Source organism: Lacerta agilis, chromosome 12 (assembly GCF_009819535.1).
Source record: "Lacerta agilis isolate rLacAgi1 chromosome 12, rLacAgi1.pri, whole genome shotgun sequence".
Taxonomy (NCBI): Eukaryota; Metazoa; Chordata; class Lepidosauria; order Squamata; family Lacertidae; genus Lacerta; species Lacerta agilis.
The window spans coordinates 33,723,296-33,859,541 of NC_046323.1; the positions used below are offsets into that span (position 1 = coordinate 33,723,296).

The 136,246-nt window shown below is 42.3% G+C and overlaps 3 protein-coding genes across 7 annotated transcripts; 2 read left to right on the top strand and 1 right to left on the bottom strand.

The window, feature by feature from the left end:
• Positions 1-3,876: 3,876 nt before the first annotated feature.
• On the bottom strand, positions 3,877-27,250 carry HACD1 (3-hydroxyacyl-CoA dehydratase 1). Of its 5 annotated transcripts, none has more exons than XM_033165793.1 (7): positions 27,229-27,250; positions 18,766-18,883; positions 15,571-15,589; positions 15,401-15,489; positions 10,328-10,449; positions 6,796-6,974; positions 3,877-5,953 (listed from the first exon to the last, which is right to left on the bottom strand). In XM_033165793.1, exons 2-7 carry the CDS (start codon positions 18,859-18,861, stop codon positions 5,871-5,873), a joined length of 588 nt encoding a protein of 195 aa, XP_033021684.1. In that variant the 5' UTR covers positions 18,862-18,883; positions 27,229-27,250; the 3' UTR covers positions 3,877-5,870. The 5 variants fall into 5 exon arrangements, with proteins under 5 accessions (XP_033021684.1, XP_033021683.1, XP_033021686.1 ...); XM_033165792.1 differs by lacking the exon at positions 27,229-27,250 and adding an exon at positions 26,339-26,388; XM_033165795.1 differs by lacking the exon at positions 27,229-27,250 and adding an exon at positions 24,086-24,408.
• On the top strand, positions 26,830-48,092 carry STAM (signal transducing adaptor molecule). Its single transcript, XM_033165789.1, has 14 exons — positions 26,830-27,045; positions 32,675-32,759; positions 36,134-36,209; positions 36,314-36,409; positions 37,474-37,620; positions 39,076-39,166; positions 39,450-39,642; positions 40,233-40,327; positions 41,891-41,979; positions 44,205-44,292; positions 44,519-44,573; positions 45,418-45,571; positions 46,398-46,573; positions 46,892-48,092. Exons 1-14 carry the CDS (start codon positions 27,006-27,008, stop codon positions 47,133-47,135), a joined length of 1,629 nt encoding a protein of 542 aa, XP_033021680.1. The 5' UTR covers positions 26,830-27,005; the 3' UTR covers positions 47,136-48,092.
• A 10,839-nt stretch (positions 48,093-58,931) lies between these two features.
• Positions 58,932-115,896, top strand: MRC1 (mannose receptor C-type 1). Its single transcript, XM_033165197.1, has 30 exons — positions 58,932-59,203; positions 64,185-64,586; positions 71,026-71,199; positions 73,413-73,577; positions 74,809-74,922; positions 75,469-75,615; positions 77,798-77,980; positions 83,703-83,860; positions 83,968-84,081; positions 85,587-85,702; positions 87,367-87,515; positions 88,956-89,155; positions 91,305-91,429; positions 91,868-91,955; positions 92,344-92,488; positions 95,519-95,560; positions 95,935-96,098; positions 96,892-96,959; positions 98,031-98,131; positions 98,299-98,441; positions 100,298-100,412; positions 101,683-101,840; positions 102,503-102,605; positions 103,852-104,081; positions 105,819-105,984; positions 108,339-108,488; positions 109,916-110,032; positions 112,056-112,223; positions 113,707-113,748; positions 115,358-115,896. The coding sequence occupies exons 1-30, from the start codon at positions 59,143-59,145 to the stop codon at positions 115,606-115,608; spliced, it is 4,359 nt and encodes a 1,452-aa protein (XP_033021088.1). The 5' UTR covers positions 58,932-59,142; the 3' UTR covers positions 115,609-115,896.
• Positions 115,897-136,246: the final 20,350 nt, after the last annotated feature.

A 136,246-nucleotide genomic window follows, 5' to 3' on the forward strand; every position in this document is an offset into this window, starting at 1 on the left:
TCTTGCTGTGAAGACATAAAGGAACCTGCACCAGCCCAAAGCCACCTTGAAGAACCCCAGTTCAGAGATGCCTCCCCTGTCCTGGGATCTACCTTGATCCCTGATTCTCCACCATTGTCCCCTCAGGCCTTGGGAGCAAAAGCATTTGTAGTCCTATTACTGCTACTGCTTAGTTTTGTTTGCTCATGACTTGGGGAGCATTTGATGATAATGTTGTGTACTTGGTGGGCAGGAGAAGATTAAAGGTGAAGAACCACCAGTCGACAGATTCTTTTAAAAGTGTCTGCATTCTCCTGTGTAACCTGCCACCTGCTACATCCTGTAGCTGGGAGCACTGCCTTCAGGACAGGCAAAATGCCATTATGCTGGAATGGCATGAGGAGAGATCAGCGAGAGAAAATTAAGGAGGTTAACTAGGTACAGCATTCCAAGCTAGGAACGTCACAGCAGCTGAGGCTTGGACGGCACTGCCTATTTTTAATAGGATGTGTCATTAGACTTGGACTCCTCGTAGAGGATTGCTTTCTGAGATGATTTCTGTAGGTGTGTGGGCCCAAGTGTTCCATCCTTTGCTGAACTAATAAGCAGAAGTGGATGATTTCAAAGTCACACACATATATTTTGCTCACTCTGCCAGACCCACTTCCTACAAAACATCCATGGGATGGTTGCCACTAGCTGGATCACAGTAATGTTAGTGCAGTGTCACCCAGCCGGCCATTTAACTGAAGCGGCTCCCAACTTGATTATAGAACTATCAAACGAACCATCAGAAATCTTATAACTGAAGCAGCAATCCCCTGCTCTATAGATCAGAACCTATATGGAAAAAGAACACCCATCATGACATCAGCACCCCTTCCAATCTCTGCTGTGAGTTTCAGTAGAATCTGGATTCCAGCCATCCTGATTTCCTGCTGGTGTAAACACCATGTGACCTCCTCTACAGTATGTTCTCACATATGTAGTCCCTAGCTCTCTTCTCTAAACCCATCTGGGCTCCTTGAGTGACCTCCCAACTGCCACATTAAAGTTCACAGATGCTGCTGCTGAAGGTGGTTGCCCACTTTGCCTGTATTTTGAATCAGAAGGATCTCGAGGTGCAAAGTCTTTCCTCCTCCTAGGTACAGTTTCACTCTTGAGGTCCAGCCACATCCTTTTGTTATCCCAAGCAGCAGCAGCCCATAACCTGAGGACTGTATCCTAGGAATTGCTATAAACCTATTCTTCGGGGTGGGAAAGGCTTTAGCATCCTCTGTGGTGTAGCACAGGTTCCTGCAGTTGATTTATCGTATTTCAACTTATCCTTTGGGACTTCAACAAGCAAAGGCATCATTCCCAGATGAAACATTGGAACAACAACTTTAAAAGTGAGTTGGATAGAATTCTTACACATGAGTGTAAAGGGATGCAACCTACATAGAATAAATTATCAAGTATGACTGGATGCATTCTAAGAAATGGGGGAATAGTCACTATATAAGTGAAAAGAAGGCTGATCGCCGAAGAATTGATGCTTTTGAATTATGGTGCTGGAGGAGACTCTTGAGAGTCCCATGGACTGCAAGAAGATCAAACCTATCCATTCTTAAGGAAATCAGGCCTGAGTGCTCACTGGAAGGACAGATCCTGAAGCTGAGGCTCCAGTACTTTGGCCACCTCATGAGAAGAGAAGACTCCCTGGAAAAGACCCTGATGTTGGGAAAGATGGAGGGCACAAGGAGAAGGGGACGACAGAGGATGAGATGGTTGGACAGTGTTCTTGAAGCTACTAACATGAGTTTGGCCAAACTGCGGGAGGCAGTGAAGGATAGGCTTGCCTGGCGTGCTCTGGTCCATGGGGTCACGAAGAGTCGGACACGACTGAACGACTGAACAACAACAAAGTGAAAAGAAACTGAGGCTCCAATCCTCTACTCAGTTCCTGAGAGCAAGCCCATTGAACCAAGACATGTACGGTATAGGATTATGCTGAGAGAGGCCAAACAGAAAGACTTGGACCTACATTTAGTTACAAAACAGGAATGGGAGAGGGACAGACTTAGATACATACACATACACAGCGAAATGACTGGTTGAAGACTAATTTACAGATCTAAACACACGAGAGAGCTTTATTTGAGGAAAGGAAGATAAATATGCATGGCCCATTAAGTGAAGGTTTTTATTATCAAACATGCAAAAGTTATTATTGGAGGAAGGGATCGTTCTCGAGAGCTCCTGAAATCTGCAGCACTGGAATGTGCTTGGTATTTAACACACGCAGCAGCACAATGCAGGATCGGACTCATGTGTAAGTCCCTGGGTAGTTAGTACCGGTAAACAAATAAACGGCTATCAACAAGGTTTAACAGCGAACCAGTCTTTCCAAGTTTGTGTGGAAGTTTTTAAAGGCTACACAAATATAAGATCTATTTGCTAAATAAGGTAATATTTGCATTTAAAGGGGAAGGATATTGGAGGAAGGATATAAGATGGATATGTGCCAAAATGTGTGCTGTAATTTATTGCAGTTAGGATCTCAAGGTGAACTTGAGTGTGCAGTAATCCTGGTTATGGAAACATAATATTTGTATCCATGCAATGACTGCTATAACCTTCTGAAAAACTTCAGCTGCATAAACCGACCGGTGCCCTTTGGTCAATGCTTGGTAAAAGCAGACATATCCAAATTAACAGGAAGCACAAATTGTAACTGAATTGTTAAGTTAATTAGCTACAGTACCAGAAACAATATGCTTTAGTTTGCAGGCTAGTATGCAGTCAAATCTCAAAAATGGTGCTATGTGAACATTGTGAAATTAGCATGTTTAAAAGTTCAGTTTTTCTGCTTTTCAAAAAAAAAAAACCCCAAAACACCCCATTTTGAGAACTGGCATTGTACAACAGTGTTTGGGGAAATACACCTTGGCGAACTTCAAGTTTATAGACTGAGTTACGCTTACAGCATGAAATACCGTTACATGAAATGATTGGATTACATCTAAGCAGAAGACCTCTGGAAACAAAAGGGGAAAATCACTTGTTATCAAGGCACAAAATATACTCAATACAGGAACCTTAGCATAGGAGCCAACTCCTAGGGGCTGGGGTCCCTACACCCCCCACCCAATAAAGTTGATGGGGATTGCCATACAAACGGTATGTATGTGCACTGTGTCTTGTGATCGGTTATGCGGGTTGGGGCTTATCTGCCCCCCCTATTTTATTCAAGTTCACACCCCTGCCACTTAACTTGGGGACCTGATTCTCACAGATGGCGAGCAACCACAGCCTAAAGGGATTCTATAACTAGGGTAACCCCACATACATTCAGTGCTCAGAACTGAGACAATGAGACAGTTATGAGAATAATATTGTGTGAATGCAACCAAACATTGTTTACGTTTATCATCTTTTCTTGGTGGGATCTGTTTATTCCCTATTGCCAAAATTAAGCAATACATTCTATGTAAATGGAACTATTTACAGAGGTCTCCAGATTGTCTAGGATGTATTGAATTCATAATTTCCTAGTCAATCTGGAGACACAAAGTGTTGTTGTTTTTCCTGTATTTTTATTGGAAGCCGCCCAGAGTGGCTGGGGCAACCCAGTCAGATGGGTGGGGTGTTAGAAATATTATTATTATTATTATGTTTGAAGATAACAACATATTAGTGACAATATCACATCAGTCCTGCACTGAGAAAACCTTTATGTTCTGTACATCTGGAAACTGCAGAACTATAAAAACATTTGGGTGTGGATTTAATAGTTTATTTGAAGTGCAATTTTGCAGAGTATTAGCAGAGTAAAATCACCTTAAAATGTTTTCTTCCTTAAAATATAACCCATGGATACTACACGGCTCCTCTGTGGAAAATCAGAAATCATGATTGCAAGAAATTGTATTATTTTAATATTGGATGTACAAAATGGTAAAAAAAATACCTACAATATTTCCTTGTTTACTGTATGACAACATCCTCAGGTTTAACGACAGCATACATGAGAACCAAATATTTCTACTTAAAGAGCAGCTGCAGAAATTCCAATTTAGATCAGCAAGAATTACAGGATGAGGCACTTCATATACTTAGGCATTAAGAAGTTAAAATGCTAGAAAAGGTAACCGTATTAACCATTGAAAAAATAGTAGATCTTCTCACATAGTTCTTCTCCGTACCAATTCAGAAACATGTACCAAAGAGCTGCCTGGATATTTTGTAAGAAATAGTTTGACGTTTTTAAAAGGAAAAAATATATATATCAGGCTTAAACAGTAATTGCAAAAATATAACGGATGCAACTTGAAACCCTTTAATCTAAACACAGCTGAATGATTTTGTGTGATACTATATTTTAAAAGCTTAACATAACATGAAAAATGGTTAGAGCACCTTTGTGTGGGTTTTTTTTTAATTGCAGAGGCCCCACCCCCAAAATAAAATTGTTATATTGCCGGAAAAGCACTTACAGTAAAAAGTGTACAGTAAAGAGCTGCACCCCCTCCCCTCAGCTAAAACCTTGCTAATACACAATTTGAAAGGACTAGGCACATAAACTCAAGTATATTTGAAGAAAGATTTCACCACAAGCTATAATCACATCACAGCTTGGATCCAAAGATCCTATAGCACAAGCAGAAAGCAGAAAGGGATCACACACCCCTCTTGGCAGCTTCCCAAGGTCAGGTGCTCTGTAGAATCCCCTGACCCTTGAGTCAGATTTCAGGATGTGTGAGACTAGACTGCAGGTGCTGGGTGCAAATATCCAGTGTTTTTCTTTCCCTGAATTTCCTTTACTTGTACTTTATTTATCATGATTTTACATTCTTTTACAATAAGGCGCAAAGGCTGGGAGCTAAAGATCTGCATAATGCACATGCAATCATTTGACTCCACCCCACCAGTTTCTGAGCAGAAAACCTTCGGTTTCAAAACAGGTTTTCTATATTACACAGAGGACTGCCCAAAGGTCCCATGGGTTGTGCAGTTCTTTGGATCCTGTCTACTGAGCTAAACGCCTGCTAAACAGGCGTGTAAACCAAAATTTCATGTATCACAGATTGCCAACGTGCAGAGGGCAAACGAATTTCCATACACTTTTCCCTTTTTGATTGTCTTTTGGCACATAAACATTTTTCAAAATGAACAAAAATACCCCTTGTCCTTAAATTATCTGGACAGCTGAATTTTTGATCCGATCTTTTTGTGTAGAACATATTGCAGGTATCTAGTAGTGAATTCTTTTAAATAGGACAACTGCCTTCCAGGAGCTTAAAAAAAAATATTGCAGCATTTAAGACTGAGCTCATTCCCATCTCCATTTACAGTGAACAGCCCACTTGGCATCAGTTTCAAGGAGATGCTTCTGAAAACCATTCAGGGTTTTTTTTTTTTGGCAACCATTGAAATGGTCTTAAGTTTCTAATTTATTATATGTACACAGATAAAAGGTACATTTTATTAATTCTCCATATAAGATATTAACAGGCGGGAAATCTGATAGGCCTATGGTGACATTTAAAGGAAGACTCAGGCCAGGATCCCAAGGGATGTGTGTGGAATTCCTGCATTCCCCTGAAAAGCTCTCCTAATGGCTAGGAACCTTCCACAGAAGAAAGCAGCCAGCTCCAAGTACATGCGGTGTTTTGAACATATGAAAAGGCCCCTAAATTTGACAAGTGGGGGTGGAGACAGTACCAAAAATTAATGCAGACTTGAAATAGTGAGGTCCGAAAAATATTAGCGTTACTAAATAATATGATCTATATTGGTTTTGTGCACTGGTTATTTTTGTCCCATGGTTTCACACTTGGACTCGTGCAACACGTTCTGGATTTTGGTTTGTTACTCTGAAAAAGCACCGTGGTTAAAAGGGCTTGTTTTTAATCATCCTTTTCTACAATCACTTCACCGTGAAGCACTTTTCTTCTTTGACGAAGCATGTGGAAGTACAGTTGCGGAAACACTATTAGGGAAGAAAAGAAAGAGCAGGGATGTGTAACTGTAGCAAACTGAATTGGTTATTTTTATGTCATCCAACCCCCCCCCCCCCAATCATGGCTGCAGTAGGGTCACCATTGCCTTGCTGTTCACATTGGTCGGGAAGCAAGGCAGGGAGCGGCTAGGCAAATCAGAGCTGGTGTGATGATCAGGCCCAAAACTGAGCCGGATAGCAGTGGGGCTGGCCCAGTCTGTCACCACAGCTGGAATGCCCAGTTTCAGGGATCCAACAGCAGCATTTCTTATAGGGAACAGAACAGGGAATCAAAGAGGGATTGTGGCATTGCTCCATGGGGTGGAGGTGGGCTGGGTGGAGAAACGGCTCCACCCCAGTCAAAGTTTGAATTTCAGCCATATGCCCCAGCTTCTTCTTTTTTAAGGATTCAAGACAGCTTACAAATAATAATTTTTAAACGTATACACCAGCCAAGTCCTAAAGCAGCAGTCTTAAAAACCTCCACCAGAAAATGATGGAAACAATTTCTAAAAAGAGCAATCGTAAAGCGAACAGTTCTCAACGAAAATAAGCCGAAAGAACGTGTGGCCCAAAGCCGTGTGTTTCATCCTGAGAAATTCATTGTTTGGGAATGTTGCTAAGCAGGGCACAATATGAAGGTAGAAAGCACCGGGGGGCGGGGGTTGACGTGATCAAATTCAGAAGAATGGGGATGGCTTGGGTTTATTGCATATTACTTTGTTATGGAAAGATGCAAGGTATGGCAGCTGAGTAGTAAAAGAAGATAGGATAACCTTTTGAATGGCACTTTTAAAAGACAAATGTTTCCATATGCATCTATCGATACCTACGTGGTACGTAGGATGCCATGACGACGAGCAGGAAATAGTAGTAGTCAAAAGAGACATTGTACTTGTTGGGAAGCCTCACTGAAAACATCCCCGATCTCTTCACGTAAGGTAAGGCAGCATAAATGGTTAAAAGCTCACCGATGACTCCCACGGGATATAAGATGATGAAAAAATTGTACCTGGAAGAAACAATATAATTAAACAAATCACTCCAACCATTATCTTTCTGATTTTTCGCTTTGGATTACAACACTTACCTGGGAGTAAGCTCCCCTAGATGCAATGGAACTTACCATGCATAGGCCTGCTAGCCCCTGTGTTCTGGCTGAGCAAAATGCTGTAAATTCCTCAAAAGCTGTAAACTCGGGTGAATGAGCCAGCCAACTGAATACATATCTCAGCCAACTGTGGGCAGCCATGGGTCTCCCTACTGTCTTCCTCAACTGTGTTGGCTGTTAGCAATCGCCAGGAACCAATGGAACAACTCCATTTTGGGATGGAGTTTTTAATCCCCATGAAGAATTCCTTGGTGGGGGGGTTATTAATATATTGTTATTTCTCCCTTTGCAATCAGGTTTACCTAAGCCTGCAATTGGGAAAGATGGTCTGATTTGCCTAGGATTTCATTTCACTGGCAGATTCAGAACTTTTATTTATGGAACACGGAAATGTTTGATCAAGATCTGAATTTAAATTTTGGCCATGAAGATCAGACTTTAAACATCTGCCCTGAAGATACTAAAAACACACACATCCTAAGTATAGAAAAATATCAGCCAATACACTTGTGGATACAGCTGCTGCTGCTGTGTGGACAAAGGAGAACCATTAAAGTAGCAGCAAACAGTGGAAGGATTCAACTGGTGTGCTTGTGCTCATGAAAGAACTTTTGATCAAGTAGATGCCTCCAAAATGGAAAGGGGGCAAAGTGATTTTTGCTTATTCCCCCCCTGCAATCTTCCAATCCCCCAGCCACCTTCCATCCTGTTCTGGAGGGTTCCCCAAGTCTCTGGGGCTGTTTTTTTGGAAATCACTGAGGGATGCAAGGGGAAGGATGAATTGGCAAAAGATCCTCCTGAGAAGGCATCCATTCGATCGAAAGCCCTTCCATGAGCCCAAGAGAGCTAACTAGATTCTACCCTAGTACACTCATCTGGCTTGCCTTATAGTTAATAGTACAGCTATGTTCAAAAATAACTGAAAAATAATGAAGTTGGGAACTATCCTGTTGAAATATGAGAGTGTACTATGGACATTCGGCAGAGCCCATGGTCAATTCTGAACCATAAAAAAGCACTGGTCTTGAAAGGTGCAACTGCTTTATTCAGAGCATTTTGGGGGGAAAGTATTCACTGGTGCAAAATACTGGCACCTCTTTTTTTCCTGCTAGCCATGGAAGCAAATTTGAGCACTTTTACCTCTGGCACTTTTATCAATATATAGGTATCTGCACCTCATATTTTTTTTACACACACCCCAAAAAGTACTGGCTTTAATAAACATGGTATTATCTTCTTTTATATATTTGTCACCTTACATGCTGGACACTTCTCCTTTTTTAAAAGGTATAAATACTTTGACAGAGGGGTTTTTTTGCACGAGGTAAAAGCATACAAATGCAGCCATTCATTAAAGAACCAGCCTCTTGAACTCAGGCTGGAAAAGGCAAAGATGGTTTGCTCCCAGGGCCAGAAGGAAATGCGCAATGTGCATTCCATGTCCAAAACTGGTGCAGCCAGGGAACGCGAAACCCTCAAAAGAACTCATGGCCCTCGAAAGAGCTGAACTCGAGTAGACTGCGTGGGGTGCGCAAGAGAACCAAACACATTAACGGCATGCAAAAAGAAAAGAAAGAGAACTCAGTAATTCTGTCTAGGCACATCAGAAGCCAATTAATGAAAGGAGAGTTTTCATATAGCTAAGCTGGGCACATTCTACTATGCACAAAGTGGCAAAGCTCCTCTGGCAGCAAACACAAGAGGATTAGAAAATCCCAAACTATTACAAAGAAGTACAGAATAATAGTTTGTCACATTTTTTTTAATGCACTGAAAGGCAGGGTGCTAAATGAGTTCCTTTGAATTCTGAAATCTCATTTAAGAGATAATACACAATGCAGGGGGGTCGGTGGAATCAGAATATGGTTGTCTGCTTTGCTTTTGTAGTGTTTTCGCAGCAGGCGGCGGGGTGGGGGTTGGGGAGAGATATCAAAACTCAGTGATGGAGCTCATGCTTTGTATGCAGAAAACCCCAGGTTCAAGCCCTAGCATCTCCACTTTAAAAGTAGCAAGTGATGGGAAGGACATCTACTGAGACACTGGAGTGAGTGCTAGTCAAGAGTATATGATGCTGGACTAAAAGGAGAAATATACTGTCCTAACATTAGTTTCTTATGATTTGGCATACACATTGTGTAACACTAAACATGCCGTGTATGTAACTGAATGCTCAATTTAGAAAAGAATTCTAGATCAGTGAAATCTAATCACTTATCCAGCTGTATTTATTTTATTATTATTTTTTAAAGGAAAAATATCTATCCTGGGAGAAAAGAGCTGCAGGTGTTGCAATTGCAGAAGCTTTTGCCATGTATGTGAATATGACTGGGTCTCTAAACTACCACATGCTCACCACCAGAGTGGAGTTGACAGTGTCTGTTTCAGTTGACACAAGCTGTTAAACGAAATGGCTACAGCACCAGCCATTGAAACTGCCAATAATATGCATTTACCAGGGAGAAGCCCACTGAACACACACACACACACACACACACACACACACACGAACCTTAGTTCCAAGTAAATATGACTATGATTGACCCAAAATACTTGGGTCAATGTTTACAATACAAACACACTGGCCAAGAGCAGCAACATGGCAAAAGGCTAGAACTGCAGCTGCCAACGGGGCACTTTCCATGTGTTGTTGGATTCCAACTCTCCAGTTTGCATGATGAATGTATTGGGGGGGAGTTGGTCCAACAATACTTGGAAGGCCGCTGGTTCCTTGCGCCTGGGATAGGAATATTTCCATTTAAGGTTGCAGCTGCCTTCCCCCAAACTGCATCCTTTGCATTTCTTTCACCTAGTCTACTTTTGCATCGAATTCCAGCAGAATTATATCCCCAAATTGACATAACAGAAAGACTCGCACAGGTGTTGCATTTTGCAAGCTTTTGCACTTTCATTTATAAAAGGCCGTGTTTATCTATAGGGAATCCCAAAATAGCATATGATCCAAGCAAAAGCAAACCACCTGTGAACAAACATTTTTTTCTATCTTATTCAATATGCAATTTTCAAATGACACACAAGAACTCTCTAGAAATATTAATGGCATGAACACAGGACAGATTAATTTTTTAAAGTCAGCAAACTCTGCATTAAAAGCAGATCCAAAAGTGCAAACACAACTTCTCAGCTTTAAAAACAAACTAAGCTCTCACAGCTGTTTATTTCCTTGCCGATTTAAGCATGCATGGAAATTAGCATGCACAGAACAATGAGAAACTAAACTGCAAGGCATTCTCCACCTGGCCCATTTTATGAAGTATGGCAAGTGGTTGAGCATATTGAATGTGTAGAAGGAATATCGAGTAATCTCTGTCACAGTCCATACGACCAGAAAAAGAATAACGCTGTCCTCATTCTGGATCTGCAGAAGTATAAAGAACCAACATTTTCTGAATCTTTAAATTGTAAAGAAAGCTGGCAACAGAATGGCAAGGCAAAACACCCAATGTTTTTAAGAAGAATGCATGTTATGCTAAACATCCCACACCAAACTGAGAGATGGCCTATGGAACAGAGCAATAACTAAATACAGCAAATTCGCATATGCACATGGTGCAATTTGTGAAAGCTTGCAGTTCTCTTCCCCCAACCCCCCCCCCCCAGCAACCTTTTAAGTTACCTTCCCAAATAATTCTTCTTTGGCCTGATTGCTCTGGGAGCAACCTCTACATGTCTTCTCAGAATCCAGCAGGGCTTACTCCTAGGTAAGCTGAAGCCCTAGGAGCTAACGGATGCAATATTGACACAATTTAAATCAAATGTTGCTGAACTACATTTCTGATAACTCCGAACCAATGGCCATGCTGGCTGGGACAGATGGGAGATGGAATCTGACAACATCTGAAGGGGCACAGTTTCCCACCCCTGATTTAAATCACAGACAAAACACATCTGTTTTCAACCCAGCTACTATTTTGCTTGCACATGCCTTTTGGCCTTCGTGCTTCTTCTAGTATAGAAAACCTTCTATAGTGTCCTCTTTACAGTGCTTGATCTAAGAGTTGGAGGAGGGGGCCCTTGGGTGACCCTAATCAGTAAAAGGGGCTGGATATACAAAGTGAGAACTCTCTTAGGCTGCATCTGACCTTCTTGGATAAGTAGAGGTGGTAGCACTGTGCCCATAATAAGCCCTCTGCTGGATCTGGGGCCCTGGCCTTTCCAGGCCTAATATTACCATTCTCTGGTGCCAGGCCTGCCCTCTTCAACAGGCCGTTGCAGCCTTTTCCTCTCCACATGTTTTGTTTTCCAATAAATTAAGATAATTTCACTTTGTCTAATGTGCAACCAAAAGGAGGCTACAGGCTGCAAAAAGAACCCAATGCCAGAATGCTGTCTGGAATAATTTCTGCAAGAGGATCACTTAGGCAGTAGGCTAAGATCTCCAATTGTACAACATGGTGCAAGGAACTAGGCGCTGTAGCTGACTATAGTCTATGCTCATCTGCAGCTTGGTCAACAACCAAGCCATTCTACTGTCTTTGTAGGTGCTGGAGATCTACTAACCACTTCAAGATATCAGAGGCTACCCAGAGCTGTTGAAAAAAGCAACAACAGATTAATTTCTAACTCCGCAAAGGAGGGAGGCAGAGATCTCTTTTAATGCATTCTGAAAAGAGGAATTACAGATTTCTTTTGCGTTAAAGTACCTGAAAACTAGTAAGAGCCCAGTGGGTGTCTGTGAAATAAGATAAAGCAACACAGATTTTGTTACAAGACCAGAAGGGGATCCCGTGCTCAACTATTTGACAAAATCCGAAGACAGTGAAGATTTCAGACAGGTGAGCATCTCAAGTACCACATGAGATCAAGGAGCAGCACCAAGTGTTTACTATTGCTCTTCAAATGTTTTGTATTAATGTTCACCATACTGGTGGGAATGTCAACTTGCCAATGGGTTTTGGAAACATCATATGCAACATTGACGATAGGAACAAATTTTAGTCTTTCTCCAATGTTGGCAAGATTGAGGATGATGTGTCTGCAGAACAGATTCTTTAGTGGAAAATCTTGTTAATCACAGCCAGAGTAGTGCAGGCCACAAAATGGAAATATCCTTATGTTCTATCTACATGGGAATGGTTTCTGAAATGCTTAGAATTAGCAGAAATGGACAAACTAATTTGGTTTATAAGAGGAATGACAATGCCTCTAATGCATTGATTTAGGGATTAGGGAAGTACAGCTACCCCTTAAACAAAGTAAAAGAAAAATGTAAAGAAAAAAATGTTTTTCATTATGCATGCCTACTCAGCAGCAAGTCCTACTCTGTTCAGTAAAGGGTTTACTCCCATGTAAGTCTTCACAAAATTGCAGTCTAGTGTTGTTGTTGTTTTAACAGTTTATACACAGCCTTCTATTTTTAATGTGCTGTTGCCCAACTAAAATTCTGAAGAAAGAGCAACCTTAACAAGCTAATATATACAAAAAACGATTTAAAACCTTGACTGATCGAACTTCGCGCTTGTTCAAAGAGTTTCCATTCTCAGCAAATTGATGAGCATGGGTTTTCGAGGGGGTTCTTTGCAATGTCTTATCCACAGCAGGTAATAAGGCTCATTTATGTGTGGGGATCTAATCTTTTGGATTTTATCCATTCTGCTACAAAAAAAGAGCAAGCTGACAGTTTATATGGATGATGAGCTTGATAATAGTTCTGTTAGCAATCCAGTTACAGTTAAGCATATGAGCTTAAGCTCATATGTAGCCATATCCCACAACTCTCTGCTCCAGAAAATTAATGGCTTAGCATAAAGCATGTAGACCAATATCCTAGCACGATACAAAACATGGCAAAGATGCAGAAATGCAGATACAGCACACTTCTTTCTACAATGCCAATGTTACCAGCTTATTTTGGATAGACTGGCTGGTTTCCCTCCTGCAAGAGGAAAAATGCAGTTCCCTGTGAGCAAAAAAGCAGCTTCTGTGCCCTGCCCTACAAGAGACCCCTGTGTTTCGATTAGTGCTAGATGCAGAACGGAATTGCTGTCTTTTATGTTGCTCTTGGTAGAGTCAAAAATCCATTTTTACACCTAGCACAGCCAGTGTGGTTGTAGCGGTTAAGAGTGGTAGACTCGTAATCTGGGGAACCGGGTTCGCGTCTCCGCTCCTCCACATGCAGCTGCTGGGTGACCTTGGGCTAGTCACACTTCTCTGAAGTCTCTCAGCCCCACTCACCTCTCAGAGTGTTTGTTGTGGGGGAGGAAGGGAAAGGAGAATGTTAGCCGCTTTGAGACTCCTTCGGGTAGTGATAAAGCAGGATATCAAATCCAAACTCTTCTTCTTCTTCTTCTTCTTCTTCTTCTTCTTCTTCTTCTTCTTCTTCTTCATTAATTGTGTTTGCATTATTTGTGGTTTATTTTTGCTTTAAATTCCAACCTCTTAAGAGCTTAGATCAGGAGTGTGGAAGTAGATTCTGATGCTGGCCATACCTCGAACTTGGCCACCCTCCACAGACCACTGTGACGGTTGGGCTGGGCTGTCCACCTGTCAATCACCTGATGTCATATGACACCAGGTGATTCAAAATTCAAGATGGCTGCAAAGGGCTAAAAGGGAGATTCTTTGTTTGCAGCTGCTGCTGGAGTGCAAGTCACATCTACAAAGGAGAATCATTTGCATCCCTGGCTTGAGTTCAAATAGGATGCGAGACCAAGGAAGGGTTGGTGTGGTTGGCCCCAAATGGCCTGATGGACCAACCCTCTGAGTCCCGGAAGACCTTATTCGGTCTGTGGCCTAGAGGTTTCCCACCACAGGTTTAAATTATCAGTTGTGCTAGTAAATGTATTATATGACTGTTACTTAGGGGTAAATTCCTACTAGGCAGGGCCTCTTCCCAAATTCACTGATATATGCCAATGACTGCATGAATCTAGCTCCTCCTTCTCCTCAAATGCTGACATGGCATCTTAGAAAAAAATGGAAAACATTTGTACCAAGGCATAAAAATAAAGAAAAATGAGTTTGAATGTTAAACCTGTTCTATCATTTAAAAACAAGCTGTGGTTCTGAGCAAACTGCACACACTTTTGGATACCCATTTAAAATAATAATAATAATAATAATCAGCCCAAGAGTTCTCACCTGCAAGCATGTTTAAAACAAACATAAAAAGGAATAGTTTCAGGTAGGTAGCCGTGTTGGTCTGCCATAGTCGAAACAAAACCAAAACAAAATCCTTCCAGTAGCACCTTAGAGACCGACTAAGTTTGTTATTGGTATAAGCTTTTGTGTGCATGCACACACACTTCTTCAGGAAGGAATGAAGAAATTATGCCGTTCATGACTATAAGAAGATAGTCAAAACTGCCACCTGCTGGTGATACAGTTTAATGGCTGGGCCCTTTTCAGCAAATGAATATAGAAATGAAATGAAAAAAAGCTAGGGTTAATTTTGGTTGTAACCATTAAGATATTAAAAACAAAATTGAATTGTGAAGCAACTATCGCAGCCTGAAATTATGAACTATTGTAAAGCACATTCTACACTCCGTGAAAGATTGTGCATCATCCAGCCAAAACACCATACTTTCCAGGGCAATCCTAAGCAGAAGTTAAGTCTGAGTTTGGTGAGTGCGATTTGCCTTCCTAGTAGGAATGCTTAGGATTCCTGCACAAATGTCCAATGGAAGCACATCCTTAACATTTTCCCCAATGGAAATCAGTATGATGTCGGTTAGTGGTATTTAACATCAAGCACTAGGGTTTCACATAAAATCACTCTGGTCCAATTTAACTTTGTAATATACCCCTCACCAGCCTCAGCCAATTTTCCCTGGGAGCTTATAAATGGTAGGAGACTTTCGTTATACTGTACCTATTATGAGCACTTACTGCACATACCTAAGAACAATGACATTAATGCTAACTAGGAAAACACCTGCATGAAAGATTAATTCACATGCATTTAGCTTAAGGCTTACTTTCACTTAGTCCATTCAACATGTGCTAATTTTAAGTCCTCTCTGAAACAGGAACAGCCCGACAGCTTGGTGAATAGGTTGCCAAAGAGATGTGTCAGCCTTTGATCTTGTTTCATAGAGAGAGCAAACCAGGCAGCAGGCCAACCTAGCTCAGATATCCATCTCCAATGGCCTTTAAGTCCTCATCTCCCAAGCGTAAGGCAGACACAAATGAGGAACTTTTCAGTTCTGCCTGCAGAGCTGTGTGCTGTTACAAGTCATCCTCGGCCCTCTGAAGGTTCCTTCAGCCTTGCTGAAGACACATCTCTGCTGACTTTTAGAAGACTGCAATTTGTCACACACAAAAAAACCATGCAGAGTTGAAGACACAGACAGTTTCATGACACTTACCTGCTTCACACTATGTGTAATAAACCACACCATGAAGATTCTGGAACTCACTTGGACCCCAGTCACAAGCATAGAAGTGTGCACTACTCCTTAAAAAGAGAAACAGGTCACCTTTGTCTCGTAGGGCAGGATTTTGTTTAGTTAACTGAGAAACTGAAACAATGACTCACCAACTGCACAGTGGATTATCTGTAAATTTAAAGAGAGATAGATGGGGAGGATGAACAACTGAGTATTTCAAAAGCAAAACCTGAAATGCCTGTACCTGGTCTATTAGCATCATAGTCATGTGAGAATGAACACATAATTTCTTTAAAAAAAAACAAAAAACAATTCCTTCCATTTTTTTCACATGGAACTTCTAGGCTGGGATAGAATTTAACATGGAAAATACAAACTATAGAAGAATCACAGCAATCATGGAGGAATAAGCATCAGGAGATGACTCCACTGGCAGGTGGGCACATGACAGCATGGAGGATACCACTACCTTGTTGCAAAACTAGGCACTTCATAAACAGCAAAACAATAAAAAATATATTATTGTTTTTTAAAGTTGCACATTAGGAGCAGGAGAGGTAAAACATCTGGCAACTGTTTCCACCTCTCCACTGGAAAGCATAAGGCTTGGAATACAATGAGCACTTCAGTACTAATAGCATAACCCACTTAGAGGTTTCCTTATAATCAAGCAGCATATGCACTTTGTTAAATAAATAAGCATAAAAATATGTATTTTTTACTAGAATTGTTATTTGGGTTGTACAATGTTCTGCTATTTATCTCAATATATTTGTATGACCGCGAACTGGCTGCTGTTACGTGTACAGTCATGCATCCCATGACCAGCCATGGCACTAGAACCCAGAAGCCAAACAGCTCACTACATTTGCAATGTTAAAGGGACTCGTAGCTCAGTTTCAAATTTTGATTGCTGCCTTAAGTTGCTTAAATTGGGTTGTATATGCAACACAAGTCATATTCTCAATAGAGCCACTGAAATTAATGGTCTGGAAGTTAGGCCTGGAAACAAACTTGCAACCAGTGCAGCTGTTTTAAAGCAGGGGTTATGTGAGATCTAAATGGATCCCCAGCCAGTAATCTGGCTGCTGCATTTTGGACCAGTTGAAGTTTCTGGGTCTTCTTCCAAGGCAGCCCCACACAGAGGATATTACAATAAGCCAATTGTAATAATCCGAGTTACCAGAGCAGAGAGTACAGTGGCCAAATCTTCTCTTTCCAACAGGGGCCAAGCTGGAAAAAAGCACCCCAAGCCACTAAGGCCACCTGAGCCTCTAGTGACAGTACTGAATCCAGGAGCACCTCCAAACTGCAGACCTGCTCTTTCCAAGGAAGTTCAACCCTGTCCAGGACAGACCATCCTCCTACCTCCTGGCTATGAAGACTTCAGACATACAACACCTCTGTCTTGTCAGGATTCAGCTTCTGTTTGTTGGCCCACATCTAACCCATCACTGCCCCCCTGTCTAACACCTCACCTCTCACCTCTCCTGCTTCAGATGGAAAAGAGATAGAGCTGGATGTCATCTGCATATGGATGACACTTCACCTGAAATCTCCCGATGACAGCTTGCAGGGGCTTCCTATAGGTGTTAAATAGCACGGGGGACAAAATGGAACCCTGTGCAACTATTTCAGAATTTTATTTTGGTGTCCTATTTTGAAAATAGGATTTCTAAATGAGGAAGTGAGATTTTTTTAAAAATAAATAAATTCTATTGTTTCAAAAACATAAAAGAGAGTGTATCTGAAAATAATGGTACAACTAAATAAACATTATACATGGGACTAACAGTGAATGGCTGGTGGGCCACATCTGGGTCTATGAGGTTTCCTTTAAAAATTGCCATCCTCCAAGCTCCAGGGAGGTTAGGAGGGCTGGAGCAAGTCTGAGATCAAAAGCATGCAAGCTGTATGACATACATTGCCTGTACTGTACAATGTTGCACAACTGAGAAAGAAAACTGGTTCTGGCCAGTGGGGGAGATTCTTATGTCCACACACACACACACACACACACACACACACAAAGTGGGCTATGTTTGACAGGTGGGTGGCGTCACTCACCTGCCAATCATTCATCACAATAAGGTGATGAATGATTGGCAGGTGGCTCCTTCTGTCCTGCACAGTTTGAAATCAACCCATGCAGGCAAAAAACTGTGTGCAGTGCTTTCCAACCACCAACCATCAGCTGATAGTAGACACTTTGGAAGTGCTGTGCATGGGGCTTTGCAGGCAGTGCCAATCAGCGGTGCCTGCAAAGCCCCGCTTTAACTGCCCCACACCTGATGTCATATATAATGTCAGGAGAAGTGCAGGTGGGTGTAGCTACCCACCCCTACTGGAGACAAATGCCATTATGTGGTACACTTTCATTGCCTCCCTCTCAGGTAGCTGATGAACACAGCATTGGGCCTGTAAAGCATATTCATGCCCAGGATCATACTATGGGACAGAATCACAGCATGGGGAGGCAACTCCAACACCACCATGGGAACTCATGGAGCTGAAGTCACACACAAAGTGTAGGCAACAGATATAGAAAAACAGCAGGGGTTCCATGAATAACTATATGGAAAAGAGGGTGAGAAACTTAAAATTCAATTTCAAATCAGTGGGAAATTCAAAAGACTGGTAATTTACAAAAAAGCCCAAGTTAAAGTGCCTTTCTTCCAAATTCTGCATAGTTTGCAAGCTATTTCACAAAGCGCTCATCGTCACTCTAAATTATTTAGACATTTATTATGTTTAAATAATGTTTAGCAAATCTATGCTAGCTTTGTGTCAATAATAAATCTGCATGACCTGGTTCATACTAGCTGGCAGCCAACCACATTGAGTGCCATCAGAGCATGTTTTAATATCTTAAAACTGTAAGCCATCTTGGATGTCATGGCAGAAAAGTGGTGTCGGGGTGTGTGTATGAAATAAATGAATAATAAAGTTGCATAATGATGACAGCTCAGAAAAAGGATCGCCGCAACCACACAAATCATACTCCATGAGCTACAAATATAGCCTCCATGAGGAGACACCCATTGATACAAATGGCACCTCCATACAGGCCTAGAGTCAGCATGTCACATGGACTTGTAGCTGCCAGGACAGGGGCTGGTCCCGTCTCTATGTATGGAGCTTCTGACCTCAAACTTAGCAGTCCAGAGACAGTTAATTTAGGCTGCCTAATTTATGAGAACTATTCCCTCTGGCTGAAGGTGTGGGAACTTCTGATAGCTTGACAACAGACTAAACTTCTTTGGGTCTGTTAATGTTTCATTGAAAGTATTTTCCCAAACCACCACTGTCCCATTAAAAAAAATGCATTGCTTAAAAAAACTTACCTCAAGCAAAGCAAAAGTCTGGAAAAATTTAAGTGTCTTTTGAATGTTTTTGTATAAGCCTTTGTGTGTTCCTTTTTCCATGTAAAACCGCACCATGGCAATAGCCAAAACCAGCCACCTAGAAAGAGGAGAAGCAGTATTCTTAATGGAATACAGTAATGAATTCGTGCAGTTAACTTATTTCTTACCAGACCTTCTACCAAGCAGCATTACTTTCTAGTCAGGCCTTTGAGGCAGGGGTCCGGCACCCCGTTCCAAAGCATGAGCAGAATGGCCTCCCAAACTTTTTGGCTTACCACATTTTGAAGTAAATGACATAAAATATGTTGCCATCTAAACAGCAGCTCCCCTATAAGTCCACTAAGTTCAGGGCGTAAATTACCTCACTGCACCCTTGACACAAAATCTAATCTACCTCAGCTGACATTTACCACATTTAATAGAACTGCTACAATTACAGAAAGTTTCCTCACTGATATTTAGGCTCATCTGCATAGTTTGTGGTAGGGTTAGAACCCCAATGAAGAATTGGGGGAGGGGATTCAAGAACCTCAGAAGAATTGGGGGAGGAGATTCAAGAACTCTGTTCAGCAAAATTCATTCTTTCTATACTATATATGCACTGGTCTGTCACCACACTGTTTTTATTCGCTGTTTCCCAAGGATCTAAAGGCAGAGGCAGGGGAAGAAGGAGCAGGCAGGAAGAAAAAGGAGGGGACTCATGTCTGTAGTAAATGGTTTGATGCAGTGGTGAAGAGAATGCCTTGTGGGGGAAAGGATGTCTCTGTGTGGGACAGTTTTAGTCCTCTGGTCACTGGGAGAAGAGAAAAGAGGAATTGGAGCAGGGGCAGGTAGAACAGGGTGGAGGTAAACGCGGCATTTGGAGGAATGTGGGGTAATATAAGAGGCAGCGGAGGGAGGTTTGAGAGAAGAGACTTCTAAGGCTTTGGTGATGGAGGGGAAGGAAACTGGAGACACAAAATTGGAGAGGGGGCAGATGGAAGTGAATTGAATTAAAAGGGACATGTGCAATGCTGTGGAGGAGTGAAAGGGGGCACTGGTAAAAATAAAGGGAACTATTTCAGTGTCACTTCCTTTTTGCTGTACTCAAACTTCCATTCCTCAGTTGCCTCACATGAGGGAGATAAAGGATTAAGAGCCCTCAAACATTCCATAGTACTTTCATACCCAGTACCATGTGTTGTCCAACATGAAGTTCCCGGTTCAATGTAGGAATTGTTACCAAGCAAACACCTGTATATGTACAGCATCCATCTACTGAACTGAACTTTCTCCATCTCTAACTCTTGCTCTTAAGATTGTATTCATCTTAAAGATATGGTAACATAACGGTGGGAGGGTGTGCAAAGGAGACTGCATAACGGAAGAGAGGAAGGGGCATGGAAATGGGAGGGGTGTTTGTGGGCAAGAGGGGGGAGTTGAGAAAAGGGAGGATGGAGGGAAAAGAAAGTAAAGGTGAAAATGGGGGTGCAAAGGCAGCTGCAAAAAGGAGGGAGCAGGAAGCATGAAAAGGGAGGCGGAGATGAAAGCAGGAGTACAAAAGGGGCTGCAGAATAGGAAGGAATTGTGGCTTTATAACTGGACAGAAGATGAAAAGGGTGCTTAGTTGTTGCAATGTGTCATAGGAGGAAAATGTAAGAGGTTACCATGGAGGGGGGTCTGTGAGCAAAGGAGGGCTGCAGAAAGGGAGTTCCCATTAGCCATGGAGCTCACTGGACAGCCTTGAGCCACTGGACAGCCTTGAGCCACACACTCTCTTAGCCTCATCCAGTGCTATATTTCTCGAAAAGAGGTACAGGAAGTCACCATGAACACCTCCCTTGTTCTCTTAGAATGGCAATGGCGCCCACCTGAGATGTGCCAGAACTGAGTTCCTGTGAGTTCCTCCTGAAAAAAGCCCTGGGCTCACCTATCTCACAGGTTTGTTGGATAATTAGATAATTATATGTTGCTTTGCACTACTGAATGAAAGATGGGATATAAATGTGTGTGTGTGTGTGTGTGTGTGTGTATGTATATATATATATATATATATATATATATATATATATATATATGAAATCCCTTCCATAGCTGATATAAGGCCCCTTAGGTGTTCAAAGGAATGTGTGGGAGCTCAGACTTATGTAGGTAGGAGGTGTACTGGGTCTGCGCTGAACATCCATGTGCGTACTAGCCCTGGTCACACCTCTCCTGACCTGTGCTTTGTTGAATATGGTTAGAACCCACCCTTGGATGGGGAACCCTGAATATCTAGAAATCCTGATCCCAATGAGGATTCTAAGCACCTTCAATCCAAAGCATTTGAAATCCCCCTTCAGACCTTCACATGCTGAAACCAGAGCTAGAAGATGTGTGGACACTGATGGGTGAGGCTTGTGAGTATAACCCCCCCCCACGCTCCCCTTTAGGCCTACATGTATTCATCTGGACACCCCAAAAGAGCTATCGTATTTGCCACCATTTAAAAAAAGAATTCATTCCACGTGTAGGTTTCCTTGCGAAACATCTAGAAAACATGGTCTCAACCCCACTCAAAAGTTCAACCAGGACCTTTTACTCTAGTTCTGGAATACAAGATGTTGAGGCCAGGGTTTGCTCAAATTCCCATGGCCAATCCAACGCAAAGAGCCACTCTTCCAATTCAACTTTCCTAGGATAAGCATGCAATAGGATTTCAAGATCTATCCTGCTAAGGCAGCTATTCTTTATCAGGACTGTGGTGTGCATTCAGAAGGTCCATGATCAAAACAAAAAGCAAATACAAGACACCTTGTTCCACAATGATGGTCTGTGGCACTTCTATACCAACTACCCTGGATTCTGTAGCTCTGTGGTTCCTCTTCACACTGAAATTTCACATACACAGCCCTCTTGGTCTTGTGAACTGCATGTGGGAGGCGCTTCTGAGAATGCCGCTGCTTACTAGCTGAAATAGCACAGAAGGACCAGCTCCTACAGACACTGAAGATGTGCCAGGCAAAAGGCACCAGCATGTTCCCCTAGTCCTCCTGGTTACGAAAGAACGAAAGAAGAGCCCCAACCAGAGACACATCCAGCATTCTGGTCTCACAGTGGTCAATCGGGTGCCTGTAGGAAGCCAAGAAGCAGGGCATGAGCGCAAGAGCCCTCTCCCACTTGTGACCCTTGGCAACTGGTTTTCAGAGGCATACTACCTTGGATACTGACATTGGTCCTTAGCCATCATGACTAGTTGTCAGTGATAGCCTTATCATTCATGAATTTGTCTAATCCCTTTTAAAGCCACCTAAATTGGTGGCCATCGCTACATCCTCAGTCAGTGAATTCCAAAGTTTAACTAGGTATTTTACTTCCTTTCGTCTATCCTGAATATTCCAATATTTGGATTCACTGGATGACCCAATGGGAAAGTGAGAGAAAAACTATGTCAATTTTACCCCATACCATGCATAATTTTAATCACCCCTATCAAGCCTTTCATTTCACTCACTATTTCCCCCCTAAACTTAAAAAGCCCCAAAGGTTGGTCATTTTGGTTACCCTTTTCCGTACCTTCCCCAGTTCAACTCTATTGTTCCCGAGGTGCAGGGATTAGAACTGCATAAAGTATTTCATGTGTAGTTACATCACATATTTGTATAACAGTATTATGTTATTGGTAGTTTCCTACTGCCCCTATTAATTGCTTTCCTAATGATCTGCAACACAGAATTCACCTTATTCACAGCTGCAAAGGGCTGACATTTTCATCACACTATTTGCTAAGACCCCCCCCCACCCCAAGTTCTGTTTTCTGGTGGTCAGTCACCACCAGTTCAGAATCCATTATGATGTGAAGAAGGACAGATCCTGAAGTTGAGGCTCCAGTACTTTGGCCACCTCATGAGAAAAGACCCTGATATTGGGAAAGATGGAGGGCACAAGGAGAAGGGGACGACAGAGGATGAGATGGTTGGACAGTGTTCTTGAAGCTACTAACATGAGTTTGGCCAAACTGCGAGAGGCAGTGAAGGATAGGTGTGCCTGGTGTGCTCTGGTCCATGGGGTCACGAAGAGTCTGACACGACTGAACAACAACAAAGGATTTGTTTATTTTTGTCCCCATGTGCATCACTTTACGTTTGCTTACATTAAGCCACATTTGCAATTTTAATGCCTAGTCACTCAGATCCTTTGAAAATCCTCACAATACACACATACTGAAAAACCACACTTTCAATAATTTCATGCCACATTTCCTACAGTATATGAAGAGCACTTTCAAGTAGGAAAAAAATGCACACTGTAAACCCCTGTGTTGCTAAGTCTCATGCAAGACACGTTTACTTTAGCATATGCACGGCTTGTGGAAGTGCCAGAGGAGACGTGCATTTATTATTTATTTATATCCCACTTTTCCTTTCAAGGAGCCCACCCTTCCCATTTTATGGCCGCAACAACCTTGTGACTGCCAGGTTAGGTTAGACTGAGGGACAGGGACTCATGGTCGCCCAGTGCTCTGCTTCGTGGTTGAACCTCGCTCTCCAAGGTCCCAATCCTTTAACCGCTATACCACAACGGTGTTAAATATATCTTTACATTTAACACGGCCGGGTTGGGGTGGGGGATGCAACAGAATCCAGAAGAAGCTGCCCATAGAACAAGACAGCTTTGCCGCTGCTCTGCTCTTTGATTCGAGTCCACGTCGAAAGCTGGGTAGTAGCACACTTCAAGGTGGCACAAGACTCTTCTGTTCTGGAGGGTGGCTGAGGGGTTGCCTTGTGGCGTAACCCGCAGTCTGTCCCCGCTCAGCTTCGGTTCCCGTCTGGCACCGGCGGGCAGGTGTTCTTCGGAGGGCCCAGCAGCCTGCGCTCCTGCGGGAGTGGGAGGGGAGCGCGGCTCGCCAGGGGAAGCAAGCGGCCGCCAGTGGCCGAGCGAGCGGGGATGCGCCTTGCGCGGCAGCCGCCGTAAATTATGCCGAGGGAAGCAGTCTGCCCCATGCTGCAGCCGCCGCCGCCGCCGCCGCCCCAGCGCACCCCGCCCGGCATTCCGGGCTCGGGCTATACTTAACCTCTGCGGCGGGTTAGAGGCATGACGTGCTCGCCTCGCTGGAAGGCTGCACCGTATTAGGAAATGCAGGCAAGCCAGGGCTTAGCCCCCCGCGGCCGCCGCCCATCTGTGCCGCCCGCCGCCCCCCTTGTCCGAGGGCGCCCCGGCTGCCCATCTCTCCTCCGCGGGCGAGGGGTGTGTGGGTGAGAGAGCGGCCGGCTACAGAGCCCCAGCCCCGCCGCTCGGCCAGCTCCGCCGGGCGCGCGCTCTCCCTCCCTCCCTCACTCACCCCGCCGTCATGGTGATGTTGTAAAAGATGAGCCAGGCGGTGGTGACGGAGCCGCGGCGCCGAGGGGCGGCCGCCTTGCCGCTCTCCTTCTCCTCCAGCGAGCCGTTGCCGGCTCCGCCGTCCTCTTCGCTGGACGCCATGCTTTCCCTCCCCGGAGTCCAGGCGGAGACAGACGGACACACGTGGGGGGAGGCCGGAGGAGGCGGAGGCGAGGCGGAGGCGGAGTCGGGCGCGCAGGCAGGAAGCTGGCTCTGGCGCTCGCCCCATCCGTCTTCGCTGAGCCCGGCGGCAGCTGCTGCTTGGACAGCTGCTCGGAGGCTTCGCCCGACCCCCTCGCGGCCGCGCAGGGGCTCCGGAGGATACCAGAGACCCGGCCGCCTCTGTGTGCCAGGGTGATGAGACCCGCCTCACAAGCTGGGACTCGTCTTCACACTCCTCGCGCCACGTTGCTCTTTCACTCTAACAGGTGTACCTCTTGGACCATCCTCCTTGACAAGTGTTGTTGCACGCCCAGGGTTTGGTTTCCTTGCAATGAGGGACAGCAGAGACTGTGTTGTCTTTAGGATATATGGTTTATTTACACATGTATACAACTTGCGATGGTTCACAGCATTAACATCCTAGAAGGTCTTGCTTCTCCCATAGTCACAGCTTTGGATTTAAGCAGAAATCAGGCATGGCTCTCACTCTCCGGTTTCTGCCTGTCTGTAGCCCAGCTTTCTCATTGAACTAAACTCTGGCTTTTGTGCTTCTCATTACCAGCCACCCATTGGCCATCCAGTACAAAGCAACTTCCTTTCTTATATTAAGGACCACTACTTAGGCCAGGGTGATTAACTCACCAAGAAACTTGCCGGGCTCCTTCAACAATGGAATCTCCCAAACACACAATATTTATAAATTACTAACCCATATGAAATATCAAGGTTTCTCACATGCATATGGTTGGCCACTGTGAGAATGCAACATATAGGATGGGCTTTTGGTCGGACCAGCAGGACCCTTCTTTTGTTCCTAATGCAATGGTTGCCAACCCCCCCCCCCCCATGGACTTCTTGAAAATCGCTTGATGGTCTTGGCAGACCACTCACTGGTTCTTCTGCAATCGTAATGTGCTGGGCTAGGTGCTGTATGATTTTTAACTGTATATTTATTGCTTCTTCTATTTCTTAAATTTTATTGTTTTAGGTTTAGATTCCAAAGAATTCAAATTGTAATACAATAAAATGCAATATGAGAAATAAAAAGGAATACAAATACAATTATAAATTAATATAATATCAGCATGCTGCAGACCACCTGAATTAAGATAAGGGACCACAGCTAGGGAATATATGTGTACCCAGAGAGACTGAACATGTGTCAAATACTCTTTTTAATGTGCAAAACAATCCTAATATAAAACAGATTCATGATTTTTTGTTTCTGGCTCATCCTAAAGTTCCTTTCCTATAGTATTTCCAGGAGTGAACATTCGGACATCCTAGCTGAAAAATGAAATTGGCACTCTTCTATCTCACTGAACATTTGTTTCTGCCCTTAAGCTTATGCCCAATAAGGGCAGGTAGCAAATCATTCAGCACACACCTTAATTATGAGACAGGTAGGTAGCTGTGTTGGTCTGCCATAGTCAAAACAAACAAACAAACAAACAAAATTCCTTCCAGTAGCACCTTAGAGACCAACTACGTTTGTTCTTGGAAGAAGTGTGCATGCACACGAAAGTTCATACCAAGAACAAACTTAGTTGGTCTCTAAGGTGCTACTGGAAGGAATTTTTTATTTTATTTTGTCTTAATTATGAGAGTATAGGATCCCTAACTATCCCAAAGCCTGAAGAGTGAGTGTGACAATTTGGCACAGTACCCACTGCTAAAGTAAAGAGAAAGAGGGAGGAGAAGGATATACCTGTCCTGTCCTGAGTAAGCTGAACCCAAGTCAGCTGTGACCTCCATGTGAGAATTATGCCCTCCCTCTCAATATCCTATAACAGCAAGGCTACAGTGTCTCTCACCCGTTCCTTGGTCCATGGTCCAGCAGCACTGTCGGCAACAATGTAAGCTGCTGTCTGGCCATATCCTTGAGGCTCAGGCATGCTGGACAGCTCCCAGAAATGTCAGGTGCTGCAGCTTTCAATCTGCTGGCCACTAGCTTGTGCCAGGGATGGGGGTGGGGTGTGTGTGTGGAGTTTCCACGCTTCCTTCTTGCCTAGCCCAGCCAGAGTTTGCTTTGCCCAATAGTGGAATATCATATCATATATTCATTTAGCCCATTTTCTTTGCGAGTGGTGGCTATCCCTGATGACTTAGTTTCTCCTGATTGTTGAGAGAGAGTGTGTGCATACAGGTTTGCTATGCATTTACTCGGGTCCCACTGACTTGCCTCGTCCAGGCTCCGCATCCCCACCTGGCAGACCAGGCATCCTTACACACCTAGAACCCAGGAGATCTCATTGGAGGGGACGCAAACGGCTTTCCTAAGCGCGCCTGAAGGGCCTTTTACTCCATTAACACATCCACACAACCCTGTCTGGCAATAGGAAGCAGCCACGGAGGGTTGGGAAACTTGTCGGGTTTGGGGATAGAGAAAAACGACCGCTCTTTCCCAGGCGCTTCCCCCCCGTTGGGAAGCCGCGCTGTGCCCGCCTCGCCGTCAGGCAAGCGCGGTGGACACCTCTTTCCCCGTCATGCATCGCGCGCCCGGAAGCGTCGGCGACTGTGGCGAACCAGGCGGACAGAGGGAGCGAGGAGGAGGAGGAGGAGGGCGATTGGGGGGCGGAGCCTAAGCCGCCGCGGGGCCTCGCTCCGTCAGTCGCTGCGCTGAGGCGTCTGTGGCTGTTTGTTGTTTTCCGCCCAGGAGGGGCGGCAGGGAAGCTCGCCTTGCTCAGCCGCCGCCGCCCTCCCTCCGCATCCCTGGGAAGATGCCGCTCTTCACCAGCAACCCCTTCGACCAGGATGTGGGTGAGTCAAGAAGGAGGCCCGGGCAGTCAGCCGCCTCAGTCTGGGCCCGACCCACAGATCCCCCCTCGCCCTCCTGCCTTCCCCCCTCCCACCCCATCGCCAGTCCTTCCTCCCTTCCTCCCTCCCTCCGTCGTGGATACGACCCCCTCCCCATCTCCTCGCGGGGGTCGACCCGCCTCCCACCTGCCTTTCTTCTCCCTGCACGAGGGTCCCTCCTCGCCTTTGTCAAGTTCCCTTTCCCATATGTCAGGCGGGGTGGGGCTTAGCCGTTGAAAGGCGCGTCATGTGTCTTTCCATCGCCTTTATTTTCATCTTTTAAAGCTGTTAGGAGCTAAGAGAGAACAAGGGGTCTGTCTCTTCCCCACCCCACCACGCCACACTTCTTAATTTTCCAAGGCTGGTTTTTTTTTTTTTTTAAGGTTAAAATCTGCCCCAGAGCTTAGGAAACGTGTAGGTTGGTTCTCCTTTTATCGCTGCAGCAAATCTTAGAAGGTAGCTTAAGTTGACAGAGTGTGACTTGCCCAAAGATAAGTACATTAGCAAGCTATGTTACACCTGGTAGCTCTCAGCCCTTTCTATCTTTCTAGCTCCTCTTCTCCCACTAAAGTAATTCCTCACTGAGTGCCTATCCAGTAACATTTTGTTGTTGTTGGGGCTGCTTCAGAATTCTTGTAATAAGACAGATGTGATTTTTAGATAGGCTGCAAACACATCATACGTTTAAAGCCCTGACACCTCTCCTGGGAACTGCAGTTTGCTTCATGCACAGGTGCAGTTCTCAGCATCCTCAACAAACTATGGTTCCCAAGGTTCACCAAAGGGGAAGTCATGGGCTTTAACTGGGTGCGGCATCCAGTTCTAGTGGTTTGCCACGCTGTATTTGCTGTTGTACACTGTTTTGTAGAAGGTCTTATGGGTTATAAAATTACTGATTAAAATTACTTGTCATGGATAGGGTTGGCTATGCACTTGGAAGTTACAGCCATCTGTGATCTCCCAGTGTGTATATATATGGCCAGCTCCAGCTCCCCTTCCCACATACACAGGATCATTGTATGTTATGGTTTCTATGGTACATTCATAATCTTTCCTACAGTGTCTTCATTGTAGGAATTGTTTAAAACGAGCCACACAATCTGAATTGTTACCCATTCGCATTTGGCTTGCCTTTAAAATATCTTTTCTTTTTGGGAAGAGAAAGGGGAACTAAAGGTCAAAAGGCTTGGGTAGATAGGGTCAATACTACACAGAACTTAACACTAATGATATTAATATGTTGGAAGCAGCTATATAATATGTAGAGAGGTAGCAGCTTTCGCAGTCGTAATTTGATGACAACAGAGCTTTAGCAAGATTGTTGTCAGTTGTAAGTTGGAATTCATTCAGCTCATGACTGGCTGACTTCAGAATTTATGTAGAGTCATCAGTGATTCATAAAAACATGTGGATGTTTGTCACAAGGCCACACCTGTTAATGTGGGATAGTCTGTGGGGAACTGAAAGTATGAATGCAAAATGCAGCTTTTGTATTATATCTTTAGATGCAGAAATCCAGGGAAAATGATTGTTTCTGAAGAGACTGAGCATAGAATGTCCAGCAAATAAGAACTTCCTTGTTCTGTCACACCAAAGAGGGGGCACTGCATAGCTGAGCACACAGTCTTATTCAGATGTTATTTTTGTATCAAGATTTCCCTAAGGAAAGATTGGAATCAGACAAGTTCATATAGTAACTTTCCTGCCTGTCCTGCACTTTCCTCCCACAGGGGAAGATTAATGTGCTAGCATCAGGGGAGCTCCTGTGTTAAAAGAACTGGAATTTTAAGGTTCAAATGTTTGTTTTTCCCACAGTACACAGAAGCAGGGAGAGGGAGTGAATATGTTTGCACAAGCCTCAAGACCTTCCAGTTTCACAATATGTGTCAAAGGGATGTCCAGATAGGCCCTAGAAGTGGTCAACCAGATGCTGCTGGGAACCTCAGAAATGAGGTGTGATGGATGTAATGGCAGCTTCATCATGGATTGCAATGAAGGATTGTGCACTACCATAAAATGCATTGGATTTGTTTATCTGGGGTAGCTCACTAATGAAGTTGTCCAGCACTCTAGTAATGTTTGAATTGAAGGTAGAAGAAACTGATGACATGTAAAAACATAATGTTTGTTTTTATCAGAACTTACCTGGTGCTTTATTGAATTCCTTCTCTCCCTCTGTCCACACCGTGTAGTGCTGTATGGATGAACTGCAGTGAGTCCAAGCAAAGCATTGGGCCTACAAGCTTTCATCCATCTCACTTTTCATTTGTTTCCCTTTCAGATAATTTTTGCTTGTTCTGTTACACATGCTAGAAAACCCAGTTTATGATAAACTCTAGTAAGTTTCTAGAACAAGCCAGCTTCAAATCATTGGTTGCTAAGGTGACTTATGTAATTAACCTGTCAGCATTCCTTGTTCAAACAACATGACAAGCCAACATTCTTTGAAAAGGATACTTCATTTCCACCATAGTTTTTAACATTACTTTGCGAGTGCAGTCACTGAACTCAAAAAGCTAATTACAGCATTGTCAAAACTTGGGTTGCAACTGAATACACACATGTTTGTGTGTGTTCCAATAAACATGGTTGGACTTACTTTTGAGTAAACATTCATAGTAAAAGGCTGCATCTTGCATTAATAGTAAGTGTTTAATTTTGTTTGGGAAGCAACGCTGCAGATTCTATTCCTGAGAATGAATTCCAAGGAGGAGCTAGAAGAGAAGTCATGTAGCTTCAAGATGACTGTCTTTTTCTTTCTTCAACTGAAAGAGCAATGTGGTGTTGGCCGTGCGGTAGCCATTGCTTTCTTACAAGAGAAAGTTGTGATTTGTGAACTGGGCTAAACCAGAAAATCTGATCAGTGAAAAAATACAGTTGTTTAGGTCAGAAGAGGGCAGAAAGTAGATCAGGATTTGCAATAGATTGGCAAGGATTCCTCACTTGGTTGTTAATTGCAACAACAAAATTACTTTTCCACCTATATTAGGCTGCTGGAATAAAGATAGTTAACTGGGATTGCGATTTCATATGAAAGGACTGGGAGTTCAGTTCTGGTAGTGAAAATAAAGTTCAAAGCCCAAAAGGTATTCAGAAATACACCCTGTTATTTCATTATCACTGTATATATTTTGCATGTGGCACTGCTTGGTAGATCCTTGTGTTGAAGTAAAAAAAATAAAGTAGGTCCAACATGCCTGAAGTCTTCCCACCTCTAGTTTAGATCACAAGCCTGTGGGCAGAGTTTGATCCTTTTTAATGTAATTATTTTAATTAAATAAAATAAAGGTTTGAATAATGTGTTGGTGTTACCATAGTATACAGCAGTTAATTATTTTTTAAATTTATAATACCATGGATTATAGAAATAAAGCAGTATTACATATTTCTATTTATACCACCATTGGGCTTCTGGCCTTTTTGGTGTTCAAGCACTTCAGGCCTGTGATGGCAGTCAAATGCTATTAAACCCACAAGGCTCACATGCCTTATTCCTGGGTCCTTGAATGCTATCCTACATTTTAAAAAAATGTATAGGTTTTAACTTGCAGTTAGAATACTTAAGGTGGCTTTTTATTTTGCAAGGATTTATTTTGTTACAGGTTTGTTTATTGTGGACAGCTGGTGCTTGACCTAATTACTGTTGGATATGTATTAGTGTTGGTAGACAGGACAGTGCTTTGTTCTTCCTCTCCTACTAGAGGAGTGAGCCAGTCTGGGCTGATAGCAGTATTAGCATCTTGCAGGTTGACTATAGTCTGGAAACTTTCAAAGGCAGAAATGCTGTTTTCTGTCATTAGTCCTGGTTGAGGGAGGTAAGCATTTTTGTTTAGTGATTATTTACTTTAACTTAAATGGCGATAATGCCTGTCTTTGGGCAAGCCATTATGATATTTGGATGCAAAAGCTGTTTTGGATATTAAAGTTATAGAAGACCCTTGCACATAGTACAAAATGGTTTAGTTTAATAATTCATGTACTAATAATTATTTATTTAAAACATTTTTAACTTTGTTGTGTGTGAAATATTATATTGAGCAAAAGAATGGTAAGCTTGTGAAAGATACATGAGAATGAAAGCATGTGCCCAACTGCCATAGTGCTGAATTGCTGGTTTCCTGGCAGAGCAGGATGTGCAGAACAGTCTCAGCTGCCTCAGCAGACTTTCAAGGGAAGGAACAGTAATGATAAGAAAGCAGTCTAATTCAACCTAGCCCCTGCCAAGACCCCACATGTCTCTTGTGCCTATAATACTGTTCAATCTTCTGCTCTATATCTTGGAAATAAGGCAGGCTACAAACTGAAATACATTCTTCAGATTATCAGTCTTGGAAGTTCTAACAAGTCATAAGACAGCTTTCTGACCTGTCTTCTTCCCAGATTTTTTTTTGGGGGGGGGTGGATGGGGGTGTAGTTTAATTTTTAGTAGAGATGTAGCTTCATCTGGCTGTGTGCTAGTAGGAAGGAATTGGTTTGGAAAGGAAAATATTATGTGTGTGCATAGCTGTCAACCAGAGGTATCTTGAAGAACCAGAGCCATACAAGACTGTGTCCAAGATTGTTTGGAAAGCATTCTAGCCAGCTGACATTACAGAAAAATAAATCTGTCAATGAATTCATAAAAATAGTCTTGCTCATTACAGAAGCAGCACTAACATTATACTGATGCCAGATCCTTGATTTCTTTGTAGAAAGACATGCAAATTTGAGTTTATTATGCAAATCAAACCTTTACATTAGCTATTATCACCTTTATTCTGTTTTTAATGTATATTTAGGATTGTATCTTGGGTATCTAACAAACTTAGGTTTTACAACTTAATGCTACTCCAGGATATACAGCAAATGATTTATTTTTGGTGGTTTCATTCCACTTGTAGCTATGTGGGATGCCATAGCATATGTATTGCAGAACACCTGAGGAATCCTTAAGGGCTTAAGTTCATTATGTACAGCCAAGTTTTGTGACTTGGAGGAAAACTGTTTTCTTTTTATTCTAGAACTGTATGTATTAAGAGGTTGAATTAGCAAACTGGCCAGCTATGTTGTAAAGGTTAGGTCTGGAAATAAGGAAGGACTGGTAGTAGCAGAGGTATTACACAGTGGATGAGGTAGTAAAGCCCAATCTGAATTGGCCTGTCCTAACTTGTTTCAGATCTTCCTAGCCCCACCTTTGGGTCTGACTATAAGTCAGAGGAATGGTGTTTTTGAGCTACATTTCAAGGCAAAGTTCAAGCAAGTACATGATAGTGTAGATGATTATTATTGGCTTGCAGGATCTACTGGAGCGACTGCAGCAGAAATGTGTTGACTTGACAAACCAATGTGCTAATGTCTTGAGTAATGAGATGCCGCTATTGAACATGTTCACACCCTCAGAACTACAAGTGTGCTATGTTTTCTTCAGAGTTCATATATTGCTTTGTTTCAACCTGAATTTCATACAATGCTACATTAGGGCTGCATCTAGGAATGTGTCAACATAATTCAGAGTAGAATGACCATATCAGTTTTGATGCATTTCTATTTAGAGTTGATACTGAAGTTTCACTTACTTGGTAAAGTTCACTCCAAGCCTTTTTGTGTCATTTAGAAAAAGCAACCAGTGAAATGAATACTGCTGAAGACTGGGGGCTCATCTTAGATATTTGTGATAAAGTTGGACAGTCACGAACTGGGTAAGTATACACTTCTTGTTTGAAACACTTCATTATTTTATTTGGAAGAAGCAGAAATAAAACTAGATAAGATCAAACTGCATGGTACCTGCTGGGAAAACTAGAAAACCAAATTTATTAATGCCAAGTTACGTACACTGCATTCATAGTGTTAGAATTTTTGAAAGGCACAGGAAATTTGGAGAGTGCATTCAGCAAAATTGCTTATGTGCCTAATGCATAGTATTTTCTAAAAAGTTTCGTTAGAGACTTTATGTTGTGTTTTGCGGTATTTGTGTAATGCATGACTCAAATCAGTTTGATATTGGAATCTAGTTTCATCACTTTTTTTGGCAGAAATTAAGCTCCCTCTTCTTGAATCTTCTTTCTCAAATGATCAAGCAGTCTACCATATAATTTTTCTCTGAGTTTTCTAAACACTGTCACCTGTTGAATAAAGTGTTTCTTTTAAAAATAATTTCTCATACCATTTAAAAGCACTTTAGAAAGATAGCTTAGAGCACACATCTTATTTTAGCAGAACGATTTGGTTGATTGGTGTAATTTATCAACTCATTTTCCTCTCCCCTGTACCAATGTGTCATAGTATCGGCATGTGTAAGAGTGTAGTGCGTTTTACAAATTGGTTCTGAAACTTTTTTTGCGGTTCTATATTGTAGGAGTTTTTAAACAAAATGTTTGGGATGCAACTCAAACCCATCATTACTGACATCATTAAATTGCCCTAAATTACAGTGTTTCCCTGAAAATAAGACACTGCCTTATTTATTTTTCCTCAAGAAGCACACTATGGCTTATTTTCAGGGCATGTCTTATTTTTATCACTTCACTGAGGAGACTTTTACTTTCACTTTCTACCGGTCACCTCCGAGCCTCCTTCCCGCTGGAGGAGCCGCCCTCCAGCTGCTGCCCGTCTTCTTAACCGCTCCGCATCGGTACGCTGCATAGCCACGCCTATCCAGGGCCGTCTTAAGGGCGCTGCTGGCGGGGCTGGAGCTGTTGCCGGGAGGTGCCGCGTCCAGCCTCGCCTCTTCCTTGGTGCCCTCCAGAACTGCGCCTGTCACTGGCTTATTTTTGGAGTATGGCTTATATTGCGCAAATGCTTAGAAATCCTGCTACGGCTTATTTTATGGGTATGTCTTATTTTCGGGGAAACACGGCAATTAATTCTAAGTCTAATTATTCAAAGAAACAAATGCTGAAAATGAATATTGATTTGCCTAATTCCACCCTTAAAATGCTGTGCTACAGCCTCCCTATGTGGAGTTTTAGTGAGAATATTACTTATGGTCTGTCTAATTTCCCTTCAGCCAATAATTATCAACTTTTTCTTATCTGCAAGTGTTCTATAGACTTACCAGTAGTTCTACTTAGTGCACTTAAACTTGAGCAATTTGAATCAATCTGGGAGTTGGGGGAGAAGGATGGATGTTGATATGAGAATTATCCTTTAGCTTACAGATTGGACAGATGGCAAACAGATCCCTTCAAATCTTGTCACTCCATGAATCAACTTTGCCTTGCAGCATGAGAGTTTATTTCATTTAATATATTGTTAGGTTGCCATTTAGGGTCAAACCCAAGACAGCTTCAAACATGTAAATACAGACATCTGAGACTCTGATTGATAATTTGATAAACACTTTAAATATAAGGCCTTGAATGTCATATTATTTTTATAACTGAAGACTCAACAGGTTTGCTGGCTGCAAGAAAATGAAATATGTGCTGCTTATGGAATAGAGCATTTATTTTAATTAAAGTATCACCATAAATGCTAGTTTTCAGTGCTACCTTAAATTGTGATTATAAACTGCTGATCTATGGCCCTAATAAACTGATTGATTGATTGTGGTTATATTGATAAGTATTTTAAGTTTTTGTTGACGTTTTTCCTATTTATTTGCATATGAGTTAATAAATGCAATTTATTCATTTTCCTCCTATTTATTTTTATAGAAAACTTGACAGCTGCTTCTTGGAATAAGACAAGTTCACAGTTTTGTACAGTGTGAAGTGACCATGCTATGTCACAGCATTTTCTATAATTAGTAGTGTTAAGTATGAAGCAGTGGTTTGTAGAACAGACACCACCAAATATAGATTACTCAAAGCTGCAGTGTAACTTAAACTACAGCTTTCTCTATGTGGCTGGGTATCAGTGCTTTATGTTAAAATGAAATCATGAATACACCCCACAAAAAGCTGCAAACATTTTTTAGAAAAGTAATCTCTTAAAGATAGAAATCTAAATGTTAGCTGCTATTTGTCACACTAGTCAGTATTGTGTGAAACATAAATTTCATCAATGGAGTCTTTTTTAAAAGCAGATTCTATTATGTAGTGAAGATGGTCCACATTTACTCTCCTGTTGCTCACTAAGCATGGCATGTATAATTGCATCTCCATACTTCAAGAAATGCAGTATCTATTTCCTTCATATACAAAATATCTCTTGGTAGCAGTTAGTTACACTCTTACTGACAGTAATGCAGCCTGTTAGCTTCTGGTCTTCTACAGTGACCTGTGTCTTCTCATACTTTCTCAGATGCTAAAACCTCTGTAAATAGGTTGCTGTCTGGGATGGCTAGAACATTGGCATTTGTACCTAACCTCTGAATCTTAAGTTTATCCATTGTCATTCAAGCCCATTGTTGTAGAAGTTGGGCCAGTAAACGACTGATCTCTTGCTATTTTTCAGTTAGGTGGTTTACTCTCTGTGCTGAGAAACTCCAGATTCTAGCAAATCTTCCCAAGTTCTACAGGGAGCTAACTTTGATACAGAATTGAACTGTTCATCTTGCCTAGAGAAAATGGAAGTATTTGTTATGGAAACTCATGCTACAAAAATTCCCTGGACTGAGATGCCATAGGAGGATATACATAGGATAGAAGTACACCAATTTTGGCTTAGTGCATTAAACCAGTCATTATTTGTGGTCTCCACCAACCAAGACTTGCTACTTGCCATTTCCTTTTTCACTTGCCTCAGGAAGCAGAAAAATCTCATTGAGGGAAATGAGTACTGTATTTTCTTTGCACAGGTTTTTGTTGTTGTTGTTGTTGTTGTTGCAGAAAGCAACATCAGAACTTTGCAAAAGCCCTTGAGAAAGGGGATCATTGCATTGAGGGTGTGCCACAGGGACTCTTGGAAAACAGGCAAATTGTGTTACGGAGTGCCTCAGTCATTTTCAAACACATTTTCCTTAGCTGCAAGATTGTAAAAGAGGGTTTTGCTACCTCCCAAGTAGCTGAATCAAAAGCGTGCTCTTACACTCTTGTTGTGTGTGTCCATCCCTTTTGTTGTAATGCATATTGTTGTTTATGCCACTAGTGTATTTTTTTTAAAAAAAACTGCTTATCTTATTTATCAGGCCTAAGGACTGTCTTCGGTCTATTATGAAGAGAGTGAACCACAAGGATCCCCATGTTGCTATGCAAGCGCTGACCGTATGTAGCCTTTGAAAAAAATAACTTTGCTTAATTTTCACGTTCTACTATAAAATACTTTAGTTCTAATCTCTCTCTCTCTCTCTCTCTCTCTCTCTCTCTAGCTTTTAGGAGCATGTGTCTCAAACTGCGGTAAAATATTTCATTTAGAAGTATGTTCAAGAGATTTTGCTAGTGAAGTAAGCAACGTGCTAAATAAGGTACAGTATTCTATTTTGAGTCTTTTAAATTTGGTTATGTCAAGTTAAATGAATCCTGAAGCGGGGTAAAATATATTTGGGCAATGGAGTCATATACATATGGATGAAACGAGGGATAGCCTTGTTAGTCTATTGTTACAAAAAGAAGAAGCATTTTGTGGCCCTTTAGTCCACCAAAGCTTGTGCCATAAATTTGTTAAGTCTTTAAGGTACCAGAGGGCTCTTGCTTGTGACTTTAGAGTGGTTTCCGAGATAAAGTTGTTAATCTATAACACTTCCTCTTCCTCAAGAAAATCAGAAGATCCTTCTTTCTTCTGATTTAACTTCTTGTTGTCAAATGCTGGCCCAAACTAGTATAGTGTTAGGTGGGTTTGGGTGATCCCCCAGAGAAAGAATCTCATACTTGTCAGGACATCTCTCTTTCCTCTTGTCATCTGAATACAGTGCTTAGATGGCTGAGGATTTAAGGCTAAGAGGACTCTCAGATTTTAGGGAAGCAGGCCACACCTATGGCTTGGGAAATCTGAGCCATTTTTGAGCTAGTTTGATCTGTAAATAAATGGGAAGCCTTTTGAACATCCCGAAAGCTGCTAACTTAAATATATATCCCAGTATTGATTTCACATGGTGGCTCTATTTATATTTTAAAGGAGCGCTTAATGATTTGAGGTGGGGGAGTAGATTTTAAACTGGTTTGGGGTTGATATGAACAAGCATGGCAAATAATTTGTGCTTCTTTTTGAGGGTTATAGTAAACAGCACTGAAATTAGTGTGAAAAGTTAGTCATTATAAGTTACATCAAACTGATTTAAGTGGGACCCAAGCGCAGTTAACATGGACTAGACCCACTTTTGTTGCTATGACTCTGGAAATGGTTTTTTGCTAGTTGAATTTTTTTGGAGGGTTTTATTATTTTTTATGTTCAAATTTTATTACATTATTTTTATACTTGTATTTTATTTGCCTCATTCAGTGGACATAGTCCAGAATGGCTGCTTATAAATAAATGGCTCTTTACAAATAAATATATTTGTAGACTGTATTAGCATTATCCTTTTCACAGGGTCATCCAAAAGTCTGTGAAAAATTGAAAGCACTCATGGTGGAATGGACAGACGAATTCAAGAATGACCCCCAGCTTAGTCTGATATCTGCAATGATAAAGAACCTTAAGGAACAGGGTGTTATGTTTCCAGTTATTGGTTCACAGGTAAAGTGCTAATTTGCAAAAACTGTGGTTAATGTGAGATGTAATACTAAGAAGGCCTACGAGTTATCAGTCTGCTGTTCTGCTTCCTGAATATAGTTGTTGTTGATTCTTTCCCGTGTCACAGTTCATAGAAATGCACACCAAGTCATTGTTCTCAATGAAGCATCTCTTTCACATTTTAAAACTTTCGTCTTCTGATGCAGACCCTTAACAATGCCAGATTGACTTGGTGGCCATGCAAAAGTTAGAGAAGGTCCAAACACTTTTGTCTGCCAAAATGGTGTTGCTAGATTACAGCTTTAATTTACATGAGTGAAGATGAGAGCTTTGATATGTCAAAAGTTTTCGCTGAAATAAGCTTGAGATCATTAATTTAATATACTGGTGGGCAACATGATTCTGAAAGTGCATATAATCTCAATTTTTGAGTGGTGGAAATGTCAGCCCTACCCATCATTATGAAGAACATCCACATGGCTTCCAAGTTCATATCCTTTGTAATGGTTTAAGTTGTTATTTGAAAATGGCTCAAGCCTACATCTTGGAAGGCAGTAAGTGCAAATGATGCACTCTACCAGTCCATGTTTTCTTGCTTATTTTCATGGCAAGGGGACGTGTGTGTAAAGCAGTGGTAGGCAATTTGTAGCTTTCCGACATTTTTGTCTTGCAATTCCCATCAACCCCATTCAGTATATCCAATGGTAGGGGAATTGTAATCTGGCAGTATCGGGGGGACTACAGCTTCTTAAAATAAGTAAGTAAGTAAGTAAGTTTGCTTGCTTGCCAAATAATTAAATTTATATACTGCCCTTCAGCCAAGGGCAGTTCACAATATAAAAACACAGAAATAGATAACTGACAAAACAGGAGCCTCCCCTGCCAAGTTTAAAAGGCCATAGATTGTTTAATTAGCCACAGACCTGGGAAAAGAGGAATGTAGAATAATAATAATAATACCCTGTCCACTCTGGGCGGCTTCCAGAAGAACATAAAAACATAATAAAATATCAAACATTGAAAATTTCCTGATACAGGACTGCCTTCAGATATCTAAAACTTGTGTAGTAAGCTTCTCCATGATTGCTGCCCTCTATCTCTTCACTGATCAGAGATTACAGCATCTGGGAGCAATGTGTCCAAGGAGAGAGGAGAAAGGGCCACAGAAAACGCTGGTGGACCAGATGGGGGACCCACAAACCAGAGGTTCCCCATTCCCTGTCCTAATGCATATGGCAGCAAATACCACATTGCTAATTTAACAGACCATTCACAAAAAGTTCCATGACCACTTACCGTTACTGCGAGATGAACTCTTAAAAGGTCAGCTTCCCCCGCCCCTTCCTCAAAATAAGATGATCCCCCCCCCCAAATATATTTCTGATATGGCCACAAATGTTGGATTTAATATATTGCATTGAATTTTCAAATAACATCTACCCTCTTTGCTCCTGTAAGGCTGCAGAACAAGCAAAAGCAAGCCCAGCTCTAGTAGCCAAAGATCCTGGAATAGTAGCAAACAAGAAGGAGGAAGAGGACCTAGCTAAAGGTTGGTTATTGCTTGATCAGAATCTTCAAATGATCACAACTTGTGATTGGGGCTCCAGATTTCAACCCTTCTCCCCATGGGCTGGATCCACATACTGTGAATAGAACAGTACTATTCTGATACAGACAGAAGAGGGAGGTGATTGTGGCAGATTCCCCCTGCCCTTTGCAGCTTCCAGCATCCCCTCAATCCTGTTCCATAGGCTTCCCTCACATGAATAAATTCAGAGAGAAATGCTTGTTTTGTTTTGCTTATGCTTAAGATTTATTACTTTTTTCCCCAGCTATTGAATTGTCACTTAAGGAACAAAGACAGCAACAAACGCCGCTTTCCACTCTTTATCCAAGCACCTCAAGCCTCTTAACTAATCATAAGCATGAGGGCCGAAAGGTTCGGGCTATTTATGACTTTGAAGCTGCTGAAGATAATGAACTAACATTTAAAGCTGGAGAACTTATCACTGTACTTGATGACAGGTAAATCTGCTGGAGTCCACAAATCACATTTGCACAGTAGATATTCGGGGCAGGCAGACTCGTGAAGCTGCAGTTCACAGTTGACACACTTGCAAGCTCCATTTACTAGCGCTTCTATTTCGTCAACCGTACAGGATTGTGATATAAATCTTGAAGCCTTTTTTGCATGCTTACTTCCAAAGAGACGCAGGAGTTTTATATCTTAACTTCATTGGACTGGATCAAGAGTATGTTGTCATTCCCATAAAAGTGGATCCGGTATTGTCTTTCTTTCCATATTGTAATGATCCAGAAGACAAATCAAAGGCCCAAATGGCTGCTAGAATGATGCAAGGGCCTCTTGAAATTTGTCCTTCAGGGTGGATAGAGATGGAATTGGCCTAATGTTTTTGACCATTGAACTCTTCCTCTCACATGCATAAAATCACAGACTTGTAGAGTTGGAAGAGACCATGAGGATCATTTAGTTCAACCTCCTGCAGTGCAGGAATCCTTTTGGCCAGTGTGGGGCTCGAACCCACAAACCTGGGATTATGAGGCTCATGTTTTTCCAGTCTTTTATTTCTAATTCTTTTATTTATAATCTATAGTGATCCAAACTGGTGGAAAGGTGAAACGCATCAAGGGACAGGATTATTTCCTTCTAATTTTGTAACTGCTGATCTTACTGCTGAACCAGAAATGAGTGAGTAATGTAATGTTCACATAGAAAAGTGCATTGGTTTTGGCACATTAAAGCTTAATACATCAAATGCAAGTCCCTGTTTTACACCCCTCTCTACATAGATTATATCATTTTACAAACAGTCTTAATAGTTATTTCTTGAATTGTTGGCTTTATTATTTGATAGGAACTTTTCATAATTTAGCCCTCTCAGAAAGACTAGTTATGTGAGAGTTCTGAAGCTTGATTCCCTCCTCTGCATATTTTCTAATATTGTTACAAATGCAGATAGGCAAAGAGGATGCCTTTTGCCTCCAGGAGAATACCCTGGGTTATGCTAGATATGGCCTATTCCCTTCACTGATCCCTTGATGCAGGGGGGAATGAAATATCAAAGAAAAGTATTCTGTAATTTTTTTAATGTGGGAATCTCTTATCGTGCATGTCATCTTGCAGAGTCAGACAGGTTTTGTAAAAGGTGCCTCCTTCCACCATTCACTTATTCCTATTACGTTAGCATGCTATCCCCAAGACCCAGTCCAAAGGCAAGTTAGGGTTGTATTCTGTGTAAATCTTAACTCTGAGTAGACCCATGGAAATTATTACCCACGACAAACTTAAGGCCGGTAATTTCATTGGGTCTACTGTGAGTAGGACTTAGTTGTCTACAACCCTTGGTTTAGAATGCCTAGATATCCAAAACATGAGTCCTTCCTAGTCAGAGTGTAATATGAATAAAACATGAATGTCTAAACTTATGTGACGATGACCCATTTTATCTTCAATCTTATTTCCCCCCATTGGCTTTACTGGTGTGTGTGTTAGGTGGGTACTTCTACTTTCCTTTGTTTAATTCTAAATGTGCGTTGAGGCAGTACTGCATGTAATTTCAGTATTGTACATCTATATATGAAAACGATCCCCTCATTCTTCCCCCCCCCCATTTGGAAGATTCCAGTTATTGAAAACTTCAATATTAGCATAACGGTGAAGAGACTTGAGTTATAACTCACTGGTCTGAATCTTAAATCTGCCATGCCCTAGTTGGCTTAACCCAGCACACTCCCTCTGAGCCATTCGCCCCATCTGCAATGTAGGAGATCACATTATTGATTTAAACTTACAAGACTGTTATAACAATTATAAGAATGCATGTGAAGTGCTACGAATACTTGAAAGTACCTTGCAAATGTTAAGATGGTCATGATAATTTGTTAAAAACCACAGAAACATATAAACAAATATCTATAGACTAGAATCTGGATCCCGATTGACTGCTGCACTCATGCACAGAGGTCCCACTTACGGTATTATACTCCCAAAGTCACACCCACCCAAGGTTTGAGGTCCTTTCAGAGTGGCACCATAAGAGATGACTCTCAGAAATAAATTTTGTTCTTGCCACCATGCGTGAACAGCAGTGTTTTCCACTTGTTGGTGATGGTGCAGGATATTGACCACCGAATCATATTGAGACTAAATACCTTTATGTCAAGAACTATAAAAAAATGCCTTGATTACATTTTTTCCCAGTCTAAAACTTTGTGTTTCTGTTCAGTACTCTGTCAACTTATATTTTCACAGTGAAAACCGAGAAGAAAACCGTGCAATTTAGTGATGAAGTTCAAGTTGAAACAATTGAACCGGAGCCTGAACCAGTTTATATTGATGAAGTAAGTACAAAAATGTAGACCAATAAGGGGTATATGATATTATTTATAAAACTTTTCCGTTTGAGACTTGGAAGCGATTTTTTCAGCTTACGCAAATACTAATGTTTCATTTTTAAAATGCGATTAGATTTTTATAATAACTTAAAATCTTGAGAGAGCCAGTGTGGTGTAGTGGTTAAGAGCGGTAGACTTGTAATCTGGGGAACCGGGTTCGTGTCTCCGCTCCTCCACATGCAGCTGCTGTGTGACCTTGGGCTAGTCACACTTCTCTGAAGTCTCTCAGCCCCACTCACCTCACAGAGTGTTTTTTTCTGGGGGAGGAAGGGAAAGGAGAATGTTAGCCGCTTTGAGACTCCTTCGGGTAGTGAAAAGCGGGATATCAAATCCAAATTCTTCTTCAAATGTTTTTATTTTGAAGCTGAATATAATGGCTTTCTTGTGTCTCCCCATTTTTGTGCTTCACTTTCTGTCTTAATTTAATTTAATACTGTCTGGACTTCCTTAAACTGTCTTGTTCTGACTTCTTCTGTATTCAGTAACCAGTCTTCCTGAGTTGTGTTCAGCATTAGTCATACTTGCAGTGGACCCATTGAAATGGATGGCATGGCTAACTTAGGTCCATTCATTTCCATGGGTGCATTCTGAGTAGAACTTAGTTGGACACCCACACACCCTTTATTAGAAATACTAAACACACTTATTTCTGAACAATTCCCATTGAATGGCAAGACTTACTTCAGGCAAACCTTCGTAGTGTTGCACAGGTGAAGTACAAAAAAGGGAAGATTATAAATCTTAAAAGTCCAGTGTGTTACTTTTCTGCGTAAAGGTTTTTTGAAAAAAGAAAGGAAAACACCTATATCTTGATTTCTGTTGAAACATTTCTTAGCAGAGACCACTAAATATTACATGCTGAATGCCTGATACTGGTTTCTATCACGGTTTTCCGTTGTACCAGAAGCGGTTTAGTCATGCTAGCCACAGGACCCGGAAAGCTGGATTATGAGCTTGAATGTGTTCTGTTTTGTGTATTTTCTATTTTTATTTTCTTATTTTTATATCCTGCCTTTCTTTTGTCATGGAAGCCAAGTTGGTTCCCAGATTTGGTCACCCATCTAGGCATTGACCAGACCCAGATCTGCTTAGTTTCAGCAAGGTAGTGGCCTCATGTGTCTTAAGATCTTATCCTAGTATATTTCTGCCAGAAAAAAAAATCCGTCACATTCATAAATATTTGCAGTTGTACCACTAGGTGGCAGTGATGCTAGTAACTACTGGCATCCCACTTCAGAAAGCTGTTGAAAACAGCTTATGTGTTTGAAGGATATAGACACTGTGAACTTCTTGCACAGTGTGTTGTGCATGTGGGTGTATTATTATTTACTTGTGTATCAAAAGACTTGCATATAAAAAGTTGCTAAGAACCATGTTAGTAGATGTGCAGTTTCCAGAGAATGCTATTTCTATTGTATTCCAGTTAACTAATCAATTTAAAATATTTTAGTTCAGAAAAGTCTCCAATTAATTGACTCATGTATTTATTATTGTACCAACTTAGAAAAACCGTGGATGAGAGGCAGCATCTTCAAACAGGGAATGCTTCTTGCAGCACTTTTAAAATAAAGTGTTTTTCCCCCTTCAGAATTATAATGTTATGCAGTTTAGTGAATTAAGTAATTGAGGTCCATATAATTTTAGATTATTTGTTTGGGTGACTACAGTATATGCATTATAAAAATGTTAGTTGAAAACTTCCACCAGGTATGCATTAGGCAAGGCTGTTCATAGAAGGGACCTTGCTTGCAGAATGTATTGTCAGTGCTGGCACTGTTTCTCTCATAGAACAACAGAACATTAACAGTAAATAAACTTGGTGCATGTAATGTTTTTATTAGAACTATTGTAACACTTCAGCTGTGCCCATAGAAAAATAGTTTTTCCATGCTGAAGTGGACCCTGGACTTAATATTTCCGATTCAGCAGCCACCCACATGCAACATACCAGACAACTTTTAGAATTAAAAGTTTCTGATCTTTTAAAAGCACTTTCTGATATGTCATGGAGGTCTGCTGTTGGGGAAAATTTTTTTTCATGCTATTGGCTGTGCTGAAGTCATTGCATGTGCTCAAGTTGCTAGGAGTGCCTAAAGTAATTCTTTGAAACATAAATTATGGACTGCTCATAGATCTGAATCCATATAAATAATGTGTGTGTCCTGTTCTAGGATAAAATGGACCAACTGTTGCAGATGCTGCAAAGTGCAGATCCAGGTGATGATCAGCCAGACCTCCCAGAGCTGATCCATCTTGAAAGTAAGCTTTCTTTCCCCCTGTTCTGTCCTCATAGTTCCCACCTAAGGACTACAGGATGCTAACTTCACCAGTTCTCTAAAATCTTTACTTGATTATCTTAAGTCATCTTGTTTGTTTTATTGAAAATCTTCTCTTTTTAGTATAATATTTTTCTTAGCTAGCTTGATGTTCGTTATTAAAATAATTATTGTCATTTATTGTTGTTCTATTTAAATTGTGTTTCTAGCAATGTGCCATCAAATGGGACCTCTCATTGATGAAAAGCTAGAAGACATTGACAGGTAAGAACAGATATCAAGAGAGAAACACCTGATATTGCAAAGCAGCAATTGTTTTGTTTTAACCACTTATGTAAGCTACTCTTGAATCCCTTTTGGATTAACAGTGGAATAAAAAACCCTTAAAATTAAATACATAACTTTAAAAGTAAATGGGCTTATTTTTTATAGATAGGCTAGCTATTTCAAAACAGAAGGTTTGGTGCATCTTCAGTAATGACAGCTAATGCAGATTTTTAAAGTTACGCACCAGACATTTGACTAGTATAGACAATTTCCTTCATATCCTATAGTAATTATTCATGGTAAGGACCACAATTCCCTGTCCCCCGCCCCCCAATTGTGGTCATTTTTCTCATAGTAGGAGGTATGGATGGCTTCCCTCTCAGCTATTTGTTAGTTATCTTTGAGTGTCTGTGTTCTCATTTCATGAAGTCTCCATGCCTGGTTTCCTGGCATAAATTGAAACATCCGCTGGCTCTGTGTAGCACTTCAGTTCTTTAGGTGGTTGGAGGAAGAGAGTGGAAGGTACCTTAGTTGCTGCTGTCAAAAAGCTTGAGAGCTCTCTTTCTCTTTTAAAGACTTGTGACTGCAACTTTACCCTTCCTCCATTTGCAGTAAAATGTTGCCTCCTCCAGTGGATAAGTCAGGGTTGGGGAGCCTGTGGCCATCCCAATGTTGTTGGGCTACAGTTCCCATCATCCCTGATCATTGGCTAGACTGTCTGGGGCTGATGGGAGTTGTATTCCAAAAGCATCTGGAGGTCCAGCTGCCCTATGAAAAACTATAAAGCTCGTATCTGTTTTGCGTAAAATAATGTTCATTGATATTGAAATGTTTCATTCAGGAAACATTCTGAGCTGTCAGAGCTCAATGTGAAAGTGATGGAGGCACTCTCATTATATACCAAGTTGATGAATGAGGATCCAATGTATTCAATGTACTCAAAACTACAAAACCAACAATATTATATGGCTCAGTCCGGTGTTTCTGGCTCTCAGGTATGTATTTGGAGGCCATAAAGATCTGAGGTAGATAATTGTGTTGTGGCATTGATCCAAGAAACTGGTGGATAATGCATAATTCAAGTGATAAAGCCAGTTACATATAGTTGAACTCTTCAACATTAACATTTATAAATTAATAACTTGTGAGGCCTATGTTGGGTAATTATCTTCCTTTGTGTTGTTGGGAAGCACTTAAACCTTAGTCTGGAGACAGCTGAGGGCTCTTGTACCAAATATAATGAGGTTATATTATCTAACAGATTTCACAAAACATCATTTACTATGCCTCCCAATTCATTGTATATGATCAAGAGACACAAGAAACTGCAACTTCCATGCATACTGGGAATAAATGATCCAGGCTTCTGGAGTTTGTAGGGGTGGGGTTAAGCCCAGTGGTGTGGGGGTGCTCACAATTTGGGGGGATAGAGAGTCATTAGTTAGCACTGTTTACATAAACCAGCTTTTAAAGCAGTGACTATTAAGATGGTTTCAAATCTTGTTTTTATGACTTTAAGTGGAACAAAATACAGTGGTACCTCGGGTTACAGATGCTTCAGGTTACAGACTCCGCTAACCCAGAAATAGTACCTTGGGTTAAGAACTTTGCTTCAGGATGAGAACAGAAATTGGGCATTGGCGGCGCAGCGTCAGCGGGAGGCCCCATTAGCTAAAGTGGTGCTTCAGGTTAAGAACTATTTCAGGTTAAGAACGGACCTCCGGAACAAATTAAGTACGTAACCAGAGGTACCAGTGTAATAAGCATCAGTTGACATTAGCTTATTCCTGTGTTTTATCTCTTCCCAATATGTGTGTTTAGGTTTATCCAGGACAACCTCAAAGCAATGCATATTTGGTGGCAGGAAATGCACAGATGGGTCATGTTCAAGCCTACAGTCTTCCATCAGAGCAACTACCACCTCTGAATCAAGGCACAATTACTCCAGCAGCAAGCTCTGGATTACCTAGTCAGCCAGTTCAGACATCTTACACAAAGTAATTGTGAAACTTCAGATATCCAAAACTTGTATGTAATGTTAGCTAGAAATGCTTAAGGGAAATAATAATTGACAACTTGATCTCTAAAGCTGTCTTTGTGATACCTGCAGTATGTTTGGATTGGACATTCTGTATCAGGTTACAGAAACCTCTGCTTTCCTTAGGTTTGCAAAACAGGCTCAAGGCGTGCAGTGGGGTGGGGTGGGGTGACCTGTTAGGTTTTTTTAAATGAAGGGTCCAATTTTCATTTATTTTATTTTTGTACCTCTTTTCAGTCTACTTACTCTTTTTCCCCCCTCTCACCCTTACCTCTAGCACAATGGTTGGTTCTGTTCCAGGAAGCACATATTCTAACCAAGCTTCAGTCTACAGCCCACCCCCAGCTGCTACTGCTGATGTTGCTGCTTACCAGAATTCTGGAACTATGTCTCAGGTGCCAAACTATAACTTAGTCGCCTCATCCCTGCCGCAGCCACCAGGCAGCCAACCACCACCACCACCACAGCAACAACCTCCATCATCACAACAAAATACTTATTCCCAGAAGGCACTACTATAGGATAGAGGACTTCTGATTCCTAATCTACTCTAACCTCTGCTGACGGCAGTTTACAATGTTATGAGTTTATTCCTTTAATATCTTAAACGTGGGTTATCCTCGGCTTAATAGGAATCTTTCTTGGTGAACAAGTATAATGATTCTATTTGCACTGACTTTTTAGGATTATTATTTTTTTAATTTGCAAAGGAATTAAAATACTTAGGACATTTAATTCCTTTAAAAATGCCTAAAATTGGTACAAGGTTATTTATGTCTGCTGAAACTGGCTAGTTTGTGACGAGTCAACTTGGCAAACTGTTGTGGCATATATGTTTATGTACATATAGTGTGTTTGTGTTAGTGGCCGTTTTGAATTACTATGGTGATCATGTGAATATATAACACAGTGTTAAAATAATTTACTGTTTTATTAATCATGAACAGATGGAACATGTTCATGGATTTTATAAGGATGTTTGTTCAAAGTGTAGGAGAAGGCTCTAACCCTCATATCACAAATACTTACTGGCTATGGATATGCTCTTGAAACTGAATTGCCTAGTTTTTTCATTAATTGTACATTGAATGTTAGTGTGTCCTTCCTTCTCGTAGCCTTTGGGTGCTACTAGATGACACTATCTACCAAAGTAAGGGGTCTAGAACTTCAGACACTCTGCATTCAGAAAAGATTCTGCTTTTATGAATAATGGTTTCAAAATAATAACTTGCAAGCTGCTAAACATATGGGACCATGAAACACATCTGAACCATTTTATCTTTTATTGTTTAAATTATGTAACTTACATTTTCATGCTAGTTTTGTGTCACCTGAATGCTGAATAGTTATATTCTGTGTATGTTGGTGGAGATCACACCAAAGACAGAGAAGGGGCACTTTGGATGTGAGTGAGTGGCATTTTTAAACTGGAACAAGAAGAAACACTACATTTATTAAAGTCTTGTTAAGGACTGCCATAATTGTCAGATTGCTTCGTTATGTGTATGGTGTTAAAATATTGTGGCCTTTTCATCCTTCATAGTCTCTGTGTAGTTCCACAGTATGTCTTCTGCACCTAATGCAGATGATCTCCCAAGTACATCCAGATGTTATAGCCATGGAAATGGTGTTTATGCCCTCTGCTTTCATGGGGAGACTTCTGATTAACTGTTCATGCCTTGAGTGGTGGAGCAAGCTTAGTTCTCTCTTCGCAGCAGCTTGGGGAACATTTTCTGTAGAATTCATCAGCGAACTTTAGCATTTATCTGAACATAGAATAGTGGGTACCTCTTTCTGTCTTTGTGTTTTTTTTAAATTCCACTTAATTTCTTTCTACCTGCAGGTATGGCTATTTTCCTGCAGGTATTTGTCTCGTGTCTTTCGTTGCACCCTTAGGGCATAGCTTTTTAGAAGTAGTGCCTGGTATGCATTCAAGAATTTCCCACCTTGCTGGAAACAATATTGGGCATTATGAGATCAGATCAAACATTGGATCTTTGACCTGTGAGTACAGAGGAGATAATCTGCTCACTATTGGCTCATTTGGCACCTGTTGTGGTACCCACCACATCTGTTTCTGCTATCCCTTTGCTGTTGTATCTGCTTCTGATGCCAGCATGATAGCTGCTTTGGGTTTGGGTTTCTAAGTTTGCCTCAATAAAGCAATATCTAATAGGCAATGAATAAAGATTGTGAATGACCTTCTGACTAACCAGGAACCTACACAGAGGATGGAGGACAGTAACTTCTTTGAATTCCTCCCCAGGACCACAGGATGACCTTGGATGAGTCCATGTGCTCATCTTGGTCTTCAAGGAGAATGCTGAGAATGCATCTGCCTTCTCTCTGCCAGAGGCACCTATGTCTCTGTTTTGCCTGATATTGTTTAAGTCAGTGGTTCCCAAACTCTTCTCCCCACTCTGACCATTTGAACATTGCTGAGAGTCCTTGCGGATTTTCTGTATGTTCTAGCAATTAGAATGTGCTGTGTGATTTTTAATTGTATTTTTATAGACATGCCATGGACCACCTGAATGAAGCTTGTGGACCACAGTTTGGGAACCTCTGAGCTTTGCCACTCCTCTTAGCTCTTGGGACCACAAATCCAAATTTCAGACACAATTGGAATGCTGAATCAGCATGCAGATCATTCTATCACATCTGCAATAGCATCAGTGGCTTGGGAAGAGCAAGATCCCAATGATGCTGACTAGGATTGGTCCTCTAAAGCAGTGTTCCCCAGCCTTGGGCCTCCAGCTGTTTTTGGACTACAGCTCCCATCATCCCTAGCTAGCAAGGCCAGTGGTCAGGGACGATGGGAGTTGTAGGCCAAAAACAGCTGGAGGCCCAAGGTTGGGGAACACTGCTCTAAAGCATAACCATTTTCCTGCTTACCTTGCAGAGATGCAGCATTGAGAATAACCAACACTGAACTTGAGTGACTTGCTTTTATATAATAGAATTGCACAGCATGTCTTCCAATTCTGACTGTTCCAACAGCTGGCTCTTTCTTGGTATCTACAGTGGGGATTCCAAGGTCACTGTTGACTGCTATGGTACCCACTTCTTTTGTTCCAAAGCTCTTTACTCCTGCTCTTGGTGTGTACCCTCCACTGTGTTGTATGGTCCTAGCATTGAACAAAGTAGACTGTTACCTTATGCCTCCAAGTGCGATTCTCATATAAGTGCAGGCCGGGGATAGCTAACCTATGGCCCTCCAGATGTCAGATTTCAGTTCCCATTAGCCTCAGTCAGCATGGGCAGTGGTCAGGGATGATGGGAGCTGTGGTTTAGCAGCATCTAGAGGACTACAGGTTTCCCATTACTAGGTAGACCTTAAGAGCCTTGCTGGATGAACCAAAGGTCTATCTAGTCAAATATCCTGTTTCTTATAGTCACAAATCGGATGCCTCTAGGGAAGTGAAAAGTAGGCAAAACCTTTCCCCATTGCTATCCTCAAGCAACTGATATTCAGTGGCATATTCTCTTGCCCCCTGGAGTTTGAATGTAGCCATACTCATTGATAAAATGATCCTCCATTAGTTGGTCTTCCCTCCTTTTAAACTATTTTAAGCCTAGTGGCCATCATCACATCTAGGACAATCATGTCCTTAATTATGTGATGTGCTTTATTTTGTCCACCCTGAAACCTGCCAATTACTTCCAACACCTGATATTATGAGCGAGGAACAAAAAAACAAACAAAAGAAAACCACATTCTTCTCACACGAATAATAATCTCAACCTCTCATGTCTTCCCCACCACCACCCCAGTGTATTTTTCAAAACTGAAAAGCCCCAAACACCTTTTTTTGGTCACATTTTCCAAATGCAGTTGTACCATGGATTGCTCTAAGGTCATTACAATACGGTCTGTTTTATTTTAATAATCTCACAATTGCTGCCCACTTATTTTCATTGAGCTGTTCATCATGACCCAAAGCTCTTTCAGACCCTATTAGCCTGTACACAGCCACATGCTGCTTGTTTGCTACAGTATGTATAACTTCATTTATATTTAACTTCACTTACCTTATTATTGCCCATTTCCCCATTTTGGAGATGCCCTTTTGGAGCTCTGTGCAGTTAGCTTTGTTTTTCACCATTCTAAACTGGTGTCATGTGCAAGCCTGTCCATTTCCCCCATAATTCCAGTTGATTTAGGGTGAAGTTAATTAGCACTGATTCTGGTACAGATCTTTAGAAAGTCCATATGTGTCTGTCTTGCATTTCAAAAAGTGTTCACTTATAGTTCTCTGTTTTTCAATGGATTACTAATTATAAACTTCTAGCTCCATCCCATCATATCACTTCAGATAGAGCTTTGGACCTTCCGCCAAACTGTTGTCTAACTCATTTTTCCTCAGTGATGGTCTGTGTTTATATTTGGAACAAGTAAACACGGATTGTCTCTAATCCTCAGAAAAACAGCAGTTGTGATCCTTCGTCAATGACATAGTCTTCCTGTGTGTTCAGTCTAACCACAACTTAGCAGTACCCCTACCATCTGCTCTTCCTGAGGTGGGCAAGGACTCTTGGAGGAGAATAGTGATGATGACACCTGCCTCATGACTCTTCGGAGAATATCTACTGAATACAACAAGATGGAAGACCCATAAATCACTTGTAAACATTTTTGGCTACGGAGCTCAAGTAGAAGAGCTAGGAAAGACTTGCACCAGAGACCTCTGAGCCACTGCCATCTGGAGCAGGAAATACTGGGCTTGAATGGTACAAATTGTCAGGAGTGACAATTTATTGCAGTATACAATGAAAACATTTTTACATTTTTACAATATAGAGAGCCCTTCAGCTCTCTATATTGGACAAACAGGCCAAACCCTACGCCAAAGGATAAATGGACATAAATCTGATATCAGGAATCACAAGACAGAGAAACCAGTAGGAGAACACTTCAATCTCCCAGGACATTCTATAAAAGATCTCAAAGTAGCTGTCTTAATACAAAGAAATTTCAGAAATAGACTGGAAAGAGAAGTGGCTGAATTGCAACTAATCACCAAACTTAAAACCATGGAGAAACCTGGTTTGAACAAAGACATTGGATTCTTATCTCATTATACATAACAAAGCCATCTTTAGCCATCTCACCCCTTGCCTTTCCCTGCAAGACTAATTGCAGCCGTTTAGAGTCGTCAACAGGTTTTCCACTCTTATCAGCCTATCACCCATTCCCACCACCCTTCTGAGTAATACCCCTCCCCACTCCCCCACTATATTTAAGGATCTGGTGACTTCTGTTTCAGTGTATCTGAAGAAGTGTGCATGCACACGAAAGCTCATACCAGGAACAAACTCAGTTGGTCTCTAAGGTGCTACTAGAAAGAATTTTCGATTTTTACTTGGGTTTACTATCACAGTTTACTAAACAACAACGTGTCTAAAATGCAAAATGTTAAACACATTTGCAAAATGCTATTGTTATTCTGAAACGGCATAATAAAACTATGGTCAGTATTGATGTTGAGTAGTGATTCAGTGATCTTCAGATGAAGATCAAGCTAGTGGTCTTCAGCAGCATATAAATGGCAATTAGTGGATCAAGTGCTATAAAGTAGAATTGGATTCAGGATTGCATAATTCAGGAGTCCTGTTCTTGAAATAAAACTCACTCATTTCTTTATGTACAAATCTTACTTGCAGTGCCCCCACCCAATGTAAAAATACTATGAGCTGGAACCAGATCAAGTTAGTGAACTTGGGTTCCACTGAAATCATTTTCAGAACCATAGAATTATTGAATTGTAGATTTGGAAGGGACCCTAAGGATCATCTAGTCCTACCCTCTGCAATGCAGGAATATGTAGCTGTCCCATGCGGGGATTGAACCTGCAACCTTGGCATTACCAGCACCACGCTCTGACTAACTGAGCTATCCATAGGACATGCTATTCATGATTTAAGTTTACATTGATTTCTAAGGGTGCAAGTTAGGCACATAGGAAACCATCCCAGTATTGTCTGCTGAATTAGTTCAGCTCTAAAGCTGGACAAAAAGATGATCTACTGTAATTGCAATTCCTGATGTTCAGATGCAAGTCTGTGAATATGAATGCACATTTTTTTAAATTAAATAAACCTTTTAAAGATGTAATCGCCACACACTATTAGTCAGTTTCTCTCTTGCAAAGATGGAGCTATTGCACCATTTCTTTAAAAAATTGAGAACCAGCTATTATGAAATATCTTCACAGAACTTCCCCCTTGAAGGACAAAATAGCAGGATTTCTATTTTTTTTCTTTCAGGGTTTTCTAAACCGCAGTGACTTTTCATTTCTGATTAAGTCTCTTAAAATTAAACTGATTCCCTCCTTCCTTGTTATCTTTGCACCAGCAGGTGAAGACTTTCTTGTTCCAACAGGCTTTTGAGAACTGACTTATTAAAGATATTTTTATTGCAATGCTTTGTATGTTGAGACAGATAGATAGATAGATCGTTTTTAATGATTGCTCCCCCCAACCAGCTGTTTCTATTTTATCTGCAAGCCACGTTGAATCCCGGTCAGGGGAAAAGGTGGAATCTAAGTAAACATAGTAATAATAAAAATAAGTCCTACCGAACTCAGTGGGACTTAATTTCTGAGCAAAAATGCTTAGGGTTGTATAGTCTGACACCCCACAAGGTCTGAGGGACAGTGGACCAGCCCCCTGCTGAAAAAGTTTGCTGACCCCTGGCCTACACAGTTTTTTAGCCCTGAAGAGGCCTCCCATCACACGTGGTCTTCTAAATGTTCCACCAACAGAAAACACACTTGTTTAAAGATCTAAGAGAATGGATACACAGCCAGAATGTATACACAGTCACACCAGTGAAGATCTCAAGGACAACTGAGAGTTGGGAATGAATTTAAAGAGGCTTTCTCCTATGTAGCAATGAGTATCATGTTTTGGATGAAAATTAAAAGAGCCTAGATGTCAATATCAATAACTGCACAACACCAACTGGAACACATTGTTTTCAAAACGGACAAATTTGTTACTGGAAACGGCACCTGTTTTGTACAGTTGTCTGACCTTTCGGGTGTGTAGGCTTCCTTCCAGAGTATAGACGTGGTGTTGCTGGAAAGGTTCATGTTGGCTTTTGTAGGTTTTGATTGGAAGCATGTGAAAACATTCACTTCCCCATAACTCTGATTCCTGTGAACCCAATAAATCTCCTGCTTTGAAAACTTCCTGAGACTCGGGGATTGCTAGATTCCCAAAATGCCAACCCAGATGTAAGTACATTTATAAGTAATGTTACAGGTGATATAGTTTCTTATTTAAAAGCTTTCTTTTTAAAAGGAGAAGCAAATGAAATAAAATAAATCTGTGCACTCAGCTAAAGTGTATAGACGTTACCTTAAGCCAGTGTGTAAATTAGCCTTCCTTCAGTTGCCAGTATAGTGGAATTTACCATCTTCTCAAATGCACAGGCATTGCCATAGGCTCCCATAGTAGGAAGCTGCCTTCCAGCAGATCAAACCATCAATATGGTGGTTAGGTGAAAAAGAGCACAGCGCTCTTTCATCTTGCATAGTTGCACAGAAGAGGAGATTTCAGCGAATGTAGACTGCATGACCACTGAATTTGCCACTTCCAAGTTGCCCAAAGGAATCTTGCCCCCTTTTTTTGCCTGTCCACCCTAGGCTATGCCCACAATCTTTTCCATTAGGGGAGTGTGCAGGTGGAGGGGGACAACCAACTACATACCCACTCCTGGTTTCTTCTACCCCATCCCAGTTTCCCTTGTTCCAGTGGGCCACTTAATGAACATTCTCCCTCTGCTAAACAATTACCAGCATAGGCACTTCATAATGTTCTCCTCTAATGCTTCCTATAACAGATGTGACTTATCAATAACGGAAGGGAGTCCATGGAGAGCTGCACAGACCACTGCCACCCTCCCCTGCCTCCAGCTTTCCTCTGCAAGCTGTTTGCACACATTACACCGTATTGTGCATGCTAATGTGTTCCTAGTCTTCTTAAGTATATTTTATGCTTTAGCAGAGCAACTTGTAAAATTGTGATGGCTGAAAATAAATGCTAAGGTCCATGCCAACAAACTGTGACTTGAAATGAAACCAAATTAGTACCTTTTTGGAGAAGTTGAACTGGAACTAATTCTAAGAACTTCAACATCAGTAGGGTAAAAACCTCAGATGTTTCTGCAAGAGCAGGGAGGGGTTTCCAATATCATATCTCCCTTTCTGAGTAAAATAAAAAACAAAAAAATATCCTCCCAGTAGCACCTTAGAGACCGTGGAGAGCAAAATTAGATGCTTCCTCCGACCCTTCCAACACTCTTTGAGTGACTGTAGGATTACAGAATTAGATTATGACCCTTTATGTCCAAGTCAGATTAAATGAAATAATCCATAATATTTCAATACTCTGCTGGAAGGAATGTAATTTGCCTGGGTCTCTACTTCATATGTGACGGCACTGCCAAAAAATTATCCCTTCGGGGAAATTACATCCCCTGCAAACAATCAAATCACACGATAGTTGATTCAACTGAATACAAAATTGGCTTTATTGCCTTATTTTACTCCACAGACCTGAGATACAACCAATGAAGATCTTATCCTACACGAATTAAAGGCAGCTAAATTAGTGATAGAAAATTGTTGGAAATATTTAGATACAAATCTAAATATTAGATATAAATACAAGCCTGGATCTCACAAGTATGGAACATGTTTCTTATGGGCAAATTAACCACTTTACTAAGAGAACATTGCAATTGGGGGGGGGGGAATCCAACAGTTTCTATGCAACATGGTATCCCTTTATTGACTTTGTAAAACTGATTGAACATAGTTTTCATCCTTTCAACCTTCAGCCAAAACTTATCTCCTTCATTCGGCAAGGTCTGTATTTATTTTTTTGATAACCGTTTATTAGTTAATATGTGCAATGTTGTTAACTGATCTTTAAAAGTCACGACTTTTCCTGCGAAAAAGCAGTATTTTGACCCTTTAAAATGTGGCCTGCATTGCAATCACATCTGAAGAAGCACAATATATTTTCATTTCATTAAAAAGTGATTTGTTAATGTTCCAAACAAAAAGCTCCTGGGAGGCAGAAAGTAAAATCTGTTTCCTTGCTCAAATTAATGTTCCATCACATGGCACAGCTAAGGTTACTCATCATGCACATGCAGAAGTTGGTTATGAGTTCATAGAATGTGGAAGAGAGGACATTATTGCATTATTCCTATATCATTTGGTTGAATTGCTACAAATTCCTTGTACTTTTGTTCACAAGTCATTCTCAAAAGTTTGGCCTGACTTCTCTTGAGTCATTGGGAATATCAAATCATCATTTGAAAAATGCTGGCGCGGATTTTTATGTGGTATCTTTTAAAATTCTTTTCTGCCTGATGTCGGGTTAAAAACTGAGCATCCTTAGGTCTAATGAAGTTACAGGTGGGTAGATTTCGTTTGAACATTAGGAGAAACTAGATGGGCAGCCATGGAGTCAATCAAACAAGCAAGGATTTGACAAACACTGCTCTTCATCTCTTAACACAACTGCAGTCAATTTTAAAAGGGTTTTTAAAGAATCTTCACTACAGAGCCCAGACAATTAAAATTATTTTTTTCTCAACAAAACTAAAATTTTACCCTTTGGAAGTGGAACGGATTCCGTTCTACTTCCAAGGTACATCTGTACAGCTATTGAAGTTCTGACTCCGGTTGTTAGGAGAAGCCTGTTGCAAGGCTTCCCCACACAGCAAGAACTCTTTCCAAACCTCCAGGATATGGTGCACCAAATGTAATGAATCAGATATAAGTTAGGGGCTGTTCAGAGACCCACGGTGTTGTAAGAGTTAATGGGCTCCCCAGTTTGAGTGGCAGACACCCTTGGGAGGCGGGACATTCCGCTATTTAAAAGGAGGGAGCAGCCTTGGTGAGGGTGTGTGAGAGTGTGAGGGTTGGAGAGTGGTGACTGAAGAAGGAGGGTGTGGGGCGAGGTTAGGTTTAGGTTAGGTTAGGATTGTTGAAGATGTGTTTATGTTGATAAAAAGAAGAATCTACACTGTTAAGAAACTAAGCTTATGAACCTATACTGAAACCATTATGCTCTGTAATAAATAAAGATCTCTTGTTTGTTGAGCCAAGAAAATATCGTCATTCTTTTGGTCCAGCGAGTTATATAGGCTCTTGAGGAGGGGAACTCAGGGAAAGGGCAAAACTGATCCTGAAAGGCGATAGTTTGTGTCTTGGAGTTCCCTCAGGAGGGGCTAGCGGGCGGAAAACCTGGTATTGCCACAGAGTTGCTAAGAGGGCTTAGCCAACTGATATAGTGAGGGGATCTAATAAAGAGAGGCCCCGAACTATAGGCAAAGGAGAGGTTAACCCCCGAAGCCCAGAGCAGTGGATATAACCGGCCACGGCCACTGGACAGGAAAACTCCAGTTACTAAGAAATTCCCAGTTTATTAATCAAAGGGAAAGGCAATAACAGACGGACCTCAGAGGGACAGGTGGGGTGCATAGTAATTTGACCCAGAACGCCTGGTTAAAAATTAACTTAGTAACAAGGGGAGAGTCTGAAGTGGAGGTTCGTCGCACCAGGCCATTCATCAACAAGGTGCCACTTCTCAAAGGCCTACTAGAGCAGAAATCATAACCCCCCCCAAAAAAAACCCTCTGAAATTAAAGTGGGTGGCATCTCTGTAGAAGGAGATGCATACAGTATTTGGAATTTTAAAATGGGATCTGCTCAGATGACTCTTGTGTGAGGCAAGGAGGAGGGTTTTCATACAGGAGGAGACATTGTCTTAAGGCAGGGATGAACAGAACAGTGCAAATAATTTTTGATCTTGAAATAGCTCTGCCTTGCAACTATTCAAAGCTGTAAACTTCAAAATCCAGATGCACCCCAAAACCTGTGCACATGCAACTGCAAAATGCCGGGATGCCTTCTTGCATGTTTGCAACGAATCTATTAAGGTGTTTATCCCTCTACTTGGAGCAGATCTTCTTGTAGAGGAAAGAGCTGAAATGGCTTTCTTTGTGCAACATCAAAGCCAACTTCCCTCTCATCTGCTCTCCATTGAAGACATGATGGGTGGAGACACAGAGGGCCAGCTGAAATCCTGGAGTGTGTTACAGCTGCCCCTTGGACCAGAAGCTTACTCTCTTAAGAGCTGGGCCAAAGTTACACAAGCGCTTTAAAGGTTTAAACCTGCACTTTGAAAATAGAGCATAGACATACTTTGGCTGTTTGCTGACTGCTACAGGTTTCTTGAGGTACAATATAAATCCAGGAAGTAAAATGCACCTGAGGAGTGCAGGCTGGCTTTGGTGGCAAAGGGCAGGCTGTGTGGCGCACACATAAAAAGTAAAGGGACCCCTGACCATTGGGTCCAGTCATGTCCGACTCTGGGGTTGCAGCGCTCATCTCGTGTTACTGGCCAAGGGAGCCGGCGTACAGCTTCCAGGTCATGTGGCTAAGCCACTTCTGGCAAACCAGAGCAGCGCACAGGAATGCCGTTTACCTTCCTGTTGGAGCGGTACCTATTTATCTACTTGCACTTTGACGTGCCTTCGAACTGCTAGGTGGGCAGGAGCTGGGACCGAGCAATGGGAGCTCACCCCGTCGCGGGGATTCGAACCGCCGACCTTCTGATCAGCAAGCCCTAGGCTCTGTGATTTAACCTACAGCGCCACCTGTGTCCCACATAGGCGCACACATAGCTCTGCCTAGTTTCTGCCCCTCAGTGTTTGCTACCTGAGGCACCTCCCTCACTCTGCCTAATGATAGGGCCGGCACCTGTCTTGATTTGTATTCATTTGCTGTTCTTGATAGCTCTGATGTTTTGCTGAGTTGCTGTTACTTGTTTTTAAACAATATTTATTCCAGTCTTCCGCCTTGAAGACATGAACCACTGAGGGATGTTCAATATTGCTTTAAACTGTTTTATAATGCTACATTAAGTCAATTTTGATGCATTTCTATTTAAATATGTTTTTGTTTTAAATTACATTGTTTTCGCATGTTGAAGTTTGGTTTCACATGTTGAAACACAAGATGGAAATAATAAATAAAAACTAACAAGTACAGGCAAAACAATCACAACAAGTAGAAAAGCTATCATAACACACACACACACACACACACACACACACACACACACACACACAAAATCTTGGTGACATTTGATGAGCCAATCTGTTTCCCACATGCAACTGAGGCATTCCCAGAAAATAAATAAATGCTGAGCATTCATCACTTTATCACCTGGCATTCTGTGGAAGCTCTTCCTTCCTTTTTCCTTCAGCAGTGAAATTAGCTTAGGGAAGCAAAGTCTGAACGGCGAATTCCTGTTATTTCACAATGCCCTGTGTGTCAGGGCATTTCCTTATCATTAGGCAACCAGAATGCACTCCCTTAACTATAAGTTCTCAGAAATGAAAACGGCTTTCCTCCTTGCGGGCTTCAACAAGATCTGCTACGAAAGGGAAACCCTGCATGGCATATTCTGGCGGAAAGGAAGACAGCAGTAAACTTGCGTAAAATGCCTGTTTCTTTGCTTCTGGTTTTCCTTTCCTTACAACATTGTGTTTCTTCGCTAGTAGGTAAGTTCCAATCAGTTATTTGCCAAGAATGGGGCTTTCAGTATTAAATTGCAAATCTGATTTCTATTTCGGACCATTAAAACTTTCAAATACTGTATATATTTAGTATAGTGACTGGAACTGCATGCTGAGTGTTACGAGAGAGTTGTACAGTAATCTGATTCGGCATGTGCAAACAGCCCAACTGGGTTTTTCCTGCTGCTTGGTGTTTTGACCTTCCAAATTAGGTTCATTGAGGCTAACTGCAGATGTCAGTTTTGATATGCAAGTTTTTATACCTGAATTAACAATTGCAAGGTTGAAATAAAGTAAAATAAAAAATTCCTTCCAGTAGCACCTTAGAGACCAACTAAGTTTGTTCTTGGTATGAGCTTTTGTGTGCATGCACACTTCTGCAGATAAGGTTGAAATAGTCAACCAGGTGTTCTACTTATATGGAGCCCCTAGGCATGAGCAGATCCTTGCAAGAAGGACCCCCTCCTTGAAGCCCCATGCTCAACAGGGGTGCAATATCAGGGATGGGGCCTGAGCTTGTGACTCTGTTCTGGCTGCTATACTACCTTGCTTGCCTTAAATCTGTAGGGTTTTCAAACTATGATTCAGTCCTGCAGCTTTATTTTAGTAGCTGCTTCTGCAGCAAGATACTGTGTTGGGATTGGTGGTTTGCTGTTTTTGTACCCTTTAGAATGGGCTCTCCAGATGTTGTTGGACTCCAGCGCCCAGCGCCCCCAGCCAGCATGGCTAAGGAACAGGAATTATGGGAGCTGTAGTTCAGCAACATTGGTAGGCCTGCTGGTTCCCCATCCCTGCTTTATACTGTATGCTGCTGCTCATTCCTGTCCAGAGCTGTTTCCTTTCTCTGAGAGCCAGTGTGGTGTAGTGATTAAGAGTGGTAAACCCGTAATCTGGGAACCGGGTTCGTGTCTCCGCTCCTCCACATGCAGCTGCTGGGTGACCTTGGGCTAGTCACACTTCTCTGAAGTCTCTCAGCCCCACTCACCTCACAGAGTGTTTGTTGTGGGGGAGGAAGGGAAACGAAAATGTTAACCACTTTGAGACTCCTTCAGGTAGTGAAAAGCAGGATATCAAATCCAAACTCTTCTTTGTTTCTCATTATTTCTGTTTTCCAGCTTGTGATTCTTTTTTTTACAAGAAGTCTTCATGAAAGTTCAACATTTTAATGCTTATTCCCTCTAATAACTTGTGTGTGCAGTTTTGCCTAATGTACATATTTTAGCAAAGCATATTTCCCTAACATTTACATTTTCCCCAATATAACACATTTTTAATGTTGCTTTCACTAATACTTGCGTTTTATGCAGCTTACATACATTTTCGTAAACATTAAGTGGCCAAAGAACTGCATTGCAACATTCAGAGAAATTTGTGAATTTCAAAGTATGGCTATGTTTCAATTCACATATTATTTATTTCATAAAATTTATACTCCATTTGACTGTAAAATATATCTGTAAGAGCACCTCCAACCCCATCGTCCAGCCCGGACACTGAGGTCTAGCTCCAAGGGCCTTCTGGTGGTTCCCTTGCTGTGAGAAGTGAAGCTACAGGGAACCAGGCAGAGGGCCTTCTTGGTAGTGGCACCCGCCCTGTGGAACACCCTCCCATCAGATGTCGAGGAGATAAACAGCTATGTGATTAAAAAACAACAACATCTGAAGGAAGCCTTGTTCAGCATTTAGTGTTTAGTGTTGTATTGTGTTTTTACCATTTTTTGTTGGGAGCTGCCCAGAGTGGCAACCCAGTCAGATAGGCGGCATACAAAAAAATAAATTATTATCACAATCATTTTTACAAAATAATAAAAAGCGATTTACAAATAGTATTTCAAAAAGTAAGAATTAGGTAGATTCACCTTTAAATGTGAACTGAATTGAATTCCATACGCCTACGCATTTTGCTTCTTATCCCCCCCCCCCCATCTCTAGTTCCAGTTCCTTAAACAGATAAAGGACGGAATTAAGCAAAAATAAAGGAACAGAACAGAGATGGGGAAGTTATGGCTCTCCCAAAGGTGTTGGACTACAACTCCCATCAGCCCTAGTCAGCATGGCCAGTGGACAGGGATTGTGGGAGCTGTCATTCAACAAGAACTGGAGGGCCACAGGGCGTTCCACCCCTGGAATATGTCAAGCAGGCAGAGCAGGGAAAAGGAATCTGCAGCCCTCCTCTTGTTGGATTATAGCTCCCATCAGGGGAAAAAAAGGAGAAGTCTGATGCTCACTGGGACAATCTTAAACATAGCTTGGTTTGTTGAGGAACACAAATGATCCTTCTTTGGAAGCTACAAACAATGGACAACATAAACACATTGAAAAATGGCATTAGTTACATTCCTACTGCAATGCACATGCATGATAAGTCCAAAATCTCAAAACCACATTTGAATCATATTCTTAAAAATCTCTTCACATATTTGTGTTGGGACCATAGGAAACGTCAAATATCTGTTTCAACAATATATATATATATAATACAACTGCAGATATGCAGTCTAGATACAAATGTATAAATATGTTTTTAAGCACGTGGTTCAAATATTCTGTCTTAGTTCCAGCAACTGTGGAAAAGTTTTACCCCTCCCTTTTAAAAAAAGACAATGTTTCAATTAGTAGTAGCCTCCCCCCCTCCGCCCCCCACTTTGTGCTCGACTTCCCCTAAAAGTATTTATGAAGAATTTGCAAGCATTGCACATACTAGTTTACAAAAACGCGGAGCAATTGTTAGTACAACAATATAGTAAAAGACTTTATCACCGTTGGTGATAATTGTACATTTCCTTGTATTGTCTGTAAGGAAAACTGACTGATAAACTGCAAGGGTCTGTGTCTCCTGTACTCATCAACTTTATGCTGCTTCCTAATGGGTTGGAAGCCAAGGAGGACAAGAGGAAGAAACCAGGTTCTAGATAAGTGTAGGCCAGCTTTTTCACTGAAACAAAAAACAACAACCACCACAATCATTTCCAGTTTTCAGAAGAGCTAGCCATTGTATCTTAAAAATAAAATACAGTACAAATTATTGTGGAGCCATCTATTCGGCATATATATATATATATATATATATATATATATATATATATATATGTGTGTGTGTGTGTGTGTGTATTATAAACATTAAAATTTACAATAATACCACAACACCTTCCATAAATACAAGATTCCCATGAATCTCTGGACTTCACTCCTCCCCCTCTTTTATTAAACATTTTCTGCTGCATCTTTTATAGCAATCCAGATCTTTTTTTATATCTCCATTGTATCCATAGTTCTCATTACATTACAAGTGTTATTGCAACCCCACTAACTAAATTTACCCCATTCCTTATTAAAATTTTGGTCTGATTTTTCCGGTCATTTTTGCCATTTTGGCATAGTCCAACAACTTGATTTGTCATTCTTCTCGGGTAGGGACTTTGTCTTCTTCTGCGCAGCCGTTCTTGCATACATAAACAATCTTTTCTGTTCCCTTGAGATTTTGGCACCCAGAATTCGTAATAGAAAAGCTTCTGGTTTGTTTGTTTTTTTGGTAAAAGTTATTTTAAACATTTTTTCCAGTTCATTATATATCATTTCCCAGAATGCTTTTATTACCTTGTACGTCCACCACATATGATAAAAGTGCCTTCCTTTACATTTCCAAGAGATATTTGCACCTGTCTTACATACTTTTGCTAACTTAAAAAGGTAAAGGGACCCCTGACAATTAAGTCCAGTCGCGAATGACTCTGGGGTTACGGCGCTCATCTCACTTTACTGGCTGAGGGACCCGGGATTTGTCTGCTTCCGCAGACAGTTTTTCCGGGTCAAGTGGCCAGCATGACTAAGCCACTTCTGGCGAAGCCAGAGCAGCGCACGGAAATGCTGTTTACCTTCCCACTGGAGCGGTACCTATTTATCTACTTGCACTTTGATGTGCTTTCAAACTGGTAGGTTGCCAGGAGCTGGGACCGAGCAACGGGAGCTCACCCCATCGCAGGGATTCAAACCGCTGACCTTTCGATCGGCAGGCCCAAGCGGCACAGTGGTTTAACACATTCGTGTCTTACTGGGAGTTAAATACAAACGGTACATCATTTTCATATAATTTTCTTTCAACGTAAATTGATGAAAACTTTTTGGCAAATATATATAGTACAAACCAACAGAACATTTTTCAACTCTTGGACTTTCCAGTTCGGGCTGAGAAATACCACCCCTATAGGCCCATGGTATAAGAGAGCTTGTGTTATGCTTAGCTGAAATGCCAGACTAGGTTTCTTTGATAGTTAAAACTGACTATTAAGTACAGTGGTACCTCGGGTTAAGAACTTAATTCGTTCTGGAGGTTCTTAACCTGAAACTGTTCTTAACCTGAGGTACGACTTTAGCTAATGGGGCCTCCCACTACCTCCGTGCCGCTGCCGCCCGATTTCTGAAGCAAAGTTCTTAACCCGAGGTACTATTTCTGGGTTAGCGGAGTCTGTAACCTGAAGTGTCTGTAACCCGAGGTACCACTGTATCCATAATTTTTCATAATAGAAAGCCAGTCTGTGTATTTTTCTAGGTTAGACACATGTACTGATTGCACCTCGCTTTTCAAATTTCATGTGTTGAATAAGGAGCCACTAGTGCAGTTATTACTGACCATTGGTAATCAGTTTTTTTTATAGTTTACCGCAGTCTACTATCTAGCTGTTAATAGCTGTTTCACAGTGTTTACTTTTATTATGTTGGCTAGCCCTCTAAAATGTTACTAGGGTCAAGTTCAGCATTTCTCTCTCTCCTTTAAACACTTTCATAGAGCTTCAACAGATCTGTTGGAGAGATCACACTGAGCCCTAATAACAGTGTTTTGTGTTCACTCCATATTAATGTGCAAATCTGGTTCAAGGGCTTCTTGCACCAGAATTCTGCTTCTGATGCACATGTCTAGTTGCTCTTCTGTGCCACAGATCTTACATTTTTTTTGTTTTTGTTTACAGATACCAGCAAATTTTTAATATATAACCAAAACCACAAGCTTTGTGTTCATGCACTGTCTGCAAGCTATGTCACTACCAGTACTTGCAACCATGAAAGCGATGAACAAAAGTTTAGATGGATTTCTAGCCACCAGCTGATGAGCGTGTCTTTGAAGTTATGTTTTGGAGTATCTTCAAAGGTTGACTGGACACCAGTTACTCTGTACCCATGTGACTCAACAAGCGACCTCCAGCGATGGGAATGCAAAAATGACACACTTTTCGCCATCCAAGGAGCAGATCTGTATTTCAACTATGGCAACAAAAATGAAAAAAGAATTATGCTGTACCGGGGATCTGGCGAATGGAGTCGGTGGAAGGTCTATGGAACCAGAGACGATTTGTGCTCCCGGGGCTATGAAGGTAAATCTTCCTGGTTGTTGTTTCTTTTTCCTTCTGAGATAATATACTTGGCTACTTGAATCTTTAGTCATGTTGTTGTTGTTGTTGTTGTTGTTGTTGTTCAGTCGTTCAGTCGTGTCCGACTCTTCGTGACCCCATGGACCAGAGCACGCCAGGCACGCCTATCCTTCACTGCCTCTCGCAGTTTGGCCAAACTCATGTTAGTAGCTTCAAGAACACTGTCCAACCATCTCATCCTCTGTCGTCCCCTTCTCCTTGTGCCCTCCATCTTTCCCAACATCAGGGTCTTTTCTAGGGAGTCTTCTCTTCTCATGAGGTGGCCAAAGTACTGGAGCCTCAACTTCAGGATCTGTCCTTCTAGTGAGCACTCAGGGCTGATTTCTTTGAGAATGGATAGGTTTGATCTTCTTGCAGTCCATGGGACTCTCAAGAGTCTCCTCCAGCACCATAATTCAAAAGCATCAATTCTTCGGCGATCAGCCTTCTTTATGGTCCAGCTCTCACTTCCATACATTACTACTGGGAAAACCATAGCTTTAACTATACGGACCTTTGTCGGCAAGGTGATGTCTTTGCTTTTTAAGATGTTGTCTAGGTTTGTCATTGCTTTTCTCCCAAGAAGCAGGCGTCTTCTAATTTCGTGACTGCTGTCACCATCTGCAGTGATCATGGAACCCAAGAAAGTGAAATCTCTCACTGCCTCCATTTCTTCCCCTTCTATTTGCCAGGAGGTGATGGGACCAGTGGCCATGATCTTAGTTTTTTTGATGTTGAGCTTCAGACCATATTTAGCGCTCTCCTCTTTCACCCTCATTAAAAGGTTCTTTAATTCCTCCTCACTTTCTGCCATCAGGGTAGTATCATCAGCATATCTGAGGTTGTTGATATTTTTTCCGGCAATCTTAATTCCGGTTTGGGATTCATCCAGTCCAGCCTTTCGCATGATGAATTCTGCATATAAGTTAAATAAGCAGGGAGACAATATACAGCCTTGTCGTACTCCTTTCCCAATTTTGAACCAATCAGTTGTTCCATATCCAGTTCTAACTGTAGCTTCTTGTCCCACATAGAGATTTCTCAGGAGACAAATGAGGTGATCCGGCACTCCCATTTCTTTAAGAACTTGCCATAGTTTGCTGTGGTCGACACAGTCAAATGCTTTTGCGTAATCAATGAAGCAGAAGTAGATGTTTTTCTGGAACTCTCTAGCTTTCTCCATAATCCAGCGCATGTTTGCAATTTGGTCTCTGGTTCCTCTGCCCCTTCGAAATCCAGCTTGCACTTCTGGGAGTTCTCGGTCCACATACTGCTTAAGCCTGCCTTGTAGAATTTTAAGCATAACCTTGCTAGCGTGTGAAATGAGTGCAATTGTGCGGTGGTTGGAGCATTCTTTGGCACTGCCCTTCTTTGGGATTGGGATATAGACTGATCTTCTCCAATCCTCTGGCCACTGCTGAGTTTTCCAAATTTGCTGGCATATTGAGTGTAGCACCTTAACAGCATCATCTTTTAAAATTTTAAATAGTTCAGCTGGAATATCATCACTTCCACTGGCCTTGTTGTTAGCGAGGCTTTCTAAGGCCCATTTGACTTCACTCTCCAGGATGTCTGGCTCAAGGTCAGCAACCACATTACCTGGGGTGTATGAGACCTCCATATCTTTCTGGTATAATTCCTCTGTGTATTCTTGCCACCTCTTCTTGATGTCTTCTGCTTCTGTTAGGTCCTTTCCACTTTTGTCCTTAATTGTGGTAATCTTTGTACGAAATCTTCCTTTCATATCTCCAATTTTCTTGAACAAATCTCTGGTTTTTCCCATTCTGTTATTTTCCTCTATTTCTTTGCATTGCTCGTTTAGAAAGGCCCTCTTGTCTCTCCTTGCTATTCTTTGGAAATCTGCATTCAATTTCCTGTATCTTCCACGATCTCCCTCGCATTTTGCTTGCCTTCTCTCCCCCGCTATTTGTAAGGCCTCATTGGACAGCCACTTTGCTTTCTTGCATTTCTTTTTCATTGGGATGGTTTTCGTTGCTGTCTCCTGTATAATGTTACGAGCCTCCATCCACAGTTCTTCAGGCACTCTATCCACCAAATCTAAATCCTTAAACCTGTTCTTCACTTCAACTGTGTATTCATAAGGAATTTGATTTAGATTGTATCTTACTGGCCCAGTGGTTTTTCCTACTTTCTTCAGTTTAAGCTGGAATTTTGCTATAAGAAGCTGATGATCTGAGCCACAGTCAGCTCCAGGTCTTGTTTTTGCTGAGTGTATAGAGCTTCTCCATCTTTGGCTGCAGAGAATATAATCAATCTGATTTCGATGTTGCCCATCTGGTGATGTCCATGTGTAGAGTCGTCTCTTGTGTTGTTGGAAAAGAGTGTTTGTGATGACCAGCTTGTTCTCTTGACAGAACTCTATTAGCCTTTGCCCTGCTTCATTTTGAACTCCAAGGCCAAACTTGCCAGTTGTTCCTTTTATCTCTTGACTCCCTACTTTAGCATTCCAATCCCCTATAATGAGAAGAACATCCTTCTTTGGTGTCATTTCTATAAGGTGTTGTAAGTCTTCATAGAATTGATCAATTTCAGTTTCTTCAGCACTGGTAGTTGGTGCATAAACTTGGATTACTGTGATGTTAAAAGGTCTGCCTTGGATTCGTATCGAGATCATTCTATCATTTTTGAAATTGCATCCCAGTACAGCTTTCGCCACTCTTTTGTTGACTATGAGGGCCACTCCATTTCTTTTACGGGATTCCTGCCCACAGTAGTAGATATGATAGTCATCCGAACTGAATTCGCCCATTCCTGTCCATTTTAGTTCACTGATGCCTAGGATGTCAATGTTTATTCTTGCCATCTCATTTTTTACCACATCCAGCTTTCCAAGGTTCATGGTTCTTACATTCCAGGTTCCTATGCAATACTTTTCTTTACAGCATTGGACTTTCCTTTCGCTTCCAGGCATATCAGCAACTGTGCGTCCTTTCGGCTTTGGCCCAGCCGCTTCATCAGCTCTGGATCTACTTGTACTTGTCCTCCGCTCTTCCCCAGTAGCATGTTGGACGCCTTCCGACCTGAGGGGCTCATCTTCCAGCGTCATATCTTTTATATGCCTGTTGTCTTTGTCCATGGAGTTTTCTTGGCAGGGATACTGGAGTGGCTTGCCAGTTCCTACTCCAGGTGGATCACGTTTGGTCCAAACTCTCCACTATGACCTGTCCATCTTGACCTGTCCATAGCTTCCTGAGTAATTCAAGCCCCTTCGCCACGACAAGGCAGTGATCCATGAAGGGGGTCATGTTGTTATATAAACCCAACAACCCAGCCAGATGGCTGGGGTATAAATAATAAATTATTATTATAATGCACAGAACTAAGAGCCCATACAAATAATGTAACTTGCCCCTTTAGAGGTTTGTCATCCTAGGATAGGCCTGCTATACATCAAGTCAATGGAAAAGTTGCTTCCTTAAAAAAGCTCAACAACTAGGATAGCATAATTGTCTGAATCATCCCAATAGGCAAGGTGAATTTTGCCACACATCGAATGCCTAAGTATAATGAAATGCCAAGCTGTAAGATCATTTCTGTCAGAAACTGGAAATCAGAAAGAGTACCAAATAAAGAGGATTGGCAACTAAAAATGATGACATATTATTATTTAGCATCAAAATATGAGGAATTAAAAGGGATCAAGGAAAAGGAGAGAGAAAATAACTGGAAGTCATTTAAGGATTATATCAAATTACATATTGAAAAGGCTGATCTCTTGGCAGAGTTGTAAAGGCTCAAGTAAATGGGGGAAAGAAGAAATAAAAGTAGATATAAGGGCATGCATATAGAACAAGGAGCAAATACAAATGTTGTAATGGGGAGGCTGAGAAGCAACCGAGGGGGGGGGGAGAGAAATCTCCCAGGGAGGGGGGGAAAGGGGAGTGAGTGTATAAAGGATGTGAGATGTATGTTTTTGTCTTTGTCTATGTAATTTTTGTGTAATTTTTTTTCCTATTTTTGACTCTGTAAGACTAAAAAATAAAATAAAAGGTGTTTTTTTTTTTAAAAAAAAAGATCATTTCTGTCAGAGTAGGCAACAAGTGGTCATAGCAGGGGTAGCCAACACGGTGACCTCCAGATATTGCTAGACTACAACTCCCACCTGCCACAGTCAACCCAACTGGTTGATGACCAGTGGCCAGCTAAGATGAGAGTTGTGGTCGAGCAACATCTGAAGTGTGGCTACCCCTGAGTTAGAGCATGACTCAATTGCCGTGTCCAATTGTATGAACAATAGATAACATCTAGGGTAAGACAGAACCAACGTGCAAATATCCAGTTGTGGAGATGTTCAAAATGTTATTAATTCCCTATTTAAAAAAGCAAAGCAAAGGACAGGTGGATAGCTGTCTGTCATGGATGCTTTAGCTGAGTTTCCTGCATTGGACTAGATGACTCTTGGGGTCCCTTCCCACTCTACAGTTCTATGATTCTATGAAACCTCTACTCAGTTTAATATTTGCAAGTGATGCCAGGTTTGCACTTGGATGTGTCATTGAGGGGCAGCGCTCAGACAGTCCCTCCACTTTGTGACATCTTGGTGTCAACCCCCACAGTTTATGAACCAGAGCATACCAGTCAGTAACCATGAAAACACCGAGACAGGAAGAGCATACAAGCCATATTCAGTCATTCTCTCTCTCTCCCCTCCCTGCCACACCCTCTTCATGTGATTATGAACTGTAGCCTAGCTCTCTCCCATACACCCCCATCAATGGTCCTGTATCCTGTGGAACGCCCTCCTATCAGATGTCAAAGAGATAAACAACTATCTGACGTTTAGAAGACATCTGAAGGCAGCCCTGTTTAGGGAAGTTTTTGATGACTGATGTTTTAATGTATTTTTAATCTTTGCTGGAAGTTGCCCAGAGTGGCTGGGGAAACCCAGCCAGATAGCGGGGGTTATAAATAAATAAATAAATAATCCCCCACATGTTGATAGGCTAATGCTGAAGGTGAACCAAGGTGGGTGAACTGGGATGCTTGGTATTATATGATGGCATTGATATAGAGGGCATAACAGAAACCTGGTGGAATTGAGAGAACCACTGTTATCTCTAGATATAAGGAAGGACAGGGAGGAATATACTGGAGGCAGTGTCACTGTGTACATCCAGGAGGGCCTTGAGTAAGCCCCACAGAATTCCTTGGGGACTAATCATTGCTTAAGTATGTACAGGATTGCAATCTGAACTGGTTAGTCTTAATGGTACCATACTGGGGCCCCCATAAACTTCCAGCCCTAGGGGAGAAGATTATTCCCCTCCCAACTTATTCACTTCTATACCTTTTTCCAGAATGTGAAATAAAGCGAAGGGATATAAGCATAAATAAAGAGCAAGCAAGCAAGCAAGCAAGCAAGCAAGCAAGCAAGCAAGCAAGCAAGCAAATAAATAAATAAATAAATAAATAAATATAGAATAGAATAGAATAGAATAGAATAGAATAGAATAGAATAGAATAGTCACCCTCCAGCCTGCCTGTCTCTGGTTTTGAACTAGGGCAAGGAGGCAGATTTGAAATCATAAAAAACCTCCAAAAATAAAAGAAATAAGAATATTGAACACAAATAGGATATTCAGGCCTACAAGGATGTACAGTGGTACTTCAAGTTACAAATGCCTCAGGTTACAAATGCTTCAGGTTACAAACTCCGCTAACCTGGAAGAGTTACCTCGAGTTGAGAACTTTGCCCCAGGATGAGAACGGAAATCGTGTGCTGGCGGTGAAGCAGCAGCAAGAGGCCTCCATTTGCGAAAGCACGCCTCTAGTTAAGAACAGTTTCAGGTTAAGAACGGACCTCCGGAATGAATTAAGTTGGTAACTAGTAGAAGTACTACTGCAATGTGTTTCCACGGGATGGTTGTTTGCTGGTTGGGTTGCACAGGCACATGTAGACTGCCATCCTACATATGAGCTTTGCACACTTTGTTCTAAACCATTTCTGGCACTATCCCATTTTTGTGGAATAGCTTTTTACATTTGCCAAAGTGTTTTACAGCCTTTTTATCCTCGTGACAATGCTGTAAAGTAGACCACGATGCAATTGGAGCAAAACAACAAAAAGAACAGTACTAGTAACAGTACTTAAGACTAAGGTATTAAGGTATTAAAGATGGACAAATTTATTATGGCCCAAGTGTTTGTTTTTTAGGCTAAAGCCTTCTTCATCAGGTGCATCATTTTGATAATCCACAAAAGCTTATGGAATAATTCATCTGCTAGCCTCTAAAGTATTATGTGATTATTGTTCCATATCTGCTGTAAGCCATGGCTAGTTGGCTAACACTTTGTTTTAAAGTACAGTATACAAGAATACTTGATTACTTTATTACTGGGTCTTTGATTGCTTTTACACTTTGCTCTCCCTCTTCCTTTCCAGACATGTTCACTCTGAAAGGCAATGCCAATGGGGCACCATGTGTGTTCCCTTTCCAGTATGATGGTAACTGGTACGCAGAGTGTACAAATGCTGGCAGGTCCGATGGCTGGCTATGGTGTTCAACCACTAGACACTATGAAACAGACAGGAAATATGGCTTTTGCCCACTGAACTGTAAGTTTTGTAGTTGTTTCCCAGGCCTGGATCACGAAATGTCACTATCTAAGGTTGTGTACACACCATATATTAAAAGTACAGTCGCACCTTGGTTGTCGAACGGAATCCGTTCTGGAAAATGTTTGACAACCAAGACTTCCAATTGGCTGCAGGAGCTTCACTCAAGAGGAAGCTACGTCAGACGTTTGGCTTCCAAAATATTCGCAAACCAGAACACTTACTTCCAGGTTTGCTGCGTTCGGGAGACAAAACATTCGAGTCACAAGGCGTTTGGGATCCAAGGTTCGACTGTACATGGTTTCTCCCAAAGAATCCTGAGAACTGTTGTTTACATCCTAGAGCTGCAATTCCCAGCACCATTAACAAACTCTAGTTCCATGATTCCTTGGTGGAAGTTTTGTGCCTTAAATATATGACTAAATGTGGATGGCTAAAACCATTGACTATTTTAATTGGTCATTTAATCAATAAAACATCTATAAATGTGCATATTGCATGGCCAGGCGGAGTCCCCCCTAATCCCCAGGCAGCCCCTGAGTGGAATAACGACACAAGACAACGTGCTATGGGATTAAAATTAGGCCACAACTTTATTCAGATTCAGATGTAGGGAGACCTTGGCTCAGGCATTGGGCGTTTTCCTTCCCAGCTCCCCAGCCGGGGACCTGGGTAATTTCAGGGTTATCCAGCATGTGAGGGGATTGGGCTAGCCTGGAGAACATATGTTCAAGCATATAGCCCGCCCCCCTGTTCGCTGCAGCTGGAGGGGGAGGGCAATGACAACCTTGGGGTGTTTGGGCCAATGCCTCCCCTCAAGACCCCTTTAACGGGAACCCTGATATCGAGACGCCATGGGGGCATGGGGTCACTGCCCCATGCCCCCCCTTATGAAGATGACTAAAGGATTCCGCCCAAGGCCTGCAACCGGCAAAGTTGTGACGTATTGCTATGGGAAAGGTGAAACCTGCCAATGCAGGGAAATTCCTTTCCGGCCCTTCAACAGTGGCCTTGACATAGCAGCGCCTGCATGCCTGTGGAAAAGAGGTTAACCTGCAGCATGAAAAGTTAATTGAGGGAGTGGAGGGTGGGAGAAGCTTTGGAGCCTGACTGGTGCTCCCAGGTATGTAAAACCTTCTATTGTGTTGGTCTGTGTTCCCTCCCCTTACCTGGCCAATCCCCCTGGCGACACCTCCCCCAGGCGGGATTGGGCGGCTGACTGTGTAAGCAGAGCCCACAGGTATCCAGCCTGGGAAGGTGAAGCCAGCCCGAACTACCAGGAGCTGCTCTGGGAGGCAGGCGTCTGCGTGCAACCACGCAAAACGTGCACCCCATTTGATGTGTGGAACAGTCATTATCGAACTGTCAAGATAGGCAACTTTTCCTAAAAGGGCAGGGATGTAATGATTTAACAAACATTTGCTGCTTGTTCCTGCCTGGGTCCTGACTGGCGCTGGGGTGTCCTTGTGCCTGTTATCTGCAATTGGAGTAAAGCTTCCATTGTGATTAGCAAGGGTGGGGAGAATGTGGCAATTTCTACCAGGACCATGGTGTGGGCAAAGGGTTAAAAGTTACCTCGCTTAACGAAAAGAAAACAAACACATAAAGGCGAAATCAAAGAAGATCACATGTAGTCTAATGTCTGACTGTCCCAGTGTCAAAACTTTGTATCTTTCTACAGAGCCCAAGAAGAACTTGGGAGGGATTTTCCTACGGATTTTAGCACTATATTATTACAGTCCCACTGCTTGGGGTAGCATTGTAGCTTGTCATTGCATTAAAAAAAATCTTTATTGATGTTTAAGGCAGAAAGATAACAGCTAAAAGTAACAGGAATAGCCAAATTTATAGATCTGGCCAGCTCAGTAAGCAGTCTGTGTCACTGAGTAGAAGTAATTCACCAACTGTCTGGCTCAATAGAGACCACAGGAGGTGAAGATTTGACAGAAACATCCAGACAGAAACCGGGAAATATTATTATACGCTTTAGATATCCATTGTCTGAGAGGGCATGTCCAAGCTACCGTAGAATAAACAAAGCAGAAGTCACCTTCCACAAATGGTGTATTTCTTAGGTCCCTTAGTTCAGTTCAGAAAATAGTTATATGTTAATTTCAGGACTATGGATTTGGACTCTATAGCTAAATAATGCTTCTTTCATTTTGTTGTAATGAACACTGAAACATTGTTGTAATGAACATTTCCCCCTATAGTTGACGGAATGGACAAGTTGTGGAATACAGACCATTTGACCAATGTTCAGTACCAGATAAACGCAAATGCTGCTCTAACTTGGTACCAAGCTAGTAAAATTTGTCAGCAACAAGGTGCACGTTTGTTGGGAATTACTGAGTTACATGAGCAAATGTATCTAACAGGTAAGTTATCCATGTGCATGGATATTTTGTAACACGTCATATATTATATCCCAAATAAATTAAAGTGGAAGACTTGAAAGTTGCATTATCCCCATTCCTGATCTCTCTGCATTAACAGGTGCATAGATCTTATGTTTCTACTAGACCTGTCCGTTTGTCTGGGAATGCTGAAAAAGCAGGATCCCCAATCGCACAGAAAGAAGTGTAGCCATATAGTTCGGTTGGTTAGAGTGTGGTGCTGATAATGCCAAGGTTGCAGGTTCGATCCCCGTATGGGACAGCTGCATTTTCCTGCATTGCAGAGGGTTGGACTAGATGATCCATGGGGTCCCTTCCAACCCTACAATTATATGATTCTATATAATATCTAGGCACGAACACAATAAGCTGGATGTGTGAAGGCTGAGAGTGGGAATAGCACTCATGAGTTTTCTGCCTCCCCTGTGTACAAGGTAACATTTGAAAAGTGATCTTGTAGCTTTGCTTCATAAATATCAAAAGCAAGCTCTCCTGCTTAAGAATCCTACTTTTGCACTGTCTTATCACAGGCATGAAGAAATTTAAACTCATGCACTCATACTATAGAGTCTTGTTTGTTGCTTGACTCTCTTGCACATACTGAGCAATAGATTTTCATTCACCAGGAACTATTTGCTTAATCCTGTTTTCACATTTTCAGTTTCAATGTGAAATGATGAGATTTATTGCTTAATCTCTGAAAACAGATGCCCCAGTCCAACCTGCCAATGTTACATACTCTCTGCTGTGGAAGTCACACTTCCTGACACCAGATATGTAGGAACAGGTTGTGGAGATTTAGTGGTGAGCCAAAAGTACTTTGCACATTTTAAATTTTACTTCGTGTATTTGATCACCACGATCCATGAGAGTGATCGCAAATGCTTATTTTCTGCAAGTCTTAAACTTCAGACTGGTAGAACTTGGCTCCATCTTGTCTGGTTCTTCTTGTCGTAAGCATGAAAGGCAGGTCTAGAGGTAGATTTACCTAATTCAGTAAGGTGTTGTTGTGCCCACAAAGGAAACTTTTGGCAGATGGTGCTTCTCCCTTCATAACGTTGCAGGAGTAAAATATGTTTTCAATTGTTGAAATTCTCCTTCACTCTGCAACTTTGATGCTCATCCTTACCCAGTTACCTGTAATTACTACTGCCTGCTGTGGAGTCCCCATACCTGAGACTGATGCCTTGCTGTGTTTTGCATGCTCATTTAGGGTTAACTTCCACTTTCACTACTGAACTCTGGTTTGGTCTTAACAGTTTGGACTCCAACCGTGGATGGCAATGGAGTGGTGGCCATCCTTTCAGATACCTAAACTGGGCACCAGGTAACCACTGTTGTTTGGGCGTTTATATATTCTAAATGCACTTGTCTTTTCAATTTTCCTCATATCTGTTAGTTTCCCTCTCTTTTTTGCAGTAGAAAACAAAAAAAACCCCACACACAATTTCAAATGTCCCTTCCCCACTAAGAGTGCAATTCATGATGCCCCATTTCATCTTCTCATCCTGAAATTTTTGTTTAGATTTCCAAAACATGTGTTCTTGGGTCCAATATGCTATGGCCTTCCAGATATGCTTGGCTATACATACCATCATCCCTATCGTTGGCCATGATGACTTGTGAGGAATCATTCATATGTTCATTACAAATATAGGTTGAAGGCCTGAAATCTTGAGGCGAAACACTGAACCAAGCACTTTTGCCATGAGCAAAATTGCAGCCTGGATCAATTCAACGTGCTAATCTGATTACTGAGCTGACTTTGTACTAAACTCCTCTTTCATGCCCGTTGGCTACAATGGAATTTTGTAACGAAGACCTTGAACTCTGTAAATTGAATATCCTTCTTATTTGTGCCCGTTTCTTAAAGGGAGTCCTTCTCCAGAGCCTGGAAAAACCTGTGGAACATTTAATCCCAGTAAAAATGGCAAATGGGAAACTCTAGAATGCAGTCAGAAACTTGGTTACATTTGTGAAAAAGGGAATTCCAGTCTGAACTCCATCACTATTTCTTCAGGTAGGTTGATGAATATACGGCAGTGTGTACTTAAGAGGTTGGCAGTAGGCTGATGCAAAAAGGGAAAGCTTCACATGTATTTTCGAGCTCTTCCAAAAAGCTCTGTGAAGAGGAGTCTTCAAAACATCCAGTTCCTGAAGAGGATAGTATTGTTTTCTGTTGTTTCAAAAGGGTCTATTGGCTGCTTAACACAGGCGTCTACACAGTCAGCATCTCTAGTATGGGCAAGCATCTCAACTATAGCTTTGACAGCTCCTGCAGCCATCCATGAAGAACCTTCTGCCTTTTCAGCAGTAGCAGCTGCTTCAACGTTCAATAATCCATTCTCCTTCTCAGTAGTGCCTCCTTCTCTGTGCTGGCAGCCAAAGGTTTCTGCATGCTCAAAGTCTTCTTTATGAACTGGCCCATGGCTTCAGGTTTATTTATTGCTGTATTATCCAAAGAGAACACAAGAGGAAACAGAATGCGAAGTATTTTATTTTGAAGGAGTCTGCTGTTGACGAGACAATTCTGGGGCCCCCCTTTTGGTAGAGCCCACCTGAAATGTGAGAACGTGTATGTCGGCATCAGAAGTTTGACTTTAAAGCACTGTATTTACATTTCAGTGTGAGAAGGAAGCATCCAGATTCTAGATAGCTATGGCAGCAAATTCCATTATCTGTAACAGAGGCGCTGACACTGAGAGACAGGAAAACACCACTTTGCTCTTAAAAGCAGATTCTGATAAATATCCCTGTGTGCTACGCCAAAGCGTTGTCACAGTTTCCTTCCATTCCCTTTCAGCATTCCACGCAAACATGCCCAGGTGTTTCCTAAATGCATTTCTAGGTTATTTAAAAGATTCCCCCCTCCCTTTAGCGACACAATCATTATATTTATTAATTAAGGTGGGCAGCTTGTTTAGCAGAGTTTCCCTGCTGATGCACCTGTCTATCAATAGGGCATGTGCGAGAAACAAGACTTAATTTACGATGGTTTGCAAACTTGTGAAGGAGGCTTAGATCGCCAATGTCATGTGTGTGCTGGATTGGGGACTAAAATGAAATCTTTGGAGGAAGATGGGGCTTAAGTGATGAGGAAAAGGTGTGCACATGCATGTAAGGAAAAGGAAGGTAAATGACTCCTGGATGGTTTGTTGTTGTTCAGTCGTTCAGTTGTGTCCGACTCTTCGTGACCCCATGGACCAGAGCACGCCAGGCACGCCTATCCTTCACTGTCTCTCGCAGTTTGGTCAAACTCATGTTAGTAGCTTCGAGAACACTGTCCAACCATCTCATCCTCTGCCGTCCCCTTCTCCTTGTGCCCTCCATCTTTCCCAACATCAGGGTCTTTTCTAGGGAGTCTTCTCTTCTCATGAGGTGGCCAAAGTACTGGAGCCTCAACTTTAGGATCTGTCCTTCTAGTGAGCACTCAGGGCTGATTTCTTTAAGAATGGATAGGTTTGATCTTCTTGCAGTCCATGGGACTCTCAAGAGTCTCCTCCAGCACCATAATTCAAAAGCATCAATTCTTCGGCGATCAGCCTTCTTTATGGTCCAGCTCTCACTTCCGTACATTACTACTGGGAAAACCATAGCTTTAACTATACGGACCTTTGTCGGCAAGGTGATGTCTCTGCTTTTTAATATGCTGTCTAGGTTTGTCATTGCTTTTCTCCCAAGAAGCAGGCATCTTCTAATTTCGTGACTGCTGTCACCATCTGCAGTGATCATGGAACCCAAGAAAGTGAAATCTCTCACTGCCTCCTGGATGGTTAAGTTCAATCAAAGGCAACTATGGGGTGCGGTGCTCATCTCACTTTAGGCCAAGGGAGACAGCATTTGTCCACAGACAGCTTTCTGGGTCATGTGGCCAGCATGACTAAATTACTTCTTATGCAATGGAACACTGTGACGGAACACACAGAAATGCCGTTTACCTTCCCGCCGCAGCGGTACCTATTTATCTGCTTGCACTGGTGTGCTTTCAAACTGCTAGGTTGGCAAAAGCTGGGACAGAGCAATGGGAGCTCACTACCATTGCGTGGATTTGAACTGCCAACCTTCCAATCAGCAAGCCCAAGAGACTCAGTGGTTTAGACCACAGCACCACCCGCTGTGCATGTGCATGCCCCTAACATTATGTAGAATCTATACAGCATAGGTGCCTACTTGATCATTGTTTGTGGCTATTGTTTTCCCAGAAACAAATGTGAATATTAAGTGTCCTGAGGGATGGATATCATATGCAGGCCACTGTTACAAGATTCACAGAACAACGGCCTTGTGGTATGATGCCTTAGCATCATGCAGAAAGGAAGGTGGAGATCTGGCGAGTATACACAACGTTGAAGAGTACAGCTTTACAATTTCCCAGCTTGGGTACAGTGAGTATTTGTACATGGTATCTTAACAATTAACATGTTTGTGTAGCAGCAGTAGTTTCCATAACTGGCACCTGCTTCATCCCATCTAGGATTAATAAATATTACGACAGTGTCAAGAATTTTAGTGGCTATTTTGCAGCAGTTTTTAACTCAGTACAGTGGAACCCCGGGTTACACACGTGATCCATTATGGGTCACCGTGTGTAACGCGGGCGTGCCTAACTCGAAAGCATGTAAAAAAAACCCGAAAAACAAGAAGTCACGCGATTTGAGCGCTTCTGCGCATGCGCGAAGTGCGCAGAAGCGTTCTGCGCACTCCCGCGCGGTCCAAAAAACACTTCCAGGGGGTGGGAGTGTGTATCCCGAACATACGCAACACGGAGCGTACGCAACATGAGGTATGAGTGTAAAGCTTTCTTCTCTAGTGTGTCTCCTTTTGTCTTTGATTGCATATGTGTCAGCCTAGCAATTTCTCAGGCTTGTGGGAATTAAGATGCATCTGCGGAGAGGCTGTTCTGCTTGAGGTACGACAATAGATGTAAAGCACTAAATGGCCTTGGTCCAGTATATCTGAAGGAACATCTCCACCCCCATTGTAAAGCCCGGACAAAGAGGTCCAGCACCAAGGCCCTTCTGGCAGTTCCCTCACTGTGAGAAGTGAGGATACAGGGAACCAGACAGAAGGCCTTCTCGGTGGTGGCACCTGATCTGTGGAACACGCTCTCTTCAGATGTCAAGGAAATAAACAACTACCGGTACCTGACTTTTAGAAAACATCTGAAGGGAGCCCTGTTTAGGGAAGTTTTTAATGTTTGATGTTTCATTGTGTTTTTAATATTCTGTTGGGAGCCGTCCAGATGGGCAGGGTATAAATTATTATTATTATTATTATTATTATTATTATTATTATTATTATTATTATTATTATTATTATTATATCTGTAGTGACCTAATGAAATGTCGATGGTAAGCCAGTGGGAAAAAGATTCTGAGCATTGGCTCAGAAGGCTCCAAGGACTAACACAGGGGTAGTCAACCTTTTTATACCTACCGCCCACTAATGTATCTTTCTTGATGGTAAAATTTCCTTACTGCCCATGAGTGCTTGATGGAAGGAGGATTCAGCTTGTGCCGTAGAACCCCCTACCGTTCACCTGGAATCCTGCAATGCCCACTAGTGGGCAGTAGGGACCAGGTTGACAACCCCTGGACTAACAGCTTTGACTAGGCTGTGCCAGTGCTATGATTTGGTTCAAGGGCAGAAAATGCACAGCAGGCAGTACAGCTGGGAGAAAAGGCTTGGCAGCGAAGGGCCATCACTCTGTGGCAGAGTCCATGTTTTGCATGCAAATCATTCCAGGTTTAATCCCGGCATCTCCAAGTCTTCTGTCTGAAACCATGCAGAGCTGCTATAACCCTCCAGATGTTAAAACAAAATAAAATAAAAAATTCCTTCCAGTAGGCTCCTCACGGGGTCTTTGCCGCGGGACCACATTCAACCAGTGCTTTACCAGCTGCACTGGCTCCCGGTGGAGTACAGGGTCGGGTTTAAGGTGCTGGTTTTGACCTTTAAAGCCCTATGCGGCTTAGGACCCTCGTACTTAAGGGACTGCCTCTCCTGGTATGTCCCATGTAGGACCTTAAGGTCCTCAAATAATAATCTTTTGGAGGTCCCGAGCAACAAAGATGCTAGATTGGCCTCAACTAGGGCCAGGGCTTTCTCAGTATTGGCCCCGACTTGGTGGAACAGTCTATCACAAGAGACCAGGGCCCTGCGGGATTTGGCATCTTTCCGCAGGGCCTGCAAGACGGAGCTGTTCCACCTGGTCTTTGGGTTGGTTTCTGTTTGATAGTTATGCTTCATTCTTTTATTGGTGGGCTATTTGAAAATGAGACTGCAGTTTTAATTTTGAATTTTTAAATTTGTATTTTAATCTGTATTTTAAATTGATTGTTTTTATGTTTTTGCTGTGATTTTGATTAGTGTTAGCCGCCCTGAGCCCGGTTTTTGGCTGGGAAGGGGGGGTATGAATAAAAACTACTACTACTTCTTCTTCTTCTTCTTCTTCTTCTTCTTCTTCTTCTTCTTCTTCTTCTTATTATTATTATTATTATTATTATTAAAGATAGCTTTGTCATGTATAATGAGATAAGAATCCAATGTCTTTGTTTAGACTAGGTTTCTCCATGGTTTTAAGTTTGGTGATTAGTTGCAATTCAGCCACTTCTCTTTCCAGTCTATTTCTGAAATTCCTTTGTATTAAGACAGCTACTTTGAGATCTTTTATAGAATGTCCTGGGAGATTGAAGTGTTGGACTTTAACTTCCATCAGCCCCAGCCAGCATGACTGATGGGAGTTGTAGTCCAGCAACATCTGGAGAACCACAGGTTCCTCACCCCTGATGCAGATAATACAGAGCCAGATAGACCAATGGTGTGACTCGATATGAGGCAGCTTTTCTATCTAGCTCAGCTGTAGAGAAAACACTTTGCTTGAAAAAGGTGCCCAGATTCAAAGCTTGGTATTTTCACCAACAAAAATAAGGTAGCAGGTGCTGAGGAAGACAACTTCATTTGATCCAGGAGAACTGCTACAAGCCAGAGAGGATAATACTGGGCTAGATAGGCCAGCAGTCTGACCTGGTATAAGATAGCTTGCTAGAAGGGATTGCTGAATAAGATATCATGGTCAGTGGTGGGCATAGCTGTCAACTTTCCCCTTTTCTTGCGAGGAATCCTATTCGGAATAAGGGAATTTCCCTTAAAAAGGGGAAAACATTGACAGCTATGGCACTGGTGGGACATCAGAAACCCTGAACAACTTGTTAGCCTTCTTCATGGGTATAATAACAGAACAAAACAGAATACAAAATTTAAAATTTGTGTAGTTTGCACAGATCACAAAATACATCTTTCTTGCTGCAGAATTGGGATTATTTCGATAAAGACCTTTGGGATTTTAAAAAAGTAGATACTAGTCAATACAATGGTACCTTGGTTCTCGAACTTAATCCATTCCAGGAGTCTGTTCGACTTCTGAAACCATTCGGAAACCAAGGCGTGGCTTCCGATTGGCTGCAGGAGCTTCCTGCACTCAAGCAGAAGCCGCGTCAGACTTCCGGCTTCAAAAAAACGTTCGCAAACCGGAACACTTACTTCTGGGTTTGAGGCGTTCAGGAGCCGATTTGTTTGGCAATTAAGGCATTCGAGAACCAAGGTATGACTGTATGGAGTCTGTTGGACTTCTCCATCCATGAACTCTGCCTTGGTAGGGCAGGACAAATGTCTAGAAAATCTAGAAAGTCTAGAAAGTTGTTTCAGTGAGTGGTGATGTTTTGAGGATTTCTGCGCTAGCCGGCTGGATCCTGTGTCTTGCAGCATAATGCAGATGTGCTGTAGTGGAAAAACAAGGGAGAAGACCTTGTTGCGGGAACAAACAGGAAAAAAACAACACATTATGTAAGTGTCAGGCATGCAGGACCAGGAGCAATGGAAAATCTCATTTAAAAGCAATATCTCTGTCATGAAGCAGAGATTATAATGACAGTAGGTGCCAGAAAAACCAAACAGCGTACTACATTCTGCTTGAATGTTGAATTAGTCAGAGGAAGTCCTGTGTACACATCTTGGCAGCGCCATCTTGTTCTCAGTGATTCAGGTCAGTGGAAAGGAAACACCTGTTATGTTTTGGCTCAGGTTCAGTATTCAGCCTCAGCGGTGACCTCTCTTACAGTTGAGGACAAGAAACTCCATGAACACACTTAAGCTATTAACATGCCGCTGGTTCTTTAAAAAAATGTGGTGACAATTGAATACTGCTGGATGTAGGCTTTAAAAAAAATATTGGGAAACTATCATTGAAGAGCAATCCATCCAGCCTACGACTGATGTGCTAGTGCCCATGAGTGGAAGATTCCTATCAGTTCCATCGTTTCCCGCTTCATCTCTGCTCCTCTGTCTATGGGTGTGCATGGATATATGCACAGAGAAGGTGAGAGATCATTGCAGGAAATCAGCGGTCTCTGCATGTCTCTCATCCAGCCCATTCAGTGTTCCTCCATCCCTCTGTGCAAATTCTCTTGTCCCAGAGCATTGTCTCCCCTTCCTTACAATTTCCCTTTCCTTTTTGCTACTGCTCAGTGGCGCACGGTGAAATTTTTCATAGGGGAACAGTTAGGGGCAGAGACACCAGCTTGCAAGGGCGATTGGGGTGTGTGTGCTGATGTCGTGTCTGTGAGCATCGTGCCTATTTCTGTAAGTTGGGCAGAAGCTTCCTAGGCTTTGGGAAGGAGGCACCAGGCCTCTGGCAGTATGCTGGAACCCTGCTGCCTCCTTCCCAAAGCTAGGCAGGCTTTGGGAAGGTGGTGGGAGGGCTCTTGGACCCATTGGAGCATCACACCTCTCTACCTAAGCTGGGCTTTGGGAGGGTGGTGCCAGGGGAACATTTAAGGGACTAGCCTAGTCCCCCTAGTCCAAAGGCCGCACGCCACTGCTACTGCTACTGCTATTGAAATCTGTATTCTGATTTATGCATTAACTCAAGGCAGCTTTCAGAGTTAAAGAACGATGCCATCACACAAAAGTACTATCAATAATAGGTTTGAGATACAGCAGACACTTTATGTCTAGTGTCCCCAAAGTTAGTTCAGTTGGTTACAGCGTGGTGCTGATAAGGCCAAGGTTGTGGGTTCGATTCCCTATAAGGGTCACCTGCATATAACCCTTGGGTCCCATTCAACTCTACAGTTTTATGTGCAGTTGTTCTTCAAAATTTATTTGAGAGCTGCACTGGTTCAGAATGCGGATTCTGCTTCCGTTGCTGGCACTTCTGGCCGTACAAAGCAATTCTTGCCCACTTCTGTTGGATTCCAATCCAAGCACAAATCCTTGAATATCTAAATGATCTGGGTCAGGCATATGTCTCTGAGTACAAGAAGCAGTGCGCTACTGAGTACCAATTGCTGGAAATGACATTGGATAGTCAACCTACTACAGGACCATTGCGGCAAATGGGATGTATTGCCGTTATGCCCTGTTTGTGGGCTTCCCAGAGGTATCTGATTTGGCCACTGTGGGGAAAAGGATACTGAACTGAATTGATCTGCTTTTGCATTCTTATGTACTTAACATGCCCAGATGTTAAAGTCTGTAAGAGAGGCTCTGCTTCGAATCCCATGGGATGTCCATAGGAAGCTTGGTCCAAAGAGAACAAATAATTAAAAGGATAACAGTAATACGGTAATAACCAAATCCAAATTGCATTTCTTCTCAGTTTGCTTGCTTTCCCAATGCCCATCAGCCCCAGTCAGCACATCAAGTTGGTGAAAGCTGCCATAAAGGATATTTACTTTCCCCCCTTTTGTTAATTAAAGAAGAGGCTTAATGTCCCTTTTCGCTATTAAAGAAACCCTTTCCTCTTGGGGGAGAGTTGGAGTAGTTTACAGGAAATAGTTCAGAACAGTAAACTAAAAATAATGGGCAGATTTTAATTCATGTGTGGGTAGAGGAAACTGAGATCCCATTATGGAATTCCTGAGTAACATTTATTGCCAGCAGGTTGGCCTTGGAGAAAATAGTTGTTCTTAAGCATGCAATGGCTGGCGTGGTACTGCTTCAATAGCAAAATGCCTGGACCTTAAACATTCTGTACAGAAATTACATTTCCCCTTGCTCATCTGCATCCAACAGAGTGTCATTTTTTGCCTATGCTCATTGTGTTAGGCTCATCTGATGAATTGTGGATTGGGCTGAATGACCGCAAAGTTCAAATGTACTTTGAATGGACGGACGGGACTCCTGTAACATACACTAACTGGCTGCCTGGAGAGCCGACACATGCTAACAACAGGCAAGAAGACTGTGTGGTTATGAAAGGAAAGGTAAAGTAAAGCAGATGCTTCATTCGATGTGCTTCTACTACCCCAAGTATATTCCTGTCTAAATATGTCACAAATCTTATCCAAGCAACTCCTTTTGTCCAATGCAGCAAGGGTTCTGGGCAGATCAACCTTGCGATGTGAAACATGGATACATTTGCAAAAGCAAACCATTAACAGAAACTCCGGGAGATGCAGATGTAGTCGAAGAAGGCTGCCGGAAAGTAAGTAGATCAATACAGATTAATACAGACTGGTGGCTCTTTGGCCCACTTTCCCCCAAGTGGTTGTTGCTCACATTCAGTGAGCAGCACCTACAATGCAACAAGGGATAAAAACCTCGTTCCTGTGTCCTCTGCAGGTTGCTTACCTAACACTTGGGTGGTCATCTGCTGTTGCCACCAATCAGTGCTCATACTAACTAGTTATTGTGGAAACGTGGTAGCTACATTGTGGTTATTCATTTGAAAAAAAATCCCCCAGGCTCGCCTTTATCTCCAGGTTCTCTTCCAACCACCTCCCGCTATGCTCTGCAGAACCGTAGAAAGTGGTGGCCTATCTTTAAAAAAGCATATCACAACAAATATGCAACAAACATGCACAACATCCTCCTGTCTGAGGCTTGCTCAGGTCCATATTCCTGGCCTCTAGCCTTACGGATATTTGTCAAGGGTAAAAATGGTTTTATTCATCCGGGCTTTTAATGTTTGGTCTACGGTGGTGGTTGTTTGGCTGCAGTTTTTGGAACCTGGGACCTTTAACTGTCTTGATGTTATCTGCCTGCTGTCCTTTTTTTTTGTTATGTGGTTTTATGTGTCATTTTATCTCACTTGCTTTGTAACTGTAAGCCTTCTTAAAAAAACAACACACATATATTGATGTGATGGAATTAAACCAATCACTTCACTGTAAGTTTTGTATTATTTGTGGTATTCTGTCAACTTGTTTTATGTGCCAGGCATTTGCCGGGATCCTAACCCTTTTTTTTTCCTTTTCTTTTTTTGGTCTTTTTCACTCTTGTACAGAGTTTTTTTTCTCTCAGCTATTTTATTGGAAGAGAAATAGTAAAACACAGAATTAAACAGTTGTTATTCACTTGGCGTAATTAAATAACAACAAGTTCTCAACCCGGTTGCTATCTGCTCTGATTCAGGGGTAAAACACGGGTTTTCCTGGGGAAAGTGGTGGGGCAAAAAAAACAAAACCCTGTGAGGCACAGACCAGGAAATCCCAGATGTGTGCCTAGAAACACAGTGCAGGAGGCAGTCTGGATGAACCCTTAATCTGGGAAAATAAAGTCTTGATTAGCTGGAACTGACCATCTTCCAACATCAACAGTAGACAATTGTCAGATCCACCAAAAAATAATTTCAACAGAATTCATGCTTAGAAAGTGAAAAAAAAAAACATAATTGCACAAGGGAGCAGAGCAAATACAATAATGTTATATTGGTTTAATATCCCTATAAAACAATAGACGCTTAATGAAACGGATATCCCTACAGGAAAGTGCCTTTTTACTGATTAAACATTCCTAATATCCTATTTCGTTTAAGGAAGTATTTTAGCTGTATTACTTTCTGCACCCACCCAGTTTCTGTTCCTTTCATTCTGATTTTGTCTCTTGCTCCACCTTCATCAGTCTTCAATAGAGTTTTTAAAAGTTTATAATGTGCACACGTGACATCACAGGCTGTCTGTAAAGTACATTATTCTTCCTTCCAAACAGGGCTGGAAAAGACACGGTTTATACTGCTACATGATTGGAAATGTATATTCAACATTCGCAGAAGCAAATCAAACATGTATAAAGGACAATGCTCATTTAGCTTCTGTTGCAGACAGGTAATTATTAATAATTGTCTGAATTGAAAATATGACATTTTTGTTAAGGTAAGGCCATCATTCAGAAATCTCAGGACTCTTTCTTCCCTAAAATGTCTTCTATCTAAGGCAGGATGGAAAAACCTCTTTCAGGTGGACAACCACATAATTCTGCCAGTGGCTACATGGTGATAGTGGGTGGGGCTAGACATAAAAGTGGGAGGAGCCAGATTCATACACCATCCCTCAATATTATGTGACAAAACTATTTCTCATGGAAACAGAGGCATTGATTTATTAGTAATTCCACTCAAGTTGCACATTCCGTCTTTTACATAATTTTTAATAGGTTATAAAATGAAAAAAGCACTCCATTGCCCCTTATCTGTCCTAACTGCGCAAAAGGCAAAAATAATTCAGTAATCCCAGCAGAAATATGTACGTAGCATAAATGCACAGCTCAACTGCAAGGGCTTAGGGCTTTTGAAAAAAAGAAGAAGAGAACTTCAAAACGCAATTGCATTGCAAAAATCGTATGCATGCATGCAACTGCAAAATTTGTGGATGACTTTTTGGCGTATTTGCAAGGAACGCCCATCTCTGCTGAAATATTTTCTCCGTGCTCTGGTCTTCTTGAAGCAAGACCTTCTTGCAGAGGAAGGGGCTGCAACTGTACCCTTTGAACAACAGCACGGCTCTTTTCCCTCTCGACTACTCTCCTCTGAAAAGCTGATGGGTAGGAGGGGACCAGGAGGGCTGTATGGGCAGGATGGGGTCCCGCAGGCCAGGGGTTGCTCAACCTGTTATATCATAGATAAAAAATGGTAGTTGTGGTGTCCATTAACCACAGTTTGGAGCAGTAGCAGCATAAACTTTGGCTATTGTTAAGGCCAGGAAGAGAAGGGTAGGTGGGAATATGCCAGGGAAGGATTAGGAAGGTGGGGGCATGGAATTTAGGAGTGTTTAACTGCATCCACTCCAAGTGATATTGTTACGTTGTTTTACTTAGGAAGTTGTTGGTATACAACTTGCACATTTGCTTTCAAACTTAGAGAATCCATACCTTGGATTGGGGAAACCCAGCCAGTACAAATAAATTATTATTATTATTATTATTATTATTATTATTAAAAATTGCTCCTCCATTCTTGTAATTTCTGCAAATTCCCTCTTCCATAGGACCCCTGCCCCCACACCAATTTGGGTTCTGTTCTCTAACCCCCAGGATAACATTTTTAAGGGGTATGGGGTGGGAGTGGGGGCTTCAAAGGGAAAGGACATGTGGGAAAGTCCCATTCCATAAATCTGAACTCTTCAATTCACAAATGGAAATTTAGGATCCAAGCCCTGTAGGCTTAGATGTTTAGCATATGGAGGCTTAGGGTAGAGCATGCCCCCAGGATCCAGACTTATTTCTGAACATGAATTCTGCAATGTTTGAACATGTCCTCCTCTGGTCCCTTGAACCTTCTTGAGTGTTGTAATATTTCCCTCCTGAAAAAGACATGACTGTATTTTATTCCCATAGGGATGAATGTGCCATCTCAGTGAAGCCAACACTTTTATTTGTACAGTAGATGGATATACAAGCCCATGCTACTTCGTGGCTACATTTGCAGGGGTTTCGTTACAAAACATTTCATAGAAATGAAATGCTACTTTTGCCTTTTACTCCTTTTCTGCAGATATGAACAAGCATATTTTACTAGTTTGATTGGGCTCAGGCCAGAACAACATTTCTGGATTGGTCTTTCCGACATACAAGAAAGAGGAACATTCATGTGGACCAGTGGGGAAACTGTCGAATATACCCACTGGAATGTAGAAATGCCTGGTATGTAGACCCATTCTATAGAGATACTGTGAAATGCCTGGATTTTCCACAGAAAGGCAAAATTCTCACTACGTTCCTTATTACACAGAATGTTCTGTCTATTATGTAGACAGAACTGCTCACAGACATAAGAACAAACATATGATGCAATATTTGTTCTTTGGAACTTACCTTGCCCCATTTAAACTTCCCATTCTGCTTGCTCAGGGTATAATTCTGCTTGCTCAAGGTATAAGTAAGTTGCTTTGTTAAGTTTTTGCAGACCTGGTGAGATCTGAAAATGTATTACTTTTGAAAGCCCCTTGCTTAAACCTCAGCTTTGTTGCAGTATAGGGGGAAAAAAAGGAATTTATTTTTTTCATAAATTTATTCCCTGTTCTTTGAGAATTTTCTCTCTCTAGGAAGTAGCTTACAACTATATTTAAAATTACAGCATTACAAATTCTGAATTTTAAATACGTAGTTGTACCCCACCCTGGGATCTGCTCGTGAAGTGTGGCTCTCAGGGAAAGAGGGACTACTCGGGAGGAGCAGGGAGAGAGAGAGGAGCAAGCTAGAGCTGGGAGAGAAGATAGCGATTCATCCAGGAAAGGGGGGGGGGGGGGTCGCTGGGTTATAGAGAACAGCCACCCATAATCTCTACAGATTCATCCTCCTCCTCCAGTCCTCGTCAGGAAATTTCTCCGGAAGAGAGGGAGATGCCAGGCTTGGGGATGACAGAACAGAGGCCCAGCACCATCAGTCACAGACAAGAAGATGAGCCGGGGGGGGGGGGAGACGCAGACGTAATTTTAGAGTACCGAGCCGTTGGTTGTGTTGGCAGGCGAGAGAAAGCCCGCCACTCCAAGGAACTGAAACTGATTGAGCAGTCATGGCTGCAGAGACTCTGTAATTCCATTATGGACAATAAATAGTTTTAGCTTACCTAAAGGCTTGTCATTACTCATGAGCAACATCCAAGGGAAGGAATAAATCCCTGACAGTGGCTAATAATAATAATAATAATAATAATAATAATAATAATAATAAATAGCAATAGTAATAATAATAATTCTATATGTAATCTATCAAAATAAAACAATGAAACCACATTAAAATTGAAATCCAAGAGGCTCTTGCAAGACCCTCAATATACCGGTACACCGAACACTTCTCAAAGATTGCAAGGAATGAGGCCTGCCGAATCTCTTAAAAGGCAGAGTCCCACAACTGGGGGTACCAAACAAGCATCTTGTGGGCACCTCTGAGCAACCCCTCCAGCAGAGATCTCAAGAAAAAAGCTGTGTTGATTGTACAATTTGTTTTTTTGTTTCGTTTTTAACCCTTGAGATTTTATGCTAATTGGGGTTAGGTTGCTAATTGGCAGTGGCTGTGTTTTCCCCTTTCCTTTTTTTGTGTCAATTACATGGTCCTGTGTATCTCTCTTAATGTCCCACAAAGGAAGGAAAGCAGGCTGTGTTGCCATGAGGACTGGAATCACAGGTGGCTTATGGGATCTTCTGAAATGTGAGACAAAGTCAAAATTTCTCTGCAAGCGCTTTGCTGATGGAGTGACTTCTCCGCCGATACCAACAACAACTGCTGCCCCCAGATGCCCTGATGGCTGGAGTCCAAGTGACAGTAGGAACTTGTGCTTCAAAGTATGACATTCAATTGCAAGGGTTTCTTTTATGAACCTTAACAAATATGTACTGCCGTTTGTTTATATCTATTTGTAGTTAGCACAGGAAACGTTTGTTAAAAGCATATTGCCATCCCTCATCATTATGTTATTCCCACTTTTCCAAGCAGTGGGAGAGTCCAGAGAGACAGCAGGTCATTGAAGGCTTATTGCCATTTTGTAGGAATTGTGTTCATTTACAGATATACACAGCACCTGTAGTTTCCCCAACAAAAGGTTGTGTCTGGCAGCTTTGCCATGGGACTATTAAAGAATGTATGTAATCATAAGCAACATTAGCCATCTCTTGACCACCCAGTCTTTTAACAATATATTGAAAAGTGTCTATGCTTGCATTCATGCCAGCCTAATTAGAAGAGCTTAAAAAAACACAGCCTTTGCCCTTGTCCAACAGCCGTACTAACTTTCTGAAAGATTATCAGGCTTGTTAGCCAGTGTGGTGTAGAAGAGAGCCAGTGTGGTGTAGTGGTTAAGAGTGGAAGACTTGTAATCTGGTGAACTGGGTTCGCGCCTGCTCCTCTACATGCAGCTGCTGGGTGACCTTGGGCTAGTCACACTTCTCTGAAGTCTCTCAGCCCCACTCACCTCACAGAGTGTTTGTTGTCAGGGAGGAAGGGAAAGGAGAATGTTAAGCTCCTTTGGGTAGTGATAAAGCGGGATATCAAATCCAAACTCTCCTTCTTCTTCTTCTTCTGTTACTGATTTACAATACACACAGCACAATGGAAGCTGAGCACACAGCCTTCCATTAGCATGTGTATGTTGATAAATGATGCCAATGATTTGGTTTCTTCGCAAACAATGAGTATTCTTTCTCTATGGGAAAGGACCATATCATTGATACAATCTTACAGCAACAGTGGCGTGTGGCCATCACAGAGAAATGCTTCCAAGGCTGCTGTAGATGTAATTTGGCCAACGTTTCTTGGCAATTGGAAGTCCACCAGGGAAAGCCCCTTTGCCCAAGTCAAACCCCTCAGTGACTCCTTGAGTGGCTTTGCCTTCCTGAAATATGCCATTGAACTCTGATAATGTGTGTTCAGAAAGTAGCCTAAGTGCAAGAAGGTAACATTTACACGAAGTGCTCCAACCCACTTTGGCATCTGGTTCCATCCATCAATGGCTTGTAGCCCCAGAACACTGTGCAGCAAGGAATACTGCCCTCAGGTTGAAAAGAAGTTATCCACCCTTTTTACCTATGAACGTTATGGGAAGGATCTGTGACATTTCAAAAATGAGAGGGTTCATTTCATCTGGCAAAGAAAAGTATATCTCTAACATAAGTGGCCCATGTCTGGCATAGCTCAGTTAGTAGACTCTTTATCTCAGGGTCATGGGTTCAAGTCCTACCTTGGGGAAAAAGATTCCTGCATTGCAGGGGGTTGGACTAGATGATGCTTGTGGTCCCTACCAACTCTACAATTCTATGAGCATTTTTAACATGGTCCAGGATGTCACTAGAGTCGCAGACGTGGCTTAGTGCTGGATCAATCTTGACAGTGATGTCGCCTACTGAAATTTATGCTCCACTGAGTTGCCACTGAATTCTGCATAGAGCAAAAGATTGGATACAATTTGGACGGAAAATACCCGAGAAATTGGACTAGCTTAATAACACAGGCGGTCCCCCTTTCTCACTCCAGATATAGCTGATGGAGCATCGATAACTTGGTGGTAGAGCATCTGTTCTGCATGCACAAGGTTCTAGCTTCAATCCCCAGCCTCTCTGTTGAAAAAGGAGCTCAATGATTAGATGAGGGAAAGAGACTTGTCTGAGGTCTTGGAAAGCAGCAGCAAGCTGGAATAGATAATACTAGGCTAGATGAACCAATGGTCTGACTTGGTTTAAGAGAGATGATGATGGTAATACATTAGCTGAACTCAGTGTTTCTTTTTCTGGGGGCACTCAAGGGTACACAGTACCAGCACCATTTTTTTCTAGAAGAAAAGCACTGGCTGAGCTGAACCGAAAATATCTTAATTATATTACATTTATTTTGTTATAGTGAACATAATTTATAACCTCCCTTATTATGAAGCAACGTTTCTTACTTTTATCATGTGCAGAGCTTATTGTGCCTAACTGTAAAATAACATATCATCATTAGGCTTTTGTGAGGAGTGATGACAAAAAATCGTGGGCGGATTCTCAGAGTTTTTGTAGAGCCATGGGAGGTGAGCTGGCCTCCATTAGCAGCTCCAAAGAGGAACGTTCACTGCAGCGCTATTTGTCGTGAGTAAACTGATTTATCCATGTTATCATAGTTATTTCACACCCACATTTAAAGCACTCTTGTACCACTTTAACAGTCATGCCCCCCCCCCAAGAATCCTGGGAAATATTTGTGGCTCTGCCTCAGATGGGAAATGTATTGATCTGACAGAAATAAGGCCAGTGAGTAGACGACTTGACTATTGGAAAAATAGCAAATATCGCACGCCGTGACAAATATCATATGTCGTAATAAGCAGGTGGTCTTTGAGGCGGAACACTGAGATGCACAAAGTGAATCTTATTTCAAAGACAAGACAAGAAGCTTAGTTGGAAACTAAGAATTACAATTACAAGCTAACATAGTTGGGTGCAAGCATTTAATCTTAGTTTAGAAGTGATTTTATTAAGGAACATGTCTATTTACCCAAGTCTCCTTATGTTTGTGTGATATCTTAGGGACCAAGGATTCAGCTCTTCACATTTCTGGCTAGGCTTAAGTTTACAAAGTCCAACTGAAGGATTTTCGTGGAGTGATGGCTCTCCAGTGAGTGACTTACACTGTTTCTAAAAGATTTTGGTTCAATTTTTCCTACTTACATGCCAAAAACCAAGAGAAGCAAATGAACATAGAGAGACTGAAAATCATGCTAAAAATAAAGTTTTAAAACCAAATACTGCAAAATGCTAAAATGCCCGAAGGAGTGTCTCCACCCCCACCAATTGTTCACTGTAAATATATATTAAAATGTGAGGGTGGGGGGAGAGAAAATGTCCTCATTTTGATGAGGACAACACAGTGTGGAGGCTGCAAAAGAACTTGCATGCATCATCAGAGCTGAGTGTGCTATAGCCTGACGTGTGAAGGCACACTTCATTGAAATGAAACCACCTTATTTCCAGCCAAGCAAAGTAACCAACTTATTTCTACGCAGCTTGGATATACAAACTGGGAGTATGGAGAGCCCAATAACTACAATGAAATTGAGCACTGCGGAGAGTTGAATGCAAATTATCGCATGCGCTGGAATGATATACACTGTGAGGACTTGTACAACTGGATTTGTCAGATTAAAAAAGGTAAGATTTCTTGTCTTATTAAGCTGTAATGTCACCAGAAGATGGCTTGTGATAATAATTTTTAAAAAATACTAAAAATGTTTCAAAAACAAATCAGCTTTCTGATTAATTCAACACACACACACACACAGATGTGAACTGACAATAATAAATCTGTGGCTGTTTATGGTGTGAAAGCTGCCATAAATACTTCCTACCAGGTGCCAGCAGAGTTGAAACACATTCGGAAGCAAAGCGAGTGGAATATCGGCCCTGAGTCTTGATTGATCAGAGACACAAGAAATATTGCTTACATTGCTAGTGAATAACCTTTGGATAATTTTTCTCCCAGGAATGCCCTAATTATATTGAGATCCTTTGAAAAAGAAAAAGTATTGGTCATTGTTGCATAGCTGGTGGTAGTCCTGCTCAGCTGAGCTAGTCAAAAGTTTCTTTCCTCCTTTTGTTGGAATACTCTTGAATTTCGCAGTTAGAAGCCAAACTCTAAATTCAAAATTTTGATTGAAATTCTATCAACTTTCGCAGATTTCCATTTTAGCTCTAGTAAGAAGTCTTGCTTTTTGCTTCTTTGTTGTTGTTAGGGTATTTCCAGACTGTTGCTATTTTTCTTTGGGATTCAGTCACATAACAGCAAATTCACACTGTGCCATTTACAGTTAATTGGGAGGTCTTAAGCAAATTGTCCAGAAGATCAAACTTGTTAAGGAATGGGGAAATGCACTGGAATGCTTAACCGACAAATAAATGCTCCTGAAATAGCCAGTCATCCAATCTTCCTGCAAACAAATCTCAATGAACAGACCATCTGGAAGCATCATTAGAACACTGTTCCAAACTAGAGGAAGGTAAAGACATTAGGGAGGAATTAAGTGTAAGTGGATGTGCTAAAAAAAAGTTTGCAAAAGAAAAAATCCAATAGTTTGACCACGATCTTAGAATATGACCGCCAATTTTCACATTTTCAGTTATTGTGTGAGATTGCACACAATCAAACCTATCAAGTCCCCCACCCCGTCCGAACATATTATATAGCCACCTTCACAGGGATCACTGTGAACTTCATTTTTTATACATTTTTTTTTCCTTTGGCACCATTTGTCAAATTCAAACCCATTGTGAAAAGTCACTCCATTATTATTTTTGGTTACAAAATGAGTACCTTTAAAAATATGTAAAGGTAAAGGGACCACAGACCGTTAGGTCCAGTTGTGGATGACTCTGGGGTTGCAGCACTCATCTTTATTGGCCGAGGGAGCCGGCATCCAGCTTCCAGGTCATGTGGCCAGCATGACTAAGCCGCTTCTGGCGAACCAGAGCAGTGCACGGAAACGCCGTTTACCTTCCCGCTGGATCGGTACCTATTTATCTACTTGCACTTTGATGTGCTTTTGAACTGCTAGGTTGGCAGGAGCAGGGACCGAGCAATGGGAGCTTACCCCGATGCCCCCGTCACGGGGATTCGAACCGCCGACCTTCCGATCAGCAAGCCCTAGGCTCAGTGGTTTAGACCACAGCGGCACCCACGTGTCCCTTTAAAATATGTGTGACACAGAAATCCAAATTCCACTTAATTATATTAAAATACCACTTGGAAATAATGTGGGAGTTGGGGCAGAGCAATCCTTTTTTTTGCCAAATCATTTTTATTAAATTTCCAATTATAATTATCACATCACATATTCCAATTTTACATATAAATATGATCCAAATAAATCCAAATATACTGCCAAATTATTAATTTTATACGACTTCCCATGCTTCAGACTATCAGGAGTCTTAATGCCGATTTTCCGTTGCCTTCCATAGTCCTATTCAATATCTTCGGTTCCCTTTCTGATGTTGTCCTTCATTCTTCTTTCAGGCCACTGAGTTGATCCAACAAGTGAGATAAAACATCCAAAAATAATCCTTTCTGTGTGGATTTTATGTCCGTAGCCTTTTTCCATAAATTGCAGCTCCCCCTGACACACCATAGCTGTCAACTTTTCCCTTTTCTTGTGAGGAATCCTATTCGGAATAAGGGAATTTCCCTTAAAAAAAGGGAAAGGTTGACAGCTATGTGACACACTGGTATTTCTTAAGTCCGAATCCAAGGGGCAGAGCAATCCTAACCCCTAATTCAACATGCTGGATGATATTGTTGAACTTCCCAATTGGCCAAAATGTACAAAACAATTTCAATTGTATGCTGGAGGTTTAAGCAAGTGGATTGTGATTTATTTATTTTTAAGGGTATTGTCTAGGATGAATTAAAAAAAATGTTCAGACAAACATTTGTGAAAAAACCAGAAGCCTGCCTTCTGAGCATTCTGACAATTGATATCTCAGATGATAAGAGGATGGTAAGGATAAGCAAGGAGAATGCTGATCATAGCTGCCAACTTTTCCCTTTTCTTGCGAGGAATCCTATTTGGAATAAGGGAAAAGTTGACAGCTATGATGCTGATTGCTAAAAATTGGAAGGGAGATAGGACACCAACAAAGGAAGAATGACAAATTAAATTGTGTGAATATTTGGAATTAGCAAAAATGTCAGAGGTGATGAGGAATCAACCAAACCAAAGGTTTAAAAAGGAGTAGGACTACTTCAAAGAGTACTTGGAAAAACATTGTTCTCAAACAAAATATTTGATGTGTTTCGACTAAATTTTGCAAAGTAAATAACAGATAGATTATGTATATATTATGTAAGAGAAGTGAACTAAGGAAAAACAAGACAGTTGAAAGATAAGGAAGAAGTAAGTAGCCACAATGAGGTGGAGGGAAGTCACATGTGAAGAAATACTGATTTATTTTGGTTTACATTTGTGAATAAGATAACATATTTTGAAGAACAAATGCAATATATGTGTACAAATAATTAAATTAAAAACTCAATACAGAATTTTTTAAAAAACATATATTGTTGAACTTCACCAGACTCCACCAGCACAGGGGCTCCTACTTCCTTGATCACCTTGAGGCATTACTTATCTTAATTATTGGTTTTAATAGGATAATATATGTGTGGATCATATCTTTTCCCCCCAGGAGAAGAACCAAAGCCTGAACCGACAGATCCACCTATACCAAGTAAGTTTGCATTGCTTCCTTTGAAGAAATCATGTCATGTCAATAACCAGGGATCGAAGCTAAGTGAGTGTTGCCATTTCCACCCAGGCAGGTGGAGGTTTCCAATTTCTTTGAGAGTTGCATTGCAGGAATAAGGTTATCAAGCACAGCTTCTCCCACATCAGTTGCTCAGAGTCCAAAACTAGATGCGATGGGGCAGGCATCTATGGATCTGACCTACTCAGATAATTTTTACACACCCTTTCGTTGCTCTGCCCTACTGTGCCCTATTGCTTTAAGAGGTTTATTCACAGCCCAGATCTGATGCAGGAAGTGACCCAGGTGGGCGTGTTTAGCGATGCACCCCCCCCTAATCCATACCACCTCTCTCGCAGAATTTCAATATAGCAGTGATGGATGGCTCATCAATGGAGACAAGCAGTATTATTTCAGCACTTACACTGCTCCTATGGAAACAGGACGTGAGTTTTGCAAGAAGAACTTTGGAGACCTTACAGTCATCGAAAGCAACACTGAAAGAAGATTCTTAACAAAATATGTAAGGCGCTAGTTTATTATTTCCTCAAATAAATACCGGTGCTTCAGACTAGTGAACATTCTTTGTTATAAAAGGCTATGCCTTTTCAGAAATTTCATTTCGTGAAACACATGCTCCAGAAATTTGGCATACCTTTTGTTCCCTTTCATGTTGTTATCCCTGAGTAACAGCAATTTGCCATTTAAATCACACACATTTATTTTATTTCATTTTATTTATGTATTAATTTATTTTGTAAGATTCATGCACCGCTTGATTTGTAAGAAACCTCAAAGCAGCTTATGAAAGATAAAACCGTAAAATCAAGAAAAATTCACAACTGTACTTTCAAACATACAAAAGTTTAAATACTTAAAACAGATTAAAATTCCCCTCAGCTTTCTAAGTATTTGGGTAGGCTTGTCTAAACAAGAATGTTTTTAGCAAGTGCTGAAAAGAGAACAGTGAAGGCACTTGCTTGATCTCTCTCTCTAAAAAAACAAAATATATTAGGAGATATTTTACGAGCCCCCCTCCCCCCAGGTTTCAACTGCCTGGGGGCATCCACAGGGTTTAATCCAGCACAAGAAGGAGACCTGGAATAACGTTTCTTTCTTTCTTTCTTTCTTTCTTTCTTTCTTTCTTTCTTTCTTTCTTTCCTTCCTTTTCAGTGTTTTAAATAAGTTTCAGAAGGTGGCTAGGGACTTTAGTTATTCTCGATGTGTTTTTGAAGGGGTTACATTTACAATGGCCGTTTGTTGCCTAAAAACTCAATGTTTGTCTCAGTCATAGCATTTTCATCTTCATGCTTTAGATCTCAAAAAAGGACTGGACCAACGCTTACTTCATTGGCTTAAAACTGAGCCTTGATAAAGACGTTAGGTAAGTAAACAGAAAACATTGGAGCTTATTATGTGATTGTCGATTTATGTGACTGCCGATTTATTAATACTAGACAAATATACGTAGTACTATACAGGGAATCACGCCCAATACAGTATATTCTGTAACTTTTCTGCATGCACACACGCGCACACATTGCAGAGCTGGAAAAAGATTGCAGCAACTTAGTGGGGATGTATATAATGTGTATGCTGTATACATTTTAAGTAACCCTCTCCCCATTTCCCATCCTGGGAACTGTAGTTGGGAAGGGTAGCTGTGTAAGTGGTAAAGTGAAAGTGTTGTGTTTAGGAGTATATGCTTTGAATGTGCTTTAAATGTATGGTGAAAACAGAGATACAACATGCAGGGCATTCTAGTTTTGAAAAGGGCATGAAATTGAGAGAGTGCATAATCAAGGTTTATAAAAATACGTATGATGTAGAAAAAAAGTAGAGGGAAGTCCTTCTCCCTCTCTTTTGAGATTACTAGAACTATGGTTCTGGTTCCAGCCAGAGGCAGATTTAGGGGAGCATGATCCATTCACTTGCACTGGGTGCCAAGCTGAGAGGGTGCTGTAGGGGGTGCTGCAAAGGTGAGAGGTGAGGGAGGGGGTGAATTTTGGCATTGCACAAGGCACCACTGACATATTAAGGCCCAAAGTCCCCCACTGATCCAGTGAAGCTGCCTCACGGGCAGACGAAAGGAAGTTAACATGGAATTCACATCCTGAAGACACCCAGCCCCCAAACTCCAAACCAGGTCATATTTAGGCTGCTTAGTGGAACTGAAATGCAAATTATAATGGAAGCAGATAGGGAAGGAGTTGCAGGTAGAGGAAGGATTCACACCCACACCAACCCCTGAGGATACTTCACAGGAATCTTCATCAAACATGGGGCTTTCCCTTCATATCTAGTTCAGCTCTCAGGGCCACAGCTTGGATTAATGCAGTAATAACTGGGAAGCTAGTATTGGTTTCCCCTCCCCCTAAAGATTACCCTTGAATTTCCCTTGCACTTTAAGCCATGTTGAAAACAAATCAAGATAACCGAATAATTTGTCTTTAAGCTGGATGGACGGAACCCCGGTGCAGTATTTAGCCTGGGCACCGCATGAACCCAACTTTGCAAACAACGATGAAAACTGTGTGGTCATTTACAGAAGGACAGGTGGGTGGTCTGCCGATAGTCAACATTTTATTTTTGTGGCGACACATCATGCATATGAAATTTCCAGGAAAAATAATAAGGCATCTATTTGTACAGGGTGAATGGTATTCCTAAATGCAATCCACAGTTTAACTTTTATGACAGATCACTTATTATTTCCTGTTTAGGACTTTGGAATGATATAAACTGCGGCCAACCCTACCCTTTCATATGTGAAAGACACAACAGTTCAATCAATGCAACAGTTGCTCCTACAACTCCTTCTGTTCCAGGAGGATGTCCAGAATCATGGCTTTCATTTGAAAACAAGGTACCATTATAATGTTCCTGTTTCAAAGGAACACTGGGAAAAAGCTATAAATATGTACATTACTGTCCCACATGGCTTTGTCTGTTTTTATTTTTTGCATATTCAAAATGTGTACAGTATTGGCAGACTCCATCATAATGCAGCTCTGCTCATGTAGCTGGTCACTATCAAAATGAGCACGGATCTCATTTATCTGATCCTTTCCATTCTGCACTGTGTATCATTTGTTTAGGCCAGGGCACCTCCAGATTGGTGTTGTGTGGTCCAACATGTTATTGATACTATAAGTGTACATACTTGGTGGCTTCATTCTGCTTCAGTTGTTTCTGTGATGCTTCCCCAGTCCTACTGCATTATTGTTGCCGGGAGTTGCAATAGAACAAGGGAAGTGGGACAGAAATAAAGCAGGACATTTGTGGGTAAAATAAATAAATAAATAAAAAAGGTATGGGATTTCAATCAGATGTGTGCTAATTGGAAATGAAGCAGTGTGACTGCTGCAAAAATTTGAAAGCAGCATCATGTGCCACAGTCCCCACAGCAGGGATCGGCAAGGTTTACCTCTCCTGGGCTGGTTCACTTATGCGGAGATCACTCCGTGGGCCGGATCGCGTCTGTGTTTTCCAGCATCTGTGTATGCACATTCGCATTTTCTGGCGCAGAAACGAGTCTCCGCTCCCCGCTGTGCTGATTTAGCATAGCATGTGGGGACTCACTTAGCGGGTGGCTCAGTGTGGGGGCAGCTCAGGGGCCATTTAAATGACCCCCCGTGAGCCACTTGTGGCCCATGGGCCACAGGTTGCTGACCCCTGCCCTACAGCATTATGAGCACAAATCATTTGGAATGCACAATAAAAAGGGGCCTTATGTCTGTAATAGTAATAATTCCCCCCCCCTTATCTCTATAATTGCAAAGTTTTTGTTTACATAAATTTATTGGGGAAGGGCTTTAGCTCAGTGGCATGCTTTGTGTGGAAGGGGTCCCAAGTTCAGTTCCTAGTGTCCCCAAGGCTGGACTGAGAAAGAATCTTCCCTGAAACCCTGGAGAATCACTGGCAGTAAGCAGCCACAATGCTGAGCTAGGCACACCAGTGGTTTGACTTGTTATAAGGCAACTTCCTACGTTCTGTGTTAATAGAGAAGCATGTGAGAATGTTGTGCCTTTCACAGCCCAAGGTTGGCAGCAGATTGGTTCTGCATAAAATTTTAGATATGACAATCCTGCACTGAAAGTGATGTCACCTGTGAATCATCGTTTCCGTCTTAACCCCAGTTTGACAACATCTAAAGTTTGAGTTGTAATAGCTACAGTGTACAAAAGAAATCAGAGGTGAATTTGCTGGTTTATTGTGTCCAGGAAAACAGCCTAGGAGAGAAAGAGCTGGGATTCTTAAATCTCTGAAGCTGACATAGTATTTGCATGTTTGAGCTAAGATGAGCCTATATATATGAGGTTCAATAACTTATCACAAATAGTTTAAGGTAGCCATAATTGTGGTACAATTAACTTAATTTCACCAATTATTTTGAAAAGAAAATGCTTAATAAAGAGTTTAATAAAAACAAATTCCATATTTTGTTTTGGGAAGGTTCTTCTTACAAATATTTCTGGATGTTTTCAGATCTTACTTCTCCAGCAGTAATGTAAACATACCCTTAATTCAGATGTAACATAAAGCCATAGTTTGATTCTAATGCTGGTTTGCTGATTTGGAAGTAATGGCAAACTATGGTTGGAAGGATGGAGCATGTCAGGCAAATGTCTGCTTTCTGGGCTTGAAGATGACAATGCTACCTAGACCTAGATTATACTCAGATTTCTTTCTTTTTTAATAATTCTCTCTTCAATTTTTTAGTGCTACAAAGTATTTGGGTTGACAGATGAAGACCGAAATAATTGGGATTCTGCACGAACAGTTTGCAAGCGCTTACGAGGAAACCTGGCTACCATATCTAGTGAAAACGTTCAAGGTACTCCACATTTGCATCTATAGATGCAAGCACAAGTAATACTTGCAAAATATTACTTCAGTTTTTTATTTTCTGGAACTAATGTGCCATCAATCTGCACACCCATCTCTTCCAGTATGCAATGAAAGGCTGTAATAGTAGCATTATAGTATACTGATACTCATCTTCTATTGATTACAAAACAAAATGTGAATTGTATAATGCAACAGTGATACAATACAACCTACAAAAACGTTTTTGGCAGCATGGGCACCTGCCCATTACTTCATTTGGACATAATGGCAAACCATACTTTGCCTGTGGGCTTGGATCCCAAATCACCGCTTGATCCTGCTTTAAGATCTTGAGGCAAATATTGTTTGTACAGTGGTACCTCGGGTTACAAACACTTTGGGTTACAGACTGTGCTAACCCGGAAGTAATACCTCGGGTTAAGAACTTTACCTCAGGATGATAACAAAAATTGTGCGCCGGCGGCAGCAGGAGGCCCCATTAGCTAAAGTGGTACCTCAGGTTAAGAACGGTTTCAGGTTAAGACCTCCACAATGAATTAATTACGTAACCAGAGGTACCACTGTACAAACATTGTAAACACTGTTGTTTGCAGGGACCTGGGGATGGAAAGCCACAATTTCTACAAGCCAAAAACGGAAACTTCAAAGCTCCTCTCTTCGTGTAGGGATGGGGACACCTGGGAAGGGGAGCGAGCTGGAATTGAAAATTAGGAGGGGGAGAACCATGAGTTTTCCCCAGGTGTGTTGGGGGGGGACACTTCCCCCATTTGTTTCTGAAAAGTTGAGAAACCAAAAAATGGGAGGATGGGGTTTCCCACAATTTTTCCATTTTTGGGGGAGGGGGAGGGGGAGTGGAAGGACCTTCACATCTTTAGATGTGCAAACCAAATATATATGCATGTAAGCTTGAGTCTGCCTGTGTTCAAAATACCATCTGAATACAATTGATGCCTGAGTGTGTAATAATGCTCAATATTTGAAGTTATGAAACAGTGAATACCAATTTATATTTTTTTAAAAATTCTCTCTGCACTCTCAAGCAGAATCTAAAACTTACAGTTGTGGTTTTAACATTTCCCATAATCCTCTGTGTTTTCTAAAAGTAATAATATATATATATATTTAATTTTCAAAGCATTCCCCTTTCCTTTCATTCATTCATTCCAAAACTCAGTTCAAGGCTGTTTGGTTTTGAATAGTGTCTCAGTTTTTGGAGATGTCAGCTTTACCTTCCACTTTTCCTTTTCCTTCCTTAGCTTTCCTTACTTCCCAGTTGAACAATTTCCCAACGGATGCATGGATAGGATTCAATGATATCAACTCAGAAGAGATGTACCTCTGGACAGATGGAAGCAGAGTCAGTTACACAAACTGGGCAAAAGGCTTCCCATCATCTAATTACGATGCAGAGAGGGTAGGTATTTGATGAATGCACAATGTGGTGAATGTTAATTGGAAGATTGCTCCTTATCATCCCCACAACGCTTCCTTTTCCGCAAGCTTCTCCTGTACGTGGCCTCAAGTCAGAACCATACAGTGAGGAAAAAAGAGGCAATGTGAAGGAGCAAAATGTAAGTTAATAGGAACAGCAAAATTGCCAGCAATACTGAATTGGAAAAATATAACACTGAAAATTAGTATTTTTCAGATCTCCTTTGCCATAAAACCAAGCCCTATGCACCACAGAGTGCAAGCTGTGTTTTGAACTTGAGGCAGGAGTCCCAACAAGGAATTAATTTGTGCCAGAGGGACATCTAGTAGGTAGGGAAACAAGATCCAGTGGTAGCTGCTAGGAAGGCAAGGGCAATTCTGAGACTTGGCCAGGCAAAGCCCAAGCCTGACCCAGAAGCCTGATGATATTAAGGAAAATGAATAGGTTGTTGGGTTAGTGGAATCACCCTGAAGCATGGGAGTGAATAAGAGGTTTCATAAGGGGCAACAGCGTATAGATCTGAAATGTCCCGACTCTACTCCTGGTGGCTCTCTGCAATTAAATTTATATAGCTGGGGAAGAAATCAAAGATGCTCTGAATCTCCCACTACTATTTCTAGCATTTGCTTCTTCTTCTTTCATAGGAAGATTGTGTCGCAATGAAAAACAGGCCTCTTCAAGAATCGGGGAAATGGAGACATTTTCACTGTTCTGATAAAAAAGGCTACATATGCCAGGCAGATACAGGTGGGTACTTCTGCTAATCTGTTTCCCTTGCTTACATTAGAAGAAAATCTCATGCAAGCCCTGATTAAGCTTTCATGGTTTCCTCTATGCTTCAGTAAAGGGCATTGCAGAGGGTAATCTCCAACTCTACAGTTCGATGATTTTAAAGTCGCCTAGATAGCAAGGTGGCCTTTGGACACATGGAACAGTTTTAGAGCACTTTTTGCCACATGGAGTTCAGATCTTGGAGGTTGCCAGGGTATAGTTCAAGGCATGGCGATGTTCATTTTCTGCACCTCTGGTTCAGTGATATAGTATACTGTATAATATCTGTACAGAAAAAAATACTATGGGCATCCTATTTCAAGGTCACAGGTCTTTCTTGCAGTGCTTTTTTAACTGGAGGTGCCAGGGACTGAACCTGGGACCTTCTGTGTTTGAGTCATCCTTACCACTGAGCTGTGGCCTTTCATTGCGTACATTTCCGCATACGATATCCTAGTTCAAAGGAGTGGCCGCTGCATTCCATTCCATCCCACTACCTCCATGCAATGACTATCTAGCTTATCCAATCTACAGGTGAAACTCGAAAAATTAGAATATCGTGGAAAGGTTCATTTCTTTCAGTAATTCAACTTAAAAGGTGAAACTAATATATGAGAGAGACTCATGGCATGCAAAGCGAGATATGTCAAGCCTTTATTTGTTGTAATTGTGATGATTATGGCGTACAGCTGATGAGAACCCCAAATTAACAATTTCAACTTTGGGGTTTTCATCAGCTGCACGCCATAATCATCACAATTATAACAAGTAAAGGCTTGACATATCTCGCTTTGCATGTCACGAGTCTGTCTCATATATTAAACTCCAGTAGCTAATGAAAACATTTGCTTACATAAATGGACTTTTCCACAATATTCTAATTTTTTGAGTTTCACCTGTACATCTCGTCACAAGCTTATGGGCAGCATCCAGCTGACTTACTCTGTCAGCGCATGTATGTCCATTTGGGTTCTGTCCCCTCCCCTCTCTCCACATGTACCTCACATCCTCCCCAGATTTGCACTGGAGGGTTGGTGGAACCCCCAGAATAGATTTAGAGTCCACATGGAGGAAGAGAGGGGGGCATTCTGTGGCACGAGTGGAAAACTGCATTGATGGAGCAAGTTAGTTGGATAGTGCCCCATTTTTTTCCTTTATATTTCCGCCCCCCCTTAAATTAAAGAAACACTGCATTAGATTTAATTTCCCTTTCCTTTTGCAGACCCCAAAACTCCTGTTCTTCCAACACCCACAACAGCATATCGTATCCGTTACAATAACAATACCTACTTCTTCTTTGAAAGCAAAATGGCATGGAAAGATGCCCAGAAAAGCTGTGAACAACAAAGCTTTAACCTTGCTAGCATTTTGGACCCTTTCACCCACTCATTCCTCTGGTTGCGGCTGCTGAAGTATAAAAGCCCAGTGTGGATTGGCCTCAATACTAATGTGGTAAGTACATCACATATTAATCTAGAAGGGGCCTTAATATGGATGCTTCTATTTGTTTCTAGTTATTTGTTTATCTCAGGTCATTCAATCAGCATGCAATTAAAATTGGATAATAGGTTACAATACACATTCAGTTCAATCCAGCCAACATTTCAACTCTGCTTTCTAACTTTCTTAAGGACTCTTATAAACCCAGATGGTTCCAACTTTTACATAGCAAAATTGTATCGGTATTGACTTGGAACTCTTGTACAATTCAAGTGAGCAATATATGTATCGTAATATTCAAATCAGATGAAGGGACATTGAAAAACAAAATGAGTTAGCTGTAAATAAAATTTGCTCCTCCAAGTTTTATGATTTAAATACAACAGATAACAGGGTCACATATTTCAATGTTAATAATTCCAGTCCAACACAGGGCCTTTTTGTTAGCCCGACTGAATGTTTTCCCCTCAGCTTTTGTCAAGGACAGATATTTAAACACCCCCAGAAACAATAGATATTGCGGATGTTTTTTGAATGTGCTGGACACAGTAGAACATATTCTTTTCTGCTGTCCATTGTACAACCAGCTACGCAAACACATGCTATCCCCTTTCCTGAGTAGTATAACATCACAGCACAATGAAAATATCAGATTCTATCTGTCTGATATTAACCCAGAAGTAATTGCAAGGGTGACTGACTTTTTATCAATAGTATTATTGATAGTATCAATAGTATTATCAATGCGGCCCATGGGCTGGAAGCGGCCTGCAGAGGCCATTTAACTGGCCCACAAGCCACCCCCAAACCGAGTCACCTGCTTGGTGAGTCCTTGCACGCTGCGCTAAACTGGCACAGCGCGGCACAGGGACTCTCTTCTGCAGCTCCAGAAATCGCTTCTTCACATGCCCAGATGCCGAAAAATGCTTCTGCACAGACATGATTTCCGGCATCTGGGCATGCTCAGACGCAATTTCCAGCGTCGCGCTGCGCCAGCCCAGCCCACAGAGGATCTCAATGGGAGTGATCCTACCCATGCCTGGTAAGCCTTGCTGACCCCTGTCTTAGAGAATAAATTCCAATGAAAATCCTTGCTATTACATATTTTTACATGGCTGTTTATTTGTATATATTTTAAAATTTTATATATGGATGTTTTATGATGGCCTATATTTGTAATGCCTAGTAATAGGTTTGGCAAAGTAAGTAAGTTCAATCCAAATGAAGCCTAGATGAAGGAGATTAAATTCACTTTCTGATATACTGAGTCAGTTAGATTTTCCTGTCCTGTGCTACAAAGGGTAAAAGCCCTGTTCAGAATATCACATGTAGTGAGAATCACATGCAGAGAACAGGGTTTGTTGACACCAAACTATCTGTTATGTTCCACTGAATTGCAATACATCAAGATATTCAGTGCTATCAGTTGTGGGATGAATTGGCACAATGGATTTATATCATACTACATGTGTTAAGTGGTTTACCAATGCCAGGAGTTCTATGTTATCAGTCACTGGGGATTTTTTTTGTGAACAGTCATTGTTAAAAAGGTCGTTATCACTGTCTGTACCTTTGTATTTCCGGTCCTCTGACCTCACTGTTTACAATCTCTCATCTTCTCCTTCTATATATAGACGGTACAACCAGAACAAACCTAGAGACTGTACTTCAGATAGCAGTGACTCTTGTAATGGTCTGCGTCTCAGCCTGTATACTCAGTGAATTTTGCTAATGTGCTAATTGTTTCAGACCGATGGACAATACACATGGATTGACAAGTTCAAAATGAAGTTCACAAAATGGGCTCCAGGGGAACCAAAACAAAATTTTGGTTGTGTTTATCTGGATTTGGATGGAACCTGGAAGACAGGATCATGCAATGAACATTATTTCCCACTCTGTAAACACTCTGACGGTAAGCAAATGAAGAGCAACGCTTCTCATTCACTACTTGTCTTTCAGGTTGAAGCATCGCCTCACAGGCAAGATAATTTAGCCTTTTTTGCAGTGAGCAGCATGGCGTTTGCATTTCACAGAGGTTTCAAAATACGTTTATATAAACAAAAACATTTTGAAAGGTCCACCCCTGTGTAACTTGAGCCATTTTTTTCAAAGGACTCAATTTGCAGCATTTTTCTACCTGCTAATTCCTTAAAATTATCCCAATTATCCATTTGGGACCTCCTGAGCCCTTATACCCCAGCTTGATCAATGAGATCCATCTGCGGGAGCATCACATGCCATTCCCGAAATTGGCAAGGCTTATTTGACAACAACAAGTAACGGTGCCTTAAGTGTCACCAGCCCAGTATGGTGGAACGCTCCACCAATAGAGATTCAGCAGCCACTTTCCGTTTCAACTTTTAAACACTTGCTGAAAACTTCCGCCAGCCCTATACACGAGATTAAGAAGACATCTTTCCACAATAGTTAACTGGTGCATGTTTTTAAGCTTCTTTGTTGTTGTTCAGTCGTTCAGTCGTGTCCGACTCTTCGTGACCCCATGGACCAGAGCACGCCAGGCACGCCTATCCTTCACTGCCTCCCGCAGTTTGGCCAAACTCATGTTAGTAGCTTCGAGAACACTGTCCAACCATCTCATCCTCTGCCGTCCCCTTCTCCTTGTGCCCTCCATCTTTCCCAACATCAGGGTCTTTTCCAGGGAGTCTTCTCTTCTCATGAGGTGGCCAAAGTACTGGAGCCTCAACTTCAGGATCTGTCCTTCTAGTGAGCACTCAGGGCCGATTTCCTTGAGAATGGATAGGTTTGATCTTCTTGCAGTCCATGGGACTCTCAAGAGTCTCCTCCAGCACCATTTAAGCTTCTTATATGGTTTTAATTGTGTGGTTTTACGTACTGTCATTGTCATCCACCTTGATAATTTTTTAATGAATGGTGTTATATAAATACTTTTATAAATTAATAATGCCCTCCCACCTCACTCAGTGGGGCAGAACCCACCACCTCCATAAAACCTTGGTCCAATCTAGGCCTGGTATGGGGAAAAAATCCTGCATGGTTCAACATCAGTTTGATGGCCAGGAAGTTCCCACATCAAACCAAGGGTGAAGGTTGGTTGAATGTGGTTGGACAGGGCAGGGGAAGCGAGTGCCCAGTCTTTCCTGCTCATGTCACATGGTGGAAAGCAGCCTGTCATATCTTGGCTTATTACCATGAGCCAGAGGGGGAAATATCAAAACTCATTCAAAGAGGACAAGGAAAGGAGCTGAATTAGTGCCTTTTCCATTCCTACTCTGAATGTTTCCATATTGGGTTGGGGTTGGGTTTTTGTTTGTTTTTAGCATTGCCCAGTCTCCCACTGTAAGCTGTGTAGGGACGTGGGTGGCACTGTGGTCTAAAGCACTGAGCCTCTTGGACTTGCCAATCAGGAGGCTGGTGGTTCGAATCCCTGTGAAGGGGTGAGCTCCCGTTGCTCTGTCCCAGCTTCTGCCAACCTAGCAGTTCAAAAGCATGCCAGTGCAAGTAGATAAATAGGTACCACTGCAGCAGGAAGGTAAACGGCCTTTCAATGTGCTCTGATTTCCATCATGGTGGCCCATTGTGCCAGAAGCAGTTTAGTCCTGCTGGCCACATGACCCGGAAAACTATCTGTGGACAAACGCCGGCTCACTTGGCCTGAAAGCGAGAGGAGCGCCACAACCCCATAGTCACCTTTGACTGGACTTAAGCATCCAGGGGTCATTAACCTTTACCTTACTGTAAGCTGCATTGTTTTCTACACATCCCCTATTCAATATTATGTCAATCTCTCCTCACTTTTTACAAGGCAAAGAGTGATAATTCCACGTTAAAACACAGAGTGTGGAAGTACCCTAAGTTTTTTTTGGGGGGGGGAGTTGTCAGGTAATCAATTTCTCTTTTCAGAATCTAATTTCAGCAACCTTTAAGTCTGCTATCCCAAACAGAGTATAGATATTGAAATACAATGTTAGTTGCCTCTATGACATCCCAAACAGAGTATAGATATTGAAATACAATGTTAGTTGCCTCTATGACATTTTTGAATCACCGTTTTTGGATTTTCCAGTTCACAGAATTATTAGTAATTCATTGGTACCTGTGCACTATGAACGGTTTAATTTAAAAATGACATTTTTATAACCAGTTATAGGAATGTCTCAATTGCGCCAACAGATTTTCTATTAAGTTCCTCATGCAATAAACATACCTGTGCCACAGCATAGAGAATCTGGTGGAAAATTAATTGAATTACAAGTTGCTGCTTCCCCCCTCCCCCCCCCCAAATAGTGACAGCACCTACTGAGCCACCTCAACTACCTGGAAAGTGCCCAGAATCACTGGAGACACCGTGGATTCCTTTCCGTGGCCACTGCTACCACTTTGAGACGTCATCTAAAAAATCTTGGCCTCAGGCTTCTTTAGCTTGTTTACAATTAGGTAAGTACCTTTCCATTTAGATGCAAGATGAAAGACGTTACAACTTGATTAGTTACATGCTAATCTCCCCCTTTCCATTAGGAGTAAGTTGGCTTCTAGCAGCAAAAGGGATATACAAAATGCAAGATTAGTAGCAAATCATACACTAAACTGTAGCATCTTAGAAAGCTTCATTCTGTTGATCAGAGAGAGAAGGAGAGAGAGATCTAGTACATACAGAAACTTCAACCTAAGGTGGGACCTAGTATATCTTGACCTGAGAAACATGTACCTGAGTATCCAAAAACCTTGGATTATTAGCAATCGGTGGACTAGGGGGACTAGGCTAGTCCCCTAAATGTTTCCAGTAAAGTAGAGTATTAAAGTATTAAAGCCTGGCACCTCCTTTAATACTTCTGCTTGGGAAGCTTCTGCCAGGTTTAGGAAGGGAGGCACAACGCTCATGTGTGTGGCGTTCCCCAGCCCAAATTGCCCTCGCAAGCTGGCACCTCTGGCCCTAACTGTTCTCTAGCAGATGTCTAAGGCCTGTTCCTTAATTCCGAAGACTATTGTAAAGGCTGAGTCCCATCAAACAGCAATAGTGATAAGTACAGTGGTTCCCCGCTAGACGAAAATAATTCGTTCTACGAGTGTCTTCGTAGAGCGAATTTTTCGTCTAGCGAAGCGGCAATGGAGCGCGGAGGTTTTCGCGCCAAAAAAATATAAAAAAATTTCCGTCTTGCGAGGCAGCCCCATAGACTTTTTCGTCTTGCGGGGCAGCCTTCCGCTAGACGAATGCTTTCGTCTAGCAAGTTTTTCGCCTAGCGAGGCATTCGTCTAGCGGGGCACCACTGTAGAGAGAACAACAACAGAGGAAGGTAGGGATAGCTGAAAAATGATGAGTGCAGACTCTTAACCTGAAGAGCTTTGTGCAGGTGCTGGGTGAACATTTTAGTGTACCTATATCTGGCATCTTTCAAAGCTTTGTGGTTAATTTGATGACTTTCCCATCCTTATGTTTACAACAGTTTTTCCCCAGAGACAAGTGATGGAGGTTTTGTAAATCTCAGCTCAGTGAAAGAGAGTATGTATATTGCATACAAGAGATTAAAATATGAAAAAGCGGTTTGTGAATATATGTAACTCTATGGAAAACACAGGGAGTGGGTTAATAAAAATAATTCAGTGGTATGTGTGGAATCTGCCATGGTCAACCCATCTTGATGCCAACAAGTGTTTGAAAAATAAATAATATCAGACATAGTGAAAGGAGATGATCTTTTTTCCTGGAGTGTCAAAATATTATCTAGTGTTCTGAATTGCAAAAATTAATTTTGCACAAGTAACAGTCCCACCCAGGAGTTAGTCTTCAGAGCATGAGAATTTGAAATTAGCCATTCTAATCACCTAAATTATGTTCTCTTTGTTTTCTTACTCATGTTTTGCAGGTGGTGGTCTGGTTTCAGTAGTTGATGCAGTTGAATCACATTTTCTGGCAGAAAATGTGGAACCTCTTGAAAGTAAAGCTCGATCATTTTGGACCGGAATGTTCAGAAATATACATGGTACATTTTTTTGTTTTATTTTTAGTTTATGCTTATGTAATCAGTGAATGTTTGTTATTATATACACTTAATTAATCTAAATGTTAATCATATCTGGCCAAATTCAAAAGACGGAGATTTAACTCTACCGTATTAAAAACTCCACTTTTTCACCAGCACTTCATCCTTTGTAAATTAAAGTTGAGGAAACCAGGGTAGATAACCTGATATTTGCATTCATCCTGGTCACAGCCCAAAATGTAAGCTTTTCTTTTAAAAAAAAATCAAATTCTACAAATTGCACTGCTTTAATTCTGAACCAGTTAAAAAATTCAAGTCTTAAGTACATCCTGCTTAACTAACTGACAGTTTAACCAGATAGGAAGTTATTAAGGAAGACGAACAACTAGACATTTGGGTTTACAATTTAAATAAGTCTTTTATTGACTGTACCACCAATTATGCTAGGATCTCTGAAGGCCTGTACCAGGTGGGATAACCTCCAGACTGTGGGCCTAATGAGCCTCCATATGCCTCCCCATTTGGCCCATGAGGCCATTTTAGAAAGAGTGCACCCATGTGCCCTATAAAGGTAAAGGGACCCCTGACCATTAAGTCCAGTCACAGACAACTCTGGGGTTGTGGCGCTCATCTCACTTTACTGGCTGAGGGAGCCAGCGTTTGTCCACAGACAGCTTCCGGGTCATGTGGCCAGCATGACTAAGCCGCTTCTGGCGAAACCAGAGCAGTGCACGGAAACACCGTTTACCTTCCTGCCAGAGCGGTACCTATTTATCTACTTGCACTTTGACGTGCTTTCGAACTGCTAGGTGGGCAGGAGCTGGGACCGAGCAACGGTAGCTCACTCCGTCGCGGGGATTTTAACCACCAACCTTCTGTTTGGCAAGACCACAGCGCTACCCGCGTCCCACATCTGCCCTATAACTGATGCCATATATGTCACCAGATAAGGAGCAGGTAAAAACCTGACTCAGCTGAAAGGATGTTTACAGACATCCTGGAAAGGGCTGTAGCATCAGCTGATCCTCAGGAACCGCTTTCAAAGCATTGCACAAAATAATGCTTTGAAAAGATCGCCTAATGTGATTGTTACATCAGGTGATTGGCAGGTGGATGGCTTATTGTGCAAGATATGGAAAAGAATCAGGGGGTCAGCAAACTTTTTCAGCAGGGCACCGGTCTACTGTCTCTCAGACCTTGTGGGGGACCAGACTATCTATCTATCTATCTATCTATCTATCTATCTATCTATCTATCTATCTATCTATATGTATATGGGGGGATGAACAAATTCCTATGCCCCACAAATAACCCAGAGATGCATTTTCAATAAACGCACGCATTCTACTCATGTAAAAACACGCTGATTCCCGGGCCATCCACGGGCCGGGTTTAGAAGGTGATTGATTTAGAAGGTGATTGGGCTGGATCCAGCCCCTGGGCCTAAGTTTGCCTACCCATGGAAAAGATAATTTCACCTACTGAGCCAAAAATGTTCCCCACCCCTACCCTATACCAACGAGATCATGACCATCTTGTCCCAACATATTTACTGACAAGTAACTCAGCCAAGAGAAAAAGCAAATCAAAATTGTGCACAAATTCCTTTTATATTTGCTTAGTTGTCTGCTTAGGAATTTTGTAGGAAGAGCCTTCAAAGTGATTGGCAGGGGGCGGGGCAGGGAAGCAGCTGAATTTGCCACAGTGATATAAAAATCTGCAAAATCTGGTGGCCAGCCCAAGGACTGCATCATGCATGATGTTCTCCAGGCACAGATATGCACAAGGCCAGGAAACCACCTGCTCCCATGTTTTAGTATCATATTTGAAAATCACACACCCATTTATTTTAGTGTATTGACATGCATTAAGAATCAAGTTCCCAATGAGCATGCCCAGCAGTTCCGATATATTATACACAGTGAAAATTCCACATCCTTGTTCAGAAAACTCTGCTCAACATATAACTAGAAGCAGCCCCGCCAGAGCTCTTTCTCTCATTTATTTTCTAACTTAACCGTAGGCAATTGGTTATGGCTCGACAACAGCGTAGTGGATTTTGTTAACTGGAACGAAGGAGAGCCCTCTCCTCAAACTAATGAAGACTGTGTGGAAATGTATTCTTCATCTGGGACTTGGAATAACCTTTACTGCAGATCCTACCAGGCGTATATTTGCAAAAGACCTAAAAGTATGTAACACAGTAATTATACTTTACTTTGTTCCTGGGGAATATTCATTACATTGCAAAAAGCGATGCCAGTGAACCTTAGCCTTGCCCAAATTCTTTTTGATCTTGAATGAAATCCAATCTGGAGAAAGATTCACAGCTTGCCCCTCACCAACAGCCCATTTGCCTTCTCTTAAAAACCAGGTGGAGCTGGCAAGCGTCCACAGGGAAAACTGAGGGGAGTTCACCGCATGCCTGAAACTCTATAATGAAGTTGGAGTGTCCATCTTCCTCAGAGACCTTGTACATCAAGAGGATGCTTGGTTGGGCTTGGGATTTGCCTGTTACTGGAGGTCTTTTACTGACCATAATGCAATGTAAAGGAGTGACATCTCCATTGCAGTAGGCCTTGGGGGGGAAACTCCATTTCCCAAGGACTGCTGGGGCCTTTCTCCTTGGAGAACAGGGGGTAGGCCTTCCACCTTCCCTATCTTTACAAAGGGACTAGAGTGCTGCTGCTGCTGCCCCCACTGCCCCCACAGCTGGCTCAGCCAGGATGTAAGAGTTTTAAGGAAGGAGGAGGAAGCTCCAGACTACAGACCAATCTTGGCCCACCAGCATTCCCAGTTTGGCCCATGAGGCTGTTTCCCCCACACCATGTCCACTCACCCTACACCTGTTGTAATATATTACATCAGTGGTAGGGTGTGTACTGGAGTGGCGTTAAAGGAACAACCAGGAGCCTGCGGCGAGCTTCCTGTCGTTTCTTTGCTAGAACAAGGCTTGCTCCCCCACCCGTCAGTTGATGGTTGTTCCTTGCTCCAGGAGAGGAAAGTGGTTTCCATTGAAACTGCTGCTGAAATGGAGAACGTTTCCTCCCATTTTAACAGTAGTTTCAGTGGAAAGCACTTAACCCCTCCTGGAACAAGGTTCAAAGAATAGTGTGGAGCTGGTTGACAGCCCCGTAGTGCTCTTTTAACCTCTGGCTTTCAACGTTTAAAGAGCAGCATGGGGCACTTTGCAAAAGTGCTTTCAAACAGCCCCACACTGTTCCCTTAACCCCGGAAAACCAAAGGCTCAAAGAGTAGTGCCAGGAGATTGACAGGTGGGAAAATCTACCATTTCTCCGATTTGGCTCACCGGGTTCATGGAGATAAGGATCTGGCCCATTGGCCAGAAGAGGTTCCCCATCACTAGTTTAAGGGGAAGGGAAAGGAGGTTGTGGAAATGTTGGGGGCTTTCTGAGGTGTGAGAGAGAGTGGTGGGAGTTAACAGGCAATTTCTGAAGTAAAGAGTGATTCCAGAAATAAACTATATCAAACTTGGATGAATTTTCTTTAATGCTTTGAACCAATGCTTTAAATCCAGAGGGAGCCTCCCATACCCTTACAAAACACTGCCCAAGATCATTTCAGACCCTGCTGAATAATTCAGTTGAATCAGAATATGCAATAAAACGGCTTTTTAACACATGGTCTTTTGGTTTTTCTCTTCCAATTTTTAGTTATTGAAATTGTGCCTACCAATAAGGTTCCAGAAAATAAAGGTAAGTTTTTGAAATAAAATCAAAATAAAACAAGAAATCAAGGATATACCGTGGTGAAATTTATCTTTTGAGTATCTTATGTAAAAAGCCAATTTGTTAACTGCAGAATTGAACGTTTTCATTTCAGCCTCCCTTCATCTACTTCTACTTGTTGTCTAAAATTTAAATACCTTTCAGGTGATAATTTGATTGACATTTGGTATTGGGTTTTTTTTGTCTCAAAAAATAAAATAAAAAATGAAATGCAAAAAATGTATGGTGATCCTTTATACCACCTTATGTTCTGGAGACAGAAAATGACCTAAGTAAATAACATTTGGTCCCCTAGTGTTTCCTACACCGAAATGACTCCCATAGTGATCCAATAATGCAAAGGTGGGGGGGGGGGGAGCTGTGCTTTATAAATGTTTTTGAGCTAACCTACCAGAAGTTAATTTAGAATATGCAGGAAGTGATCAATTTCAATTTAAGGAATTGCAAAAAGAGGAGGAAGTCGGTTTGAAATGTTAGAATTATTGTTAAACTATTGAAATGTATATAAATTATGTGTGTGTGTGTGTGTGTGTGTGTGTGTATATATATATATATATATATATATATATATATATATATATATATATATATATATGCGCCATTCTGACAGGGGCTGATGGTTGTTCAACATTTTGAGGGCCACAGATTAGCCAGCCCTGCCCTAATGATTCCTATGCCTGAGTGACTCTTAGTCTCTTAGTGCTGCATAGTGGTTAAAGTGGATTTTGTGTTGCACAGTAATGATATTTGTGAGACCCACTCCCTTTTAGGAAATACGTTATCGTCCAGACATTCCTTAAATATTGAAAAGCTTTACTTGCAGAACAGAATAATATATGCACATTCTCAAGACATATGCTTATCCAAGTTTCACTCAGACAGTTTTTTAAATCAGAAGCTATATTTTTCTGTCTCCCTCCTTCACCCTTGCACTCCAGCCTGTACTTTACCATATAGGTCATGCAGCTGTGTGAATAAATCCATATTGTTTCAGTCTTTCTCAGTATTTAATTTCAGAGACCTCCTTAACTGTGGTACTGCGCTCTCTCTCTCTCTCTCTCCCTTTAGAGAGACCTTTCTGCCTTCTTCTTTCAGAGAACGAAAATTAATGCTGTTCCTCTCAGCATTGTTCAGAAAATCTTCTTTCTACAGCCCTCTCTCACAGCAGTGTTTATAACATCTTACTGGCTCACAGCCATCTTCCTATGCTCCCTGTGTTCATCCCAGGGAACTCAAGCACACAAATGGAGTTTGTGACCAAAGAGCTTACTAGAGAACATACTAGGATTAGCCATTTAACCAATCAAAACTCAAAGGGCTTTCTGTAAACACCCACGGCAATATACTTTAAACATTCCCATTTCAGCAAATTTAAACTATTACACCTAACACGATGCTCATAGGTGACATCTGGTCTCAGTGTAACCTACATGACAGGGTTGTTGTAAAGGTTATGTGGGGAGGGGAGGACCATGAATGCCACACAGAGCTCCTGGGAAGATGCCCGGGTTCAAAATACAATAGTAATAATAATTTCCACCAATCTGTTGTTCTAACTGCTCTGCATTAATTACAGAACCGAGAAAGACAGACGACATTCCTGCGCCTTCCAATACGAGAGTTACCGCTGTGATTGTCGTGACTCTGCTGATTGTGATGGCAGCGGCTATTGCATGTTACTATTTCTACAAGAAAAGGAGCCGGCACGTCCTCACAGAAGACAACTTCGAGAACTCTCTCTATTTCAATAGCAGCTCCACCCCTGAAACGAGCGACACAAAGGACCTGGTGATGAACATGGAGCGCAATGAGCATGCTGCCATTTAGTCCAGGATAATACAAACTGTCCCTCATTCGGGAAAACAACACCAACACCACATATTGAAAGCCACAAGCATCCTATCCAAACCTGGTCTTTCCTTTACAAAATAGTTGCCCAAATCGCACCTGATTCAGAACTTTTGTTTGCATGCTAGAAGCAGCAATAGTTTCGTTGGGGTATTTTGTGGCAATTCAGCAGCTTTGTATTCAAAATAGGCAAAGCTAGTATTTTGCCCGATGGCCGCGCTGTGTTGACGACTGAGCTGATGGATAGAGCAAATAAATGCTGAATTACTCATGGAGAAATGGTTATGCTGATTTGTGTATCTGCGTATTCACAAATTGGGGGAAGCCAGGACTGTTTAAAGTGGTATAGCTCTGCTTTACTTGTACTGTATAGTGCAGATGGAGCTTAAGTGCCGGTGTTCTCATGGCATGGCGATATTCTTTCAGTGCATGGAGGTTTGAAAAGTTTCAACTAGTGACAGAGATTTCTTTCACAGGTGTGTTCGCAGCATTCAGGAGGTATGTTAGCATTAGCAATGTTCTTTCTCCTCTGTTCACAGGATACTTAACAAGGATACTTAACAAGTATCTCTAGCCCAACATTCAGGTTCCAGTCCAGGTACTTAGCAATAAAAGGTTCTTGGGTCTGTACAGTACTGCATTTTCTTTGTTGTTTAGGTGCGCAACATCCTATTTTAGCTCTCTCTTTTTTTTTAGCTATTTCCACATTTTCACCACTGCCTCTTCTGGTCCACGTGTTGAGGGAAATGAAGGAGAAGACTCGGTGGAATCTACACACATGTTAAAAATGTTGTGAAAATGCTTTTTGTTTTAAATCATTTTGAAAATTGCATTGAATTTGCTATAGCTCACATTCGCCTTCTAGTATCACAATTGTATATTGCACTTTACAGCACATTCAAAACGTTATATAGCTGAGTCTCAACTTCTTTCTATGAAAGGCGCAGCTAAAAAAGCCAATGCAATTCTGGGCTGCATCAATAGGAGTATAACATCTAGATCAAGGGAAGTAATAGTACCACTGTATTCCTCTCTGGTCAGACCTCACCTGGAATACTGTGTCCAGTTCTGGGCACCACAGTTCAAGAAGGATACTGACAAGCTGGAACGTGTCCAGAGGAGGGCAACCAAAATGGTCAAAGGCCTGGAAACGATGCCTTATGAGGAATGGCTTAGGGAGCTGGGTATGTTTAGCCTGGAGAAGAGAAGGTTAAGGGGTGATATGATAGCCATGTTCAAATATATAAAAGGATGTCATATAGAGGAGGGAGAAAGGTTGTTTTCTGCTGCTCCAGAGAAGCGGACACGGGGCAATAGATTCAAACCACAAGAAAGGAGATTCCACCTAAACATTAGGAAGAACTTTCTGACAGTGAGAGCTGTTCGACAGTGGAATTTGCTACCAAGGAGTGTGGTGGAGTCTCTTTCTTTGGAGGTCTTTAAGCAGAGGCTTGACAGCCATCTGTCAGGAATGCTTTGATGGTGTTTCCTGCTTGGCAGGGGGTTGGACTGGATCGGGGGTCTGCAACCTGCGGCTCCGGAGCCGCATGCGGCTCTTTTACACCTTTGCCGCGGCTCTGGGGCGGATACGCCTGTCCACTCCTCCAGCTGGCCAGCGGCAGCGGCCGCCCTCCAGCTGGCCGGCGGCCCGCCCTCCGGAGGCTGAGGGTGCTGCTGCTGTGCTGCTCTGCTCATGCGTCGTGCCTCGTTTCTGCCAGCGCAGGCGCAGCAGCAGACAGCAGCAGTTTCCCTCCAGAGGTGTGGCTGCTGCTGCTGGTGTGGAGCTGCTGCTAGCTGCTGCATCGAGGCGACGAGGAGGTAGGCAGCTGTGGGCTGGGCCAGGGGCGGCGGGTGGTGGGCGAGGGCGAGGGGGGAAGCCCTCCTTTTAAAAATGGTTGAGGAAGCTGCGCCTGTTTCCCTGCCGCTGCCTCCTTCACTCCTGGTTCCGCTCGCAGCCTCAGACCGCGCTCTCGCGGGCGCGCGTCTCTCTCCGCCCCAGAGCAAGGACGGGACTCGCCCTTGCCCGGGACCCGCGTCTCAGGAGCCAATGGGTGCATGTGTCGCGAGGGGGCTTGGAGGCTCCTAGGAGCCCGAGCACGCACAGCAGGGACGTGGCTGCTTAAAAAGGCTGCATGGAGGAAAAGGCAGTTGTGCGTTCTTCCGCAGCAGCGTCGAGCGGAGCCGCCGGCGGACCTCACCAGGCAAGGTTAGTCACGTCGCCCCCGCCTTCCAGGGCGCAAAGCTGGGCTGGCTGGGCAGAAACCACCGTCGAGCTCTCTGCCTGCCGTGGGCGGGGGGCTTTGCAACCCCCCCAACGAGTCCCTTGGGGTGGGGGACTGGGACTGGGGAGGGGGAGTCCTCTGCCGCTGCTTCCTCAGATGTGTTGCTTAGGCTGCCGGGCGGAGCGCGGGAGCGCAAGTTGGCCGCCTGCGCCGCGCCCTCCGGCTGTGGCCTCTCCAAAGTGGCCTCTCCAAACGCGCGGCGCAAAGAGCGGCGCCTTGGCTTTGCCCCGGTTTGGTTGGGCAGCCTGTGGCTGGAGGAGATCCGTGGGATTCCTCCTCGGCGGCTGAAAGAGGGGCTTGTTCTCCCGCGCTTTCTTTTCTCCCAGTTCTAGGTCACTCGACCCACAATAGCACTTCTTTAGTCTCCTTGCCGCACGCGCTCTGGCAACTTTTCAGGCTCCGGCTTGCGTAAAAACTGGGAAAGCTTTCTCTCGCTTCCCCCCTCCCCCTCTCATTTCCTTCCCCCCTCCCCCTCCGATGCTGCTCTCCAACCACCTACCTGCTTGTCACAAGTTTTGGACCCCCCCCCACTCCTTGGAAGGGTTTCATTATTGGAGCTGAGCTTGTCCCCTGCTGAGGTAAATGACTTATTGCTCTGCTTCAGCCGGGGTGGGTGGGTGGGTGGGCTGGTAAAGAAAACCAAACCTGAGTAACTTATGCAGAGGCAGAATTTACTAGGTGGGGGGAGAAGCCCCTGTCGTGACTTCCAGGTGTTTGGAAGCACGGACAGCCCACCAAAAAGAAAACTTGTGAAAATGCTTCCTTCGCGAGGGCAAGGAGTAATAGGGGTGGAGATGGGCCGAAAGTCCAAAGGAAATGATTTCTTGAAGGGGGAGGATGTACTACGGGAGGCAGAATAAAGGGCTGGTTCTCACAGAGACATGGGTAGGAGAATGACGCCCCAAAAGGTTGCAGTTTTTCCTCTGTCCTGAGTGTGTGTTAGGGGAGCCTTGACAAAGTACTTGTTGGCGTGGAAGAGAGGAGTCCTAACTTGGATCTGTGTTCATGTGCAAAATCTATCGCCATTGTCATTAAGGGGGCAGGGAACTCCCCTAAAAAGGTTTGAACACTATGAACTACTACAGCCACCTGTATGCAAGTCAGCACAAACATCACAGGCTTCTCTGGTGCAATTCTGTGCTTTATTTAGCAAGAGAGGAGGTTGGAAGAGGTGAGCATAGCCTCTGGTCTGGAATATTAAGGGTAAAAGACACTAAGATTATTGTAAAAGCCAGCAGTCTTCAATTAGACATGGGACAAACATTTAACACAAGTGTGCAGTTGAGGACTCATTTTTTAAAAAACAAAAAAAACAAAACAACAAATCAAATATTTGTATGCTGTTGCAACCCACCTTGGATCAGGCTGTGACCTGGTAGTGGTCCCCAGGTTGGATAAAAATGAATGATTAAAATAAATAAAAAAAAAAATTGGATTTTTTTTTATTTAAATCAGATTTTTTTAATTTAAATTGGATTTTTTTAAATTTAAATCAGATTTTTAAAAATAAAATGCAGTGTTATATTTGTTTTAAATGTCGCAGTGGTTTTGCGGCTCCCAGTTTCTTTTTTTTTCTTCAGAAACGGGTCCAAGTGGCTCTTTTTGTCTTAAAGGTTGCAGACCCCTGGACTGGATGGCCCTTGTGGTCTCTTCCAACTCTATGATTCTATGAATCTCAGGTCTTCCTGCCTTCAGCCACTAGAGGGAAACCAAACCCCACTTGATGATCTTCATATACCCAAAGAGAAATACAGTACAGTACTCCTCAGATAAGAACAATTGTTCTATTTCATTACTGGCCTGAGGACTTGCAGCTGACTGTGATGTGTGGGTGTGGGTTTGGGTGGTTTGAGCAAGTGTTATAGGGATAGCCTCAGCCTCAACTGATAAAAGTCGCGTGCTACAGGTGGCAGGTTGATCTCAGCAGGATCAAGTGTCAATCTAAAGGCCGCTGATTTGTTACTGGGCCTTATTCAGCATTTTACTATTGGTATATAAAGCCCCTTAACAGCTTCGGACCAGTTTTCTTTCCACATCTACAAGCAGTCCATCTTTTAATGTGGCAGCATATATGTCTTGGAACTCCCTTACTATTGGCATTAGCATAGCTGTCAACTTTCCCCTTTTCTTGCGAGGAATCCTATTCGGAATAAGGGAATTTCCCTTTTAAAAAAGGGAAAAGTTGACAGCTATAGGCATTAGGCAGGTATTCTTGATGTATACTTTTAGACACTTTCTGAAAACTTTATTTTAGCAAGCCTACAGAGACAGATAATTTAGTTATGCGATTGCGTACTGACTTTTAAAATTTTGCTGATTTTTTTCCTATGTCTTATTGTTTTATTACTGCTGGGGAACATATTTACCCTGAGGGCCATGTTGGTCATGCTCTCGAGGTCTGCCTAGCAGTGGTTGGTGGGGTCAACGCCCAAAGTGGGCAGGGCCAAAGCATCCACACACAATTTACACACACAGGCCCCACGTATGTACACATGCAATGTATTGAGAGGGGCTTACACCCATGTAAGTGTGCTTAGCATTGTAGTTTTATTATATATTTTTGAAACCCACTTGATGACAATTCTAAAAAAAAATGCTAGTGGGAGGTTTATATAACATCTATGTCTTTTTCTGAATTATCTGGCGATAGTCTGACAAGCCAGTTGACACTAGGCATTGGAATAAAAAAAAGTCCACTTGAATAGCGGCTCCAAAATTTTCAGGAAGCTTCTTAACAGTAGAGATTATGTACTTTCATTTCTCACTGTGTGTGTGTGTTTGTTTGTTTGTTTGTTTTTTTGTTTCCGTTTGATTCACATTATCCAGATCTTGTCAAGAGAGGAACTTTGGCATTAAAAAGAAGACGACTATTGCCCAACACAGGTGCCCCATATCCCCTCACTCTCCTCTGAACATGTTCTCCTGGATATTTGTTCCCTTACTACCTCTTTTCCTATCTGGAATGGATCCATGAATGTATGCCTCCAGTTGTTCCACCTGAAGTTGCTTCCTTAGAAAGTGGGTATTTGCAAGTATGCAATAGTTGTGACAATCAATTTAGTCAAGCATTGGCTTTTTAAAACAGTGGCAGTCCTATTACCTCCTTTAAGATGGCAAACACCATTCCCTCACACAGTGAAGCATTAACAACTCCCTGTTATAGATTATTTTTATATCGAAATACACCCACTCACACCCCTTATGGCACATCTGGAAATTACTAGTATTTCCCCCCTCATAGCATTTCTAACATCTGTTGAGTTAGTTCTTCTGAATTAGCTGGTAGTCACCTGACCAAGACAATCACAGCAGCCACCAGAATGAAGACGTTACTTGAAGAATTGTTCCAAATTTTTTACGGAACTTCTTAATATCAGTTTACTTTCACTTCCCTTTTTTTGTCTCATTTTGTTTTGTGTTTGTTTCTTATTTTCCAGCTAACACTCAGGGTGGAACAAGGCATTACTTCAAATGCACACGAGAGAACAGCAGCCCCATTTTCCCCTCATTCTCCCTATAACATGTGGTTCTTTAAATCTCATAACCTGGCATTGTTTCTTGCCCCTGCTCCAGAAAGATACATTGGTGGCTACTAGTGAGGACAATAAAAAAACAAAACAGTATAATGATGCCCGGAGGAAACAGAGCCTAATGAATTAGTTGCTACAGAGGGGACCATCAATGGAGAAGAAGGCTGTCAATGTATTCTAGTCATGATGGCAATATTACTCACAGTATCAGATGCAGTTGCTGAGGACCACAAGTGGAAGAATACTGTTGCACATGTGGACTTCCTGCTTGTGGACTTCCATGGGCATGAGATTGGCCACCCCGACAGCAGAATATTGGACTAGACAGACCTTTGGTCTAGTTCTGATGTCCAACTCTGACAGCTTTACTGTTTCATTGAATTCTTCATCAGCAAATTAGTTCAACACTCATTAGTAGGAAGATATGTAATTTCTTCATTAACCAATCTTTTTTCGAATAGATATAATATACATGAAAAATACTCTCGAACAGTCCTCATGCAATTATGTAGTCACTGCTGAGCATGTATATTCATGTATATTGAACTCATTTGCTGATGAAGAATTCAACGAAACAGTAGTTGTTATCCGGAAACAATGTCAGAATTGAACATTTGCTGATTGTACAAAGCTTCACAGCTTGTTCTCCGCCGGGTAAAGTCTGGCATTGTTTAAGGACTTTCAGAGAATTCCAGAGACTTCAGTTTGTTAGTTTTGATGTTTTCAATGATTCCATAAAGTTTTTCATATTGTAATTGTTTCTGGTCATCGTGTTGCTTTTGATATTGCTGATCATCCTAAGGCCACGACCAATCCCACTGCTTGGAAGACGGTTAGCTGGTCAAACTAACCTGCTCCGTTGTGTGCAGTGCAGGATGCCACCCGACTGCCAGTGTTGAAGTAAGGTTCAACTGCCAGACCAATCAGCTTCTGTATATGGACTGGAGAAGGGCAGAGGTACAGCTTGGTAATTTTAGACCCTGCAGTCAATGGTCTTACAGACTTCTCCTTTTAGACAGCAATATGAGGCTCAACATACTTGCCCCACCCGTCCACAAAAAAATGTCCCACTTAAAATATGTGGCAGCCCCACCTAACAAGGAAGCCTGGCTATGGAGCAGCTGTGAGTCAGTCACTGTACTTCCATGTAACCCACCTCACAGGGTTCTTAGGATGAAATTGGAAGTTGGAGAACCATGTATGCCATCTTGAATTCCATGGAAGTCAGAGATTTTCAGTCGCAAGAATGATGCCACACTTTCTTTTCTTTTTCTTTTTTTAAAAATAATATTTATTAAGGTTTTTACACCAAAACATACATATAACATACAAATAACAAAACTACATAAACAACAAATAAAAACAATACATAACAACATACATGATTCTTATACCTAATATTACTTCCTCACATTGTAGTGGGACTTCCTCCTGCCTCCTCCTCCTGCGTCCCTTGTGAATACCTTTTCATAACTTCCTAAATTCCCAATATTCATATTCTCCTTTCTAATTACTAAAAACCATTAATCTTATAGCTCTTAACCTATATTATTACATTGCCTAATTGATTAATCTTATATCTTATCTTAATCCTTATCATCTTCTAACTTGATTATCTATCTTCTACTCTGCAACCTATCCTATCCTCCAGTTATATCTAACTTTCTACCATACAATGGTTTTTCAAATACACCTTAAAATTCATCCATTCTTTGCCACGGCGTTGTCCCTCTGGTCACGGAGTTTCCTGGTCATTTCTGCGAGCTCCATATAGTCCATCATCTTCATCTGCCATTCTTCTATCTTCATCTGCCATTCTTCTATGCCACACTTTCATACACAGCTGATGGATAAGCTGAATGTGTGTTGACTTTGCCATTTACATTATTATTTTTTTTGGGGGGGGAGGAATTGTTCTGGCAGCCTAATCCTAAATATATTTGCTCAGAAGGAAACTCCACTGAGTTCAAAAGCACTTACATCCAAGGAAGAATACTTAAGCTTGCAGGCAGCCTGATATAAATTTAATTGGAAAAAAAATAGCCCTTTAAGTTTCTTTGCTGTAGTGCCTTTTAATAATTCAACTCTAAATTTTTCTTTTTTTGAACTTACTTCACCTTAGACACAGCTGCAGAGGAAATATCATGTGCTTGTTGGTTGCAATTTACTCCTGGGGAGTTGGAAACAGGTTTCTTAGCATCCTGCTGCGAAACAAATTTCCTGAGAACAGTTCCTTTGACTTAAATATAACTTTAAATTAATGTAACTGCTGTCCTAAGAATATTTACTAGGAAACAAGGGGCTAGCTACTTCTTACCTATGAATTGTATGTAATAGTGGCCAAATCAGATTTGCCTGCCGTGAGTTCCTCTCACCCACCCATCCTAGGGTTTCACATGCATGTCTGCCCTTGCAAACACAAGCTTTGATTTGATTTGACTTGGAGGCAGGCTGTAGTGGAGGAATAATGGAGAGGAAAGGAGTTTTGTGACCTCACCTTCCCATGCCACCTTTTCATTCTAAATTCCTGAATTATGGAGCATCTTTGCTTTTTAACAGGGCATTGGAGGCATTCTCACATCCCCCAATGTTACACGAGTTATAGTTGGTTCCTAAGACATTTCATTTGTTGTTTGATAAGTTTAGTATTGAGCTAAGCGTGCAATCCTCAAGCAGGTGGTGGGAAATCTGAAGACATTTTAAACTGTTCATCCAAAAATCTGCTGGTCTTGCACTAGGCTAAGTGACGGGAAATGGCCTAAATAACCTATGGTTTTTCTGTCTTTTCCATGGAAACTGATTAACAGGTCAGCAAGATTACGGTGTGTGGGTGTGTGTATGTGCCATGTTACAATGCATTTCCTAATGTCAAAAACAGAAGTGAAAATTTAATTTTGCCTGACTCATTTGTCAAGGAATTCCTGAAAGGCAGCAAACCCAGATTTGTCTTATTTCCATGGAAGTGGTGTGATAGGTTTGGTTGTGCCCAATGTCTTCCTTTTTGCTCCTAAATCTCTTCCTCCTCATCCAGCCGGCTTTTCAGCTATCAGGTAAGCTCTTTTTCACTTCCATCACCACTAGGTGCATTTTTAACTGTTTACTTTTAAAGCATCTTTTGGAAGCTAAATTTGTACTGTTAAAGCTAAATCCATGGAATTTTAGCTACAAGGATAATTTAACATAGATGATAGATAGATGATAGATAGATGATAGATAGATAGATAGATAGATAGATAGCACAACAGGCTGCGAGAGCAGCCCCCCCTCAGCCAGCAGCAGGCGCCGCAAGATAAGCCAGACGTGAATCTGGCCTCTACCCCAGTGCGTCTTTCGGCTCTGTTACCTTGGTTACAGCTTTACCCCAATCGCGAAGCAGCTTCTTACCTGCGGGAAGGTTTTTCCCATGGTTTCAGGATTCCGGTAGCCTCGTTTCCCGTGGCACGCAATCCTGCTAATCAGAAGGCAGTTAGGGAGATGCCGGATGTGGCCAGGAAAATGATCGAGAAGGAGATCGCATTGGGGCGCATGGCCGGCCCTTTCGACGCTCCTCCTTTTCCTAAGCTGCATCTCTCCCCTTTGGGGATCGTTCCTTAAAAAGTCCCGGGTGAATTCCGTCTCATTCATAACTTGTCCCATCCCAAGGGCACGTCAGTAAATGACGTCATCCCTTCAGATCTCTGCTCAGTAAAATATGCCTCCCTTGATCATGCAATCAAAATGATCAGAAAATTTGGCCCTGGTGCCATGCTGGCAAAATGTGATATAGAATCAGCATTCCGGTTATTGCCAATCCATCCTCAGGATTTCTGGCTTTTAGGGTTTCAGGTCGATGGAGCATTTTATTTTGACAAGGCCATGCCCATGGGCTGCTCGGTAGCCTGTGCTCCCTTTGAAGCATTTAGTACCTTTTGGAGTGATTTTTTATTAGCTTCGACACAGGATTCTGGTGATTGTGTGGCCCTTCTGCAGGCATTCACTTCCCTTATGGAAGAGTTAGGCGTTCCTCTAGCAGTAGGAAAGACCGAGGGCCCATCCACTCAGCTGATTTATTTGGGTATCCATCTGGACACTGTTTCTCGAATGTCTCGTCTACCTGACGACAAAATCACTAACCTGAGGAACGTCATTGAGGAATTGCTCCCGTTACCCAAGGTGACTTTGAAGCAGCTCCAGTTGCTGTTGGGCCACCTAAATTTTACCTGCAGAGTAGTGGCACCTGGGAGACCATTTTGTTCAAGAGTGGCCAGGCTTATGGCCAGCCTGCGGGCCCCACATCATCATACTCGCATTCCGAAGGAAGTTAAGGCGGACCTTCGGAATTGGCTCGAATTCCTGAGGAATTACAATGGAGTGTCATTGTGGCAGGATACTTTGAACATGCGCAATGACTTCCAAGTTCACTCGGATGCGGCGGGTTCCCTAGGTTTTGGTTTGTATTGGAAGGGCCGCTGGTGTGCCAAGCACTGGCCAGTGGCCTGGCAAGGGGAGGCAATTACACGGGACTTAACTTTTCTCGAGTTTTTTCCCATTGCAGTGGCAGTCCACTTATGGGTCGAGGAGTTCAGGGATCACCGTGTCTGTTTTTGGTCCGACAATCAGGCGGTGGTGAACGTGTTGGCCAAGCAGTCTTCCCGCTCCTCTGGGGTATCGGCCCTTCTTAGGGCATTTGTCCTGCACTGCCTCCGCTTTAATATTATGTTTTCGGCTCGTTTTATCCCCGGGATTTCTAATGAGATCGCTGATGCTCTGTCCCGTTTTCAGATGGAGCAGTTCAGGTTCCTGGCTCCAGAGGCACAGGAGCATCCGGAGTATTTCCCGGACCATCTCTGGAACCTTGGCAACAATTAGTTCTGCAGGGAGTAGCCGCGTCCATTGCCCCTTCCACATTGCGGTCCTATAGGAAGGCGTGGACGGATTTCTTATCTTTTAATGATCCGGCCGTATCGGCCGACATCAGGTCCCCCCCTTCTTCTGCTCAAATGCTCAAGTATTTGGTGCACCTTTTTCAGGCGGGTCGTGCCCCAAAAACACCCAGGATGCAGGCTGCTGCGATTTCTTTTTCTCTAAAACATTTTTTAAATAAAGACCCGTGCGCGAAGTTTGTTGTTCGCAAAGCTTTGGAGGGTTGGGTAGGCGGCCCATCTCCTTTGATTTATTGGCTAGGATGCGCATGAAGTTGAGGTCCATCTGTTGGACCAAATATGGAGCTCGTCTTTTTTCAGCGGCCTTTTCCTTGGCGTTCTTTGGGGCACTAAGAGTGGGCGAGGTGGTACTGGAACCCATTCAAAGCGGGGGATCCAGGGGATTGCTGTTGCAGGATGTTTCGCTATCCTCTTCTGAGGTGGTGCTCACTATTAGGAGCTCGAAAACGGATCAGCTGGGCAGGGGGGCTGTTATCCGGCTGCCCGCTAAGGGGGAAGCGGGTCCTTGCCCTGTAAAAGATACTTCCAAATTTCTGGCAGTTAGGTCCCCAGGGGAGGGCCCATTTTTGGTTCATGCTGATGGCACTCCACTGGCTAGGCATCAATTTGCTAAGGTGATGCGCAACGCCATAATGGCCTGCGGTCACCCTGCTTCTGAGTATGCTCCCCACTCTTTTCGCATAGGCGCAGCAACTGCTGCGGCGCATTGGGGCCTGTCAGCGGCCAGAATCAAGGATCTGGGAAGGTGGAAGTCTGAGGTGTACAAGGGCTACGTAAGAAAATAGCACCGAGATATTGGTTGTAATGTTGCTTGTCTCCATTCTCCTTAGGTTTAGCGGTTGTTCGCATTTGGATGGTGGGGCACAGCATTGTCCACTGGGCCGGCGTCAGAGCCAGAGAAACAGGACTCGGACCCAACCTCGGACTTCCACGCCATGTACATGTGTCCTGGCTTGCCAGAAAGGGGAATGTTGTGGGGAAAATTTATCCCTTTAATCCATATGCGGGTACATACTGAGGGCCCCCCCTCAGCGATTGTAGTCCAGTTGAGTGAAAATGACTTGCCTGCAACAGACTGCCTCACATTGCGCTCTATAATTCAGAAGGATTTGCAGGACCTGGCGTCCTATTTGCCAACTGTAAAGATATTTTGGTCTCAATTGTTACAGAGGCATGTCTGGCGGGGAAGTCATTCCCTAGCCGCCACCGAAAAGGTTAGAAAGCGTACTAACAGTGCTACGATTAAAGTGATCCAGGGGCTGGGGGGATTCGTGATTGCACATCCAAGCATCAATGTCAAGGCAAGCCACATGTATCGGGATAATGGTGTGCATCTGTCATCCCTCGGGAGCGACACATGGTTAAATTCAGTGGCGTTGGGTCTAAATGCTTGGTTGGAATAGTGAGTGGTTTTGGTGGCAAGTCTTGCAGGCTTTTTGTGGCGGTTAGGCATTGGTTATAAATTGGTTTAGGAGGGACAGAGTTGGCTGTGGTTGCCCCTCCTATGCTGCGAAGGGGCAGGTTGGCTGTGGTTGCCCCTTCAAGGCTGCTGCTGCAAGGGGAATTCCGTTAAAGGAATCCAGGGGCTCACCATGCTTGTCTGTTTCCCCCGGTCAGGGGACAGGGCCCACACAAGAGCCCCTGGGAGCATTTGGGGAGAACGGGCGCACATTCTCTCCCCAAAGTGTTTTCCCCTATACTGACTCCACAGGCGGGTGGATGTCAGTTCTGTCCCCAGAGGGACAGATAGTCTTAACCAATGCCTAAGCAACCACTCACTTATTTTGTATTCAATAAAGTTGTGGCCAAATTAATGCCAAAAACCTAAAACTTATATCTGGTGTGAAGTGTGTTTTACTTGAGGGGTGACACGCATATACATTGCGACACGCAATGTATATGATTACACCTTAAGCATGTCTTTTATTTTGCAGTTAATGATGAAACAACTAAAGCACCTACAAACAGTACAGGTAAGAGTAAACTATTAATGACACATGGTCATTCTGCTTGGATGGCTGCCTCACTGGTATTACTAATGTCAGTATTTTTAAAAATTTTTTTATAAATGTCATACATTTATATGCCACTTAGAAATTCTGTATATTAAGTGGTGTACATAAAATTAATATTCTAAACAAAAGATACTAGGGGGACGGGGGGACGGAGAGAGACAATTAAAATCCATTATTATAAACAACAGCACCCTACCTTGAAATGCCAGCTGAAATAAGAAAACGTTTGTCATGCGCCTAGATTTCAGCAAGTAACGTGGCAGGAAGAAATCACTTTAGAACAGAAAGCAATGACTAGAAAGTCCAAGCCCATAGAACAAAAACAGCACTGAAAACATTAATCAGATATCGAATTCCACAATGAATGAACTACTGCTCTACACTAGAGGGGTTGGTGCAGCATGAATGACCCCATCCGTAGGGTAATCCAGCCCACAACAAATTCTCTAATCAAGGCATCACTCTGGAGGGTGAGCATCTCCTCCCTCCTGAGCACAACAAGACTGTGTTGTCCAATACCATCAAATAACTGGTGGCCATTTTGGCTTGGTGGGCTGTCACTTGCTTCCCCTGGTTGTATTCATGTCTTTGGTAGAAAAATTGCAGGCTGCAATCAGCAGCTGAACCTCCTCTCAGGAGGTTTGTGCAGGCTACTTGGGGGGTGGGATAATGATAGATCTGCTTTCTGGTAAAGAACTTTTCCTTTGAAGTGAAAGAGTTGGGGAGTAGGAGAGAGATATTTTGATTTATTGGAAAATTCCATAGTGTTGCGTGTGAAAAGTGGGGAGGGGGAACTCCTGAGGTTAGGTTCCCCTTTCATGGGCACATGCACAGAATAATGCTGTCATTTTTAGCCACAGTGTTGAAACCACTGGGGGAAGATACACTATTGCTTGGACACATGGAAATCGTTCAGCAGCCTTGCAGCATCCCACAGCTTTGGGGTTACATTCCTTCACAGCCCGCCCAAGTCCCTTTCTTTTAAGAGGGTCAATCTGTTTCTACTTTGAGTAGAATAAAAGCTGCTCCTATACATGCTCAGGTTGTGACTCCACATATCTTCTGCATCCCATTTCCTCCCTACAAATAAGGGGCAGCGTTCATGGTTTGCACAACACACTGTGCTTAGGTACAGTAAACACCACCCAGACACCCTTCTTATCATAGTGTAAAGCATAAAGCATTTAATGTCTTGGTTTTGTATGTATATATCTACACCTTTTCTCTCACTGGCAGTGCAAGAAGATGTCCCTGTATCTGCATAAGGCAAATATTTGAAAGTCGTTCTCCCGGTTATCTTCATCCTCATCGGTGCAGGTACCACAGCCTGTATTTTCTACAGAAGAAGAAGAAGACAACAACAACTATAAACCACAGCAGGCTTTGACAATTCTTTCCATTGTGACCGTGTGATAATTCTTCAGGGGGGGAAATGGCTCAGAATCACATGTGGTGAATGAAGAGGGAAATTAACAAATGTAGGCACTAATGCTATCTGTATACATTTACCTGGAAGTAAGCCCCATTGAACCCCCATTCAGACTTGCTTCTGAATTTACAGGTGTAGGATTGCACCATTAATTCATTCATTTCCAAGAAGTAACCATGGCTGGAAGTTATTTGTCTTAAGCAGCAGTATACAGAGGTACTTTCTACAATGAGACTCATGATGTAGAATGCTCTGAATACATATTATCTAGTACGAGTAAAATCATAAGTTGTACTCATTATATTCTGATTAAAGATTATGCGATTTGGAGGGGGGGGGGGAAACTAAGGGTCATGTCAATGTTATCCTCTGGCAACCAAGGTGCTGCAATATATTCTTGCCCCAATTCAGTGGGCCATTTATGCACAAAGGCATTTTCAGGAAAGCTAAAATCCCACTTGTCAGGAGGAGGAGGAAGAGCAGGAGGGTGAATCTCCTCCAGAAGAGTCAGTTTTCAAGATTAAAAAAGGAGCCTAGTGCTGTTGCAGAGAGTGTGACTGCATGCGCAGCACTTAACTGTGTGCATGTAGTTTCCTATACAGCTAGGTCTGTTTGTACCTCTGTGTGCAGAAGTGTAGGAAGGGGGGTGCGGGGGGTGCGATCCGCCCCAGGTGTCATCACTGAGAGGGGTGTTCAGTCAACAAACGCAACGAAACGTGGCTGAATTTGACGCTGTGTAGTGGAGAGCGTATGGATAAGGAGTCAGCATAGCTATGTTCTGCCTCTAAGGTCCGAGGAAGTATGCCAGAATTGCACTGGTTGTGCCACAGGGCTTTTTCCATAAGTGTGTGTGGGGGGGGTGCCTGTGCCGCTGCCCCCTGAACTCACTCAGGCTCAGGCATCACCCTTAAAGCCACCACCAGAAGGCAGAAGCAGGCGAGAGGCAGGGGTGGAGCAAGGGGGGCGGTCCGCCCCGGGTACCGCCCGGGGGGTAACATTCTGGGGGGCAGGCCCCACCCCCGCGATCGACACCGTTGGCACGGCAACTTTTAAAAGGCTGCAACGCGAAAACAGCAGCACAGCGTCTGTGCTGCTGTTCACGCCCTGCAGCCTTAAAGGTTGCCGCACCACACGGAAGGGGTGCCGGCTGATCGCGCCCGCCATCTTGGGTGGACTGCACATGTCCACCCAAGATGGCGGGCGCGATCGGCCGGCACCCTTTCCGACCGGCGCCGCGCCATGTTTTAAGGCTGCAGCGGGCAAACAGCAGTGCTGCTGTTCGCCCGCTGCAGCCTTAGAACGCGTCGTGGTGCAGCGCAGCGCCGGTCAGAAGGGGCGCTGGCCGATCACGCCTGCCATCTTGGGTGGATTACGCATGTCCACACATGCACAGTCCACCCAGGAGGCTGTGCACGAGTCGTGACGTCAGGGTGCGCACGCTAGGGAGCGCCGCACCGCCCCCCGGGGAGGGGTGCCTTCAAGTTTCCCGCCCCGGGCAGCAAAGCGGCTCGCTACGCCTCTGGCGAGAGGGAAAAGCACGCCATCCCACCAGCGCTTTGGAGCTGCGTGGAGCTGCTTCTCTCTTTGCTGCCACACACACTGCATCTCTTAAGCACCTACACCCAGGTGTTCATGGGTTTCTCTTCCTGAGTAATGGGCTGTGTTTTTGAAGTTGCAAACAAATTAACAGGGCAACTCTTTCCTCCTTCTCTCTCTCTCTCTCTCTCTCTCTCTCTCTCTCTCTCTCTCCCCCCCTCCCCCCTCCCCCCTCCCTCCCTCCCTCCCCACCTTTCCACATCTCCCCACTTAACTGTTTCCTGCCTCGCTTTAAATCCTTTCTCACAAGGAAAGACACCTTTGGGAAGCGATTTTGCCCTTTCAGCTGGAATTATAGTATTTTAGAGTTGGAAGGGACCCTGTTGAGAATCACTTAGTCCAACCCTCTGCAATGCAGGAATATGCAGCTGTCCCATCCTTTTTCATATTTGCTCTCAGCCCTCATTTGCCCTCCTCCTGCTATGTAAATTTACATATCACTCTCCTTCCCCCCCCCTTCTCTCTCTCACACACACATAAGGTTGCCTCGGATGCTAGTTCCACTCAGAGTAGAATCACTGAAATGAATTAAAAATCCAAACATTAATTTCAAAGGGTCTTCCCTAAGTAGGATTTAGTTGGATGTAGCCTGTTATTATGACCAAAGTATCTTACCCAAAAAGATATTCTCAGGGTGGGGGGACTCATTTATTTATAATTGCTTAATCACATGGGACTAAATTGCATTATGTTGTAAGGACCTTTCATAAAATCTTAGAATTGTAAACTTGGAAGGGACCCCAAGGGTCATCTAGTCCAACCTACTGCAATGCAGGAATCTCAACTAAAGCATCCATGACAGATGGCCATCCAACCTCCAGTTACAAACTTCTAAGGAAGGAGAGTGCAAAACCAGCCAAGGGAGTCTGTTGCACTGTTGAAGGGTGCAAATGGGCTGTCAGAAAAATTCTTCCTGATGTTTCATCAGAATCTCCTTTCATGTAACTTGAAGCCATTGTTTTGTGTCCTATCCTCCAGAGTGGGAGAAAACAAGCTTGTTCCATCTTCCATGTGACAGCCCATTTGAAGATGGCTGCCATATCTCCTCTCAGTCTCCCCGTTTCAAAGCTAAACATACCCAGCTCCTTCAAGCACTCCTCATAAGGCTTGCTTTCCAGACCCTTGATCATCTTGGTTACCCTCCTCTGCACACATTCCAGCTTGTTAATGTCCTTCTTAAATTGTGGCGCCCAGAACTGGACACAGTATTCCAGGTGTCGCACGTCTTTTTCTAGAAAAATAGCACTGGATTTATATTCATGGAAGAATTCTTAAGCCTGCAGCATGACATAAATTTAATAGTAAAATTCCCAGCTCTTCATTCTCTTTGCTTACACGCCTGTAACAAATCTGGCATTTTAAGTGAAGTGATTTATAGACAAATACTTCCATTTTGGTGCTTGCTGAAGTTTGGCCTCAGCTGCACAGGATATATAGTTTTGTTTTTCAGTTACAACTTACTTGAAAAAGGGTTTCCTAACTTCCTGTTGTGAAATATAATTCTTGAAAACAGTGACATATATTTCTTGAAATATATGTCCTAAGCTTGCCTACTAGCAAATAAGGGGCTAACTACTGCTCACATACAAGTCCCATACCCTCCAACATTCCCCAGATAAAAATAAGGACATTTATCTCATCAACCTCCCATTTTTTTTGCCCCCTGCTGAGCATTTCCGATCAGATGAAGGTTGAGTTCCAACACCATTACACCAATAGAAGAGGGCAACCAAAATGGTCAAAGGCCTGGAAACAATGCCTTATGAGGAATGGCTTAGGGAGCTGGGTATGTTTAGGCTGGAGAAGAGAAGGTTAAGGGGTGATATGATAGCCATGTTCAAATATATAAAAGGATGTCATATAGAGGAGGGAGAAAGGTTGTTTTCTGCTGCTCCAGAGAAGCGGACACGGGGCAATGGATTCAAACTACAAGAAAGAAGATTCCACCGAAACATTAGGAAGAACTTCCTGGCACTAAGAGCTGTTCGGCAGTGGAATTTGCTACCAAGGAGTGTGGTGGAGTCTCCTTCTTTAGAGGTCTTTAAGCAGAGGCTTGACAGCCATCTTTCAGGAATGCTTTGATGGTGTTTCCTGCTTGGCAGGGGGTTGGACTGGATGGCCCTTGTGATCTCTTCCAACTCTATGATTCTATGATTCTATAATAGGACACTGCACACACACCCTGCACCATCCTGAGAAAAACCCTTACTCCTGGTTTTGTTTTATTTTATGCTTTGGTAGATTTACCAAAAGAAAACCACATACCCAAATAAATAAATAAATAAATAAATAAATAAATAAATAAATAAGGGTCAAGATTAGATGCAGAAAGCTTTTTTAAAAAAATAAAAAAATAAAAAATCAAGACCCCTTGCATCCAACTCCACTCACCCTTTCTTTCTGCCCAGGGCACAGTGCTGGAGGAAGCCCCTCTGGCACCCGGGGCGGGTACTGCACATGCGCGGCAGCCCATACGGACGCCGCACGCGCCCTCGGCCGCTCTACAGCTGGGGGGAGGCAGTGGGCCATCTTGCCACCTTTCCACAGGGTGGCACCCAGGGTGATCCGCCCCTCCTGCCCCCGCACCATTGTACACCCCTGCCAGGGCAGCCCTGCGCTTCCCCCACAGTTTAAAAAGCCATAAATTGCTTAATTAGCCAAGGGCTGCTTCTCCTTCCACAGCATTTCCCCAGAAGAGGAAGTGAGCATTGGAACAAATATATTGTCAGCATATCAGCAAGCACGAATCCAAATGTCGAAAGAAGGTCGTATGTGACTATGACCTCAATGCAACTTTCACAATGAAAGTGTAATGTGTTTAGTATTGATTCTTGGTGTTCTTTCGCATGGTAAAGGTATTTATTAACAATTTCTGAAGGAACTCACTGCAACGGCAGTGACACAGCCAAATAACTTACGATTCTTTAACATGAACCATTAACAGTGTTTTATGTACATAAATCACATATGCAAGGATTTTCCGTATGTGTGCCAGTTAACATCACGCGCGCAAAATTTTAGGAAGACCAGTAAACACATGAGCCCAGTCACATGCACGCAAATAGCATTCTCTCTCTCTTAAGCTGGGTTTTGCTGCCTCAGTCTGTGCCTGCCCTTCCACCTCAGCTTTCACTGTGATCTTTAAATAGGTGCCAGAAAAACAATTGCAGGCGCTTAAAAAAGAACACCATAATTAGACAAAAAAAATATCTGAGCAACATTAAACTTAACCTGTTTCCAAGGACTCAAGGCCTACAGAAAGGACACAATGGGCATCATTCCTAACTGTTCTAAGGTAATATAAGCCAATTGCCCATAATGATGCCCACTCCCTGCTTCAGCTCTCCCACGGAGCATGTGTAACCTGTTGGTATTTGGTTATTATAAAGTAATAATTTCCTGTATGCCTAGATCCAGACGCTGGGCAAGCCCTTTCCAGTCAGTAAGCCCAGCAGAGATTTAAAATAATGAAACATGCAGCAAAGTAAGGCATGGGAATGTAGACTGTTAGACCTTTAAAATATCTCACTTTAACTCACTTACAAAGCTTCCCTTTGTTTCCCTTTAGCATAGAAAAGGCCACACAGTTTGGTAAGTTTAAAAAGTTTTTTTTACTTACAAAGTTCCCAAAGATCAGTTTCATGTAGTTTTCCATAGAAAACTAGAAAGAAAAACACAGGCAGAAAAACATAGTTGCAAAATTTGATAACATGGTTTCTAAACACGTGGCGTGGGCTTGGAGTGACAAGCCCAGGTGTCCTCCCTGGCCAGATTCACATCATGGAAGAGGGGCGAACAAAGAAACCTTCACCTCCTTCATCCCAAGGTGAGGGGTATGACCCAGTCAAGTCTACGCATGCTGTTTATATGAGGCTGAATTTCCCACATATCATTATTTAAGTGATACGCAGCAGTAGGTTACATCCCATTATTCTTGTCCTTTGCCTGATAAGTCGGGTGTGGGTGGGTTGTATATACCATATTTTTCGCTCCATAGGACGCTTCGGACCATAGGACGCACCTCATTTTTAGAGGAGGAAACAAGGGAAAAAATATTTTTCTGGTTTTCCTCCTCTAAAACCCATGGGGTTTTTTTAGAATCAGCTCAAAATTTTACAGCTTTTTTTGCAAAGGATCAGTTTAGATTTGTGCAGCTTTTGCAAAGGGGGGGAAAGCATTGCTTACAAAACAGTAAGCACCAGTACAGACCAGTAAGCACCAGTAGAAACCAGTACGCACCAGCAAGCAATAGGAAGCAAGAGGAACACGAACCAGTATAAACCAGTAAGCACCAGTACAAACCAGTACAGACCAGTAAGCACCAGTAGAAACCAGTACGCACCAGCAAGCAAGAGGAAGCAAGAGGAACACAAACCAGTATAAACCAGTAAGCACCAGTACAAACCAGTACAGACCAGTAAGCACCAGTACAAACCAGTACGCACCAGCAAGCAATAGGAAGCAAGAGGAAAGCGAACCAGTACAAACCAGTAAGCACCAGTACAGACCAGTAAGCACCAGTACAAACCAGTACAGACCAGTAAGCACCAGCAGGTAATAGGAAGCAAGAGGAAAGTAAACCAGTACAAACCAGTAAGCACCAGTAGGTAATAGGAAGCAAGAAGAAAGCAAACCAGTAAGCATCAGCAAGTAATAGAAAGCAAGAGGAAAAGTAACAGAAAGCTCCAAATGGCTGAAAAACTCAATTTCCCAGGATCCTCAGCCCTTGCAAAGGAACTACTATGCAAGGGGCCTGGACGGGCAGGAAGGGAGCTAGCTCCCTTATCTCCCTCCCCGATCTCCTGCAATCAGCTGTTGAGCGGGTTCTTTTCAACACTCTCTT

Bases quoted from the DNA above. Each gene is read 5' to 3' on its own strand.
- HACD1 (XM_033165795.1), bottom strand. From the start codon at position 24,225: ATGGCGTCCAGCGAAGAGGACGGCGGAGCCGGCAACGGCTCGCTGGAG. The intron at 18,884-24,085 runs GTGAGTGAGGGA...TCCTCTTTCTAG, and splicing joins AACATCACCATGACGGCGGG to GTGGCTGGTTTTGGCTATTG. The intron at 5,954-6,795 runs GTAGGTATCGAT...CTTCCCTAATAG, and splicing joins CATGGCATCCTACGTACCAC to TGTTTCCGCAACTGTACTTC.
- STAM (XM_033165789.1), top strand. From the start codon at position 27,006: ATGCCGCTCTTCACCAGCAACCCCTTCGACCAGGATGTGG. The intron at 36,410-37,473 runs GTACAGTATTCT...TCCTTTTCACAG, and splicing joins TAAGCAACGTGCTAAATAAG to GGTCATCCAAAAGTCTGTGA. The intron at 46,574-46,891 runs GTAATTGTGAAA...CCTTACCTCTAG, and splicing joins GTTCAGACATCTTACACAAA to CACAATGGTTGGTTCTGTTC.
- MRC1 (XM_033165197.1), top strand. From the start codon at position 59,143: ATGCCTGTTTCTTTGCTTCTGGTTTTCCTTTCCTTACAACATTGTGTT. The intron at 77,981-83,702 runs GTGAGTATTTGT...TCATTGTGTTAG, and splicing joins AATTTCCCAGCTTGGGTACA to GCTCATCTGATGAATTGTGG. The intron at 96,099-96,891 runs GTAAGGCGCTAG...TTCATGCTTTAG, and splicing joins GAAGATTCTTAACAAAATAT to ATCTCAAAAAAGGACTGGAC.